Genomic DNA, 144,179 nt, shown 5'->3' with positions numbered 1-144,179 from the left:
GGTCACCTCATCAAGCAGGTCCCTAACACTCTGGGGTTCAATCTTGGCCGCAGGGCTGGTTTTGCGGTGCCCTGCGCATAATGCATCAGCAATTTTCTTTTTTGTGTATAGCAAATTGTGATAGAGGGGCCTGATTCTGGAGCACATGCTATTGCAGCCGTGGCTGCGCGTCTTTCAGCCGCAGCTTCCTAATGGGCTTCCTACCCAGACGCCCATGGGCTGCGTCGCTAATCTGCCGATGTGCATATTACAATGCACCGTCGGTATCTTCAGCGTTTTAGTCGTCCCCCATTTTTGTGGTAAGAGGTATTATGGCTAGAGCTGGGTTGTGGTAGTGCCTTCTTTTGCCACCCTCCTTCATTAAAAATAAATTTGTAATTAATAAATACATCAATTCTGATTTGAAGCAAGCAGTTGTTGTCAGTGTCTTTATTTTAGAAGTTAAGCTTAGCATAAGAGGTTATAATGTTTGTCAAAATAAATGAATGGACGCCTTAAGGGGGGCATCCACTACACGATTTTAGCAGGCGATTGAACGATAACCACGTCGTTATCGTTCAATCGTTTAAAAATTTGTTTATAAATCGTGCAGTGTTTGGTCGTTAACGATCAACGATTCGCTCCCGCTGGTCGTTTGATCGTCTCGTCAGTCGACTAAACATGCAGGTCAATTTCACTTGATCTATTAAAGATAGTTTGCAAATCGTTCAGACTGAAAGATAAAATTTCAAGGGAAAATCATTTAGAGATTGGACAGGGAGTAGATCGATAATGTGGATGTGCCCCTTTATAGGTTCGGGGTTGGGTGATTCTTGTCTTTAGGTCCCGGGTCCGTGAAGAGGGGCCAGGACTAAGATAATGTGACTCTCAGATAGGGGTGTGCACCGGCCACTTTTCGTGTTTTGTGTTTTGGTTTTGGATCTGGATCTTTCTTCGTGTTTTGGATCTGGATTGGTTTTGCCAAAACCACCCTTCCGTGTTTTGGGTTCTGGGTTTTGTGTTTTGGATCTGTATTTTTTTGAAAAAAAGCATAAAAACAGCTAAAATCACAGAATTTGTAGGTTTTTCTGCTCCTATGCTATTATTAACCTCAATAACCTTAATTTCCACTCATTTCCAGTCTATTCTGAACACCTCACACCTCACAATAGTGTTTTTATGTCCAAAAGGTTGCACCGAGGTAGCTGGATGACTATGCTAAGCGACACGAGTGGGCGGCACAAACACGTGACCCATCTAGGAGTGACACTGCAGTGGCAGACAGGATGGCAGTTTGAAAAACTAGGCCCCAAACTGTACATAATGCAAAGAAAAAAAAGAGGTGCAAGATGGAATTGTCCTTGGGCCCTCCCACCCACCCTTATGTTGTATAAACAGGACATGCACACTTTAACAAATCAATCATTTCAGCGCCAGGGTCTGCCACACAACTGTGGCTGAAATGATTGGTTCGTTTGGGCCCCCACAAAACAAGCTGGCAATTAATGTGTCCCTGCACAAACTGGCTCTACGGAGGCAAGATGTCATCCTCATCCTCCTCATCCACCGATTCCTCACCCTCTTCAGTGTGTACATCCTCATCCTCACAAAGTATTAACTCGTCCCCACTTGAATCCACCACCACAGGTCCCTCTGTACCTTCTGGAGGCTGGTCTCCCTGGAAGAGCTGATAATTCATTTTGATGAACATCATCTTCTCCACATTCTGTGGAAGCAACCTCCTACGCCTTTCGCTGACAAGGTTCCCGGCTGCACTAAACACTCTTTCGGAGTACACACTGGAGGGGGGGCAACTCAGGTAAAATAGAGCCAGTTTGTACAGGGGCCTCCAAATTGCCTCTTTTTCCTGCCAGTACAGGTATGGACTGTCTGACATGCCTACTTGGATGCTGTCACCGATGTAATCCTCCACCATTCTGTCAATGGTGACAGTATCATATGCAGTGACAGTAGACATGTCAGAAATTGTTGCCAGGTCCTTCAGTCCGGACCAGATGTCCAAACTTGGTCCTGCCTGCCCTGCATCACCACCAGCGGGTTGCTTAGGATACCTAAGTTTTTCCTGGCAGCCCCAGTTGCGGGAGAAAATGAAGAAGGAGCCGTTGACGTGTCACGTTCCGCTTCAGCTGACAGTGTGTTCACCAGCAGGTCTTTGCACCTCTGCAGGCTTGTGTCGGCCGGAAAGAGAGACACCACATAGGCTTTAAACCTAGGATCGAGCACGGTGGCCAAAATGTAGTGGTCTGATTTCAACAGATTGACCACCCTGGAATCCTGGCAAAGCGAATGAAGGGCTTCATCCACAAGTCCCACATGCCGAGCGGAATCGCTCCGTCTTAGCTCCTCCTTCACTTTCTCCAGCTGCTTCTGCAAAAGCCTGATGAGGGGAATGACCTGACTCAAGCTGGCAGTGTCTGAACTGACTTCACGTGTGGCAAGTTCGAAGGGCTGAAGAACCTTGCACAACACGGAAATCATTCTCCACTGCGCTTGAGTCAGGTGCATACCCCCTCCTTTGCCTATGTCATAGGTGGATGTATAGGCTTGTATGGCCTTTTGCTGCTCCTCCATCCTCTGAAGCATATAGAGGGTTGAGTTCCACCGCGTCACAACCTCTTGCTTCAGGTGATGGCGGGGCAGGTTCAAGAGTGTTTGCTGGCGCTCCAGTCTTCGGCACGCAGTCGCTGAATGGCGAAAGTGTCCAGAAATTTTTCGGGCCACCCAAAGCGTCTCCTGCACGCCCCTGTCGCTTTTCAGAAAATTCTGCACCACCAAGTTTATTGTGTGAGCAAAACATGGGACGTGCTGGAATTTGCCCAGATGTAATGCCCGCACAATATTGGTGGCGTTGTCAGATATCACAAATCCCCAGGAGAGTCTAAGTGGGGTAAGCCACTGGGCGATGATTTCCCTCAGTTTCTCTAAGAGGTTGTCGGCGGTGTGCCTCTTACTGAAACCGGTGATACACAGCGTAGCCTGCCTTGTAACGAGCTGGCGTTTCTGAGATGCTGCTACTGGTGACGCTGCTGCTGTTGCTGCGTAAGGTGATACATCTACCCAGTGGGCTGTCACAGTCATATAGTCCTTAGTCTGCCCTGTTCCACTTGTCCACATGTCCGTGGTTAAGTGGACATTGTGTACAACGGCATTTTTCAGGACACTAAGGACACTTTTTCTGACGTTTCTGTACAGTCTCGGTATCGCCTGCCTAGTGAAGTGGAATCTAGACGGGATTTGGAACCGGGGACACACTACCTCCATCAATTGTCTAAATCCCACTGCACTAATGGCGGATACCGGACGCACGTCTAACACCAACATAGCAGTCAAGGCCTCAGTTATACGTTTTGCTTCAGGATGACTGCTGTCGTACTTCATCCTCCTCGCTAAGGACTGTTGGAGGGTCAATTGTTTAGTAAAAGTAGTGGTGTTCCTACTTCCTCTCTGGGATGATGAACGACTCCCAGCAGCAGCAACAGCAGCAGCGGCAGCAGTAGGCGTAGCAATGCAGGATCCTCCGGAGGAATCCCGGATAGGAGAGTCAGTCATGCCAGTGATATGGCCTGCAGGACTACTTCCGATCCTGACTAAGGAGGAAATTGACGAGGAGGGAGTTGACGGTGTGGTTTGCAGGTGCTTGGATACAACAGGACAACGGGATTTAGGTGTCCCTGGACTGCTTACGGTCTGAGCCAAAGTTTCTGAACTTGACAGTAACTTTTTATGAACGCGCTGCAGGTGCCGTATAAGGGAGGATGTTCCTAGGTGGTTGACGTCCCTACCCCTACTTATTTCACCTTTACATATGGTACATATGGCAAGACAGTTGTTGTCCGGATTTGGATAGAAATATTGCCAGACCAAAGAGGTGGAATGTTTGGTCTTCTGCCCAGGCATGACCGTGATGGGCTTTTTCATCCCATGGACAACAACTGTCTCCCCCGGAGCCTGATTTAAACAAACCACATCACCATCAGAATCCTCCTCGCCAACTTCCTCCTCAGCGCCAGCTACACCAGTATCCTCATCCTGTTGTACTTCAACAGTGACATCTTCAATTTGCATATCAGCAAGTGGACTGTGGGTGCTCCTTTCAGCACTTGCAGGGGGCGTGCAAATGGTGGAAAGAGCCACCTCTTCCCGTCCAGTGCTGGGAAGGTCAGGCATCGCAACCACCACCACACTTGGACTCTCCTTGGGGATTTGTGATATCTTCTTAGAAAGCACAGTTCTTCGCTGTGCTTTTGCCAGCTTAACTCTTTTGATTTTTTTAGTGGGAGGAGTGCTTCCATCGTCATGTGAAGCTGAACCACTAGTCATGAACATACTAGGGATCGACCTTAGCCGTTCCTTGCCACTCCGTGTCGTAAATGGCATATTGGCAAGTTTACGTTTCTCTTCAGCTGATTTAAATGTCTTTTTCAAGGTCATTTTCCTGAACTTTGCCATTTGGGATTGTATGTGCCCTCTACTATGACATTGGGCATCGGCCTTGGCAGACGACGTTGATGGCATGTTATCGTCTATGTCATGACTAGTGGCAGCAGCTTCAGCACTAGGAGGAAGTGGTTCTTGATCTTTCTCTATTTTATTTTTATCGGAGAAAGTTTGGTCCTCCATTTATGTTATATCGATTTGATATATACGTGCGGCTAAACACAGAAAATATTTTTTTTTTTGGTTTGGACTGGAGTGTACTTTGTGGGTTACAGCACCCTTTAACGGTCAAGCCAGCCGGCCCTTTACTTATGACACAGGCGCACTCTTGGCACTACTTTGTTGATGCACGTGCGGCTACTGCGCACACAATTCACAAACACAGAAAATAATTTTTTTTTGGTTTGGACTGGAGTGTACTTTGGGGGTTACAGCACCCTTTAACGGTCAAGCCAGCCGGCCCTTTACTTATGACACAGGCGCACGCTTGGCACTACTTTGTTGATGCACGTGCGGCTACTGCGCACACAATTCACAAACACAGTAAATAATTTTTTTTTGGTTTGGACTGGAGTGTACTTTCGGGGGTTACAGCACCCTTTAACGGTCAAGCCAGCCGGCCCTTTACTTATGACACAGGCGCACTCTTGGCACTACTTTGTTGATGCACGTGCGGCTACTGCGCACACAATTCACAAACACAGAAAATAATTTTTTTTTAGGTTTGGACTGGAGTGTACTTTCGGGGGTTACAGCACCCTTAACGGTCAAGCCAGCCGGCCCTTTACTTATGACACAGGCGCACGCTTGGCACTACTTTGTTGATGCACGTGTGGCTACTGCGCACACAATTCACAAACACAGAAAATAAATTTTTTTTTGGTTTGGACTGGAGTGTACTTTCGGGGGTTACAGCACCCTTAACGGTCAAGCCAGCCGGCCCTTTACTTATGACACAGGCGCACGCTTGGCACTACTTTGTTGATGCACGTGCGGCTACTGCGCACACAATTCACAAACACAGAAAATAAATTTTTTTTTGGTTTGGACTGGAGTGTACTTTCGGGGGTTACAGCACCCTTAACGGTCAAGCCAGCCGGCCCTTTACTTATGACACAGGCGCACGTTTGGCACTACTTTGTTGATGCACGTGCGGCTACTGCGCACACAATTCACAAACACAGAAAATAATTTTTTTTTTGGTTTGGACTGGAGTGTACTTTGGGGGTTACAGCACCCTTTAACGGTCAAGCCAGCCGGCCCTTTACTTATGACACAGGCGCACGCTTGGCACTACTTTGTTGATGCACGTGCGGCTACTGCGCACACAATTCACAAACACAGAAAATAATTTTTTTTTGGTTTGGACTGGAGTGTACTTTCGGGGGTTACAGCACCCTTAACGGTCAAGCCAGCCGGCCCTTTACTTATGACACAGGCGCACGCTTGGCACTACTTTGTTGATGCACGTGCGGCTACTGCGCACACAATTCACAAACACAGAAAATAATTTTTTTTTTGGTTTGGACTGGAGTGTACTTTCGGGGGTTACAGCACCCTTAACGGTCAAGCCAGCCGGCCCTTTACTTATGACACAGGCGCACGCTTGGCACTACTTTGTTGATGCACGTGCGGCTACTGCGCACACAATTCACAAACACAGAAAATAATTTTTTTTTTGGTTTGGACTGGAGTGTACTTTCGGGGGTTACAGCACCCTTAACGGTCAAGCCAGCCGGCCCTTTACTTATGACACAGGCGCACGCTTGGCACTACTTTGTTGATGCACGTGCGGCTACTGCGCACACAATTCACAAACACAGAAAATAATTTTTTTTTGGTTTGGACTGGATTGTACTTTCGGGGGTTACAGCACCCTTTAACGGTCAAGCCAGCCGGCCCTTTACTTATGACACAGGCGCACGCTTGGCACTACTTTGTTGATGCACGTGCGGCTACTGCGCACACAATTCACAAACACAGAAAATATATTATTTTTTTAGCACTTGGGGGGAGCACCCCTGATGGACAGAGCACCCCCTGGACAACACTACAGCACTCCTTTAGGACTGGGACACTGCACAGGACTTTGGAGTGGACACAGCCCCTATGGAGAACTGACTGCACAACACAGTCCAGCCAGCCCCTATGGACTTTGAAGTAGTGGACACAGCCCCTATTAACAACAGCAGCACAGCACAACACAGCCAGCCCCTATGGACTTTGAAGTAGTGGACAACAGCAGCACTACACTACACTACACTACACAGCCCTAACTCCCACCCTCCCTCTTCACTGTCCACAGCCGAGTGAGAAAATGGCGCCGACGCGGGTACCTTATATAGGATCCAAAACCCGCGAGACTCGGAAGGCGGGATGATGACGTTTTGCCTCGATTTCAGATCCGAGTCAGGCGGGAAAAGTCGAGCCTGACTCGGATCGGACTCGGATCGGGGGGGCTCGGGGGGGTTCGGATTTCAGAAATCCGAACCCGCTCACCCCTACTCTCAGAGAACATACCCTCACACCCCTGTTCTGTCCATTTCACTCTCCCCTGAGTCTCCGATACTCCCCAAAGTGTGTGAGACCCTCACACATTCCATGAGAGTAGGTACGTGTATCCTGTTGTGTATTTCTAACAATCAATAAAAACTGGTAGAAGCAAAATAATTAAACACCCTTGGGCCCTTATTCAATTTGAAGCGAAGAGCCGTTTTCGTGTGTTTTTGGCGAACACTTTTCGCCGATGACGTCATTTTCGCCTGTTTTGATTTTACTCCGAATTCATTTTGGAAGACTTTCCACCTAGGCGGAAAGCCAATGTGATGTAATAGGATAAAAAGTTTTGCCTCTGAATAGCAGGTGGAAAAAAGTGCAGAATTGGGGTTTTGGGGGGCAACGTTGCGGGAACCCCCCTGCAGCCTTCAGACAGTCCCCCAAAGGTAAACTGTGTCAAAAAATAAAAAAAACACTTAAGGACACCCCAAAAAAATCACTTTGATTTTGGGGGAGAGAAAAAAAAAGTTGGGAGACAAAGAAAAAAACTAGCAAACTTGACTCTGGTTGTCCCCAGGTGTTTTTTTCTTTGCAGGTGTTTGCGGCAGGTGGATTTTTCATGATTTTTTCAACTTAACTTTAGCAACTTTTAAATATGCTGACCCCCATTTTCAAGTACCCCAAATTTGCTGGGATAAGTTATTTTCTGCAAAAAACCCTCCTGAATACTATTCTTTACCACTTATACAAAAACGCTATTTAGCAGTTATTGAGCCCATTTAAAAACACCAAATACCTTCAGCAAGCCAAATCAGGGGGTACCATAGTGAACCCCCATGTCAGAGCATCTTTTGGGGGGTGTCAGGCTGATTTCCCCAAATCTGACAGGACTTTCTGCTTGTTTAAGTTTCGCTGGATCCCGTTTTCGCCTACTTTCAAATTGAATATGGCGATACGCGGGCACGCGCACGATGCTTTTCCGTCTGCAAAACAGGCGAAGTTGGCGAAAAGTCTGGGAGGCGAAAAAGTATCCCGGCTTGGCCCAAACTGAATACGGGCCTTGGTCTTAGTGTAATCACTATACTTTATAACAGGCTTATTTTAGGCAAGTAACTGTAGTAACATAGAATAGGGCAAGAGGGCAACGGTTTGGGAAATTTCCCAAATTTTTGCTAGACAGGCCAAATATTACTGCTAAGTGAACCAATTACAAGGAAGATCCACAGCAGAGACAGGGGTGGGTACCTTAGGAGCCCCCTTCCTCCTCAGATGTCATCAGTGCCCCTCAATTACTGTAATCCCTGATTTTAGTTTTAACCTTGTGTGACAGGGGCATCATCTGTCTGAGTGTGGCTGCAGGGCCCGGAGCAGGATGAATATGTGCCCTGTGCCAACGCCGTCCACTGAACATGTGACATCATGATGCCACAATGGGGGAGCGGGGTCACTGAGAAACCAAGGGTCTGGAGCATGCTAAGGACTCTCCAAGGGGCCCTGTGGGAGCTTGCGCAAGATCTGTCTGCAGAACGGACTTGCTTGCAGCTCTAAATAACCCCCTCTATGTTCTGAGGTCCCCCTACACACTGGTAACCTAGGCCTAAGATACAGAGTACTACCGCCAACCTTGAGCAAAGACCAAGGGGAAACAGTGATGTTCTCAGTCCCTCTACAACAGTCTCATGGGCTGCAATGTATCATGCATCGCACATTGCATAATTTGCATGTGATACATCCGACACTTATTGTATGAATAGCGTGTCCTTGGCATTGGGAGTCCTACTGCACATGTTTACGCCAGTGGAGTGGCAGAGAGCTATCCCTTTAGGTCATTCTCAGACATTTTGTGTGAAATGGAGCCCTTAGGATTTATAAGTAATGACATCTATTGGGCACGAGCTCCAGAAAGTTTCGCTATGCAGAGCTTAGTGCATAGCGGTACATCGCAGACGTATAGCGTTCCATGTGGACTGCTGTGCCGGTCGGCCACAGCAGATGTCTCCAATATCCACTGCGGACCACTTTAATGCATATGGGGATTGCGTCAAACCTCAGAAAACGTCACTTTCCGGAGGTTTGACCACATTTTTAGGGTTAACAGCCCACCCATGGTCTAGATTCAGTACAGCACAAACAATCCTTCCTGCATTGTTGATAGGACTTTAGTTTTATTAAAATGCGCACAGAGTCATGCAATTAGTTTGTGTTAATACTATAGCACTGGATTATCACAGGAGGCTGTGTGTGTCTCGAATTCCAAGCGTTCCAGCAGGGTTGGTAACACACAGCGGGAATCGCAGGGACAAACACTGACACAAACATCCGCGGCCTGCAAATTGCTCATACTGTAGGGAGACTCTTCTGCTGAACGCCAGTCACAGTACAAATAAGTGACTCTTACATAACTTATCATTTGCATTGTAAAGTCTCATGACAGATATTATGAAATTACCATCCTACCTGCAACAAAATCTTTACAGTAATGACAAAAGCAACAGTTAATAATATGTAACGATAATTGTCACTCCAGAAACACATGACTGACCCTGTGATATCATCGTATAGAGCTAATCTGGTACACGCTGCAATCATCTCCTCTAATCTGGCTCCTGAACAGGCAAGCGGGTCGATGTTGGCCCAATGCGCATGCGCACGACAGAGCCGGCTCCGTCGTGCGCATGCGCGAGACCCGGATAGCAACCGGCAAACCGTCACTCCGGGTCTCGTACCCAAGGGGGCGTGCTGTCGATGTTGAGTGACAACACGCCCCCTTTGGTGGGCATGCCGGGGGCGTGGCTGCCCAGACGGAGGCACTATAGGGCTTGCGGCAACGAGACCCTACCACAAGGGTCTCGTCGCAAGCCCGATGGTTGTAATGGTCTTGACCATCGTGACCATCTTCCTGGCAGCTCACTATAGCTGTGGGTGCTCACCCACAGCTATACGAGCGGCCAGGAGGCCGCTCTAAAAATCAATAAGGACGGCCCTGATTCAGAGCGAGCGCTCTGTCAGAGCGTCCGGCTCTGAATCAGGGCCAGAGTCATTAGCCAACGGTGACAGAAAGCTCAGCAATTGTATCATTTCAAACTAACATACGACTGTCACTGAGAATTAAAAGGTAACCACATAGAACTGTTTTTTTTCTGATGGCATTTACCTCAATTGGTAATAAATTACTATTATTAACATTTCAGCTGTCTCCTGGTAGAAATTGTTTTGCATACTACAACTGTTTGTAACCTATCTACTTGTGAGCTGAGGGCCTGATTCAGAGCCACTCGCTATTTGCGAGCGCACGCTCTGAATCAGGGCGGGGAGTATTTTTTTTTATTCCTGCCTACAGGCCGCTCGCACAGCTGTGGGTGACCACCCACAGCTTGCGCGAGCTGCCTGGCGATGGTCGCAATTATCACGACCATCGGCATTGCGAGGAGACCCTTGTTGTAGGGTCTCAGCACTCGCATTGCCAAGTGGACTTCCAGCTCTAATACAGCCGGAAGTCCACTACTGACATCACGTGTGATGTCAGTAGGGCCGCCCACAAACGGCAGGTGTTCCTTCGTTCAGCCACCCCTCCCTACCAGCCTACAAAACGGGGCGAGCTGTCGATCAACATCGACAGCCACCCTGTTTTGCTGCGAAGGTCTCACTCGCTACGGGGCTCACGTGCGCACTGGGCCACCATCGACCCGCTTGCGGGCCCTGAGTTGTACCAAATCATTATGAAAAGATAGTTGACTGGGCTCTGACACTTCAGCCCATGGGGTCGCCGGGGAGCAAGGCATGGGTGCCCATCTGCCCCAGATGCCCCCTGCTTGGCTTATCTGAGCACATGTAATGGAAGCACCATCTATCCTTTCAGGTTTCACTATAATAATAATTATTATGAGGGAATGGAGAGAGTCAAATGAGGGAGATTGGGACTGGAGTCACTGGGGTGCATAATGTTGCCCCTCTACCCAATTTTGCTGTGGGGCCTGGTGATGGTTTGTCACACCTTACCCCCTCGTTTCCCTAGTCAATACAATGCGACACGTAGTTTGTTGCCTTTATGCAACAATGTTGTTGCTCTCTGTAACAGTTAAAGCATTTGAGCTGATTATTTACCCTAATATAATAAGAACTGATTCAGCTTGGATTGCAGTTGCTATTGTGTACGCAATCGATCGATTGTTGCGTACTGCACATATGTATGCATCGCAGTGCGCGAGCTCACCATTGCAAACACACGGACCCCACGCAGGGGATTAGCAGATTGATTGACAGGGAGAGAGCGTTTGGGGTTGGACGGGAAAACACAGACGTGCTTGTGCGTTTGAACACCGTTACATGGGCGTGCATACATTAGCCTGAGCTTTCCATGTGACTGGAAGGTTAGCAATTTGTGAGTAAGGTCTGACCTGCTGCAATGCTGGGTGTGGGTTCGATGTCCTTCGATATGTCCGATGTTTGGCCTGATTCGGGCGGTGTTATGAATGTGCGCGTAGGCAGAGGGCGTGTGTATGTCAGCCGTGCGACGGCATTGTGAATGCAGCATTTGCATATATTCGCCTAAGACCTGCCTACGGAACTGCGCACAAGTTAGCAACTGCGATCCAAGATGAATCAGACCCGATGTTTCTATTTGTTCCAAGTTAGTGCAATAATCACTGAACCGATTTCCATGAAAACTGAATCATTTTGTAGTGGAAACACCTAAAAATAACCTGCATTTTGTTTCATCTTGATCCATCAAGTTAAAGCACAGCAAAAAACAAAATGTATTGACATCATCAATGCAAGAGATAAGTGTGGCACAATAGGATAGGCTAAGTGACAGCCTGTTGTTGTAGCTCAGATAATGTTATTTGTCATTTGATAATAAAGTTACAGACGGTAATAACCCTGGCGTAAGTCTGGGGTCACTTTTCGTGAAGGTCACAACTTGCTGGTGCGTTTGGGGACAATTAACTGATAAGATTTAAATGTTGTAATTTGATTAAAAGGAAACACATTGTTCCTGAAGCAGGTGCTCCATAATTGGTTTAAAATATTTATTTCTAGAAGCTATTCTGTCCATGTTGCAGTCAAGGGTCCTGAGCCAGTTGGGACCATCCTACAGCAGCATATTTCCCATTCCCCAGAATACTAATTTTTCCTCTAAGTGAAATACATTGTCACCTTCGCCGTGCACAGTGATATGGGATGTACAGTAGGTGCAGCACCAGGTGCCAGTAAGGGGTAGGAGGAGAGATGCTGTGGGCCCCCAGTCACATGAATAGGATAGGCTACACAGCAGTCTGTGCACAGAGGGCCTGATTCAGACCCGCTCGCAAGCTGGTCGATTGTTAGGCAGTTCGCACGTGCGAGCCCAGGAGAGAGCACAAAAAGCACTTTCTCCGGCGCTCGCATCCAAAAGGGGCGGCTGTCGATGTTGATCGACAGCTCGCCCCGTTTGGAAGGCGGGGCGGGGGGGTGTCTGGGCAAACGGAGGCATTCCTGCAGGAATGCCTGCCGTTTGTGGGCGGCCCTACTGACATCACAACTGATGTCAGTAGGTGGACTTCCTGCTGGGGCTTGCGGCAACGAGACCCTACCACAAGGGTCTCGTCGCGACCATCACCTGGCCGCTCGCATGATCTGTGGGGCATAACCCACAGCTATGCGAGCGGCCAGAAGGCCGCAACTAAAAAAACAAACGGCCGCCCTGATTCAGAGCGAGCGCTCACTTTTTGCGAGCGCCTCTGAATCAAGGCCAGAGCACATAGTGACATTGGTGAGATAGGTGTGGCACCATGCACACGGGTGGTAAGGGGTGAGGGGAGAGGTGCTTTGGGCATGCAGTCACATGAATAGGATGGGCTTCGTAGCAGTCTGTGCACAGGGCACACAGTGACATTGGTGAGATAGGTGTGGCACCATGCACGCGGCCGGTAAGGGGCGGGAGGAGAGGTGCTTTGTGCCCATGGTCACATGAATAGGATAGGCTACATAGCAGTCTGTGCACAGGGCACACAGCGACATTGGTGAGATAGGTGTGGCACCATGCACGCGGCCGGTAAGGGGTGGGAGGAGAGGTGCTTTGTGCCCATGGTCACATGACTAGGATAGGCTACATAGCAGTCTGTGCACAGGGCACACAGTGACATTGGTGTGGGTGTGTGGGTGGTGGGTGAAGGCAGTGCTGCCACCAGTCTGTATAACGCTGCTGGCCACATGGGCCTCTCCCACGACGGGGCACCTATGCAAAGCAATACAACTAGGACACCTCAAATAAAAAATAATGTTGGTAACAGCCAGTAAAATGTTTTAAATTAAACCGCAAAAAAATCAATAGCAAAGAAACGGAATATATTCTATAACGTACACATGGCGCAAATGGATTATTTTTTTATACTGGGTGTTGATTTGTTAAGTGCTGAATATTCTAATTTACACTAGATTTCCAGCTGATAAGCGGACGCTTTGTCTTTAAGTAGTATTATAGCAGGAAATCTCGCCTGGCCTGTGGGGCAGTTCAGACGTCAGCTCCGATGTATGTTAAGCTCGCCTCGTCCTCGCTGACACCAAAGAGAAACTAACCTGACAGTTTGACTGCAAATATTAATCAACATGCAATGAATATACCAACAACAACAGAAAGCATAAGCTGATGACACATCCCATCTCACTGTGCACGGCGAAGGTGACAATGCATGTCACTTACAGGATAAATTAGTATTCTGGGGAATGGGAAAGATGCTGCTGTAGGATGGTCCCAACTGGCTCCAGAACCTTGACTGCAACATGGACAGAATAGCTTCTAGAAATAAATATTTTAATCCAATTATGGAGCACCTGCTTCAGGAGCAATGTGTTTCCTTTCAATCAAATTACAACATTTAAATCTTATCAGTTAATTGTCCCCAAACACACCAGCAAGTTGTGACCTTCAGGAACAGTGACCCCAGACTTTCATCCAGGATTATTACCGTCCGTAACTTTATTATCAAATGACAAATAACATTGGCCCTCATTCAGAGCCGCTCGTAAGCGGCAGTACGCTCGTTCCGAGCGATATTTGCACATCTGCGCATGCGTACGGTTTTTAGTATGCATGCGTGAACCAGTCAGTGCGGCCGAAAATCGTTTGTTCGCTATATAGCGAGTGCCTGCTATTTTGAGTGACAGAATGAGGCGTATGTGGGTGGTAACAGGGGAAGGTGCTTGAAAAGGGGGAGTGGAGATCAGAACGCAGGCGTGCTTAAAGGTCAAAGCGGGCGTTTTATGGGTGTGCATAATTAATACAGCAGCGTCATTGACCACGTCACTGGGTTATTTTATAGTCAGAACTGCTTGCAATATTGTGGTTGAAAAAACCAACCACAAGAATAGCGAGCAGTTCATACGCTGTTCGATGTACTCGATTAATCTAATAAATAGCGGACATGACGTATGATGCGAGCGGCCAGGGGGCGTTTTTATCAAATAAACGAGCGTATGTTTTGCTCGCTGGTTCAGACATGGAGGCGGCAACAGACTGCAAAGAGCGAACGGTTCATTTGAATAGCCACCCCCTTTTTATGAACGAGCGAGCGCTAATTGCGAGCGGCTCTGAATGAGGGCCATTATCTGAGCTACAACAACAGGCTGCCAGCGTGAGAATGGAGAACCCAATCTTTCCAAAGTCTCCAGCCACACTCACTGTAATATTGGCCTACATGTAGCATGTACCATTTTAGCGTATGAAACACCTTATTTAGACCTCCTGGCCACTGTGTACCTACTGATAAAGGAGCATAATATTATTGTACATATACAGACGACAGCCCCAGCTATTGTCTCTGCCTCCGGCGTGGTTAGTCTCTAGCTTATCCTTGGTTCCCAAGTTGTGCCTCATTGTGTGATATGTAAGTAGGCCTGGGCAAAATTCAGTCTACTTCCCTGCTGTAGGACCCACTGTACTGGACAGATGGATTGCAAAGAAATATTGAAAGTAGAGATGAGCGGGTTCGGATTAGTTCGGATTTCCGCGGTGAGTTCGGATTTTTCCCGGCAGAAAAACGGGACTCAGAAAGAGGCAAAATTTCATTTTTCATACAGAAACATCATCATTCCTGGACTTGATGGACAAACATCATCATTCCTGGACAAAAGTCCAGGAATGATGATGTTTGTCCATAAAAAATGACGTTTTGCCTCTTTCTGAGTCCCGTTTTTTGCCAGGAAAAATCCGAACTCGGCGTGGAAATCCGAACTAATCCGAACCCGCTCAACTCTAATTGAAAGGATTGTGCAGCTGAAGAATGAGGAATGAAGACTACTTCAGACTTTTGTACTGTATTTGCTGGAGTTTCCCTATATAAACCCTTTGCCTAGAGAAGGGTATTACTGCAGGTTCTTAGCTCTTTGCTTACTTTCTGGGCCTCCGTCCAGTTTAAAGGTAACTTAAAGCTTCCCTGCAGAGCAGAGGTTTTGGAGTTTAGCTCCCAATTGGACGTTCAATTTGTAGCCACTGTCTGTGTGTCAGTGGGTTAGTGGCAAATGGCGGTGATGGTGTGGTATGAGCAACATCCCCTCCTCCCCAAAAGTGAGGACCTTTGACATTGGGCAGCAAGATTTAGGGTCCAATGTATCAATGGTCACTGATTATTTCCAATCCCTACTATGGCGCATTGTGGCCAATCGATTTTCGGACCCTGGTGTGCGAAAATATGCATATGTATCCATCGTGCCATTCAAGCAGCCATTACCGTAGGGCAGGGACGGACTGGGGCTGTACTTCAACCCTGGCAGTCTGCCCTGCACTTGTTTGTGAAGGGGGGTGTGGTTAAATTCAGAGGGGCGTGCCACGACTCACGGGGGATGGCCTCGCGACACCCCCCCGTCTTTTCCCTGGCCCAGCACAGTAGCCGCCAGCCCATCCATGCCTCCACCCTTTCCGTCTCCGAGATATTACAGTGATTCCAGAGCTGTGGGGTGGAGGGCGGGAGACTCTTCATTTCCCCCTCCTCGAGCCGGTCCTTAAGCCATCAGCCCTTCTGGCATATGCCAGAAGTGCCCGATGGCCAGTCTGGCCCTGCTGTAGGGCAGTAGTTCTCAAACTCTGCCCTCAGGACCCCACACAGTTCACGTTTCCCAGGTCACCCAGCAGGTGCACAGGTGTATTCATTACTCACTGACACATTTACCAGGTCACCCAGCAGGTGGACAGGTGTACTCATTACTCACTGACTCATTTTAAAAGATCCAGAGGTGGAGCTAATTATTTCACTTGTGATTCTGTGAGGACACCTAGCAAACATGCACTGATTGGGGTCCTGAGGACCGAGTTTGAGAACCTGTGCCGTAGAGGGATCCAAAAGTTCCTCCTCTGTAAATATTTGCAATACTGTAGTCAATAGGCTACAATGTCATTAGCTATCTATATCTGGGCTACGGGAAGCTAAGCTTTTCAGAGCTTGATATGTGATATCCAGCAGTTGCAAGGTATCACTTAAAGACCTCTACCAGCCACACATAAACTATTATTTTACGGGAAGCTCTGGTGACACCAATCTCATGGCATTGAGAACCCATTAAAACAAGGCAATTTTGGAAAACGATGTACAGGCCAGTGCCATTTTAAATATAGTGGAAATTACATTGAGAGAAGGGGAGAGAGCTAGGGGATGCCATTGAGCACAGATAAGGAGATGAAGGCATAAGCAGCTGATAGAAAGGGAGACAGCAATAAGGTGCAGTGAGCAGACGGGGTTAGACATATGGTTCCATGCAGTTAATTAGGAGAAGATTCTCAGGGAGGGGGGCGTTTGTACATATATATGTGCAGAATGTACATGTGGAGCATCGATGATAACACAACTGGCGATTTCAAGTTATGAGGAGTGTTTCTCTTTACATGAATCTGAACATGAGCCTGGGGATAAATCCAGCACATAAGAAAGTGACAGTCACCTAAATTAGCCGGAGGGATGGGGGCTTTGCCACACGGGTTCTGTCACTTGTCAGTCACTGAGTCAGTAAGTGTCTTCCCATCACTTGTGCCTATTGTTAGACAGCGCCCATGTCAGTCAGCTCAATGTGCGCTCAGTAGTCTTTTAACATATCTTTATGGGCCGGATTTGACTCATTTAGCGATATTAAAAAAACTAACTGTAAAATTTTACAGAACTGTGATTTTAATAAATTGTTACATATGTTATTATTTATCTCTTCCAGCCCTTATGGGCTTCCGGTAATGTTACATTTATAGACGTCGTTACCGTCGTGCATGCTGTGGAAGAACCAATTATATTTCTGCCTTTATCTATCTTGCATTTGTTCTTAATTGTTCTCTTTGAACTCATGAAAAAAACAATTTTCTTTCTTGTCTTTCTGGAATTTAGAAATTATTTTTTTTTCTAATTATCAGTATATTGTTTATTCTTCTCATTTCTCCAGCGATGTTCCCCAAGTCTTATATTACTCTTCAGTTTTACAATGAAAGCAGTGATGAAGTTGCAGCAAATGAGCCCCAAATTATGTGTATTGCTACTGTCTGATGGGTCCAGGGTTATCTCCTGTCCCAGACCAAGGGCCCCATTTAACAAAGATCCTTATTACCAGCGGCATATTTCATTTAGTTTTGCAGTGATACTAACAAATATGCCATCGGTTTTTAACATAGCTTACCCTGCCGGCGAGTTCCAGCTGTTGCTGGCAGCCTATCCAGCGGGAACTTGACAATGCCTGGAAGGATTCGCTGCAGCCATATTGCCATGGCGTAAGCGGTACAGTGACAAGCAGCGGTAAGCTAAGGTTACTGCTAATTGTTAAATAGTGAAAGGAGAACATAACCCCTTTAGCGAGCGCTAAGTCTTCAATCTCGTTGTTAAATGGGGCCCAAGTTTTTTAACTATGCGCTATACAATAAAATAATGTATAACACTAAGTTAATTAATTTGAAAGTAGTGCTACACAGGGGTTGGATATGGGATCCCTGCAGTTGGGATTCCGTCGGTCATAATACCAATGCCCATAGATAAGTACCCCTACATTAACCCTTCCTTTAATCATAACCAACCTTTCCCCCAGCCTAACCCTAACCCTCCCCCTGCAGCCTATCCCTCCCCCCTGCAGCCTAACCCTAACCCTCCCCCTGCAGCCTCACCCTAACCCTCCCCCCTGCAGCCTCACCCTAACCCTCCCCCCTGCAGCCTCACCCTAACCCTCCCCCCTGCAGCCTAACCCTCACCCCTGCAGCCTCAACCTCCACCCTGCAGCCTAACCCTAACCCTCCCCCCTGCAGCCTAACCCTAACCCTCACCCCTGCAGCCTCACCCTAACCCTCCCCCCTGCAGCCTAACCCTCACCCCTGCAGCCTAACCCTCCCCCCTGCAGCCTAACCCTAACCCTCACCCCTGCAGCCTTACCCTAACCCTCCCCCCTGCAGCCTCACCCTAACCCTCCCCCCTGCAGCCTAACCCTCCCCCCTGCAGCCTCACCCTAACCCTCCCCCCTGCAGCCTCACCTTAACCCTCACCCCTGCAGCCTCACCCTAACCCTCCCCCCTGCAGCCTAACCCTAACCCTCACCCCTGCAGCCTTACCCTAACCCTCCTCTCTGCAGCCTCACCCTAACCCTCCCCCCTGCAGCCTAGCCCTCCCCCTGCAGCCTCACCCTAACCCTCCCCCCTGCAGCCTAACCCTCCACTGCAGAATAACCCAAAACCTCCCCCCTACAGCCTCACCCTAACCCTCCCCCTTGCAGCCTAACCCTCCCCCCTGCAGCCTCACCCTAACCCTCCCCCCTGCAGCCTCACCCTAACCCTCCCCCCTGCAGCTTAACCCTAACCCTCCCCCTGCAGCCTAACGCTAACCCTCCCCAATACAGCCTCACCCTAACCCTCCCCCCTGCAGCCTTACCCTAACCCACCCCCTTGCAGCCTAACCCTAACCCTCCCCCCTGCAGCCTCACCCTAACCCTCCCCCTGCAGCCTAACCCTAACCCTCCCCGCTACAGCCTCACCCTAACCCTCCCCCCTGCAGCCTTACACTAACCCTCCCCCCTGCAGCCTAACTCTAACCCTCCACTGCAGAATAACCCTAACCCTCCCCCCTACAGCCTAACCCTAACCCTCCCCCCTGCAGCCTAACCCTCCCTCCCTGCAGCCTATCCCTTATCCTCCCTCCCTGCAGCCTAACCCTAACCCTCCCCCCGGCAGCCTAACCCTCAACCCTGCAGTCTAATGCTAATCATCCCTCCCTGCAGCCTAACCCTAACCCTCCACCGCAGAATAACCCTAACCCTCCCCCCTACAGCCTCACCCTAACCCTCCCTCCCTGCATCCTAACCCTAACCATCCCCCCTGCAGCCTATCCCTCCCTCCCTCGAGCCTATTCCTAACCCTCTCCCTGCAGCCTAGCGCTAACCATCTCCCTCCCTCCCTGCAGCCTATCCCTAACCCTCTCCCTGCAGCCTAGCGCTAACCCTCTCCCTCCCTGCACCCTATCCCTAACCCTCTCCCTGCAGCCTAACGCTAACCCTCTCCCTCCCTCCCTGCAGCCTATCCCTAACCCTCTCCCTGCAGCCTAACGCTAACCTTCCCCCCGCAGAATAACCCTAACTCTCATACCTGCCTGGATCGCAGGAGTCGGGATGCTGGTGCTGGAACTCTCTCCCAGTGGGGTCTCCAGCATCAGGATGCTGAGCTCCGGCAATCTGTGTGCTGGGTTCCGAACTACATCCCCAATACAGCATTTATTCAATGTTGTATACTGCGGGTGCACATAAGTCGGTAACCCGGGTTACATAATTAGTAATGGTAATATTAGCTGCATATATCTCGGAGTGTAGTGGCTGAAGATGAAGAAGTTAGGTGTATACAAAGTGTATAGTATAGGTAGGCAAAACTCTTGGATAAAAGCTGTCTGACTCTTTCAGTGAGTCACTGGGCTCTCCCCAATCTGGATCTAGTCTTAGGCAAAACATTTCCCTCCACTTCTCTTCTCTTACCAGCAGGAGCTCTTCATTCTCTCCCCATCTGGGCACACTCTTCCTATATATATTTTCCTCCCAGCAGATGGGACTGACTGGTGATGTCACTTTTGCCACGATCTGGTGGCACCATATTGTGTGACACCTGCTGTGTAGCCACCACCTAGAATGCTGGCAGCAGCCAAAGTAACATATGAGTAGAAGTCAGGTACCATAATGCAAACTGGAGGACAGCCCACTGGTTCATGGTGTAACAGGTAATGTCAGAGAGAGGTGTAACAGGTAATGTCAGACAGGGTGTAACAGGTAATGTCAGAGAGGGTGTAACAGGTAATGTCAGAGAGGGGTGTAACAGGTAATGTCAGAGAGGGGTGTAACAGGTAATGTCAGAGAGGAGTGTAACAGGTAATGTCAGACAGGGTGTAACAGGTAATGTCAGAGAGGGTGTAACAGGTAATGTCAGAGAGGGGTGTAACAGGTAATGTCAGAGAGAGGTGTAACAGGTAATGTCAGAGAGGGGTGTAACAGGTAATGTCAGATAGGGGTGTAACAGGTAATGTCAGAGAGGGTTGTAGCAGGTAATGTCAGAGAGGAGTGGAACAGGTAATGTCAGAGAGGGGTGTAGCAGGTAATGTCAGAAAGGGGTGTAGCAGGTAATGTCAGAGAGGGGTGTAGCAGGTAATGTCAGATAGGGGTGTAACAGGTATTGTCAGAGAGGGGTGTAACAGGTAATGTCAGAGAGGAGTTTAACAGGTAATGTCAGAGAGGGGTGTACAGGTAATGTCAGATAGGGGTGTAACAGGTATTGTCAGATAGGGGTGTAACAGGTAATGTCAGAGAGGGTTATAGCAGGTAATGTCAGAGAGGAGTGGAACAGGTAATGTCAGAGAGGGGTGTAGCAGGTAATGTCAGAAAGGGGTGTAGCAGGTAATGTCAGAGAGGGGTGTACAGGTAATGTCAGATAGGGGTGTAACAGGTATTGTCAGAGAGGGGTGTAACAGGTAATGTCAGAGAGGAGTGTAGCAGGTAATGTCAGAGAGGGGTGTACAGGTAATGTCAGATAGGGGTGTAACAGGTATTGTCAGAGAGGGGTGTAACAGGTAATGTCAGAGAGGAGTTTAACAGGTAATGTCAGAGAGGGGTGTACAGGTAATGTCAGATAGGGGTGTAACAGGTATTGTCAGATAGGGGTGTAACAGGTAATGTCAGAGAGGGTTATAGCAGGTAATGTCAGAGAGGAGTGGAACAGGTATTGTCAGAGAGGGGTGTAACAGGTAATGTCAGAGAGGAGTTTAACAGGTAATGTCAGAGAGGGGTGTACAGGTAATGTCAGATAGGGGTGTAACAGGTATTGTCAGATAGGGGTGTAACAGGTAATGTCAGAGAGGGTTATAGCAGGTAATGTCAGAGAGGAGTGGAACAGGTAATGTCAGAGAGGGGTGTAGCAGGTAATGTCAGAAAGGGGTGTAGCAGGTAATGTCATAGAGGGGTGTACAGGTAATGTCAGATAGGGGTGTAACAGGTATTGTCAGAGAGGGGTGTAACAGGTAATGTCAGAGAGGAGTTTAACAGGTAATGTCAGAGAGGGGTGTACAGGTAATGTCAGATAGGGGTGTAACAGGTATTGTCAGAGAGGGATGTAACAGGTAATGTCAGAGAGGGATGTAACAGGTAATGTCAGAGAGGAGTGTAACAGGTAATGTCAGAGAGGGGTGTAGCAGGTAATGTCAGAGAGGGGTGTAACAGGTAATGTCAGATAGTGGTGTACAGTAATGTCAGAGAGGGGTGTAACAGGTAATGTCAGAGAGGGGTGTACAGGTAATGTCAGATAGGGGTGTAACAGGTATTGTCAGAGAGGGGTGTAACAGGTAATGTCAGAGAGGGGTGTAACAGGTAATGTCAGAGAGGAGTGTATCAGGTAAGGTCAGAGAGAGGTGTAACATGTAATGTCAGAGAGGGTTGTAACAGGTATTGTTAGAGAGGGGTGTAACAGGTATTGTCAAAGAGGTGTGTAACAGGTATTGTCAGAGAGGAGTGTAACAGGTAATGTCAGAGAGGGGTGTAACAGGTATTGTCAGAGAGGGGTGTAACAGGTAATGTCAGAGAAGAGTGCAACAGGTAATGTCAGAAAGGGGTGTAACAGGTAATGTCAGAGAGGGGTGTAGAGCTCAGGAATTACATTTTGTGTCACCATTCCTGCATTCCGCACTGTATTAGTACATTCCGTATTCTGCATTTTATTAACTGTGTAATAATCTGTAAGCAGAGCTGGGACAGTGACAGCATTGGGGATTCGGGTTGTAGTCAAAAGGTTAAACTTAACAATGCTGACATTGATAATGTCAGCACCAGGGGCATATTTACTAAAGTGACAGTTTTAGAAGTGATGTTGCCCATAGCAACAACCAATCAGGGAGGGTTAGGCTGCAGGGGGAGGGTAGAGTTAGGCTGTGGGTGGTGGTTAGGGTTAGGCACTAGAGGGAGGGTTAAGCTGCGGGTGGAGGGTATTGTTAGGCTGTGGGTGGGGGTTAGGGTTAGGCACTAGAGGGAGGGTTAGGTTGCAGGGGGAGGGTAGAGTTAGGCTGTGGGTGGGGGGTAGGGTTAGGCACTAGAGGGAGGGTTAAGCTGCGGGTGGAGGGTAGTGTTAGGCTGTGGGTGGGGCTTAGGGTTGTGCTGTGTACGGTTGTGATGTGTGCTGCAGCGGCAGTCAGAGCCGCTGGGCACATTATACAGTACTGCTGCCCGGGCTGCCTCAAGGAGGATCAGACGCGCCCGGCCGTCACCTGCCTAGATGCGGCGGTGTGACATCACAGGTCATGCATGCTGCGTTGGCTGCCCTCCTGCCAGCTGTGCCAGCCAGCCAGCCAACCCGCTCTCTCCCTACCGTCCCATTGGGACCAATGTGTTGTTGGGTTTTTTTTCTGTGGGGAGCAATGTGATGGTTTTTGTTTATTCTGTGGAGGCCACTGTAGTGTGTTGAATTCCTGTAGGGGGCCAATATGTATGCTTTTTTATAGGTCAAGCACGCAGTATCCTCGGATGGTGTGCCTTGGCAATTTTAAAATCTCGCGTAGTGTGCCTTGAGTTGAAAATCACTGCACTAGAGGCAGTGGCGTAACTAGGGTATTTGGAGCCCAGGGCAAATTTGAAAACGGAGCCCCCCACCCCTAACACACCGACAGGTGCGAGTGCCGAAGGTGCGCGCGCAGGAAAAAATGGGCGTGGCCACTTAAAAATGGGGCGTGTCAACATGACACACCCCTTTCTTTTCACGCTGAACATTCCTATCCATATGCACCTTAACCCCAGTAGTACCCCTTATACAGTACCCCCAGTATGCAGTTGTGGTCCCTCTTATGCAGGCCCATAGTAGTGCCCCTTATACAGTACCCCCAGTAGTGGCCCCCCCAAATGTAGTGCCCCACGTAGTGTTCCCCTTATGCAGTGCCCCCAGTAGCAGTCCCCACAATGCAGTGCGCCCAGTAGCAGTATCCCCTTATGCAGTGCCCTTTATATGGTGCCCCCAGTAGTAGTCCCCCCCTATGCAGTGCCCTTTATATAGTGCCCGCAGCAGTAGTCCCCCCCATGCAGTTTTCCCAGTAGTGGTCCCCTTATGCAGGCACCCTGTAGTGATCCCCCCTATCCAGTGCCCCCTGTAGTGGCCCTTCCTATTATTGCCCCCAGTAGTGGTCCCCCGAGTGCAGTGCCTCTAGTAGGCCCCTTTCATAATGCCTCCAGTGGTAGTTCCCCCCCAAGTAGTAGTCCCCAGTAGAGTAGGTGCTCCCAATGGTGCCCCCAGTAGTAGCCACCCCTCCCCCAGTAGAGGTCCCCCCAGTAGTAGCCACCCCTCCCCCAGTAGAGGTCCCCCCAGTAGTAGCCACCCCTCCCCCAATAGAGGTCACCCCAGTAGTAGTCACCCCTCCCCCAGTAGAGGTCCCCCCGGTAGTAGCCACCCCCTCCCCGTTGTTCAGATAGGTTACAAAGAAATATATATATATCTATAAAAATATATTTACCTGAATCTCTGCTCCTGCTCCTGGTCCTGATCGCGACGCCGCTCCCGCCCGGGCGGGCACGCTCAGCATTATGGGACAGACGTCATGACGTCATGACGTCAGTCCCATTACCCACTGCAGGAGCCGGACCTCCGTCCTGCTCTTGCAGTGGGTGCTGCAGCAGTCAATGAGAGTCTATCTGACTCTCATTGGCTGCTGTTTAACACACGCATCGCCGCCAGCGCTGGCGGCGATGCGTGTGTTATGCACAGCCTGAGCCCGCCTCCTAGCGCTATTGGGCAAGCGCTCAGGGGGAGGGAACGGGCTCAGGCGTGCAGCACAGGACCGGCGCTGGAAGCCTAGCGCCGGTCCTGTGTAAATGTGTAGTGCTGACCGCACTCATTGCGGTCGGCGCTACACTGGCTAACTAGGGCGGGCGGGCCGGTACCGTGGCCGGCGGCGCCCCCCCCCGCGCCGCTGGTCCAACGGCGCCCAGGGCACGAACCCCGCCCGCCCTGCCCTAGTTACGCCACTGACTAGAGGGAAGGCTAAGCTGCGGGGGGAGGGTAGGGTTAGGCTGCAGGGGGATCTTATGGTTAGGCTGTGGGTTGGGGTTAGGGTTAGGCTGTGGGGGGAGGTTAGGGCTAGGCTTTGGGCAGGGGGTTAGGGTTAGGCACTAGAGGGAGGGTTAGGGGTAGGAATTAGGGTCTGGTATAGGGGAGAAATACTCACCTGAACGTCGGTTGTAAAGTGATCACATGTTACCTTCCTGGCTTGTGGGAGTGTGATGGGAGTGTCGTGGGCGTGTATAAAAAGCTCTGTGTGATTCCGAGTCGTGCGTATGGGGAAGGGAAGCCTGTTTATGATGGCTCTCTAGTGTGGGGAAAGTGAAAGAGCAGACACTAATGATGATGGTTCCAGATCCCGGTATAAGATCAATGGGCTGCAGATAAACTAAACCCACATTACTTGAGTGGATTCTGGCATTAGCATACAATAGTAGAGCAGGCTAACACGGCTGCCGTCAGCTACAGACACTTTGCCCCTATGTTACTGCACGTTCCTGGCAGGGACAGTTATTAGTCAGCCCCATAACTGATGTGCTGGTCGCTGACCAATCAGAGTGCTGTGAGCTCCCTCCCCAGTGATTTGTGAATAGCTGCAACTTCCCCTAAATTAGATTGCTGGAAGCTGTCCACTGGCTATTATGGTGCCCTAGCACAGCCAAGCGTCTAATCCAATGCAGGATGGGGTCACAGTATTGGTCAGTAATTCATTTAGGTCACCATGAGAGAAATAAATGTCTTTTATCTAATTAGATGTATATTTAATGTGTAAATCTGGCTCTGATACTACCCAGTGCCTCCCCAGCCATGTACCTCACCACACATCACTGCCAGTGCCTCTCCAGCCATGTACCTCACCATATGTCACTGCCAGTGCCTCCCCAGCCATGTACCTCACTACACATCACTGCCAGTGCCTCCCCAGCCATGTACCTCACTGCACGTCACTGCCAGTGCCTCCCCAGCCATGTACCTCACCACATGTCACTGCCAGTGCCTCTCCAGCCATGTACCTCACCATACGTCACTGTCAGTGCCTCTCCAGCCATGTACCTCACCACACATCACTGCCAGTGCCTCCCCAGCCATGTACCTCACCGCACATCTCTGCCAGTACCTCCCCAGCCCCAGTACCTCACCATATGTCACTGTCAGTGCCTCCCCAGCCATGTACCTCACCATATGTCACAGCCAGTGCCTCCCCAGCCATGTACCTCACCACATGTCACTGCCAGTGCCTCCCCAGCCATGTCCCTCACCATATGTCACTGCCAGTGCCTCCCCAGCCATGTCCCTCACCATATGTCACTGCCAGTGCCTCCCCAGCCATGTACCTCACCACGTCACTGCCAGTGCCTCCCAAGCCATGTACCTCACCACATGTCACTGCCAGTGCCTCCCCAGCCATGTACCTCACCATATGCGAGCGCCTCCCCAGCCATGTACCTCACCACGACACTGCCAGCAGGGCCAGATTAAGGGGGGGCGACAGGGGCGATCGTCCCTGGGCCCCCACACCTAAAGGGCCCCCACACCCATCGGGGTTAATGTGAACTGGAGGAGACGGAACCACTTCCGCCTCCTCCGGCCAACCTAACCCCGGCGCCACGGGGAGGCTTTATTTGCCAGATGCCCGCTGATTGTAACCAGCAGGCGCCCGGCTCCCTCCCCGCAGTGTCAGCAGGAGCCGGAGACTGGAGCTCATTTGTGAGCTCCGGCTTCCGGCTCATGCAGTGCACTATGGGAGATACGTCATGACATCTCTGCCATAGTACAGAGGAGCAGCCGGGCGGAATGGACGTGGACGGCAGTGGGAGCAGGGCTTAAGGTAAGTAATAGCTTTTATTTTCTTTTAAATGCAATTGGCTTTTCTACTGGGATCATTACTCGGGGGATTACTACTGGGGGCATTACTCGGAGTGGGGGGCTTAACTACTGGGGGCACTACTCTGGGGGGGCATTACTATTGGGGGCACCACTTCTGGGGGCATTACTCATGGGGCATTAATATTGGGGGCTCTACACTTGGGGGCTTTACTACATGAAGGTGGAGCATTACTACTGGGGTACTACTGCAGGGGCCACTACCACAGGGGGCATGACTACTGGGGGCACAACTACATGGGTATTATTACTGAGGGCATTTATACAGGGGGCATTACTATTGGGCACACACAGAGGGCATGACTACTGGGGGGCATTACTATTGGGGGCACAACTACAGGGGTATTACTACTGGGGGTAGTTATACAGGGGGCATTACTATTGGGGACACAACCACAGTGGTATTACTACTGGGGGTAGTTATACAGGGGGCATTACTATTGAGGACACAACCTCAGGGGGCATTACTACAGGGGGCATAACTACAGGGGGCATGACTACTGGGGATACTACTAATGGGAGTATTGCATAGGGGGCACTGCATAAAGGGCACCACTCCTGGGGGCTCTGCATACGGGGCACTACCACTGTGGGGACTGACACTACTGGGGTTCCACTGCGCATAACCCCAGTTTGTCCCATTTAATAGGGGCCCCCACATGTTTGTTGCCCAGGGGCCCCCACAGCCCTTAATCCGGCCCTGACTGCCAGTGCCTCCCCAGCCATGTACCTCACCATATGCCAGTGCCTTCCCAGTCATGCATCTCACTATATGCCTCCCCAGCCATTTACCTCACTGCACGTCACTGCCAGTGCCTCCCCAGCCATGTACCTCACCGCACATCACTACCAGTGCCTCCCCTGTTATTTACCTCACCGCACGTCACTGCCAGTGCCTCCCCAGCCATGTACCTCACCGCACATCACTACCAGTGCCTACCCTGCTATTTACCTCACCGCACATCACTGCCTGTGCCTCCCCAGCCATGTACCTCACCGCAAATCACTACCAGTGCCTCCCCTGCTATTTACCTCACCACACATCACTGCCAGTGTCTCCCCAGCCATTTACCTCACCGCACGTCACTGCCAGTGCCCTGCCCCGTATCAGGAAGGCAGTGCGCCCTGTGCTGCACTGCCGTCCCTCTCGCTCCCCCCAACCCCTTTCTCACCTTGAGGGCTTACTTTTTCCTCTGGGAAGTGGGTGGAGGGCGGGGATCTTCGTCGGCGTTGTTGGTGCAGGTCTCTTCATGTAGACCTCTCCGGAGCCGGGCAGTCCACTAGAGGATTCAGCCCTGTGCTGAGGCACCGGCCGCAACACCCTCCCTATGGCCCTGCCAGTGCCTCCCCAGCCATGTACCTCACCACACGTCACTGCCAGTGCCTCCACAGCCATGTACCTCACCGCACTGTGCCAAAGCTGCACAGATGTTGCAAAATTAAAGGTTAACTACTTTATGCAAACTTTCGTCTTCACTTGGCATCTCATTCCAACAGGTTCAGCATATTGTGACTATGGGGTTCATTTATCAAGCAGTGACCAGTGGACCAGTGGAGAAGTTTCCCATGGCAACCAATCAGCTTTGAAGTAACATTTATCAAGTACAGTCTATAAAATAATAGGTAGGAGCTGACTGGTTGCTATGGGCAACTTCTCCACTGGCCATGCATCACGTGTGTGCCCAGAAATCCCACAGAAGAGCGGATGCGACGATGAGTTAAATCGTGCAAGAGCACAGGGCCTGGTTCAGTAAGGATTGCTAATGTGATCGCGGTTGCAGTCGCATACGCAAGTCTACTGCGAGAGTATGCTAATGTTTTCAATTGCAAAGTACTCGTACAGACAACATGCAGAAGCCCACTTCCCCTCTCGCACATCCGGAATACCTTGCAATCCAGCCAAAGCATTGGTAACATCGAGTACCATTGGAGGCACTCGCACAATCAAGGCAGGTCAGAACTCACTTATAAATTGCTACCTTTCCTGTACGCAGTGAACACTCGGGCTACATAGGGCAACGCAGTGGCTAATTTATGCACGCCCCTTTAACGGCGTTCACATGCACTGGAACACCTGCGTTCGGCCAACCACTCCCTGTAACCAGCCACAAACGGCACTTCCTGCCAATCACTTTACAATGAATCTGCGTGATCTCTGCAATCGCTTTCCCATTCGCAGTGAGCCGCTTGCGCACATGCACTGCAATGCGTACACATGCGCAGAGAGCAAACATCTGCCATTTGCGTACGCATTAGCATCTGCGATCCTCGCTGAATCAGGCTCACAGTTCGAATGTCGGAGAGGATACCCGATTTCCTGACATCGATTGTGACGTGTGACGAATCGTGGATTCATCATTATGATCCAGAATCCAAACAACAGTCCAGTGTATGGAAACACACAAATTTGCCAAGATTCTGTGCGATTTGTGTAAAGTCATGTTTCTGCTGTTCTTTCATGTCCACGGTATGATCCTATAGCACTGGGTTCCCCATGGACAGACAACTAATAGTGACTACTATGCAAACGTCCTGAAAACCTATTTGCGTGGAGCCATGAGAGAGAAAAGACCACATTCACTGAAGTTTTTGCTCCAAGACAATAGCCAACCACATGTTGCTGCTGTTGCCATGGCAGCACTGACTGAAATTAATAGGATAGCACTGGAACACCCTCCATATAGCCCGGACTTAGGGCCTGATTCAGAGCCTGATTCAGAGCCAGAAGCTCACCACTGACATCACTCGTGATGTCAGTGGGGCCGCTCCCAAACGGCAGGCGTTCCTTCGGGAACGCCTCCGTTTGTGTAGCCACCCCCTCTGCCCGCCTCCAAAACGGGACGAGCTGTCAATCATAAACGACAGCCTCCCTGTTTTGGTGCGAGACCCATGCGATGGAGCGCCTGTCGCTGGCCGGGTCTCGCGCATGCGCACGCCAGAGCCGGCTCCGGCATGCGCAGTGGGGGACCATCGACCCGCTTGCAAGTGCTGTGCACTCGCGAGCGAGTCTGAATCAGGCCCTTAGCACCCTGTGATTTCTAGGCATTCCTAACCCTAAAAAGACAACTGTGCACAAAGAAGTTCTCAACAGATGATGAAATGAAAAATGCCTGTAACATGACATTTAGGAGCTGATTGGTTGGTATTTTCTTTCCATCTACTTTATCTCTCTCCAAGCTTTGATAAATCCTACCCCCAAAAAATGGTTTATGTCCTCCATCACTATTTATTCTATCGCTCTGGTTACAGCAACAACTAAAAAAAAAAAAAATTCTATACACATCAGTGTCCTTCATGGGCTCCGTAATTTGTAATTTCCAGAACAGTGATGCATTATACATATATGTACTCAGCTGCTGCATTATGTCAGTAACGGAGGCAGGGTGATAAATAGTCCATATAAATAAGAAGTGCTCCATCTTGTGTTAGGTGACTTCCTGGTATATTATCTCTTTGCAGTAACCTACAGCTGTAATAAGCCTTATCTCCGCCGCTGTACAGTGCTCAGTATGAACGCCATGTATGCAACCACCGATCGCAGAACCCACCTTGTAATGAATGAGGCGTTCACTTTTTTGTTTTAAACTAATCCCTTCCTTTCCTCGTCCTTACTCGTAACATCTCGGCCTGTTGTTGTCTTAGTTCTCCTAATGGGGAAGGATGAAGTTTCTTGACCGCGTTCCGATATAAAAGGACAAAAATATAATAAAAAAGACTATTTGCTTACACTGTACAGCACCAAAGTATCATAAATTATTTATAATGACCCATTCAGACCTTGGTACATCCTCATTTCTTTTTGTAGCTCTGCAGAGATCCTTCCTCGTCTCCAGCCAATCATTTCGGCTTTATGGCAACGATTCATCATATACAGCTGTGGCCTGTGTGCACGACATTACTTACTGTCTGACGCCCCACCCCGGACTCCTTTCCCTTTGGTCTCACAAAGCACAAAGCCGGGGCTCGGAGTTCTCCTTTCTCTTTGTAGAGCATCGAAGCAACTGATAATTAGGACGGAGTGCATTCTGTACGCAAGGAGTTAAATTATACACCCGGGCCAGCTAATTTCTGGCTACGAGCTATGGAGGGTTAATGTTTTAGTTTGTAGATAAGTATTATAGGCTGGGGTGAGTGGGCTCAGCCTATAGGAGGGATGTAAAGGGGGTGGGGATTCCAGGACATTTCAGGGATTTTGCTGTAGCAGCCATTTTAGGAGATATTCCTTTCGGTTTGTAGCTTTGGCGTTTGGTAGGAAAGAACGGTTGCAGTCGCCATCTGTCTATGGAGCTTCAGGTGCTCCCCCCCCAATACATGGTTTAGGCTGATTCTTCCCTACTGGGGTCAGCGGTACCATCGCTCCAGGTGAGCTCATGTTGTGTCATTGGGGCGGGAGGTGGATACCTTGGGCGCGGTAATCGGCTGGTTGGTCGCCTCCCATTTTGGTACGGGTGGAGTATGGAGTGACAGTTGGTGGATCTTGCATTGTGGGGCCGTTCTTTCGCTGCCACCATTCTTTGTCTGTCTTTTCTTTCTTCTAAGATTATTTCAGTATTTTAGTTATTTAGTATTTTATTTACCTGCTATTTGAATTAGTTATTAATAGTTTAACTAGGAACATAAATAAAGCTGACCTTCCTTTCCCCTTAAGCAAGTCTCAGTGTCATTATTTCATTTTGTTACGGTTACTGGTTTTGCACTACACTGGGAGTGGGAAGACAGGCATCTGGTGATGGGGAGTTTATACTAACGTGCACTAGAACACCTCCTGTAAAGTATGATTAATAGACTATTAGAGGTAAGAGGAACCATATTGTACCTGAGGCCTCTGTATACCCTGCTCCATTGGTTCCATATGCTACCGCCAGACTCCTTTACTGTTTCGAACTTCTACAGCTCCTCTGAAGACCTTGAAAAATCTCGCCCCGAGTCACGGCAATACATATGGGGTAGAGGTTAATTAAATAAGGTAGTACAATTAAATAATTACCGACTTTAAAGGATGCTTATCAAAGAAACAGCCCTCGGAACCTGGAACATCTGTTTCAAGTCTATATAAATATGCTCTTGGACGATAATCTGCTGCATTTTGTGGGCAGCTTCTTGAGTGGTGGTGGGTCTGGCTGACCCCAATATTCCACCTCTCTCCTGGGGACATGTAATAGCCTGCTCTGCAGTAGCCCACTGTGATAGTCAGCTCTAACTGGGAGAAATCTGCAGCATTATAAAGACCGTACTGTCCAACAGACTGCCATCGGGAGTTAATGGGCCTGAATCAGCGTGCAATGCCGATCGCGGATTCACGATTATTGGGAATCTGCGTGTGTGCTGGACCCATTCTGCGAGTGTGCAGAAAGGGTCTTGCGTAGTTGCATGCAGACCCTCGAATGTCTCTGCCTGATTGACAGGCAGAGGCTTTTATGGGGCAGTGCGGGGGCGGCCGGCATTCCTGGAAACGGGGTCGTGTCTGCCCTGTTTTCCGGAATTGGCCAGCTCAGGATTTGCGTTGATCAAGGCAGTGTCCTGGGCTCGCAAGCCGGCCAGCCTGACCAGGGGCCCAGCGCCGTCCATCATCGTGACCATCGGCCACCAATGGTCACGATGGTGATCTCAGCCTGCGACCTCCGTTGCAGTGCTGAGATCGCAAATGCAGCAGGGGGTGTCATACAGGGGGTGTCATACAGGGGCATTTGCATATGGTCAAGGATGTAATTGCAAAACTCCCTCGCAGCTGGACCTAGACCAGTTTTAAGTGCAGCCTGACACATTTTTTTTGTAACTGCAAAACTGCTTGCGTGCAGCTTTGCAATTACGATCCTTGCTGAATCAAGCCCAGTGATTGAACTATGTAAATGGCACATGCTGGCGTGAGGCTTCACAGTCTGATGTGTTTCTCCTTACATCGATGTGAGTGACAGGGTTACAGAGGAACATGGACAGACCAATCGCTGCTCTGATGTTATGGTGGAGAATCTGTAAGATGATAATACATAGGCATGAGTCTGTATACTCTGCCAGGCTACAACTGCAGTATGAGGCATAGGCTCATTTTCTAATTTATAGTCTGATTAATGACAGGATCGTAATGTGTGTTATTACAATTATATATTGATGGAAGTGTATACTGTAGGCGTGTAATTGCTCATTCGGAAACATAAACACTGGAGAGTGTAGAATGGTTTTAGTCATTTCACCTGCCAGCCTTCATGCTGTTTTTACATTTGCCCAGTCTCTTCCTATGTACTCTGGGCCCGATTCAGACCCGTTCGCTAAGCTGCGGACGCACGTTATGGGCGATTATCGCACGTTTGCGCATGTGTATGCAACAAAGTACACATGCGCGAGTCACTCACTGTGCTCGGGATTCGTGAACTCGTAGTACACAAACTGGACGCTACTATGAGTGACAGATAGCGCCGTTTCTGGGTGGTAACGGGAAGGTGCTTGTGAACGGGGGAGTGGTGATGCGAACGCAGGCGTGTCTGGCCTTCAAAACTGAGTTTTATGGGCTTGCATAATTAGCATGGAGGTGTCACTGTACACGTCACTTGGTTGTATTTCAGCCTACAGTGAGCCTGATTCAGACCCATTCGCGAGCGCTCGCAAGCGGGTCGATGTTGGCCCAGTGCACATGCGCACGATGGAGCAGGCTCCGTCATGCGCATGCGCGAGACCTGGATAGTGACGGGCAAGCCGTCGCTCCAGGTCTCGTACTAAAGGGGGCGTGCTGTCGATGTTGAGTGACAGCACGCCCCCTTTGGTGGGCGGCCCGGGGGCGTGGCTGGCCAGACGGAGGCGTTCCCATGGGAACGCCTACCGTCTGGGGCCGGCCCCACTGATGAAGTGATGTCAGTGGGAGTGATTTCGGCACTCTAGGGCTTGCAGCAATGAGACCCTACCACAAGGGTCTCGTCACAAGCCCGATGGTCGCGATGGTCTTGACCATCTTCCTGGCCGCTCGCTATAGCTGCGTATTCACTGGGCAGATGCAGCGGAATCACTGGGCAGGTGCAGCAGAATCACTGGCAGACTCAGCGGAATCACTGGGCACAGAGCCTTAACTAGACTTTTTGGTGCCCTGTGCCAGAAAGAACATTGGCGCCCTCCCCATTTTCAGAGGGACATAATGCAACCAAAAAAGGGTCATAGCTTCATGGGTAAGGGCCAGGGAAGAGATAGGGGAGGCCATGGAGATGCTGGGGATAAATAGGGACATAATATAGTGCACCTGAGAGAGGGCCATGGCCTCATGGGGAAGGGCCAGGGAAGAGATAGTAGAGGCCAGGAGATGCTGGGGATAAATAGGGACATAATATAGTGCACCTGAGAGAGGGCCATGGCCTCATGGGGAAGGGCCAGGGAAGAGATAGGGGAGGCCAGGAGATGCTGGGGATAAATAGGGACATAATATAGTGCACCTGAGAGAGGGCCATGGCGTCATGGGGAAGGGCCAGGGAAAAGATAGGAGAGGCCAGGAGATGCTGGGGATAAAATAAGAGGAAGCTACAAGCAAGAATGATAATAAACAGAAATTTGACAGTCCCAAACAGCGCCCCCTGACCTGTGGTGCCCTGTGCGATGGAACTGGCCGCACTACCCTAGCTACGGCCCTGACTGGGTAGACATAGTGGAATCACTGGGCAGACTCAGCGGAATCACTGGGCAAAAACAGCAGAATCACTGGCAGACTCTGCGGAATCACTGGGCAGACATAGTGGAATCACTGGGCAGTTGGCATGGTATAGGCTACAATGCATTTTCACCACTTTAAGAGTACTGCCCATGTCTGCCCAGTGATTCCACTACGTCTGCCCAGTGATTCCGCTGTGTCTGCCCAGTGAGGTCCCCATCTACACACTCATGTCTCATGTCATCTGTCCGTCTCCCCTCTCCCCTAGATTGTAAGCTCCTAGGAGCAGGGTCCTCCTCCCCACTGTCTCACAGCCCTCTTCTCTAGCACTTCCAGAACAGCCTTCACCTTCCCAGCTGTACTGTGTATGGAGAATTGTGTTGCAATTTGTTACTTGTGTTCTGTTACTGTATTGTAATGGTTACTCTATTGTAATGTAATGTTCTGTGCACCCTGTACTGTATGTACGGCGCTGCAGACCTCTTGTAGCGCCCTATAAATAACATGTAATAATAATAATAATAATACTGCAATAAATTGCAAGGAGTTTGGTAAAGAGGAGAATTTGGTGCATTAAGTTCAAGTATATAAAAATATAACTTAAAGGCTTTGTTACCAGGGTCCATGCTAATTATTTAAACCATTTTGTAAAACCTGATCTGATTAGACCCCCGATCATGTTTTTACTAGGGGTGAGCGGGTTCGGATTTCTGAAATCCGAACCCCCCCGAGCCCCCCCGATCCGAGTCCGATCCGAATCAGGCTCGACTTTTCCCGCCTGACTCAGATCTGAAATCGAGGCAAAACGTCATCATCCCACCTTCCGAGTCTCGCGGGTTTTGGATCCTATATAAGGTACCCGCGTCGGCGCCATTTTCTCACTCGGCTGTGGACAGTGAAGAGGGAGGGTGGGAGTTAGGGCTGTGTAGTGTAGTGTAGTGTAGTGTAGTGCTGCTGTTGTCCACTACTTCAAAGTCCATAGGGGCTGGCTGTGTTGTGCTGTGCTGCTGTTGTTAATAGGGGCTGTGTCCACTACTTCAAAGTCCATAGGGGCTGGCTGGACTGTGTTGTGCAGTCAGTTCTCCATAGGGGCTGTGTCCACTCCAAAGTCCTGTGCAGTGTCCCAGTCCTAAAGGAGTGCTGTAGTGTTGTCCAGGGGGTGCTCTGTCCATCAGGGGTGCTCCCCCCAAGTGCTAAAAAAATAATATATTTTCTGTGTTTGTGAATTGTGTGCGCAGTAGCCGCACGTGCATCAACAAAGTAGTGCCAAGCGTGCGCCTGTGTCATAAGTAAAGGGCCGGCTGGCTTGACCGTTAAAGGGTGCTGTAACCCCCGAAAGTACACTCCAGTCCAAACCAAAAAAAAATTATTTTCTGTGTTTGTGAATTGTGTGCGCAGTAGCCGCACGTGCATCAACAAAGTAGTGCCAAGCGTGCGCCTGTGTCATAAGTAAAGGGCCGGCTGGCTTGACCGTTAAAGGGTGCTGTAACCCCCGAAAGTACACTCCAGTCCAAACCAAAAAAAAATTATTTTCTGTGTTTGTGAATTGTGTGCGCAGTAGCCGCACGTGCATCAACAAAGTAGTGCCAAGCGTGCGCCTGTGTCATAAGTAAAGGGCCGGCTGGCTTGACCGTTAAGGGTGCTGTAACCCCCGAAAGTACACTCCAGTCCAAACCAAAAAAAAATTATTTTCTGTGTTTGTGAATTGTGTGCGCAGTAGCCGCACGTGCATCAACAAAGTAGTGCCAAGCGTGCGCCTGTGTCATAAGTAAAGGGCCGGCTGGCTTGACCGTTAAAGGGTGCTGTAACCCCCGAAAGTACACTCCAGTCCAAACCAAAAAAAAATTATTTTCTGTGTTTGTGAATTGTGTGCGCAGTAGCCGCACGTGCATCAACAAAGTAGTGCCAAGCGTGCGCCTGTGTCATAAGTAAAGGGCTGGCTGGCTTGACCGTTAAGGGTGCTGTAACCCCCGAAAGTACACTCCAGTCCAAACCTAAAAAAAAATTATTTTCTGTGTTTGTGAATTGTGTGCGCAGTAGCCGCACGTGCATCAACAAAGTAGTGCCAAGCGTGCGCCTGTGTCATAAGTAAAGGGCCGGCTGGCTTGACCGTTAAAGGGTGCTGTAACCCCCGAAAGTACACTCCAGTCCAAACCAAAAAAAAATTATTTTCTGTGTTTGTGAATTGTGTGCGCAGTAGCCGCACGTGCATCAACAAAGTAGTGCCAAGCGTGCGCCTGTGTCATAAGTAAAGGGCCGGCTGGCTTGACCGTTAAGGGTGCTGTAACCCCCGAAAGTACACTCCAGTCCAAACCTAAAAAAAAATTATTTTCTGTGTTTGTGAATTGTGTGCGCAGTAGCCGCACGTGCATCAACAAAGTAGTGCCAAGCGTGCGCCTGTGTCATAAGTAAAGGGCCGGCTGGCTTGACCGTTAAGGGTGCTGTAACCCCCGAAAGTACACTCCAGTCCAAACCAAAAAAAAAATTATTTTCTGTATTTGTGAATTGTGTGCACTGTGGCTGCACGTGCATCAACAAAGGAGCAGCGCCAAGCGTGCGCCTGTGTCCCATAAGTAAAGAGCCGGCTGGCTCATTTCTTAAAGGGTGGTGTAACCCACAAAGTGCACTACTCTCCAGCAAAAATAAAATAATATTTTCTGTGTTTGTGTGCGCTTTAGCCGCACGTATATATATCAATATAACATAAATGGAGGACCAAACTTTCTCCGATAAAAATAAAATAGGGAAAGATCAAGAACCTCTTCCTCCTAGTGCTGTTGCTGCTGCTGGGAGTTGTTCATCATCCCAGAGAGGAAGTAGGAACATCACTACTTTTACTAAACAATTGACCCTCCAACAGTCCCTAGCGATGAGGATGAAGTACGACAGCAGTCATCCTGAAGCAAAACGTATAACTGAGGCCTTGACTGCTATGTTGGTGTTAGACGTGCGTCCGGTATCCGACATTAGTGCAGTGGGATTTAGACAATTGATGGAGGTAGTGTGTCCTCGGTTCCAAATCCCGTCTAGATTCCACCTGCATCCTCAAAGCAGCAGCGACAAGCGTGCGTCTGTCTGTTAAAGGGTGGTGACACCCTCAAAGTGTTCTACACAAACAATTAAAATATTGTTCTTTTTTTTTCGGTCTTTGTGAAATGTGTGGGCTGTAGCCTCACCTGCATCCTTAAAGCAGCAGCGACAAGCGTGCGTCTGTCTGTTAAAGGGTGGTGTAACTCTCAAAGTGTTCCAAAAAATAAAAAACTATTTTTTTAATGTGTTTGTGACTTGTGTGCGATGTAGCCACACTTGCATCCTCAAAGCAGCAGCGACAAGCGTGCGTCTGTCTGTTAAAGGGTGGTGACACCCTCAAAGTGTGCTACACAAACAATTAAAATATTGTTCTTTTTTTTTTGGTCTTTGTGAAATGTGTGGGCTGTAGCCACACCTGCATCCTTAAAGCAGCAGCGACAAGCGTGCGTCTGTCTGTTAAAGGGTGGTGACACCCTCAAAGTGTGCTACACAAACAATTAAAATATTGTTCTTTTTTCTGTCTTTGTGAATTGTGTGGGCTGTAGCCGCACCTGCATCCTTAAAGCAGCAGCGACAAGCGTGCGTCTGTCTGTTAAAGGGTGGTGACACCCTCAAAGTGTGCTACACAAACAATTAAAATATTGTTCTTTTTTCTGTCTTTGTGAATTGTGTGGGCTGTAGCCGCACCTGCATCCTTAAAGCAGCAGCGACAAGCGTGCGTCTGTCTGTTAAAGGGTGGTGACACCCTCAAAGTGTGCTACACAAACAATTAAAATATTGTTCTTTTTTTTTGGTCTTTGTGAAATGTGTGGGCTGTAGCCGCACCTGCATCCTTAAAGCAGCAGCGACAAGCGTGCGTCTGTCTGTTAAAGGGTGGTGACACCCTCAAAGTGTTCTACACAAACAATTAAAATATTGTTCTTTTTTTTTCGGTCTTTGTGAAATGTGTGGGCTGTAGCCACACCTGCATCCTTAAAGCAGCAGCGACAAGCGTGCGTCTGTCTGTTAAAGGGTGGTGTAACTCTCAAAGTGTTCCAAAAAATAAAAAACTATTTTTTTAATGTGTTTGTGACTTGTGTGCGATGTAGCCACACTTGCATCCTCAAAGCAGCAGCGACAAGCATGCGTCTGTCTGTTAAAGGGTGGTGACACCCTCAAAGTGTGCTACAGAAACAATTAAAATATTGTTCTTTTTTTTTCTGTCTATGTGAATTGTGTGGGCTGTAGCCGCACCTGCATCCTTAAAGCAGCAGCGACAAGCGTGCGTCTGTCTGTTAAAGGGTGATGACACCTCAAAGTGTTCTACACAAACAATTAAAATATTGTTCTTTTTTTTTCGGTCTTTGTGAAATGTGTGGGCTGTAGCCGCACCTGCATCCTCAAAGCAGCAGCGACAAGCGTGCGTCTGTCTGTTAAAGGGTGGTGACACCTCAAAGTGTTCTACACAAACAATTAAAATATTCTTCTTCTTTTTTCTGTCTTTGTGAATTGTGTGGGCTGTAGCCGCACTTGCATCCTCAAAGCAGCAGCGACAAGCGTGCGTCTGTCTGTTAAAGGGTGGTGTAACCCTCAAAGTGTGCTCCACAAACAATAAAAATATTCTTTTTTTTTTTCTGTCTTTGTGAATTGTGTGGGCTGTAGCCGCACTTGAATCCTCAAAGCAGCAGCGACAAGCGTGCATCTGTCTGTTAAAGGATTACATCGGTGACAGCATCCAAGTAGGCATGTCAGACAGTCCGTACCTGTACTGGCAGGAAAAAGAAGCAATTTGGAGGTCCCTGTACAAACTGGCTCTATTTTACCTGAGTTGCCCCCCCTCCAGTGTGTACTCCGAAAGAGTGTTTAGTGCAGCCGGGAACCTTGTCAGCGAAAGGCGTAGGAGGTTGCTTCCACAAAATGTGGAGAAGATGATGTTCATAAAATGAATTATCAACTCTTCCAGGGAGACCAGCCTCCACAACGTATAGAGGGACCTGTGGTTCCAGCAGGGACGAATTAATACTCTGTGAGGATGAGGATGTACACACTGAAGAGGGTGAGGAATCGGTGGATGAGGAGGATGAGGATGACATCTTGCCTCCGTAGAGCCAGTTTGTGCAGGGACACATTAATTGCCAGCTTGTTTTGTGGGGGCCCAAACGAACCAATCATTTCAGCCACAGTTGTGTGGCAGACCCTGGCGCTGAAATGATTGATTTGTTAAAGTGTGCATGTCCTGTTTATACAACATAAGGGTGGGTGGGAGGGCCCAAGGACAATTCCATCTTGCACTTCTTTTTTTTCTTTGCATTATGTACAGTTTGGGGCCTAGTTTTTCTAACTGCCATCCTGTCTGCCACTGCAGTGTCACTCCTAGATGGGTCACGTGTTTGTGCCGCCCACTCGTGTCGCTTAGCATAGTCATCCAGCTACCTCGGTGCAACCTTTTAGACATGAAAACACTATTGTGAGGTGTGAGGTGTCCAGAATAGACTGGAAATGAGTGGAAATTAAGGTTATTGAGGTTAATAATAGCATAGGAGCAGAGAAACTAACAAATTCTGTGATTTTAGCTGTTTTTATGCTTTTTTAAAAAAAAATACAGATCCAAAACACAAAACCCAGAACCCAAAACACGGAAGGGTGGTTTTGGCAAAACCAATCCAGATCCAAAACACGAAGAAAGATCCAGATCCAAAACCAAAACACAAAACACGAAAAGTGGCCGGTGCACACCCCTAGTTTTTACGCAACACGAACTGGTGATCATGTGATCAGTGCCCATGACAGAAACCACGATCCCCAAGACATAGGGCCGACCATGGCTGTCCGCGAGCGCCTCAGGCAGAATACTCAGCGCATCACCCACCGCCGCACCAGACGTCTGACCGCACGAGAAGTTGGGGGAAGCCTGCGCAGAGGTAAGAAATGCTCGATCCTTGGCTGAACCCTGACAGTTTATTCAGCCCCTGCCCCGGTGGAGGTTACAGTCTAGTTTTCCTACCAAAGGCAAAAATAGACTCTAGGGGGCAAATTTAAGATTTGAGATAGGTCGAGATGACCATCTCGGGTGATTTATTCATTTTTTTCCTGCTTGCAAATTCACTAAAGGTAAAGTCGGGTGAGTTAGACAGAGATTTCTCTCATCTCACTCGTAAAACTCGGGAGAGAAACAATCTCGAATCAAATGACCATCAGGCCAAATCGGAAGTACTTTTCACCTAAAACATACATCTCTCAAATTTACCAAGAATCGGGATGACAAGCTCGGGTGAGATAGGAGCAAACTCTCTGTCCTAATCACTTTTCAATCTCTCAACCCCCCTGAGCTGTGAGATGGTCAGAAACATACACAAATCATTGTGATTTGTGTATGTTTATTTCTGGAAATGGATAAAATCAGGTTAATTTTTTTTTTAAATGACGTGAGGTCCCCCCCAAAAGACTAACCAGCCTCGGACTTGCCAGCCAGTCTTGGTTCTTAAAATTATGGGGAAAACAATGTGTAGGGTTCCACTGTAATTAAAGAACCAGCACCAGGCAGCAGGGCCAGACCTGGTTTTAAATATAGGGCTGAAAAAATTTGCGTGAGGTACCCCATATATTTAAAACCAGCTCTGGACCCTTTCTAGCGGGGGGCTGATGCCACAGTCAGGGGAGCCCTTCTACCAGGCCCCCCAGCCGCAGCATCAGTCCTGACAGCTAGTCAGCCCAGGCAAGGGATCCCTGGGGAGTTGACCCCCCCCCCCCTCCAGAGCACCCCTGGCCTAGACTGATAGCCCAGAGCTGTCCCCGCCAACCCCTGGGTGGTGGGTGGTGGGTTGATAGTGTGTATGCAGTGTATAAAAATAGAATTAACAACTTTGTCTTTACAGTGGAACTGGTCCCAGCAAGCGCCCCCCCCCCCCCGCATGCTGGTACTTGGAGAACCGCAAGTACCAGCATGCAGGGCATTAAGGGCCCACTGGTACGTGTAGTTCATCTGTACAGAAATGTATTAAAAAAGACACACACACCGTGAAAATAAAGATTTATTATATCCATACACACTCACACATACTCACCTGCTCCCAAATGTTCCCGTCCCTATCTCAACGTAAAGTATCCAATGGAAGTACCTGTAAAAAAAAATCTAATACTCAGCTTTTGTCCCATGGTGTTCTCCACAGTAATCCAAATAGGGCCATGGACACACTGATTTGGGGAAATCAGCCTGATACCCCCCAAAAGATGCTCTGACATGGGGGATCACTATGGGTACCCCCAAATGGCCCTGCTACAGGTATTTGGGGTTTTTAAATGGTCTCAATAGGGGATATTTTGCGTAATTGAGCAAATGATGAAGAATACATTTTTGCAATTTTTTGGGGGGAGAGTAAGTATTCCCATCAAATTTAGGGTACATGAAAATGGGTGTCAGCATAGTTCAAAGTGCACAAAAAAACACATCTTCAGCAAGCACCTGCAATAAGAAAAAAACATCCCCCATACTTCTAGATCCCCCCAGAGGCTATTTTGCTAGTTTTTGAATTTGTACCCCAACTTTTTTTTTTCGCCTATTTTTTCAAAGTGCTTTTTTGGGGTGTTCTTTGTGTATTTTTTTTTCATTTTTTGATGCAGTTAGCCTCAAGGGGGTGTAAAAAGGGTTTAGGGGGTTTGCCGCAATTTAGCACCCCAAAACCCATATTCTGCATTTTAATCCGCCGGGTATCCATTGCCGATACTTTTCTGCTGGTTACAATGCGCAAACTTTTCGCACCGGCGAAAAGTCAGAGAAATTGAATGCGGGGATAAGTGGAATCTGCGAAAATGACGTCATCGTCGGAACAGACTTTTTGCACCAAATTGAATACGGCCCCAAATTGAATACGGACCTAACGAGTTTTTTACAGGTACAACACAAGCAGCTTACACATATCTCACTGATACTGTATGTGCAGGCTGCTTGCTAGGGAGAGTTGTGCAGAGAGAAATCACTGCAATCTCGGGTGACATAACTCACTTGAGCTTGCTTACAAATCACCCAAGAATCTCGACCTAGATCACCATCGGCAAACTCGTTTAGCCTCAATTCGCCTGTTGGTAAATTTTGAAGAAAAAAAAATGGGAAAAAAATCACCCCAGTTCCGGCGATTTATACCGAGTCAATCGGGTCAATCCCGATTCTTAGTAAATTTACCCCTACATCCCATTAGTAAGCAGCTAGTTAGCCTACCCATACTTCTTTGGACCATTGGACAAACATGAGCAGAATGTACTAACTCCATGCACATAATATGTTGGTTGGATCTACACGCACAGAACCAGCAATTCTCCCCACTGTGCCACCTTGACTTTGGATACAGTTGTGCTATAGCTGATTAGTGCCTTTGCCTTTCAGTTGTGTTTAGAATGTATTCAAGCGTTTGCCCTTTTTGGGTTGACCTTATTAGAATACAAGTGGAGATGAATCCCACTGAGTATAATTTCCTTATATTGATAAATATTTGATCATAACCTGGTTACAATACGTATAACTTCCCATGCTGTGCGGAGACTCATTAGAAAGTTTGACAGAGCTGAGAAAGGCCCCAGGTCTGTGTGTTATTTAAAATGTACAAGTTTGATTAATAAGGCTGAGCTGCAGACTTCCTAGGCATCCTAATGTGCCGTCACCCAGACAGTGAATCTTATCGGCACAGGCCTCAGCTGGAGAAGATACCCGTATGGCACAAATTTCATTATGAAAATTAGTGATTTAATGTTTTGGGTTTTTTTGAACAGTATAATGGGGACAATTTATAACCAGGCCATAAATCAGTGGGTTTCATTTAGTCCCACGATAACGTGACTTTTACAGCCTCTGTCACCCGCCAGTGAGTAATACATTTGTCCAGGTAATTAGCTGGTTTTGGGTGTCCATTGTCTTTACTGAGTTGCATAAATATTCGGCTGGACACCCCCCTAATTGACAGGTTTTACCTCCCATTTATTAATTTTCCTTTGGCTGTTGTCTTCCCAAAATATTATTCCATCCATTCTTTTATTAAATACCTCTTAACAATAAGGACATTTGGGCTATATTTAAACTAATTGACATATTTTGGCTCATTTTTATAAAAAATAAATAAAGTAAGAATGATGCACTTAGAATGCGCGAGCTGCAGTACATTGCAAACAAGGAGTAACTCTGTATTTCGGGTAAAATCTGGACTTTGTGAGGTGGAATAATCCAACTTGCAAATCACGGAAAGACTTAACGTTTTTCTTTTCCACCACTTTTTGGACCTGATTCTTTGTCATGGTCATAGGTGTGCGCAGAAGCCGGCACAGGGGGTGTCACTTCTGCCCTCTCTCCTTCAATGGGTCATGGACTACCCATGTCCCCCTCCCACCATGACATAGACTACTCACCTGGATGGACATCCAGGTGATAGTGACTGTCCTGAGGAAGTGGGGGGACAGGGTAAACCATGACCCAGTGGTGCCTGCTTCTGTGCACGCCTATGGTCATGCTGCTGCGACCACATTAGCATCTGCTGCTGTAGGCACCACTGCGAATTGCATAAGCCCTACCTCTGGTGTACAAGCTTGCGTTCGATCGTGCAAGTGCTGGGATGCCCATTTTGAACGGCTGCAGTGGCATCCCACTTTGTGAGTCTTTTAGATGCCACCATCAGATGCACCACGAAAACTTGCACCAACCCCATGTTAGGTGAAGATTCTACTTCAGAGTAGAGCCTCCATTGTGAGCGATTAAGTGCCTGAGTTTGCAACCACTTTTGTGACACGCCCGCGACACTCCAATGACACGCCCACTCAGTCAGAAAATCTTCACTTCCCAGTCACCACCCAGAAACGGCCAATATATGTTCCAAAGCGTGCGTATCAATCAATTCTGCAACTCTCTACATACACACCGTGAAACACATGAGCCATGCAAGTTTTTAGGGATTTCTGCGCATGCACAGTAGCAAAAATTTGCCGATATACATGAACATTGGCATTGCCAGACAGTGATGTTCCAACAGACCACTCTGTGCCCGATCGTACTATGTGGCATGGTGGAAAACGGCCCTATATTGGTGTACATATGAGGCTGACGTCAGCGATTCATGATTACACCACACGATCATGGCAGGATCTTGGTTAAAAATAAAAAGAGATCATTAGAATTTGTCAGACGGATAAATGCAGGTCAATGCAAAAATTAGAAATTCTATTTTTAAGACATTGTTGCATTTTTTTTTGTGCACGATTAGCTTTTTAGATTTAAAAATAAATGAAAACTTCAAAAGCATTTCTACAAAAGCTACTGCAGTCTGGAATCACATCAAGTACTGTGCGATGTCTAATCTGACGGACTGTGATTGCTTTCCAGATAACAGACTGTTGCAGGACACTGCTAGCCCCGGGCATCACAGGAAGCTGCCTCTGTAGAACATTGGTATTATTCTCACGCTGGCCCCACTTCACCACCGATAAAGAATCCAGCTTAACCCCCAAACAAGAACACTTAACATTTGCAGTCACTTTAAGTGAGGCAGCTGGACTATAAGTCAGGGAATTACACAGGATAGCAGGAACAAATTGCCACATTAAACTTTAAGTAATCTAATGACACAATTCAGGTCTGGAAATTGGGGAGGACACTTCACCATAAACTAAGCAGACAGCTGAAGAGTGGAAAATTTACGCATCACCCCTGCAAGTGAGATCATGAAAAACTGCCATGTTCATGTGAACTGCAATTCCGGAGGTATTATATACATGGTAATACAGGGATTCAAAGCAGGACTGGCTCTAACTTCCCCACTGATGTCAGGACAGGCTTTATCATCGCCATTTATGGCAAAACTGACTCTTTTTATCCCCATTGATGACATGATTGGCTCTATCTCCACCTATGCCAAATCTAACACCATCATCTCCACCTATACGAAACCTAACTCCATAATCTCCACCTATGTCAGACCTGGCTCTATCATCTCCATATATGTCAGACCCGGTTCAAACATCTCCATCTATGTCAGGACTGGCTCTATCAGCTCCACCTATGTCAGGTCTGGCTCTATCATCCCCACCTATGTCATGTGTGGATCTATCATGTCCACTTATGTCAGGTTTTACTCTTATTATTCCCAATGATGACATGACTGGTTCTGTTCTATTATCTCCACCTATGTCAGACCAGGCTCTCTGGTGTCCACCTGTATCGGGTCTGACCCTATCATCTCCCCCTATGTTAAGTCTGGCTCTATCATCTCCACCGTGACCAATTTCTGAACTGGCTCTATTATCTACATCTTTGCCAGGTCTGGCTATATCATCTCCACCTTTGTGAGGTCTGGCTCTATCATCTGTACATATGCCAGGTCTGGTTTTATCATCACCACTTATATTCTGTCTGACTGTATAATCTCCACATATGGCAGATCTGGCTCTAACATCTCTACATATGCCAGATCTTGCTCTATCAAATCCACCTTTGCCAGGTCTGTCTCTATCATCTTTACATATTCCGGGGCTAGCTATATCATATTTACATATTCCTGGGTTGGCTCTATCATCTTTACATATTCCAGGGCTGGCTATATCATATTTAAATATTCCAGGGATGGCTCTATCATCTCTATTTATGTCAGATTTGACTGTATCATCTCCACATACTGTATGTCAAGTCTGGCTTTATTATGTCCATTTATGTCAGGCCTGTCTCTATCATTTACACCTATGCCAGGTCTGGCACCAATATGTTCACATATGTCAGGACTGATGCTATCACCTCTACCTATGTCAGATCTGGATCTATCATCTCTACCTGTGTCAGGTCTGGCACTTTCATCTCCACCTACAGTATGTCAGGACAAGCTTTATTATTCCACTTATGTCAGGACTGGTTCTATCATTTCCACCTATGCCAGGTCTAGCACTAATATATTCACCTATGTCAGGGCTGGTTCTATCACCTCTACCTATGTCAGGTCTGGAGCTATCATCTCTACCTTTGTTAGGTCTGGCTCTTTCATCTCCACCTACAGTATGTTAGTACAAGTTTTATTATTCCACTTATGTCAGGACTGGCTCTATAATCTCCATCTACTTATGTCAGACATGACTTTATCATCTCCACTTGCATATGTCAGGCATGGCTCTATTATATCCAACTATGTTGGGATTGGCTCTATCATCTCCACCTATGTCGGGCCTGGCTATATCATCTTCACTTATGTCATGAATGGCTCTAAAAAATTATATCTAGGATTCCTCAATCATTCCAATTGATGTTAGGACTGTCTATCATCTCCACTAATTTTAGGACTGACCCTCTCAATCCAACTTATGTCAGGACTAACTCCATCAAGATCTCTTATGTCAGCACAGGCTCTATCAACCCAAACAAAGTCAGGACTAGCTTTATCATCAATACTCATGTCAGGACTGGCTTTATCATCCATACTTATGCCAGGCCAGGCTCTATCATTTCTGCTTCTATCAAGTCTACTTTCATCATGCCCACTCATTATCCCTGCTTTATGTCAGGACTGATTCAGTCACCCGCTTAATGTCAAGACTGGCTCAAGTATCATTTCTTATATCAGGACTGCCTCTTTCATCCCCACTTATGTCAGGACAGATTGTATCATCCTCACTTATTTCAGGAAAAACTATATCATCCCTACTTATGTCAGGATAGACTGTATCATCCGCACTTGTGTTAGGACAGACTGTATCACCCCCACTTGTATCAGTACAGACTGTATCATGCCCACTTATGTCAGGACATATTGTATCTCATCCTCATTTATGTCAGGACAGACTGTATCATCCCTACTTATGTCAGGACAGACTGTATCACCCCAATTGTAACAGTACAGACTGTATCATCCCTATTTATGTCAGGACAGACTATATCATCCCCACTTGTGTCATTACAGACTGTATCATCTTCACTTGTGTCAGGACAGACTGTATCATCCTCACTTAAAACATTTTGGTTTGAGATATACACATCTTTTTGTACCTTCAGTGAGAGACACAACAATTAATGTGATTATTACAATTCTGATTCATGATCTAATTCCTGTGCTTGCTAGCATTTTATCATCTCTATACATATGAGATGGCCATTTCTTGATAATTCGCCCACACTGTTCTTGTCATAGGAGTTCATTTTTTATCTCCTCAGACAAGGTTTGTGATTGATGATTTTAGATTATTGTATGTTTATTGTCGTATGTGTTGTTTCGTATTACAGTGTCTCACGACACTAATATTTTATTGAGTAGAGTAATAAATTTGATGTTTTAATTGTTATACATCTTATCAAATGCTATTTCACTTGTCATCAGTTAAGAGTGCCCCAAAAAATAGTCCACTTGGCCTGCCTGTGCGGGGATTTTTTTTCTCATCCTCACTTGTGTCAGGACAGACTGTATCATCCCACTTATGTCAGGACAGACTGTATCATCTCCACTTATGTCAGGACAGACTGTATCATCTCCACTTATGTCAGGACAGACTGTATCATCCTCACTTGTGTCATTACAGACTGTATAATCCTCACTTGTGTCAGGACAGACTGTATCATCCCCACTCATGTCAGGACAGACCTTATCATCTCCACTTATGTCAGGACAGACTGTATCATCCTCACTTGTGTCAGGACAGACTGTATCTTCCTCACTTGTGTCATTACAGACTGTATCATCCTCACTTGTGTCAGGACAGACTGTATCATCCCCCCTTATGTGAGGACAGACTATATCATCCCCACTTGTGTCAGGACAGACTGTATGATCCCCACTTGTATCAGTACAGACTGTATCATCCCCACCTATGTCAAGATAGACTGTATCATCCGCACTTGTGTCATTACAGACTGTATCATCCTCACTTGTGTCAGGACAGACTATATCATCCCCACGTATGTCAGGACAGACTGTATCATCTCCACTCATGTCAGGACAGACTGTATTATCCTCACTTGTGTCATTACAGACCTTATCATCTCCAGTTTTGTCAGGACAGACTGTATCATCCTCACTTGTGTCAGGACAGACTGTATCATCCTCACTTGTGTCAGGACAGACTGTATCATCCTCACTTGTGTCATTACAGACTGTATCATCCCCACCTATGTCAGGACAGACTGTATCATCTCCACTTATGTCAGGACAGACTGTACCATCCTCACTTGTGTCATTACAGACTGTATCATCCCCACTCATGTCAGGAGAGACCTTATCATCTCCACTTATGTCAAGACAGACTGTATCATCCTCACTTGTGTCAGGACAGACTGAATCTTCCTCACTTGTGTCAGGACAGACTGTATCATCCTCACTTGTGTCAGGACAGACTGTATAATCCTCACTTGTGTCAGGACAGACTGTATCATCCTCACTTGTGTCAGGACAGACTGTAGTCACGGTTCCCACATCACTCTTATATGAGTAAGTCAAATAGATCTACTGTAGCTGGAATATAATAATAATTAGACCAGAATTTTCCAATATAATCTACTCAGAGTCTACAAAATCAAAGTGAAGAAAAAGAGAACAAATCTATATACTGTATGGATAATAATGTCTCGTGCCCTTTACATTACATAACACTTGCCCCCAACTTTACATCAGCTGTACAAGAGAGTGCACTGGCTGCAATAGTAACAGTTTGCAGAGTTTGGTTTCTCCAATCGTCCCAAGCAGGGTGAGAGTGGATGTGAATAATATAAATGATGCCTGTCCGCAGCCTCTTACTGAGGTCACTTTACATGTCAGAGGAATGGATGGCAGTGACAGGAAAACTATATTACCCTTCACCACTCTGTAATATTGAGGGATGTGACCATACATTTGGGACACATTTTCCCTGTTCCAGGACTAAATAATAAACTCAGAAATGTCACCTGGGAACGAGGTGAGTCCGGCTCAGGCAAACCTCCTGCCTCCTCCACAGCACCATCAATATTTGCTGCACAAATCTCACAGACTGCTAGATGCGGTTCTCCTATTCTTTTCATTCTGTTTGTGTTGTATGTGACTCACAGAAGGCACAGCGACTCGCCACACGTGTCAATGGACATGATGTATGACCTGCAACGGGGCAACCCCGCAAAACTGCACCGGAGCACAAGCTTTGCAGCCGCATGACAGGATCGCAGGTCACGTAAGGAATCCCTGTTGTAGCCAATCTGTACAAGAAAACTGCAACTGGCCATACAAAGCAGAGGCGCTTTAGGAAGGCAGGGGGACTGGTGTGCATATATTTTTGCATGCGGCATCTCCCCTCTAAAGATTTAAGGGGAAATGTACTAAACTCTGGAGAGTAATAAATTGGAAAGTGATAAACTACCAGCCACTCAGCTCCTAACTGTCATGTCACAGGCTGTGATTGCAAAGTAACAGGAGCTGATTTGTTGGTCCTTTATCACTCTTTATTTTATTACTTCAGAGCTTAGTGCATCTGCCCCACAGTATGATGTCGACATCTGCGCAAAAGATGGCAAAGACTCTGTAACACTGCTGTCTTCTGCGCATATGCCTTATGTGGAAATACCTTTTAGTTTATATTTTGGGAATTGTGACATTAGCACCAAATTTGCCAAGACATTACTATGGTGTTATCAGCCAGTGGGCCAGACCTTGGGGTATGTTTGCTAAAGATCGGTTTCGCCAAAACATCGATTCTTGACGGCTTGGAGAGCTTTAGGGTTAGAGTTACCATTAGGGTTACATACTGTAACTCATATTAAAAACATTTAATCAGTGTCGACATGGCGTCAACATTATATACTGAACCCGATTGGGATGAGCGGGTGTTTTGTGCCTTATTGCTGGCAGTTAAGTTTAAAATGACCACATTGGCCATTTAATTCTCAGCCTGGGTGGGCAACTGCATTCAGGTTTACAAAAGTTTAATACATATAGTTTATCAGTTAATATACTCCAATGTTTCCCAAACTCAGTGCCCAAACCCCGCCTCACAGTCCAGGCTTGAAGGTAGTTGAGTTACTTAGTACCTCAAGTAAATTTGATGTGACCATCTAGACTCAAGAAAGGATATCCTAAAAACCTGGACTCTAATGGACGAGTTTGGAAACTCCTGCTTTAAAGATACTCTGCTTTAGCACAGGTGTCTTAATTAGTACCTCAGTCAGTTTGTTTTGAACATCTGGATATCTTAAAACCAGGAATGATAGGGAGCCTTGAGGGACGAGCTTGGGCAACTGTAATGTATGCATTGACCCAATGCCGTCAATTTCGTGTAAGTGTGGGTTAGATCTGCTTTTTATTTTAAAACAGCTAAAAAAAATAAAAAACAAAAAGTGACAGCTTGCCCCATTGCCCGCTATACCTCCTGTTTCCTGGATAACACACGGGACGCGCAGGAATGTGTAAAGTCACATAACAACTGTTTTCTCTATGTAACATAGATATGAAACAGAAACATAGCTGCACTGAAAGCAGAATAACATACAGGCTTCCCGCCTGCCCTAGTGTCAGACTGACATTGCCCTGTCACCTTTACATAAGCTGAGTTTCTCCTGTGGTGTTATGTATAGACGCACATAGATATAGATAATCTACCTACTGACTCCCTAATGTGGCTTTTCATTTCCTATATTCATAAAAGATACACTTTGTATACTGTATATGGCAGGTATTTGGTATTTTGTGGTAAGACGGCTGTATGATAATTTGAAGAAATTGCCTTTGACACAATTCTCCAGTCTGATTAAGCGAAGGGGATAAAACCAGAAACTCTGCGACAGTAGCAATGTACATAGAACTCCAGCTTGTATAATCATGATACACTGTGCAGTAGGGCGTAGCCTGTGGTGGCAAACATTGTGTCGTGTTACCAAACTGTAATGTTTCTGCAGACAATATTTCTTATTAAAATCAGCTTTAAGAAATAAAATTAAATACATTTTTGTCATCTTGGTGACGGAACGTGAGAACCAAGAAAGTCGGGCATGAAATTAGTGGGTTGTAGCTTTTGTCTGTTAGAGATTCAACAAAAACTTGGCGGTGTCTGGCGTGTCATTGCATCTGGCATATGTTAGGTGGGCTGAGAAAATATTTACTCAGAATTCAAATAGAAGATTTTATATCCCAGCAGAGTACATAGGAAAGTTCCCGAGTGCAGAACCGTTCTGTGCCTTTCAGAATCAGAGGCTCCTGCTGTGATATCTAACCTCATTTTTACCAGATAAATAGCTGGAACTGTGGAGCATTCTCCATGTACATGTGTATAAGAGCTCACGTACCTGCAACAAGTGACAAACTATAACTTATATATAGTTGTGTGTGATGGGTCAGTGGAGATGTGAACATCTTTCAGTCCTGACACTTGTGTATCCCTGGTTAAGTACCACATTCCTTTAAAATATATCTACATATAACTTCATTGTTCCATCCCATCCTCCACCAGCCATATAACTTCATTGCTCCATCCCATCCTCCTCCAGCCATATAACTTCATTGTTCCAACTCATCCTCCTCCAGCCATATAACTTCATTGCTCCATCCCATCCTCCTCCAGCCATATAACTTCATTGCTCCATCCCGTCCTCCTCCAGCCATATAACTTCATTGCTCCATACCATCCTCCTGCAGCCATATAACTTCATTGCTCCAACTCATCCTCCTCCAGCCATATAACTTCATTGCTCCATCCCATCCTCCTCCAGCCATATAACTTCATTGCTCCAACTCATCCTCCTCCAGCCATATAACTTCATTGCTCCATCCCATCCTTCTCCAGCCATATAACTTTATTGCTCCATCCCATCCTCCTCCAGCCATATAACTTCATTGCTCCAACTCATCCTCCTCCAGCCATATAACTTCATTGCTCCATCCCGTCCTCCTCCAGCCATATAACTTCATACCATCCTCCTGCAGCCATATAACTTCATTGCTCCAACTCATACTCCCCCAGCCATATAACTTCATTGCTCCATCCCATCCTCCTCCAGCCATATAACTTCATTGCTCCATCCCGTCCTCCTGCAGCCATATAACTTCATTGCTCCATCCCATAATCCTCCAGCCATATAACTTCATTGCTCCATCTCATCCTTCTCCAGCCATATAACTTAATTGCTCCATTCTATCCTCCTCCAGCCATATAACTTCATTGCTCCATCCCATCCTCCTCCAGCCATATAACTTCATTGCTCCATCCCATCCTCCTCCAGCCATATAACTTCATTGCTCCATCCCATACTCCTCCAGCCATATAACTTCATTGCTCCATCTCATCCTTCTCCAGCCATATAACTTCATTGCTCCATCCCATCCTCCTGCAGCCATATAACTTTATTGCTCCATCCCATTCTCATCCAGCCATATAACTTCATTACTCTATCCCAGGGGTCTTCAACCTTGGCCCTCCAGCTGCTGTGGAACTACACATCCCAGCATGCACTGCCACCTTTTTGCTATAACAGCATGCTAAAACTATGGCAGTGCATGCTGGGATGTGTAGTTCCACAACAGCTGGAGGGCCAAGGTTGAAGACTCCATCCTCCTGCAGCCACATAACCTCATTGCTCCATCCCATCCTCCTCCAGCCATATAACTTCATTACTCCATCCCATCCTACTCCAGCGATATAACTTCATTGCTCCATCCTCCTCCAGGCATATAACTTCATTGCTCCATCCTCCTCCAGCCATATAACGTCATTGCTTTTTCTTTTCATTCCTCAACCATATCAAGTCATTGCTTCCACCTGTCCTCCTCCAGCCTTATAACTTTATTGCCACATCTCACCCTCCTCCACCCATATCTCTGCATTGCTCCATCCCATCCTCCTCCAGCCATATAACTTCATGTTCCCCTCCCAGCATTGGGAAACTTCGTTTTTATAGTTTAACTGAGAGATGAAAGTTTGTAGCAATACAATAATAAAAGAAGAGTTGTGGTATTAGCAGTGTGCCAAAGGTTATAGTAAGTAATAATAAAAGGGCCAAACACAGGCCTACGTTTGCCATTTTAACAAATTCATTTAGTGCCTAAGGCGAGCGCAGGGAGGACAGAAGCTAAAATCTACATTTAATTTGTAAATAAATTAGAAAGTGCTTCAGTAATTACCTATTTTTTAGATAGCAAAGTCATGTGATTAATTTACATATTATAGTAAAACAACATACGAGAGAAGCTTCCAGACCTATTCTGCCCTTTGTACGTGTGATCAGATGGAAGACTCGCATTGTACTGGGCCCTGTATGAATACAGTATAGACAGGGGCGCTTTAAGAGAGGAGGGGGTCGGTGTGCAGCCTCCGTGTGGGCCCGATACTCTCTGGCAGCGTAGAAGACTCTAGCTTTGTGCCAAAGGCTACTGTGCAGTTGTAGATCTCCGGGAACATGGCGCCCGCACTATTCAGAGCTGGACGCTATTTGCGCTCGCTCGTTGAGAAAAAAGGGGCCGGCTATTTAAATTGAGCGCTCGCTCTTTGCGGTCTGTTGACGCCTTTATGTCTGAGCGAGTGAACGAAACATGCGCTCGCTATTTTATAAAGATGCCCCCTGGCCGTTCGCATCCTACGTCATCTCCGCTATTTATTAGATTAATCGAGTATATCGAAAGGCGTCTGAACTGCTCGCAGTGCTTGTGGTTGGATTTTCCTACCGCAATCATGCGAACAGTTCAGGCTAAGAGACAACCAAGTGACGTGGCCGATGACGCTGCTTTGTTAATTATGCACACCCTTAAAACGCCCATTTTGACCGTTTGGCACGCCTGCATTCGGATCTCCACTCCCCGTTTTCAAGCACCTTCCCCTGTTACCACCCACAAACGCCTCATCCTGTCACTCAAATTAGCTGGCACTCGCTATTTTGCGAACACATGATTTCCGACCGCACTGACTGGTTGGCGCATGCGCATTACGACCCATACGCATGCGCAGATGTGCGAACATCGCTCAGAGCGAACGAACGGCCGCTTACGAGCGGCTCTGAATCAGGCCCTATGTTCCTGTGGAGACTTCTCTACTGCGCATGCTCAAATCTCCAGGAAAATGGCCACTGTGTAATTTTTCCCAGCGATTTCTGTCTGCAGCTCTGACCAATGCGGGACTCTGTAGCGGTAAGTATAACTGTATGGGTATAGGCTGTGTGGTGTGGGCCCCCCTGGACCAAGGGGCCTGTGTGCACTATACGCCATGCAACCATAATAGATACACTAATGAGTATAGAGAATGTACAGCAACCCAACAGAAAGCAGCGGAGAGCTTCAATGAGCCTGCAGCATTTAATAAAGGAGAAGCAATGGCTGCAGGACAAGGCACAGTAAGAGCGTCGGGCAGAGGCGTATTAATCTTCACCTTCAGCAGGACGGTGATGAGCTTTTCACTGGGAACCACTTTAAGTGTATGGCTTAACCACCTAACACAGCTCATAAATAATCCGGCACAAGCATTCCTGGGCGGTGACGTTATCCACAAGTGATTGCAGATGAGATTGGATAGATAACCGGGGTCCTACTCCCAGGTACATGGGTGTAAGAGCGGAGGGGACTCTGTAACTGCAGAAAGTGCTCATTGAGGGGATCGGCAGAGAAATTACTGACGGTAATTAGAACCTCCTGATAGTGGAGGAGGCCTGACCCAGACACAGTGATAAGATTTCCGCTCTCCCCAGGTTGCACAAATAAGGTTTTCAGTGCTGGCAGCATGCCCTGGATAGAGAAGTGGGCAAAGACATCAGGAAAAAAAAGTTAATTGGACAATTCTGATCACTCACAGTGTTTCAGGTTATTGCAAATAAACACATTTCTCAAAACTATACCATTCAGTATTCGTTTTATTCCACATTTGGCGATAAGATTTAGCACATTGTGTCAGTGGAATTTGGGCCTGATTCAGAAATGGACGGAATCTCACAGCCGCACACAAGCGCACACAAGCAGCACACAAGCGCACACAAGCGCACACAAGCAGCTGTGCTATTCCATACATTTAAAATGCAAATGCAGAAGGTGATGTCACACACCTCCTTGCTGCATCTGCGTGATCCCAGCGCTCCGGCCCAGGTCGCAGCCTGTGGTCACCATCGGTCACCATCAAAACAATTGGTCAATGTTGTCAATATTTCATTGGCCAGGCTGCGGTAGCTCAAGCTTGCGAGGCCAGGAAGTCTAAATGCACCCACACAGACCCTGGCTTCGTCCCTCCCGGAAAACAGGGCAACACGCCCCGCTGCCAGGGAACGCCCCCGAACTGCCTCCCAAACGCCACAGCCTGGCAATCAGCTGCGGCTGGGACACACTGAGAGCAGGCTCGCAGTTAGAGTGCTGCACCTGCGCAGTCCTCCAAACATCCGAGATGTGCACTAACCATCGGGTTAGCGTACATCTCTGAAACAGGCCCTTTGTCTTTAAGTGTTCTCAGATCTACCCTAACCAAACCACACAGCAGGAGGAATCCACCAATATTCCTAAATATTAAAATCAGCAAAATGCAGATTTACCGATACAAAACCTTGTAGCACTGCAAATCTACTTGTCCTCAACTCATCGCAACTCACTTGAATTATTGCAGCAATTTAGCACTGACTGAGGTCCTGATTCAGGAAGGAACGCAAGGATGCAGATGTACGCAATTGGTCTATGTTTTTGCTCTGCATATACATCAGAGTGAGCGTGTGCAAACTAGCTATTGCGATGGAAACTGCGTTTGCAGAGGCTACGCAGACCCAGAGTACAGTGATTTACAGGAAGTGCCGTTTGTGGGTGGTGACAGGTCGGGGAAATGCAGGCATGCCTGTGTGTTTGGACGCCGTTTCAGGGGCGTGCATAATTAAGCCCTTGCAGTGACGGAGGCAGGTTGAGGTCTAGTTGCGCACAGGAAGTCTCGGGAGGGTCAGGTCAACCACTATTGTGCATATGGGTCCGATGGTTCTCGATGTTACCGATGTTTCCTCTGTCTTGCCAGGTATAGAGGATGCAAGTAAAGGGAAATGGGTGCAGTTATGTATAGTTGGGCGTCTGCTTATTCTGCTGCGAATGCCGAGCGTATGCATTCATTAGCATATTCTCGCAGCGGCCGGGTGCGTACGTCTGCCTCCATGTGTTCCTTGCTGAATCAGCCCCTGAGACCCATAAACTAGTATGTGTTTAATGCCAGGTCTGATAAAGTTTGTAGAGTCCAAGAAGTTTAATAAATGTGTAGGGTTCTACAACCCGGGTCTTCCGATCGTGTTTATACTAGGGGTGTGCACCGGCCACTTTTCGTGTTTTGTGTTTTGGTTTTGGATCTGGATCTTTCTTCGTGTTTTGGATCTGGATTGGTTTTGCCAAAACCACCCTTCCGTGTTTTGGGTTCTGGGTTTTGTGTTTTGGATCTGTATTTTTTTTAAAAAAAGCATAAAAACAGCTAAAATCACAGAATTTGTAGGTTTTTCTGCTCCTATGCTATTATTCACCTCAATAACCTTAATTTCCACTCATTTCCAGTCTATTCTGAACACCTCACACCTCACAATAGTGTTTTTATGTCCAAAAGGTTGCACCGAGGTAGCTGGATGACTATGCTAAGCGACACGAGTGGGCGGCACAAACACGTGACCCATCTAGGAGTGACACTGCAGTGGCAGACAGGATGGCAGTTAGAAAAACTAGGCCCCAAACTGTACATAATGCAAAGAAAAAAAAGAGGTGCAAGATGGAATTGTCCTTGGGCCCTCCCACCCACCCTTATGTTGTATAAACAGGACATGCACACTTTAACAAATCAATCATTTCAGCGCCAGGGTCTGCCACACAACTGTGGCTGAAATGATTGGTTCGTTTGGGCCCCCACAAAACAAGCTGGCAATTAATGTGTCCCTGCACAAACTGGCTCTACGGAGGCAAGATGTCATCCTCATCCTCCTCATCCACCGATTCCTCACCCTCTTCAGTGTGTACATCCTCATCCTCACAAAGTATTAACTCGTCCCCACTTGAATCCACCACCACAGGTCCCTCTGTACCTTCTGGAGGCTGGTCTCCCTGGAAGAGCTGATAATTCATTTTGATGAACATCATCTTCTCCACATTCTGTGGAAGCAACCTCCTACGCCTTTCGCTGACAAGGTTCCCGGCTGCACTAAACACTCTTTCGGAGTACACACTGGAGGGGGGGCAACTCCGGTAAAATAGAGCTAGTTTGTACAGGGGCCTCCAAATTGCCTCTTTTTCCTGCCAGTACAGGTATGGACTGTCTGACATGCCTACTTGGATGCTGTCACCGATGTAATCCTCCACCATTCTGTCAATGGTGACAGTATCATATGCAGTGACAGTAGACATGTCAGAAATTGTTGCCAGGTCCTTCAGTCCGGACCAGATGTCCAAACTTGGTCCAGCCTGCCCTGCATCACCGCCAGCGGGTTGCTTAGGATACCTAAGTTTTTTCCTGGCAGCCCCAGTTGCGGGAGAAAATGAAGAAGGAGCCGTTGACGTGTCACGTTCCGCTTCAGCTGAGAGTGTGTTCACCAGCAGGTCTTTGCACCTCTGCAGGCTTGTGTCGGCCAGAAAGAGAGACACCACATAGGCTTTAAACCTAGGATCGAGCACGGTGGCCAAAATGTAGTGGTCTGATTTCAACAGATTGACCACCCTGGAATCCTGGCAATGCGAATGAAGGGCTTCATCCACAAGTCCCACATGCCGAGCGGAATCGCTCCGTCTTAGCTCCTCCTTCACTTTCTCCAGCTGCTTCTGCAAAAGCCTGATGAGGGGAATGACCTGACTCAAGCTGGCAGTGTCTGAACTGACTTCATGTGTGGCAAGTTCGAAGGGCTGGAGAACCTTGCACAACACGGAAATCATTCTCCACTGCGCTTGAGTCAGGTGCATACCCCCTCCTTTGCCTATGTCATAGGTGGATGTATAGGCTTGTATGGCCTTTTGCTGCTCCTCCATCCTCTGAAGCATATAGAGGGTTGAGTTCCACCGCGTCACAACCTCTTGCTTCAGGTGATGGCGGGGCAGGTTCAAGAGTGTTTGCTGGCGCTCCAGTCTTCGGCACGCAGTCGCTGAATGGCGAAAGTGGCCAGAAATTTTTCAGGCCACCCAAAGCGTCTCCTGCACGCCCCTGTCGCTTTTCAGAAAATTCTGCACCACCAAGTTTATTGTGTGAGCAAAACATGGGACGTGCTGGAATTTGCCCAGATGTAATGCCCGCACAATATTGGTGGCGTTGTCAGATATCACAAATCCCCAGGAGAGTCTAAGTGGGGTAAGCCACTGGGCGATGATTTCCCTCAGTTTCTCTAAGAGGTTGTCGGCGGTGTGCCTCTTACTGAAACCGGTGATACACAGCGTAGCCTGCCTTGTAACGAGCTGGCGTTTCTGAGATGCTGCTACTGGTGACGCTGCTGCTGTTGCTGCGTAAGGTGATACATCTACCCAGTGGGCTGTCACAGTCATATAGTCCTTAGTCTGCCCTGTTCCACTTGTCCACATGTCCGTGGTTAAGTGGACATTGTGTACAACGGCATTTTTCAGGACACTGAGGACACTTTTTCTGACGTTTCTGTACAGTCTCGGTATCGCCTGCCTAGTGAAGTGGAATCTAGACGGGATTTGGAACCGGGGACACACTACCTCCATCAATTGTCTAAATCCCACTGCACTAATGGCGGATACCGGACGCACGTCTAACACCAACATAGCAGTCAAGGCCTCAGTTATACGTTTTGCTTCAGGATGACTGCTGTCCTACTTCATCCTCCTCGCTAAGGACTGTTGGAGGGTCAATTGTTTAGTAAAAGTAGTGGTGTTCCTACTTCCTCTCTGGGATGATGAACGACTCCCAGCAGCAGCAACAGCAGCAGCGGCAGCAGTAGGCGTAGCAATGCAGGATCCTCCGGAGGAATCCCGGATAGGAGAGTCAGTCATGCCAGTGACATGGCCTGCAGGACTACTTCCGATCCTGACTAAGGAGGAAATTGACGAGGAGGGAGTTGACGGTGTGGTTTGCAGGCGCTTGGATACAACAGGACAACGGGATTTAGGTGTCCCTGGACTGCTTGCGGTCTTAGCCAAAGTTTCTGAACTTGACAGTAACTTTTTATGAACGCGCTGCAGGTGCCGTATAAGGGAGGATGTTCCTAGGTGGTTGACGTCCCTACCCCTACTTATTTCACCTTTACATATGGTACATATGGCAAGACAGTTGTTGTCCGGATTTGGATAGAAATATTGCCAGACCAAAGAGGTGGAATGTTTGGTCTTCTGCCCAGGCATGACCGTGATGGGCTTTTTCATCCCACGGACAACAACTGTCTCCCCCGGAGCCTGATTTAAACAAACCACATCACCATCAGAATCCTCCTCGCCAACTTCCTCCTCAGCGCCAGCTACACCAGTATCCTCATCCTGTTGTACTTCAACAGTGACATCTTCAATTTGCATATCAGCAAGTGGACTGTGGGTGCTCCTTTCAGCACTTGCAGGGGGTGTGCAAATGGTGGAAAGAGCCACCTCTTCCCGTCCAGTGCTGGGAAGGTCAGGCATCGCAACCACCACCACACTTGGACTCTCCTTGGGGATTTGTGATATCTTCTTAGAAAGCACAGTTCTTCGCTGTGCTTTTGCCAGCTTAACTCTTTTGATTTTTTTAATGGGAGGAGGGCTTCCATCGTCATGTGAAGCTGAACCACTAGTCATGAACATACTAGGGATTGACCTTAGCCGTTCCTTGCCACTCCGTGTCGTAAATGGCATATTGGCAAGTTTACGTTTCTCTTCAGCTGATTTAAATGTCTTTTTCAAGGTCATTTTCCTGAACTTTGCCATTTGGGATTGTATGTGCCCTCTACTATGACATTGGGCATCGGCCTTGGCAGACGACGTTGATGGCATGTTATTGTCTATGTCATGACTAGTGGCAGCAGCTTCAGCACTAGGAGGAAGTGGTTCTTGATCTTTCTCTATTTTATTTTTATCGGAGAAAGTTTGGTCCTCCATTTATGTTATATCAATTTGATATATACGTGCGGCTAAACACAGAAAATAATTTTTTTTTTGGTTTGGACTGGAGTGTACTTTCGGGGGTTACAGCACCCTTAACGGTCAAGCCAGCCGGCCCTTTACTTATGACACAGGCGCACGCTTGGCACTACTTTGTTGATGCACGTGCGGCTACAGCGCACACAATTCACAAACACAGAAAATAATTTTTTTTTTGGTTTGGACTGGAGTGTACTTTCGGGGGTTACAGCACCCTTTAACGGTCAAGCCAGCCGGCCCTTTACTTATGACACAGGCGCACGCTTGGCACTACTTTGTTGATGCACGTGCGGCTACTGCGCACACAATTCACAAACACAGAAAATAATTTTTTTTTTGGTTTGGACTGGAGTGTACTTTGGGGGTTACAGCACCCTTTAACGGTCAAGCCAGCCGGCCCTTTACTTATGACACAGGCGCACGCTTGGCACTACTTTGTTGATGCACGTGCGGCTACTACGCACACAATTCACAAACACAGAAAATAATTTTTTTTTTGGTTTGGACTGGAGTGTACTTTCGGGGGTTACAGCACCCTTAACGGTCAAGCCAGCCGGCCCTTTACTTATGACACAGGCGCACGCTTGGCACTACTTTGTTGATGCACGTGCGACTACTGCGCACACAATTCACAAACACAGAAAATAATTTTTTTTTGGTTTGGACTGGAGTGTACTTTCGGGGGTTACAGCACCCTTAACGGTCAAGCCAGCCGGCCCTTTACTTATGACACAGGCGCACGCTTGGCACTACTTTGTTGATGCACGTGCGGCTACTGCGCACACAATTCACAAACACAGAAAATAATTTTTTTTTTGGTTTGGACTGGAGTGTACTTTCGGGGGTTACAGCACCCTTAACGGTCAAGCCAGCCGGCCCTTTACTTATGACACAGGCGCACGCTTGGCACTACTTTGTTGATGCACGTGCGGCTACTGCGCACACAATTCACAAACACAGAAAATAATTTTTTTTTTGGTTTGGACTGGAGTGTACTTTCGGGGGTTACAGCACCCTTAACGGTCAAGCCAGCCGGCCCTTTACTTATGACACAGGCGCACGCTTGGCACTACTTTGTTGATGCACGTGCGGCTACTGCGCACACAATTCACAAACACAGAAAATAATTTTTTTTTGGTTAGGACTGGAGTGTACTTTCGGGGGTTACAGCACCCTTTAACGGTCAAGCCAGCCGGCCCTTTACTTATGACACAGGCGCACGCTTGGCACTACTTTGTTGATGCACGTGCGGCTACTGCGCACACAATTCACAAACACAGAAAATAATTTTTTTTTTGGTTTGGACTGGAGTGTACTTTCGGGGGTTACAGCACCCTTAACGGTCAAGCCAGCCGGCCCTTTACTTATGACACAGGCGCACGCTTGGCACTACTTTGTTGATGCACGTGCGGCTACTGCGCACACAATTCACAAACACAGAAAATAATTTTTTTTTTGGTTTGGACTGGAGTGTACTTGGGGGTTACAGCACCCTTTAACGGTCAAGCCAGCCGGCCCTTTACTTATGACACAGGCGCACGCTTGGCACTACTTTGTTGATGCACGTGCGACTACTGCGCACACAATTCACAAACACAGAAAATAATATTTTTTTTGGTTTGGACTGGAGTGTACTTTCGGGGGTTACAGCACCCTTAACGGTCAAGCCAGCCGGCCCTTTACTTATGACACAGGCGCACGCTTGGCACTACTTTGTTGATGCACGTGCGGCTACTGCGCACACAATTCACAAACACAGAAAATAATTTTTTTTTTGGTTTGGACTGGAGTGTACTTTCGGGGGTTACAGCACCCTTAACGGTCAAGCCAGCCGGCCCTTTACTTATGACACAGGCGCACGCTTGGCACTACTTTGTTGATGCACGTGCGACTACTGCGCACACAATTCACAAACACAGAAAATAATATTTTTTTTGGTTTGGACTGGAGTGTACTTTCGGGGGTTACAGCACCCTTAACGGTCAAGCCAGCCGGCCCTTTACTTATGACACAGGCGCACGCTTGGCACTACTTTGTTGATGCACGTGCGGCTACTGCGCACACAATTCACAAACACAGAAAATAATTTTTTTTTTGGTTTGGACTGGAGTGTACTTTCGGGGGTTACAGCACCCTTAACGGTCAAGCCAGCCGGCCCTTTACTTATGACACAGGCGCACGCTTGGCACTACTTTGTTGATGCACGTGCGGCTACTGCGCACACAATTCACAAACACAGAAAATAATTTTTTTTTTGGTTTGGACTGGAGTGTACTTTCGGGGGTTACAGCACCCTTAACGGTCAAGCCAGCCGGCCCTTTACTTATGACACAGGCGCACGCTTGGCACTACTTTGTTGATGCACGTGCGGCTACTGCGCACACAATTCACAAACACAGAAAATATATTATTTTTTTAGCACTTGGGGGGAGCACCCCTGATGGACAGAGCACCCCCTGGACAACACTACAGCACTCCTTTAGGACTGGGACACTGCACAGGACTTTGGAGTGGACACAGCCCCTATGGAGAACTGACTGCACAACACAGTCCAGCCAGCCCCTATGGACTTTGAAGTAGTGGACACAGCCCCTATTAACAACAGCAGCACAGCACAACACAGCCAGCCCCTATGGACTTTGAAGTAGTGGACAACAGCAGCACTACACTACACTACACTACACAGCCCTAACTCCCACCCTCCCTCTTCACTGTCCACAGCCGAGTGAGAAAATGGCGCCGACGTGTGTACCTTATATAGGATCCAAAACCCGCGAGACTCGGAAGGCGGGAAGATGACGTTTTGCCTCGATTTCAGATCCGAGTCAGGCGGGAAATGTCGAGCCTGACTCGGATCGGACTCGGATCGGGGGGGCTCGGGGGGGTTCGGATTTCAGAAATCCGAACCCGCTCACCCCTAGTTTATACTAGGGGTGAGCGGGTTCGGATTTCTGAAATCCGAACCCCCCCGAGCCACCCCGATCCGAGGCCGATCCGAGTCAGGCTCGACTTTTCCCGCCTGACTCGGATCTGAAATCGAGGAAAAACTTCATCATCCCGCCTTCCGGGTCTCGCGGGTTTTGGATTCTATATAAGGTACCCGCGTCGGCGCCATTTTCTCACTCGGCTGTGGACAGTGAAGAGGGAGGGTGGGAGTTAGGGCTGGCTGGGCTGTGTAGTGTAGTGTAGTGTAGTGTAGTGTAGTGTAGTGCAATGTAGTGTTGTGCTGTGCTGTGCTGCTGTTGTCCATAGGGGCTGAGGGCCTGATTCAGAGCCGGACGCTCTGACCAGAGCGCTCGCTCTGAATCTGGGCCCTTCTACCTCAACTTGGAGCGGCCTCTTGTATGCTCGCATAGCTGTGGGTTACCACCCACAGCTTATGCGACCGTCCATGATGATGGTCGCGATGGTCAAGACCATCGTAACCATCGGGCTTGCGATGAGACCCTGCGGTAGGGTCTCACTGCTGCAAGCCCTGGAGTGATTTTCTTTTTTTTTCTGTCTTTGTGAATTGTGTGGGCTGTAGCTGCACCTGCATCCTCAATGCAGCAGTGACAAGCGTGCATCTGTCTGTTAAAGGATTCCATCGGTGACACCATCCAAGTAGCCATGTCAGACAGTCCGTACATGTACTGGCAGGAAAAAGAGGCAATTTGGAGGCCCCTGTACAAATTGGCTCTATTTTACCTGAGTTGCCCCCCCTCCAGTGTGTACTCCGAAAGAGTGTTTAGTGCAGCCGGGAACCTTGTCAGCGAAAGGCGTAGGAGGTTGCTTCCACAAAATGTGGAGAAGATGATGTTCATAAAAATGAATTATCAACTCTTCCAGAGAGACCAGCCTCCAGAACGTACAGAGGGACCTGTGGTGGTGGATTCCAGCGGGGACAAATTAATACTCTGTGAGGATGAGGATGTACACAACACTGAAGAGGGTGAGGAATCGGTGGATGAGGAGGATGAGGACGACATCTTGCCTCCGTAGAGCCAGTTTGTGCAGGGACACATTAATTGGCAGCTTGTTTTGTGGGGGCCCATCGAACCAATCATTTCAACCACAGTCGTGTGGCAGACCCTGGCGCTGAAATGATTTTTTTGTTAAAGTGTGCATGTCCTGTTTATACAACATAAGGGTGGGTGGGAGGGCCCAAGGACAATTCCATCTTGCACCTCTTTTTTTTCTTTGCATTATGTACTGTTTGCGGCCTAGTCTTTCAAACTGCCATCCTGTCTGCCACTGCAGTATCACGCCTAGATGGGTCACGTGTTTGTGCCGCCCACTCGTGTCGCTTAGCATAGTCATCCAGCTACCTCAGTGCAACCTTTTGGACATAAAAACACTATTGTGAGGTGTGAGGTATTCAGAATAGACTGGAAATGAGTGAAAATTAAGGTTTTTGAGGTTAATAATAGCACAGGAGCAGAAAAATCAACACATTCTGTGATTTTAGCTGTTTTTATGCTTTTTAAAAAAAAAATACAGATCCAAAACACAAAACCCAGAACCCAAAACACCGAAGGGTGGTTTTGGCAAAACCAATCCAGATCCAAAACACGAAGAAAGTTCCAGATTCAAAACCAAAACACAAAACACGAAAAAGTGGCCGGTGCACACCCCTAGTTTATACCCAAAATTTAAAAAAGGGCAATGCTTTTTCTAGCTAAGCACAGCTAGCAAAAGCATTGCCTTTTTACATTTTGGGCATAAATACAATGGAAGAGCTGGATTTTAGAACCCTACACTTAGTAAATAAAACCCCTAAAAGGGAGACATAAAAATATACAGTTTACGAATAGTAATTATCCTCACTTTTACTTAAATGCTGTCGTCTGTATATAGTGATATATTCTGGCGATTTGTACACTTCTAACCTCTTGAGATCTGCAGAACATTGCTCTATTTTAGCTTGTGCTCTAAATCCAGATCTAACTTAAGCTACAGGTACACACACTGCGATTTTTTTGATTGGGATGATTTTTCAGCAAATTAAAAAACCCAATATCTGTGCGACTTTTATATTAGAAGTTACCGATTTTCCGCCACACTGATTTTGTATACGTACAGCCGGAAGATGACATAGTGACAGGATAACCAGGGCCGGATTAAGGTCTGTGGGGGCCCCTGGGCAAAAAACTTGTGGGGGCCCCTATCAGTGATCCAAGTGTATATATATATATATTGACATACACATATATATATACACACACACACATTTACATATATACATTTGGATCACTGATATTACACACCCTGTGGGCCTGATTCAGAGCTGCTCGTAAGCGGCCGCTCGTTCGTTCCGAGCGATGTTTGCCCAACTGTGCATGCGTATGGATCGTAATACGCATGCGCGAACCAGTCAGTGCGGCCGAAAATAATGGCTGCTATTTTGAGTGACAGGAGGAGGCGTATGTGGGTGGTAACAGGGGAAGGTGCTTGAAAACGGGGAGTGGAGATCCGAACGCAGGCGTGCTTAAAGGTCAAAACGGGCGTTTTATGGGTGTGCATAATTAATACAGCAGTGTCATTGACCACGTCACTGGGTTATTTTATAGTCAGAACTGCTCGCAAGATTGTGGTAGGAAAAACCAACCACAAGAATAGCGAGCAGATCATACGCTGGTCGATGTACTCGATTAATCTAATAAATAGCGGACATGACGTAGGATGCGAGCGGCCAGGGGGCGTAGTTATCCAAAAAACAACCGCAAGTTTTGTTCGCTCGTTCAGACATGGAGGCGTGAACAGACCGCAAAGAGCGAATGGTTCATTTGAATAGCCACCCCCTTTTCCTGAACGACCGTCCGCAAATAGCGTCCGGCTCTGAATCAGGCCCTGTGCCCTCACCAGCAGCACCACACTTTAAAAAAAAAAAACAAAACATTAATCGACTCACCCTCCAGGACCGAGGCAATAACACAGCAGCAGCCAGTGACCCGAGGCTAGTGAAGGAGAGTTATGCTCTTCTGAGGCTGCAGCTCTTGTCTTGTATGCTCCTCCGCGGGCTTCTGATGTGGCTATTGAGAGGGTGGGCTGGCGTGGGTCTGCCCAGCGTAACCTCTGATGTCAAGCCTGTATTGCCGTACAGCCCCACTACACAGCCTGCCGCCGGCCGGAGTAGCGCTGCCCTCTGAGCCCAAGTGCTCAGCGAGCGCTGCCCGGCTACAGTAACAGAGGACCGCAGCGGAGACAGCTAAATGCTTTACTCCGCCGGTCATGGTTGTAGTGGTGGCAGGGGACAGGGTGTGGGGTCCCCTATGTGTGGGGGCCCCGTGATGACCGCCCCTGTCGCCCTGCCTATAATCCGTCCCTGAGGATAACATAGGGAATATGGGCCGATTACTGAGACTGCACACACTGCTCTATACCGAGAAACTGAGGCCGACAGTTTTGGTCTTGACCGACGGATCAGATAATGGAAGGAATGCGTATGTGAATGTTTTCTGACCATTTTATCGCTGAAACGCTGAAATGATCGTTCATTCACACTATTCAATAAATGAGGCCGATCACCCGATTATTCCGCCCAATAATTGTATAGTGTGTCCCTAGCATTACCTCTTTTACCCTGACGATATATTTTCAAATAGGTTTAATTTAAATAGAGTTAAAAATGTGCCAACTGGACAAAAATAGTAAACCCTGGGTGTCTGACTTATTCCTAGTTACAGTGAGAGTTACTACCTTTGGACTATTACACATTTGTACACATTTTACGTAATTTATTTATTTATTTTTTAAACAGCAGGGTTAAAACTTATTGGGGTATTTGTATCAAGCCTTGGAGAGAGTTAAAGTGGATCGAGATAAAGGGGTCTATGTACCACACAAGACAGATATACAGTGTATTCGGAAAGTATTCACAGCGCGTCGCTTTTTCCACATTTTGTTATGTTACAGCCTTATTCCAAAATTGAATAAATTCATTTTTCTCCTCAAAATTCTACACACAATACCCCATAATGACAATGTGTAAAAAGTTTTTTTGAGATTTTTGCAAATTTTATTGGAAAAAAACACCTAAGAAATCACATGTACATAAGTATTCACAACTTTTGCTCAATACTTTGTAGATGCACCTTTGGCGGCAATTACAGCCTTTAGTCTTTTTGAATGAGATGCCACAAGCTTGGCACACCTATCTTTGTGAAGTTTCGCCCATTCCTCTTTGCAGCACCTCCCAAGCTCCATCAGGTTGGATGGGAAGCGTCAGTGCACAGTCATTTTCTGATCTCTCCAGAGATGTTCAATCGGATTCAAGTCTGGGCTCTGGCTGGGCCACTCCAGGACATTCACAGAGTTGTCCTGAAGCCACTCCTTTGCACACAGCCAAGATATCATAGGGTCATTGTCCTGCTGAAAGATGAACCGTCGTCTCAGACTGAGTTCAAGAGCGCTCTGGAGCAGGCTTTCATCCAGGATGTCTCTGTACATTGCTGCGTTCATCTTTCCCTCTATCCTGACTAGTCTCTAAGTTCCTGCCGCTGAAAAACATCCCCACAGCATGATGCTGCCACCACCATGCTTCACTGTAGGGATGGTATTGGCCTGGTGATGAGCGGTACTTGGTTTCCTCCAAACATAACGCTTGGCATTCATGCAAAAGAGTTCAATCTTTGTCTCATCATGGTCTGAGAGTCCTTCAGGTGCATTTTGGCAAACTCCAGGGTGGGCTGCCATGTGCTTTTTACTAAAGAGTGGCTTCCGTCTGGCCACTCTACCATACAGGCCTGATTGGTGGATTGTTGCAGAGATGGTTGTCCTTCTGGAAGGTTCTCGTCTCTCCACAGAGGAATGCTGTAGATCTGACAGAGTGACCATCGGGTTCTAGGTCACCTCCCTGACTTGGGCCCTTCTCCCCCAATCACTCAGTTTAGATGGACGGCCAACTCTAGGAAGAGTCCTGGTGGTTCCGAACTTCTTCCATTTACGGATGATGGAGGCCACTGTGCTCATTGGGACCTTCTAAGCAGCCAATATTTTTCTGTACCCTTCCCCAGATTTGTGCCTCGAGGTCTACAGACAATTCCTTGGACTTCACGCTTGGTTTGTGCTCTGACATGCACTGTCAAGTGTGGGACCTTATATAGACAGGTGTATGCCTTTCAAAATCGTGTCCAATCAACTGAATTTACCACAGGTGGACTCCAGTTAAGCTGTAGGAACATCTCAAGGATGATCAGTGGAAACAGCATGCACCTGAGCTCAATTTTGAGCTTCGTGGTAAAGGCCGTTAATAATACTTATGTACATGTGATTTCTTTCTGGTTTTTTTTTTATTCAATTTGCAAAAATCACAAAAAAACTTTTTACACGTCATTATGGGGTATTGTGTGTAGAATTTTGAGGACAAAAATGAATTTATTCCATTTTGAATAAGGCTGTAACATAACAAAATGTGGAAAAAGTGACGCGCTGGAAATACTTTCCGGATGCACTGTATCTGCACATCGAGTGATCTGCAGATATACTGTATATTTAGATGGAGGTCTTTAATACACACTGAGCGGGCATCATCTATCCGGCAGCTGTGGGTCCCACTGGCAGGGAGGCGGGTCGGGCGGGGTCACTCCCCTCCTCGTGGCTGCCACTGTGTGTGTACGGGTGGTCTGCAGACATATCTGTCCAGCAGCCGTGCAGCAGAGCCAATGCGATATATCTGTGACCGACGCAGTTCACAGGCATATCGTCTGTACACACTGGCTGACGGCCAGCAGATATATTGGCCGATCAATAGATCGGCCAGTGTGTACCCACCATGAGCCTTGGAGAGAGATAAAGTGGACAGAGATAAAGGACAAACCTATCAGCTCCTAACTGTCATTTTGCAAACACAGCCTTTAAAGTGGCAGTTAGGAGCTGATTGGTTTGTACTTTATCTCCATCCACTTTAGCTCTCTCCAAGGCTTAGTACATAGACCACAAAGTACCAACCAATCAGCTCAGTTTTTGAAAACACAGCCTGTAACATGTCATTAAATGTGTTGACACCAGAAGGTCGACAGTACGTTTTTGTGGGGGTTTTTTAGGATTAGGTTTAGTGTTAGGCTAAAATATGCAAAAAAATGTATGTCGGCATCCTGGTGTCGGCATTCTGAATGTCGACTTTTCATACCACACCCCTTTGTACCAGTGGTCGAGTGACTGCAAGAGACTCTCCTCCTGCGTCTTTGTTCAGGTGTAACGCAGTTACAGTTACGTGCCCACAGCAGCCCACCTTTCCTACCCAGCTCCTCCTCCCTGAGTGCACTAAACGATATGTGTACCCACCGATGTGACAGCAACCGCACTGGCGACGGGCCGATATATCGGGCAGCCGGTACACATTACACGATCCGGGGCTTGACTGCACGATATGTCGGCCCCTCCCGCATCCCGCTGCATGGGGTCGCCGGTTGCATCATCAGACTGAGCTGTATGTAGAGCCGACCTGATGATGCAACTGACGGCCAAATGGGAACGCGCATGGGCCGACATAACGCGTACACATAAAGCGATTCTGACGTTAGGTCGACCAGATCCATCAGATCGGGTAATATTTTGTCTAATGTGTACCCGCCTTAAGATGCAACTGACTCTGGACCTGATTCAGACCTGCTCGCGAGCGCATAGCGCTCACAAGCGGGCCGATGGCTGGGAAGTGCGCATGCGCTGCATGCGCACTGCATGTGCTCAAGCCCTGGAGCGAGCGATAAATCACTCGTTCCAGGGCTCGCTACAAGACAGGCGGCTGTCGATGTTGTTGTGTGCGGACCTACTGACATCACACGTGATATCAGTAGTGATCTTCCTGCTCTATTAGAGCAGGAAGTTCACTGGGGCTTGCGATGGACAAGCCCTACCACAAGGGTCTCGTCGCAAGCCCGATGGTCGCGATAATTGCGACCATCGCCAGGCCGCCCACTAAAGCTGTGGTCACCCACAGCTTAGCGAGCGGCCTGGAGGCCTGGGTTAAAAAAAAAAAAATGGCCCGCCCTGAATCAGGGCCTCTATGCATAGGACTGCTCTTTATGTAAATGTGAGTTTCATGTGGGGAAAATAAAAACATACATACAGCCAACTCTACATGAGCCCCTGAATAATCAGCATCTGTCTTTCTGCTTTGTAAAGTCTCCAAAGAAAGAGGATGACGAGTGAGCGTTAGAGAACCTGCCGCTAATATAATTATATATATGAGGAAAAGGGTACCTGATATGGTTCCTAAGTTGGCATCTGGGTACTTGTGGTGCTACGTCATTCAGTAACCATGTACGATACATGTAGGACACCCCTGCAGCTCCTACAGCCTGTGCCAGTGCAGAGATAGACACACAGACCCTCTGTCTCCTCCGCCTGACTTTCACTGCTGCTGCCAGCTCGGTCTCAGTGCCAGGTGGTGATCAGCTTGAAAATGAACACTTTTGGAGGGATGGAGAGGAAAGTGTACACAGGGACTGCTTAACAGATTTTATGTAATTGACATATTACAAAGCTAGTGATTTTCAATGAGAACACAAGGTTTTATAACAGAACTGACCATGCAGGAATATAGATTCATTTCCCTCGAGTTTTTGTTGTTTATTTGCAACTGATCTGTCTATAAATTGACTTTAGAATGATGTTAAAACCCTTCAAGTGTGAAGGGAACTAACATTTTTTAAGTGCATAAACATAAAGTTATTTTTAATGGACAAAACTCCAATATAATAAAGTATTCGGGGACTGGAGACAGCAGAGGTCATTTCAATGGATCACGGATTGCTATAAACACCTCAAAAATAAAAAGCCCAGCTTGGCCATTGTTATTATCAGGGGACCCGTTTGGGGCTAAATGTCGTTCTCTGGAATACATTGCAGACGGTAGAATGAGGAGATTGTCTTTTTGTCTCACAACTATTTGCCAGTTATCACTGTTCATCTCTATCTGCAGCACATTGTGTATTATATATGTGTACAGAATAAAAGGCACAAGGTACTGTATGTACAAAATTCGACGTGATCCGGACTGTAATTCTGCAGGGTCTTTTGGTGGTTCTGCAATGGTGTCATGGTCCTGACAGAAATTACGCTGCCCCCCCCCCCACACACACACACACACACCTTGTTCCTGATATGGGGGCAGCCCAAAATCATAACCACCTGCTGTAACATGGATGTGCAGTATTTATTCAGAGAAGCAGTCGGGAGGCCAATGGACGGAATCCCGAAATTCAGCTTCCCGACTGTCTAATCCCGGCAAGGGCTAAATGACAGGCATCGAAATCCCGACACCTGTCACTTTACCTACACCGGGAGCCCGACACCCGGCTTACCAATCGAAGGTATGCCGAGCGTCGAGAGCGGACAACCGCGCGGGGGGAAGTGGGTGTTAGGAATAGGATTCCTGGGGGTGGGCAGGGTTAGGCACACCCCGGGAGCTTAGGGTTAGGCTAGGACAGTGTTGGCTAACCTTGACACTCCAGCTGTTATGGAACTACATAACCCAGCATGCACTGCTACAGTTTTGCTATTAGGGCATGCTAAAACTGTGGCAGGGCATGCTGGGATATAAAGTTCCACAACAGCTGGAGTGTCAAGGTTAGCCAACACTGGGCTAGGAGAAGGAGGGTTAGGGTTAGGCACCCCCGGGGGGACTTAGATTTAGGCAGCAGGGAAGGGGGGTTACATTTAGGCACTTAGAGGGGGGATTAGGGTTAGGCACTTGTGGGGGAGGTTAGGGTTAGGCACCCCTAAGGGCGGGTTAGGGTGTAGAATTAGGTTAGGAAATACTTACCTTTGACGATCGGGATTTCCTCTTCTGCCAGGATGCCGCGGCGGTAAATCGTATGTATTCCATTTATTCATGCTTCTGCCCTAGACATTGGTCCATGATTAGAGACTGCTGTATTGGGACTATTAGGCCCAGAACAGCGGTATGTCTGGACCTATAACAGCTCCACTTGTTTGGAGAGAGATAAATAGCACCAACCAATCAGCTTCTAATTGCTATTTTTAAAACACAGCCTGTAAAGTGATAGGAGCTGATTGGTTGGTACTTTATCTCTCCAAGTCTTGATACTTCTCCCCCTAATATGATGTTTTAATAGTTTGGGGCGTTTGGACGAACGAGTACATGGAAGTAAAAGGTCGTCCTTTTGCGGATTCTCCCAGCATCCTCTCCTGTTCTACTTAAACTCCCCAAATCAAAGATTCCATATGAAATATTTAGCAGAGCAGAGCTGTGAATTATTCTGTACATCTGTTCAGGTCAGCGGATTGAGGAACTCGGTAATATGTCAAATGTGATGAAAATTTGCAGACTAACGTTTCCCTTACCTCCTCCGCCATCTGCATGATGTCTGTCCTTCTGTCCCCCGCCTTCTGCAATCTGTCCCTCCATAAATTAAATCCCTGTATAGGAATTTTATCATATATTTTCCCAAGAATTTAATGATGAGGAGATTAGTTCTAAAGAATTTTGATACTTTTTATAAGTGCTAATTCTCAGAATAAAATCCTCCACGCACTGAAGATCTGCCAATAATGAACTGATAGCAATCACATAGCACATATACAGTGAGCAGAACAGTGTGAGATCTCTAGAAGTGCTAATTTGCACATATGGCTGTTGGTCGTCCTACACTGAGATGTCTCTGCAAACTGTATTAGCATTTCATGGTGAGTTGTGCACATTCTCACGAGTCACACTCTAAACAGAACAACACTTGAGAAAATGCCAAAAGAAATAATGCATAAAAGATCCCTTAATATCTGTGGTGCTCTTCCCATGCTGTCCATGCCGATGGCACCAAAATATGCCACTTGGCACATGCTTCCACTGTGTAAAGTATACACTTTTCTTCAGGACAGCAGATAACCCCTGAAACGCGTCAGAGTGATTTTGCAATAGATCATCATTCTTTGTCAGACCTGTGCAATTGTATTATTATGTTGTACTAAAACAAAACATTTGTGAAAACTCTCCCTGCCATATCTATTAGGGGGGGATTCTGGACTCCTCCTCTCTGAATGGCAGCAAAAACAAACCCAGTATACAATGTCTACCTCTGTTAGTGGAGGGGCATGGATTCTGCACTTCTACACTTGTGGTCGTATTCAATTTCAGGCGAAATGTCAGAATCTGCGAAAATTTTTCACCAATGACGTCATTTTCGCCTATTTCAATTAACCCCGTATTCATTGTATTGACTTTTCGCCAGAGCGAAAAGTCAATGTAAAAAAACGTGGATAAATATTAGCCTGCATTTAGCAGACAAAATAAATTGCAGAACTGGGATTTAGGGGTGCAGGCTTTAAAAAAAAACTCCCCATCACCAGATGTATGTCCTCCCACTCCCAGTGTAGTGCAAACCAGTAACCATAACAATATTGAAATAACGACACTGAGACTGGGGAAAGGAAGGTCAGCTTTATTTATTTTCCCATTTAAACTATAAATGGCTATTTAGCAAATTCTAAAAATACTAAACAATACTAATAATAATAATAATAATAATAATAATAATAATAATAATAATAATAATAATAATAATATTATTTATATAGCGCTTTTCAGCTAAAGGACTCAAAGTGCTTTATATTTACAGTACAAAATTCAAAATAAGCTTAAACAAGGGACATTAGTGAAATGTTTGGATGAATAGGTGAGTCTTGAGTTTATTTTTGAAGCATTCTAGAAAGGCGGCCTCTCGAACTGTACGGGGAGGTGAGTTCCATAAGTTGGAGCCCCAAAACTGAAAGCTCAGATCACAGTAATCGAGAGGGACGGTAAGAAATCAGAAGCTGTGTCAGGTACCCTGGGCCATGGTCATGAAGGGCTTTGTAAGTTAGTAAGCCAATCTTGAAAACAATTCGCCATCTGACAGGCAGCCAGTGAAGGGAGTAGAGAATGGGTGTTATGTGGCTGGAACGTGGCTGGTTGGTTAGTAGCCTGGCAGCTGCGTTTTGTACCATCTGCAAGCAGTGCAATTCTTTTACTGGGAGACCGAGGTAGAGGGCGTTGCAGTAGTCTAGGCCGATCTTCTGAGGGAATTAAGTGCTTGATTCTGGCTATGTTCCTCAGATGAAAGAATGAGGATTTGATTGTGGCTGATACCTGATGTTTAAGTGTCAGACGCCACTATCCAGGACAACACCAAGATTCCGCACATGTTTAGTGTTTTGTAGTTCTGAACCCCCAAGCGTAAGTCCTGTTGGTTGGCTATGCTGTAGCCCTGACTTGTGACCTATCATAAGGACCTCTGTTTTATCAGGGTTCAGTCACAGCTAACTGGCACTCACCCACTCCTGAAGCTCAGCTAGGCAGCCATTTAGTGTTGTTATTGGGTCCTTTGTACCTGGAGCAAAAGACAGGTACAGTTGTGTATCATATGCATAGCAGTGGCAGACCAGGCCATGACGTCTGATTATTTCACCCAATGGTAGCATGTATACTGCAAAAAGCATGGGAGATAGTATAGAACCCTCTGGGACACCGCATGGAAGTGACATTAGTGATGAAGAGTTTACTCCAGAAGAAACTCTCTGTGACCTGCCAGTGAGAAATGATTTGAACCAGCTAAAGGACTGTGCCATCCAGTCCACAGAAATTTTTGAGGCGCTCAATTAGAATCCCGTGGTCCACAGTATCAAATGCTGCTGACAGATCCAAAAGGATTAGGATTGAACAGTCACCGCTGTCTCTTGTCATCAGAAGATCATAAAGCTAACATACAGGGGCTGGTACAGTGCTATGTCTTCTCCTGAATCCTGACTGGAATGGATCATAAATATCATGGGTAGACAGGTGGGTTTCCAGTTGCATTGCCACCACTTTCTCAATGACCTTTCCTAGAAAAGGAAGGTTTGATACTGGTCTATAGTTGGTCATGCAGTCGGGGTCTAAATTAGGTTTTTTAAGAAGTGGTCTAACAATTGCTTCCTTTAGTGGTTCTGGAAATATGGCTGTTTGCAAAGAACATTGATGACCAAGAAGAGGAAAAGACAGATAAAGAATGGTGGCAGCGAAAGAATGGCCCCACAATGCAAGATACACCAACTGTCACTCCATAATCGACCTGTACCAAAATGGGAGGTGGCCAGCCAGCCCATTACTGCACCCAAGGTATCCACCTCCCGCCCCAATGACACAACATGAGCTTACCTGGAGCAATGGTACCGCTGACCCCAGTAGGGAAGAATCAGCCTAAGCGAGTTATTGGGGGGGAGAGCACCTGAAGCTCCATAGACAGATGGCGACTGCAACCGTTCTTTCCTGCCAAACTCCAAAGCTGACACCCCTAATAAACCGAAAAAACAGGGAGGGTGGGTGGAGAACAAACCAAAGGAAGATGACCTAATATGGCTGCTACAGCAATCTCCCTGAAGTGTCCCTGAAATCCCACCCCCCAGCATCCTTCCTATAGGCTGATCCCCATCACCCCATCCCCTGTAACCAAACCTTAACCCTCTATAGCCTGTAGTCAGCCATACTGGCTCGGGTATTTAATTTAACTCCTTGCATATGAAATGTACACTCCGTCTTAATTCTGCACTTTGGTAACTAATGCTTATTCTTTAGATTGCTCTTGAGTGATACAAGCCTATCATATTGTTTCCTTTGCTGGGGATTTGCCCTTACATGCAATTGTCCACCAGTGGCCACAGTATCATGGGAAAATGCTGATTTTCCCAAATAATACAGGGGTAGGGGGAGGACAGGAAGATTCAGGAAGCTCATCCATGGCACCTTATTTTTCCAGCTAAAGTGGAAAAACCACTTATGGAGGCAGAACAGTGTCAGGAACCCTAACCTGCACCGTCTGGTATATATACAAAAGGCGTGGTGTGGATGATTATGACAGTGAGGGGCTCTCATTATTACACTTCCCTTCATTTACATTTCACGTTTTGTGTTACATTTGGGAAACTGTGCTTATGTTTCCCTGCCAAAGTCAGATTGTGCAAATGCAAATAAGGTCCTTTTGTACAGTGGAAACGGGTGAGCAAAGAACACCCCTAAAACTGCTCCCTCTCTAAGCATTTGTCTCATTTCAGTTTTGTTCTCCATGATAAAATCCAATTTTCAGACTCATTATACTGCTGCCTGCTGTGGGCACGTTCATTGCAGCAGGCCCAGGTCAGTGTAATGTACAGGCTGCACCGTCGCTAGTTACGCCTCTGACTGGCTCACAGCGCAGCACCCATCATCCAGCAACACAGATCACAGAGGTAGCCAACAACACCCATCACCTCTCCCCCACACAGCAATCCTCATCCAGCACCCCACACCAACCACAGCCCCACTTATACAGAATGCCTCAGCCTTCTCCCAGCAAAGCACCCCTCACCCAGCACAGCACCCCATCATCCACCACAGCCGCCTCATACAGAACTCCTCAGACCTCTCCCAACACAGCACCCTCACCCACCGCAGCATCCCTCATACAGAAACCCTCACCCCTCTCCCAGCACAGCACCCCTCACCCACCACAGCCCCCTCATACAGAACCACTCAGCCCTTACCCAGCACAGCACCCCTCATACAGAAATACTCTGCCCTCTCCCAGCACAGCACCCCTCACCCAGCACAGCACCCCTCATACAGAACCCCTCATCACTCTCCCAGCACAGCACCCCTCACCCACAATAGCCCCCTGATAGAGAACCCCTCTGCCCTCTCCCAGCACAGCACCCCTCACCCACCACAGCCTCCTCATACAGAACTCCTCAGCCCTCTCCCAGCACATCACCCCTCACCCATCACAGCCCCCTCATACAGAACCCCTCAGCCCTCACTCAGCACAGCACCCCACACCCAGCACAGGACCCCTCATACAGAACTTCTCAGCACTCTCCCAGCACGTCACCCCTCACCCACCACAGCCTCCTCATACAGAACTCCTCAGCCCTCTCCCTGCACAGCACCCCTCACCCACCACAGCCCCCTCATACAGAACAACTCAGCCCTTACCCAGCACAGCACCCCTCATACAGAAATACTCAGCCCTCTCCTAGCACAGCACCCCTCATCCACCACAGCCCCCACATACAGAACCCCTCAGCCCTCTCCCAGCACAGCACCCGTCACCCACCACAGCACCCCTCATACAGAACTCCTCAGCCCTCTCCCAGCACAGCACCCCTCACCCACCACAGCCTCCTCATGCAGAACCCCTCAGCCCTCTCCCAGAACAGCACCCCACACCCACCACAGCCTCATCATACAGAACTCCTCAGCCCTCTCTCAGCACAGCACCCCACACCCACCACAGCCCCCTCATACAGAACCCCTCAGCCCTCTCTCAGCACAGCACCCCTCACCCACCACAGCCCCCTCATATAGAACCCCTCAGCCCTCTCCCAGCACAGCATCCCTCACCCATCAAAGACCCCCTCATACAGCACCCCTCAGCCCTCTCCCAGCACAGCACCCCTAACCCAGTAGTGCAGATCACAGCCACACCCAAAACCCATCACCTCTCACCCCTCACCCAGGACAGCCCCCCTCATACAGAAACCTTCAGCCCTCTCCCAGCACAGCACCCCTCACCCACCACAGCTCCAATCATACAGAACCCCTCAGCCCTCTCTCAGCACAGCAACCCTCACCCAACTCAGCCCCCTCATACAGAACCCTTCAGCCCTCTTCCAGCACAGCACCCCTCACCCACCACAACCCCCTCATACAGGACCAGTCAGCCCTCTCCCAGCATAGCACCCCTCACCCAGCACAGCCCCCTCATACAGAACAACTCTGCCCTCTTCCAGCACAGCACCCCTCACTCACCACAGCCCACTCATACAGAACTCCTCAGCCCTCTCTCAGCACAGCACCCCACACCCACCACAGCCCCCTCATACAGAACCCCTCAGCCCTCTCTCAGCACAGCACCCCTCACCCACCACAGCCCCCTCATACAGAACCCCTCAGCCCTCTCTCAGCACAGCACCCCTCACCCACCACAGCCCCCTCATACAGAACCCCTCAGCCCTCTCTCAGCACAGCACCCCTCACCCACCACAGCCCCCTCATATAGAACCCCTCAGCCCTCTCCCAGCACAGCACCCCTCACCCATCAAAGATCCCCTCATACAGCACCCCTCAGCCCTCTCCCAGCACAGCACCCCTAACCCAGTAGTGCAGATCACAGCCACACCCAAAACCCATCACCTCTCACCCCTCACCCAGGACAGCCCCCCTCATACAGAACCCTTTGAGCCCTCTTCCAGCACAGCACCCCTCACCCACCACAGCTCCAATCATACAGAACCCCTCAGCCCTCTCTCAGCACAGCACCCCTCACCCACCACAGCCCCCTCATACAGAACCCCTCAGCCCTCTCCCAGCACAGCACCCCTCACCCACCACAACCCCCTCATACAGGACCAGTCAGCCCTCTCCCAGCATAGCACCCCTCACCCAGCACAGCCCCCTCATACAGAACAACTCTGCCCTCTTCCAGCACAGCACCCCTCACCCACCACAGCCCCCTCATACAGAACCCATCAGCCCTCTCCAAGCACAGCACCCCTCACCCATCAAAGACCCCCTCATACAGCACCCCTCAGCCCTCTCCCAGCACAGCACCCCTAACCCAGTAGAGCAGATCACAGCCACACCCAAAACCCATCACCTCTCACCCCTCACCCAGGACAGCCCCCCTCATACAGAACCCTTTGAGCCCTCTTCCAGCACAGCACCCCTCACCCACCACAGCTCCAATCATACAGAACCCCTCAGCCCTCTCTCAGCACATCACCCCTCACCCACCACAACCCCCTCATACAGGACCAGTCAGCCCTCTCCCAGCATAGCACATCTCACCCAGCACAGCCCCCTCATACAGAACAACTCTGCCCTCTTCCAGCACAGCACCCCTCACCCACCACAGCCCCCTCATACAGAACCCATCAGCCCTCTCCAAGCACAGCACCCCTCACCCATCAAAGACCCCCTCATACAGCACCCCTCAGCCCTCTCCCAGCACAGCACCCCTAACCCAGTAGTGCAGATCACAGCCACACCCAAAACCCATCACCTCTCACCCCTCACCCAGGACAGCCCCCTCATACAGAACCCTTTGAGCCCTCTTCCAGCACAGCACCCCTCACCCACCACAGCTCCAATCATACAGAACCCCTCAGCCCTCTCTCAGCACAGCACCCCTCACCCACCACAGCCCCCTCATACAGAACCCCTCAGCCCTCTCCCAGCACAGCACCCCTCACCCACCACAACCCCCTCATACAGGACCAGTCAGCCCTCTCCCAGCATAGCACCCCTCACCCAGCACAGCCCCCTCATACAGAACAACTCTGCCCTCTTCCAGCACAGCACCCCTCACCCACCACAGCCCCCTCATACAGAACCCATCAGCCCTCTCCAAGCATAGCACCCCTTACCCAGCACAGCCCCCTCATACAGAACCCCTCAGCCCTCACCCAGCACAGCACCCCTCACCTAGCACAGCCCCCTCATACACAACCCCTCAGCCCTCTCCCAGCACAGCAGCCCTCACCCACCACAGCCCCCTCATAGAGAACCCCTCAGCCCTCTCCCAGCACAGCACCCCTCACCCACCACAGCCCCCTCATACAGAACCCCTCAGCCCTCTCCCAGCACAGACCCCTCACCCAGCACAGCACCCCTCATACTGAACTCCTCAGCCCTCTCCCAGCACAGCACCCCTCACCCACCACAACCCCCTCATACAGGACCAGTCAGCCCTCTCCCAGCATAGCACCCCTCACCCAGCACAGCCCCCTCATACAGAACAACTCTGCCCTCTTCCAGCACAGCACCCCTCACCCACCACAGCCCCCTCATACAGAACCCATCAGCCCTCTCCAAGCATAGCACCCCTTACCCAGCACAGCCCCCTCACACAGAACCCCTCAGCCCTCACCCAGCACAGCACCCCTCACCCAGCACAGCCCCCTCATACAGAACCCCTCAGCCCTCTCCCAGCACAGCAGCCCTCACCCACCACAGCCCCCTCATAGAGAACCTCTCAGCCCTCTCCCAGCACAGCACCCCTCACCCACCACAGCCCCCTCATACAGAACCCCTCAGCCCTCTCCCAGCACAGACCCCTCACCCAGCACAGCACCCCTCATACTGAACTCCTCAGCCCTCTCCCAGCACAGCACCCCTCACCCACCACAGCCCCCTCATCAGTGGCATAACTAGGGTATTTGGAGCCCAGGGCAAATTTGGAAAGGGAGCCCCCCACCCCGTTATGTGCGCACGTAAAAAAAATTGGGCGTGGTCACTTAAAAATGGCGCGTGTCAACATGACACACCCCTTTATTTTCATGCTGAACATTCCTATCCATATGCACCTTAACCCCAGTAGTACCCCTTATACAGTACCCCCAGTATGCAGTTGTGGTCCTTCTTATGCAGGCCCATAGTAGTGGCCCTTATACAGTATCCCCAGTAGTGGTCCCCCTTATACAGCCCCCAATTAGTTCCCCTTACTCAGTGCCCCCAGTAGTGGTCCCCCCAAATGCAGTGTCCTATGTAGTGTTCCCCCTTATGCAGTGCCCCAAGTAGCAGTCCCCACAATGCAGTGCACCCAGTAGTGGTATCCCCTTATGCAGTGCCCTTTATATAGTGCCCCCAGTAGTAGTCCCCCCCCATGCAGTGCCCTTTATATAGTGCCCCCAGCAGTAGTCCCCCCCATGCAGGTTTCCCAGTAGTGGTCCCCCTTATGCAGGCACCCAGTAGTGATCCCCCCTATCTAGTGCCCCCTGTAGTGGTCCCCGCAGTGCCCCTAGCAGGAAGCCCCTTATATAGTGCCCCCAGCAGTAGTCCCCCCCCTCCCAGGCAGTGCCTCCAGTAGTGGTCCCCCTGATGCAGGCTCCCAGTAGTGACCCCCTCTATCCAGTGGTCCCTGTAGTGGTCCTTCCTGTTATTGCCCCCTGTTGTGGTCCCCCCAGTGCAGTGCCCCTAGTAGTAGGCCCCTTTTATAATGCCCCCAGTAGTAGTTCCCCCCCCCAAGTAGTGGTCTCCAGTTGAGGTTCCCCCTCCCGATTAAGTGCCCCCTGTAATAGCCCCCCCCCAGTAGAGGCCCTCCCAATAATGGTGCCCCCAGTAATAGCATCCCCCCCAGTAGAGGTCCTCCTAATAATGGTGCCCCCAGTAATAGCCCCCCCCAGTAGAGGTCCTCCTAATAATGGTCTCCCCAGTAATAGCCCCCCCCAGTAGAGGTCCTCCTAATAATGGAGCCCCCCCCAGTTGTGACCCCACCCCAGTAGAGGTCCCCCCAGTGGTAGCCACTGCCGTCGTGCTGACAGGTTTTTAAACATATATATATAAAAACATACTTACCTGAATCCACGTTGCTGCTGCTCCTTCAGTCCGCGACGCCGCTCCTGCCGCCACCCGCCAGTCCTCCCGGGCTGGCGTGCTCAGCATAATGGGACAGACGTCATGATGTCATGATGTCTGTCCCATTACCCACTGCAGGAGCCGGACGGAAGTCCGGCTCTTGCAGTGGGTGCTGCAGCAGTCACTGAGAGTCTCTGACTCTCATTGGCTGCTGTTTAACACACGCATCGCCGCCAGCGCTGGCGGCGATGCGTGTGTTATGCACAGCCTGAGCCCGCCTCCTGGCGCTATTGGGCAAGCGCTCAGGGGGAGGGAACGGGCTCAGGTGTGCAGTACAGGACCAGCGCTGGAAGCCTAGCGCCGGTCCTGTGTAAATGTGTAGCGCTGACCGCACTCATTGCGGTCGGCGCTACACTGGTGGCTAACTAGGGCGGGCCGGACCGTGGCCGGCGGTGCCCCCCCGCGCCGCCGGTCCCACGGCGCCCAGGGCACGCACCCTGCCCGACCCCTCTAGTTACGCCACTGCCCCATATACAGAACCCCTCTTCCCTCTCCCAGCACAGCACCCCTCACCCACCACAGCCCCCTCATACAGAACCCGTCTGTCCTCTCCCAGCACAGCACCCATCAAACCTTAATCAAAACATTTTTATAACAGTCACTTACTTGTTAAAACTTGCTGTCTGGCTTCCTGTGCATCCGTCCCTGCTGAATCCTCCTCACTGCGCTTTGTAGGGGTGGCGGTGACAGGCTGCAGGGAGTCAGTGCAGGCTCAGCCTGCTGGACTCTGCAAAGGCCCCTGGGAAGAGAAGCTGCTGCGGCTGGGAATGCGCAGCAACCCTCCCCCAGAGACCAGTGCCTATTTTTGTTAATGCCCAGTGATCACTGCCCCCACTGTACAGTCTGCTACCTGCTTACTCCCGCAGCTGCAGCCTGCTCTTGCTGTCTGTGAGCTGCCTGTTGCAGCTGCTACCCATTTGTAGCTGAGGGCTCCGATCGTGGCTGTCTAACCACTAACTGAGCCCCGCTGTCCAGGTGCCCTTAGACGGGCTTAGATGCCCCTAGGCATTCCAAATGCCATAGGGCTTTGCTTAGTTTTCCTATGCCTAGGGCCGGCTCTGTACTGTGGCACTACCTTAGAGGATTGGCACTCTGATACAGCCGTTATGCAGAATTTATTTCTGATATACAGTACAGTAGTAATACTAATAATAATATCAACGCAGGTTTGTGTTCTGTCACCCCCCCCCCCCCCGTATTTTGGGGCAACCAATAATTCAGCCTCTACCCATGTGGTTCTAAGGAAATATACAGTATTTGTAGCTGCTCCTCCTAATAATATTGTGGAGGGGGGAGGGGTGGGTGATGCCAGTACAGTGGGTATCAATTTCCAGGCACAAACCCTTTCCTGTGATTTTGCTTTGAGCTCAATTAGCCCCCTTTTCCCGGGGAACGCACCAGCGCAGTGTCAGACGGTATCACAGGGGTTACTGCAAATGCCACGGTGATTATGAATCGCTGCATAAAGATAAACCCCGGGGAAATGCAATAAAAAGTTATTTCATTACTTCATAAATACACTTGCTTACAGGTGGTTTTTGGAAGATTTAGAAGAAAGTTAAAATTTCCATATCAATGTGAGAGTGCGCGAGAAGAAATGACTACATAACCACTGCAATTATCACACAGACGAGGAGCGACATTGTGCTGCAAAAAAGGACAGAGTTAGACTCAAACATTAGACGCAAATACACTAGAGGAGAAGCGTTTCCTTTCTACCTTTAGCTAATTATAGCAAATATCCGTAAAGTCCCCAGTACATAAACCATGGGAAGAGTCTGCATCTGTGTTCCACTTATTGTAAATGGTTAAAGAAACAAAAAAACAAAAACATTTTAGTTCACTTGTTACATCTGAATGTTTTACAGATGACCCCAAAAATGCAGGCAGCACGCAGGTAGCACGCAGGAAGCATGCCGGCAGCATGCAGGAAGCACGCAGGTAGCACGCAGGAAGCACGCAGGCAGCACGCAGGAAGCACACAGGTATCATGCAGGAAGCATGCAGGCAGCACGCAGGCAGCACGCAGGTAGCACGCAGGAAGCACGCAGGCAGCATGCAGGAAGTACACAGGCAGCACGCAGGAAGAACGCAGGAAGCACGCAGGCAGCACGCAGGAAGCACACAGGCAGCACACAGGCAGCACGCAGGTAGCACGCAGGAAGCATGCCGGCAGCATGCAGGAAGCACACAGGTAGCACGCAGGAAACAAGCAGGAAGTACACAGGTATCATGCAGGAAGCACGCAGGCAGCATGCAGGTAGCACGCAGGAAGCACGCAGGCAGCATGCAGGAAGTACGCAGGCAGCACACAGGAAGTACGCAGGAAGCAAACAGGCAGCACGCAGGAAGCACACACGTAACACGCAGGAAGCATGCAGGAAGCACGCAGGAAGCACACACGTAGCACGCAGGAAGCACGCAGGCAGCGCGCAGGAAACACACAGGCAGCATGCAGGCAGCATGCAGGAAGCACGCAGGCAGCACGCAGGAAGCACGCAGGCAGCACTCAGGCAGCACGCAGGAAGCACGCAGGCAGCTTTGCAATTCCATCCTGGCTAATATGCAAATGCAGCAGGAGGTCCCGTGGTCGCAGGCTAGGATCACCGTCACGACCGACGGCACCCATCTCAACTGACTGAGCCGGCCAGCCAAGCAAGCTGAGACTTAATCAAGATGGCCGACTTGCAAGGCCAGGAAACTGTGGGCCTGATTCAGAGCCGTTCGCTATTTGTGGTCGTTCGTTCAAAAACAAGGGGTGGCTATTCAAATGATCCGTTCGCAAATTGCAGTCTGTTCCCACCTCTAAGTCTGAACGAGCGAGCAAAACATACGCTCGTTTTTTTGATAAAAACGCCCCCTGCCCGCACGCACCATACGTCATGTCCGCTATTTATTAGATTAATCGAGTACATCGTACAGCGTATGAACTGCTCGCTATTCTTGTGGTTGGTTTTTGCTACCACAATCTTGCGAGCAGTTCTGGCTTTAAAATAACCCAGTGACGTGGTCAATGACGCTGCTGTATTAATTATGCACACCCATAAAACGCCCGTTTTGACCTTTAAGCACGCCTGCGTTCGGATCTCCACTCCCCATTTTCAAGCACCTTCCCCTGTTACCACCCACATACGCCTCATTCTGTCACTCAAAATAGCAGGCATTCGCTATATTGCGAGCACATGAATTTCGGCCGCACTGACTGGTTCGCGCATGCGTATAACGATCCGTACGCATGCGCAGATGTGCGAACATCGCTCGGAACGAGCGTACTGCCGCTAGCGAGTGGCTCTGAATGAGGGCCTGTGTCCGTAGATGTGGTCCCTGGCCTTTCCACTCCTGGAAAATGGGTCCGACATATCCCCGTTTCCGTGAACGCCAGCCATCCCATTCCCCTGGCATCCCCTTAAGTACCTCTTCTTGTCAATCAGGCAGAGTCATAGAAGGGTCTGAGTGCAATCACACAGGACCCATTCCGCAGATTTACAAAACGGGTCCTGCGCAAGCGCAGATTCCCGATAATCGAGAATCTGCGTTCAGCATTGCAAATATATGTGCAATGCTGAATCAGGCCCTAAGCCAGTGTTCACCATAAGGATGGCCACTAACCATCGATGTTTTCAAAACATTGATGATGGCCAATCAATGTTAACTAGTTATGCCATCGATAACAGAGAACCAATGGTTTTGCGCCATCGATGGATGAGAGCTTAGCCCCACCATTTGGTGGCTGTTAAGTCCCACCCCCATTCTTGATTGGCCGGCGGCCTGTCGTGATGCTAGCAGCAGTGACCATCGAGGGGGTGAAAACCATCGATTGTTCACTATCGGTGGTATTTGTGCCATCAAGGGTAGTCACTGTTGGTACCCTCAATGGACACCCCGCAATTGGCTAACCTTAGTTCACGAGAATGCAACCGATGAAGTTGCTAGGAAGTGACAACGTTCCATTACAGTGTCACATTTGCACGCAAATTACGCGCAGTTTCTGAAGTGTGAAGACAGAGCTGATAATGAAATTCCTAGAATCAGTGACCTGTCCTGAGAAGTAGCAATCAGGAAGCTGACTGGCACATGGATGGTTCCGACCTTTCTCCTTCTGCCCCATCACATCGACGCGCTGTACAGTATGTCACAGGATGAAATGTGAAATATTCCCAGTTCATGGTCCACCCTTAATTACCCGTCTGAGTTCCGTGACACAGAGGAATAGCCTGGGACACGGATGATTGAGAGGTGACGATACTGAGTTGGGTACTGTCAGGACTCTACATTCTGTAACACAGCTGGATCGATACGAGTACTTTGTGTCAGTGACAGGCGTGTCAGTGCCGACAGCTGTATCCTGTCATACCAGGGCCCTGATACAGTATCAGGGAGAATATTTCATGTGTATCATTTCTGCTCTCCTGATAATAAAATCTATACTGTCCCTTGATATGATAACGGAGCATTATGTTACCCCTTCAAAGGAAATGCCTTTTCTCTCTTGCAATTCCCCCCATGCCTGATCTTAACGGTTCATGTTCTGCTGCCTAAAAAATAAAAATATCAACACAATAATTTTGCAAATAATCAGTAACACTGAAGCTTAAAGAATGACTACACAAATGATGGACATGTCTGTTTTGGGTGGAGTGTATAATGTAAGCCAGTGGTTCTCAGTCTTCAAATACTCTCAACAGGTCATGTTTTATTTATTCATTTAATTTTGCACAGTTGAGCTTATCTATTTCACTGGCTCAGTAATTATCCCACCTGTTTCCACAGACAGAAATCCTGAAAACATGACCTGTTGAGGGTACTTGACTGATGTAAACCTAAGTGCAGAATATTACTTACCTAGGGTTTGGTGATAGAGCCGATGGTCTTCCTATGTCTCATGTAGTCGGGGAGGAACTTTACTTCCGTCCGCCGCCAAATTACCAGCATATGACTGACGCGTAAATGCAGTAGCCATGTAGCTCTACAGGTGACAAGCGCACAGGATGCACTCAATTTGATCTGAATTATACCCATTGTCTGCCAGAGATAAGTAATTTATGCAGGGTTCTAGGTGCCCCTGAAACACTGGTGCTCCGGATACAGGGGTCTATTTACTAAGCAGTGTTAGGAGACAGAGAGAACAGTGATAAGGTAACAGCCAATCAGCTCTCAACTGTCATTTTTCAAACACAGCCTGTGAGATGGCAGTTAGGAGCTGATTGGCTGGCACCTTATCACTTTTCACTCTGTCTCCTAACTGCTTAGTAAATAGACCCCACAGTCGCCAAATGGCAGCGCTGGCTGTTAGCTTTTATCATTTGTCCCTGATGTGCATCAAATAAAAACAACGTGATTCGTTTTGCATTGCAAGAACTCACAGTGGTTTGTTATGAAGTGAAATAAACATACATGTACAGTATATATTATTTTCATGCATGTGCCAATTTTGCCAGTCAAAAGGGGGCGTGGCCTTCCTGAAAGCAGTGTGACCTCATATATAATCCAAGTGACGTGGGTGGGTCAGGTGGGGCTTCATCCTTCATCCGCCAAGGTACAACAGTGTTACATTGATCTTATTCTAAACATAAACAAGATAATTAAAATCAGGGTTGTTGTGTCATGTATTCCATTATGACGGTGAATGTGTGTTTTCTGTTGTGTATCACTTTGTTCCAAGTATCCTCCAAAGCGTGTTAACTTATTCCACGTCGCCCCGTTGTGTATAAATGTTTGCCAAGGAACCTTTATTGTTACCCCAGTTTTATAAACACATGAATAGTCTGGAATAAACATTCTGCATCATGATGGGTCCTGTAATCCTCCATGGTCCTCAGCAATGCTATAATATATTTCATGTTTAGATGCCAGTAGAACAGTGCCCTGGAAATAAGAATAATATTCTAAGGTCAGTTCTATTAGTACTGCACTGCCAGAGACTGACCTGAGGATGAGATAAATACAGGGAAGATCTCAGGACTCCGGTCATCCTATAGACAGGATCTATTACTACAGTATGCGAAGGCTGCATGAGCGTGAGAATATGTAAGATTCTGGTGTTTTGCTGTTTATGACAGCCTTGTTGTTGGGCAGTTTACAGTGTAGGCTGGTCAGAGGTTTGGTAGAGCCAATGACATTGCTTGAGGGAGTGGTCAGTTTATCAGTATATATTGGCTCGTTTGCATGATGACAACCTCTTTGGTGATGGATCTTTGAAACCCACTATCCCACCCATTAATGAATTTTGTTGTGTCACACTAACCTTTTCTTTCCCAAATAGGGGAGGCGCAGCATGGTGAGAGTACGCTGCAGCTCAGTGGCTTTTATGTGGCGTAAGATAACTTTGTGGGGGCACTTGCCCTCGATTAAACTGGCGAATTTGTCCTTCGCATGGGTGGACCCGGGCACTTTTCAGTGTGTAAGCGCCTCGGATTGGCCCAGAGTAGAAGTGACACCCTCGCATCGTTAGTACGTCTTGAGGGGGGACGTGTCAGTCGTTCCCCGAGTATTTGAGTGAGGTGAAAGCTGGAACTGAGGGCCTGATTCAGAGCCGCTCGTAAGCGGATGCTCGTTCTTAGTCAGTCGATGTTGTACAACCACGCATGCGTCGGTGTAACAGTGCGCATGTGCGTACGTCTGATTGCGGTAATTTTTCAGTCGATTATAGACACAGCGAACAGGAAGTGACATGTCAAATGTGATTGACAGAATTGTCCGTTTTGGGGTGGTGACAGGGGTGGAGATGGAAAAACGCAGGCTTGTCGAGGCGTTTTTTGGGCGTACATAAATTATCTTATGCGAGCGCCAAATGTGAATGGAACAAGTGATACGTCACTGTCTCATCCAATTTCCATTAAGACTGGTCACTCAGCTTGTGGTCTGGTATAGTCTACCACAATGACGATGGTCTCTTCGTACTTCCCTGGGCTCATCGATGGTGTAGCGATTTATTAATTGAGGCCACAAAAACAATCTTTTAATTACAAAACTGCTTGTAAGGTGTTTAGCAAATAGACCTTTTTTAGTAGCTAAAAACCGAACGCAGGTGAACTACTCAGCTGCTAATTTCTGGGTCATACAATCAATTAGCTAACAAATATTTTTTATTTTGGGGCTTTTAAAATATTTGTATGTGTTTTTTTTAGGGAAACAATATTGTACGCATGTTTATATTTTTTTCATATTTTTTTGGAGGACAAGAAACCAATCGTCCTTTTGTTTTTTGCTAAGTGTTAATTAAAACTCAGAAATTGTTTTTAACCCTTGTTTTGTTTAAAAAAATAAAATGTTTCTATTTCCGTTGTATTGTTTCTAAGTTTGTTTGAGGGATTACCTTTTATCCCATTTTGGAATAAATCAACAATAGAATTTTGCAGATTTTTATCATAATTTTATTAAATGATTGTGTCCATTTTTTTTTTTTTTTTTTTTTTTTTCCATAAACATATTTTTAATAAGGTAAAAAAATTTTAAAATGATTTGGGCCACACACACACAAAATAAGTGACATTTGAACTTTAAAAAAAAAAAAACAATTCACAAGAAAGGAGAGGGAGGTTGTTGTCATGAAGGAATATGGGGCAAACACAGAGATGGATTGTGGGGTAATTAGCCAGTGCTGTCATCGCCTTTTAGGCCTTTTGGCCGGGGGTTGGAGGGAGCCGGAACGGGCCCGGGAGCTCCTTCGGCTGGCCTGGCCAGAGGCAGATGTTGTTGCCTCTGGACTAGGCATAGGGCTAGGCACATTTGTAGGGATGGGTGTGGTTGTGCCAGAGGTGGAGGGTCCTGATGTTCCAGCAGGAAGGGAGGCCGGCTCCAACATGTGCTGGTGAACGAGATGCTCCAGGGCATTTGCAATTCTTACGTTTGCCCCAGTATTTTCCGCCAGGGCATTTGCAATTCCCCCTTTGGCCGCAGTATTTTCCTCCAGGGCGTCCGCCACCCGTAGCAGATTGGCGTCCATCCTCAGCAGAATCTCGGTGTGCTGATCCGTTTTCACATTGAGATCAGTGAGGAGGGCTACTGCCTGTGAGGGGGAATGCTCTGGACTGTCTGCCACAGGGACCCCAGCCGGATCTACTGCTTCCTCCCCTGCAGAGCCAGAAGAAATTCTGCGGCAAAGCTCACCTCTGGAGCAGACTCATCCGCTTCTGTCTCTGTGAGAAAAAAGAAAAGATTAAAATTCAAATCGAGATATTTTACAAAACACATTTCTGAGTTGTTAACATTACAACATTTACCTGGGGCAACATGAGGAGTCGCAAAGTCTGGCATGTCGGTATCCATGTTCGACACGCCAAACACCTCCTCATTCTGCACACACCCCTGGGCCAGCTCCTCCAAATCCATGAGCTCAAGTGACACAGGGGTGGGACCCCCACCTGTTCCCCCTGCATGCCTAGCCCTATCAGCCATTTTTTGTTTAAGCCGATATTTGGAGTCGCTCCATCTGTTGGTTAAAAAGTTGGCATTATTACTGCAGTATATGGACCTGTAACCATTTTTTAGTCAAATGTAGTTTTTACGTACCGGCATTTGACCTCCCGGGTTGCATGTTCAAACTCACCCAACCCATTGACAGCACTGGCTATGTCGTTCCACAGTTTCCATCTCTGGGTTGCGCCCATATTCCTTGGTGCCTGTGCTGTTGCACACTTGTACCAAAACCTCCATCTCATTCCTTGTGAATTGTGGCTGCCTTTTTTTTTTGGCCCTAGTTTGCCTACTAGGCCCAGCAGCCTCTTCCATGGCATCCACCACACCTTTTTTTTAAATGGTTGATAAATTGTTAAAGTTAAATGTTTCAAAATGTAATGTTAAGCATAAGCATTTTCAAATAATTTTTAAAATAATTACATGGCGCCTCTTGGCTAGTACTTTGCTGCTCTGTACTCATTGTCTTTTCTCAATGTAGCAGACCGATTTTGGCCTTCAGTGACGTTTTTATACATGCATCAGCATTATTCTGCCGCATCATTCCTTGTGCGCTCCTATTGTCCGTCCTTAATTTGAGCGGGATAATAAAGCCTATTTATGGCTTGGTGTGACTCCATTCGAGGTGGCATTTTTGGATTGTTGGAGGTTTTTCGGTGTAGTGTTTTGTTCGTGGTTTGTTGGTTCGTGAAGGAGTAGTTTGTATTTATGAGAAGGAGCGTTTTTTTATTACTTTCTTTGTTTATGTTAGCATTTTTGCATTTCTTTTTGCTATTTTTATTTATATTTTTGAGTAAGTATTTCAATAATTCCCCTAAATATTTATTATTAAATTGTTTTCATTGTTTGGGATCTTTGTCTGTTTTTTGGTAAGTGTTTTTGGTTTTATTAATTAACAAATTAGATGTGTTGGTCTTAGCATATGTTTCGCTAAGTAATGTGTGTTTTTTCTGTGTAAAATCATGTCTTAACTCTAAATGTAGCGTACTATTTTGCGAACTAATGTGTGTTTTTTCTGTGTAAAATCATGTCTTAACTCTAAATTTAATGTACTATTTTGCGAACTAATATTTGTTTTTTTCTGTGTAAAATCATGTCTTAACTCTAAATGTAGCGTACTATTTTGCAAACTAATGTTTGTTTTTTCTGTGTAAAATCATGTCTTAACTCTAAATGTAGTGTACTATTTGCAAACTAATGTTTGTTTTTTCTGTGTAAAATCATGTCTTAACTCTAAATGTAGTGTACTATTTTGCAAACTAATGTTTGTTTTTTCTGTGTAAAGTCATGTCTTAACTCTAAATGTAGCGTACTATTTTGCAAACTAATGTGCGTTTTTTCTGTGTAAAATCATGTCTTAACTCTAAATGTAGCGTACTATTTTGCAAACTAATGTGTGCTCCCTTCTCTAAATTTTCGACAACTATATTTGGCTTAATTCCTTGTTTATTAAATTAACATAAAAATATTTTCTACTTTTGAAATGTAGGTTGATTTTCACATGACACGACCCAGGCCTGTAAGAATCTTTGGTTTTCTTTGAAAAGATAAGTATATTTTTCTTAACACATTTGTCTAAAACAATAACTATCTGGCTTAACATTTCAGGTTGATGTTGGTCGTATTATATTGGCCATGGTTCCAGAACCCGACCAACCTCAACTTCGTCCCAGGCATAGGCCTCGTAGGCGTGCAAGGCCCCAGATATATAGAACACGTGTCACCCTTTTTGGAATGCCAGATGATGAGGTGTTAAGGCGATACCATCTTCCGCCACAAATCATCATAGACACTCTCTCATTAATAGAGTGATCTTGAATGGCAAATTGACAGTCCTACAGCAATACCACCACTTACGCAATTAATGTTGGTGTTACATTTTTGTGCCTCAGGACCCTTTCAAACCACCGTGGGAATAGTGGCAGGAATCTCCCAATCCTCCTTTTCAAGGAACCTGAGGGCAGTGATGGATGCACTTTTTAAACACCTCCATCATTTTATTAAAATGCCATTGGATATGGTTCCTTTAATGTGGTGAAGGCTAATTTTTACCAAATTGCTGGCTTCCCACACATCATAGGGGTTGTGGATGGCACTCACATACCACTTCAGCCTCCAGCAAGTCTGGAGGCAATATTTAGGAACCACAAGCACTTTCATTCAATGAATGTAATGGTGGTATGTGATGCCTCCCTCCAGATCCTGTCCCTGAATGCCAAATTCCCAGGCAGTGCACATGATTCCTTCATCATCCGGCAATCAGGGATTTGGCACAAATTAAACAACCTACAAGCTGGTGATGCGTGGCTTCTGGGTAAGTTGACACCTTCTGTTGAAACCAATGCAAAGCTTGGTACCCAATGGTCCTGATGTTGCTTTTTATATTTTCACAGGAGACAGTGGTTACCCTTGCACACCCTGGCTGCTCACTCCTTATTTGGTTCCCACACCAGGGCCACAAAGTCAGTATAATTCCGCACTCACAGCCACCAGGCAGGTGGTGGAGCGCTGTATCAGCCTTTTAAAAGGACGATTCAGATGTCTCCACCGCTCTGGTGGTGACCTCATCTATTTGCCGGCTATGGTTTCGAAAATTGTGGTTCTGTGTGGGATATTTCACAACATCGCCGTAAGGAGTGGTGTCCCAATGCAGCCAGAGGATGCATTGCCTGAGGACAGCCCCCCCGAGGTTGGTCGGAGGTCAGTATGTGGGGGGGCCATACGCAATGAAGTTGTTGCAAGATTTTTTAGGTAATTATTTCTACAAATTAATTTAATTGACACAATTTAGACATGTAATATTTTAATGTACACTTTTAACTTTTTTTTTTTTTTATTCCCTAAAATGACCATAAATATCCATGCATACTACCTGATCAACACAAATGACTTTATGTGGACACATTGGATATAACTTCGGGAACAATGATTTCTTCTCCTCATTTGTGGATTCATGTTGGCATGCTACTTCTTCAAACAGTTCCTGATTTTTTTTTGGGGGGGGGGTTTGGTGTTGTTTGGACTTTTGTGTGTTTTCAATGTGTGAATTTATTGTGTCAATTCACTTGGTGTTTATTATTTGTGTGCATTAAAAAATGTTTTAATGTTACCCAACCATTTCCATCGTAAATTACAACCAAGTGTAACCTGTTCAAAAAAATGCAAAGTTGCTTAATGCCTAATACTGAAATTTCTTAATTTGTAAACTTTAGTACCCTGCTTTGTTGCTAAAAACAAACACCAAAGGTATTATGGTGAATCAGTATGTTTTCAATTCTAGGCCTAAGCAGGTAGCTTTAATTTTTACATTACCCCCCCAAAAAAATTATTCTATTTTTGAGGATAATTCTACAAACCTATTGCTATTGTTATGTGTTTAATGTGCAAGCTTACATACTTACTTGAGCTTTCTACAAACAAATTTACATTACTTAAAAACTCAGGGACAAATAGTAGACTTATGTAAGGTTCAACAGTCTAAGATTTACAGACAAGGAATGAGACTTAAATAATTCAAAATAAACTTTATTTTTTTGAAAATTATTTTTGGTCATGTCAAAAAATTAGTGGCGCAGGATCGCCAAAAGATGGTCCAATGCCACCAGCATGGCAATTACATATAGATCCAGTAATCCAGCAGCAATTGCCTCACTACACCTCTGGTCCTCTGTGGGTTAAAAAAATGTGCGGATAACTAAAATGACACCTTCATTTAGATTTTAAAAACCAACAAAAAATTCAGACTATACCAAAAAAAAACATCAGTTACCAAAACATGTCCAAAACAAAAGGAATGCAAAAAGAAAAGATTTAAAACAAATAAGGGCCCAAAAAGAAGAAAAAAAATCCTAAAAAAAAAACAAACTAAGCAAAACTACGACATTTGTTGGTAGCGTAAACAAGAAAGACACAAGTGTGAGTGTTTGGACATGTGTCATATGTGTAAGGGGAAAACATCCTTGACATTGTTTCACAAAGATATATTTAAAAAACATTTGAACTACTTTACTAGTTTGAACTGCACAGGCAAAAGGACAACATCAACCAAAATAAAAAAAACATAAAAAACCCCCATAGTTTAAAATGTAAACATACCGGGCACACTGCTGACTGGGCATGGAGCCCCGAATTCCTCCTCATCAGAGGTGGGCCAGTGGCTCAGGGAAGGAGGAGGGTTGAAGTGGAGGGTGAGGAAAAGAGAGGGGGGTCTGCGACGTGTGAGTCTCCGCTCTGCCCCTAAATGATGGAGAAAAACATTTATATTTACAAATTTCCTTTTTATCCAAAAAAACAAACAAAAAACAGGGCTACACTGTAAACATGCACATGCAGGTATGTCCAAAACAAACAAACAGGCCTATACTGTAAACATGCACACGCAGTATGTCCAAAATAAACAAACAGGCCTATACTGTAAACATGCACACGCAGGTATGTCCAAAATAAACAAACAGGCCTATACTGTAAACATGAACACGCAGGTATGAGAAAAAAAAAAGAAAAAAGAAAATAAAACAATATTAACATACACAGAAACACTTACTTTGCACTATCTGGAGACGCAAAAGTGCCAGTAGGCGTGGGGATCTGCGCCTCAGATCCGACCACCTGCGTTCCAGCTGGCCGATATTTCGGCGATAGCTGAGGGAATGCAGGCGGCGGCGCACCTCCGCATAGGCCCTCCGCTTGCGGAGGTTGGTGATGGGGGGCGAATGGTCAGTTATTCGCTGGTCCATCACCTCAGTGAGGACCAGTAGCTCACGGCGACAAAAAGCTTCGGCTCTCATGATGGCAATGATTTTTTTAACACAAAACAGTTTTAATAAAGGTCCTAGAAAAAATTTGATTGGCTAATGTACTTTGTAAATTAACAGGAACAATTTTATTGGTTATTGTATGAGTCATGTGACCTACACCCTCACAAATATAATGTGAGTTATGATAGGCTTGATGCAGTGACATGCGTTAGCTAATTTAAATATAAAAATTAAAGTATTAAAATCTGCCTATAAAAAAAAAATGCAAAACAATAGTAGCATTCAAACAAACTATTAATTTCGAAAAATCATCCCCTTGGTCAAACCGTACGTATTCTGCGGAAGAAATGACACACACTAACAAGAATAAAGTTTATTGACATTGAAAAAAAAAACAGGATTGCAAACATATGAATAACAATTAAGGTAATTAATATAGTGATTGCCAGTAATCGATTCAAGTATGTTTGCTGAATGAAATAGCAGGCAATCGAAAACTGACAGGGCCACTTCCGGAATTGACTTGTGCGAGCGCTCAATGCAACCAAAGAGGAGACGGACGCTCGCTATTTTGAACGCTCGCTAGCTAGAGGAGGGGTTGGGAGAATATGGGGCGGAAGGTTAGCTACGAGCGAACATACGAGCGAGCGCTTAAATTAAAATTTTTCAGCTCGTAGGGCGGACGAGCGAAAGGCCACTTGCGTCCGGGTCTGAATCAGGCCCTGAGTCTGCAGCGTCTCTTGCCACCCTGGTTAGGTTAATTAATTATAAATAAAAGCTGTGACCTTTTAGCCAAGCTCTTGTTGTCTGTGTCGTTATTTCTTAGTAGAATTAAGTAAGCTATACAAGGTTGTTAAGGGTTTGAAGCAATAAACCAATGTATTATCTAATGCTGTAGCGTCCATTGGGCCTGAGTTGTGCGCTAATGGCGCACAGCCCCGACAATGGCTGTGACACGCCTGTAATCTGTGCTGCCGCTCCCTGTTACCTCCCACAAACGCTCCCTGCGTGACAATCACACTGCGGGTAAAGGGTCGCTGCCAGCGACTACGGTAATGTACCTTGCTGCAAGTGCGGTGAGACTTAGATGCATGCGCAGCTTGCGATAATCGCTCAACTGTGAAAATATCAGCATTGTGCCTATCTGTGAATCAGGACCAGTATACAGATAAATCCACACACCCACAACTCTGCCAATTACACTCCAAACACTATAAAACATTTAAACCCATCAGAAATATTTCCATTTAATATAAAGCAGCATCATCAAGGTCACTGACTTGGATTAATCCATCTGATTTCATTCCTCTGTGACTGCCAACCTGCACTACCATTTATATCTAAGTCACATTTATATGATGTATACATTTGACCCGTGTATTGAAATGCATTCATATACTGAGCTGGAAGTTTTGGATCAATATAAATTAATTAAATTCGGATTCATGTGGTTTAATCTTCTCTACTTTGTACCTCATACAGTAAGATACAATTTAGTCACTTTCAGTAAGATATACTTACATACATACATACTGTACTTACATACATACTGTACTTACATACATACTGTACATACATTCATACATACATAAGGACAGTAACCAATACTTGTTTGTGCAGGAGATCTACTAAAGGACAATCTGTAAAAGAGATGAGACAAAGGGATATCATGTGACCGCCATCCCGAACGAATGTAAGTCTGGGGCGCCAGCGAATCAGCTCCCAACTGTCATCTCAGAGGCTCCCAGTTGGGAGCTGATTGGCTGGCACCTTATCACTTTCTTATCACTTTTCACTCTGTCTCCTAACACTGCTTAGTAAATAGACCCCTTAGTGTTAGCCGCAGGGGGCAAGGTTAGGATTAGGGAGTCTAGCAGGGTTAGCATTAGGTTTGTGGGGGGTAGATTAGGGTTTGGCACCCCTAGGGGGGATAGTTATGGTTAGGCACCCCCAGGGAGAGATTAGGGTTAGGGAGCGGTAAGGGGGGGTTAGGGTTAGGCACCCCCGGGGGTAGGTTAGGGTTAGGCACTAGGGGGGATAGTTAGGGTTAGGCACTAGGGGGGATAGTTATGGTTAGGCACCCCCAGGTAGAGGTTAGGGTTAGGCACCCCCTCCGAGAGGGTTAGATTTAGGGAGTGGTAAGGGGGGGTTAGGATTAGGCACCCCCGGGGGTGGGTTAGGGTTAGGCACTAGGGGGAGGTTAGGGCTAGGCACCACTAAGGGAGGATTAGGGGGGGGATAGGAGAGGTTAGGGTACTTACCTGCCTCTGGCGGGATCTTGATCCTGTCGGGCAGCCGCTGTTGGGATTTGAACCGGTGACTGAGATTTGGGAGAATTAATGGAGGCAGGATTGAGAGGTATAGGCCAGTGGCAGGTTATATAGCGCAAGAGGCCGCGTATCTCATGGCGATGGCAGAGATGTACGGAGGGAGTGAGGGTTGGTGAGGACATTGGGGTGAGTAGGATGATTCATAAGATACTTTCTACCTCTCTCTACAGCTGCGTGCACTCTTACCTTGCGCAGGAGCCCCCAAGACATACTTGCCTACTTTGTTGCGTCAGGGGCGGGACAAGACGTTTCGCATCATTAAGCCCCACCCCTTTTGCAGTAAATTGACGTGATTGGGGCAAATTTAAATAGGGGTGGAGCTAAATGGTTTAATTCATGAAGAATTGCGTCATTAAGTCCCGCCCCCTACACAGGGACCTGCGATTGCCTCAGAAATTCTCCCCTACTGCCTACTCTACCAGGGGTGCGGGGGTTACCTGAGAAATCGGCAGCCTCCCTCGACTTCCAGGAGAGTAGGCAAGTGTGCCCCAAGAACAGAAAGTAGGGGGTGTATTTACTAAAGTGCATGTTTTTAAAAGTGGAGATGTTGCCCATAGCAACCTTTGAGATTCTACTTAATATTATTTATCTAGTAACTCTTAAAAGATAATAGCTAGAATCTGATTAGTTGCTATGGGCAACATCTTCACTTCTAAAAAAAACAGCTAGGAGTGCACCTTTATGTGCGCTGGGCACACTATCTAGGCTCACAGATGGAAGAGCAAGGTGTCTGGAGATAGGAATTAATGAGAGGCATGTCTGACACAGCTGGAATAAAACTCACAGTGGGGCAGGATGACGACCCACAACAAGAGAGGAATGGGTTAACTGGGCTGGTTATCATGGTTTAGCCCCAACACATCTCAAAAAGTGAGCTGTCTCCTTCATAAGTCCCACACGGGACAATATTCTACAGCTCTCACTGCAGCCAGTGGATAGATAACTGGGTGGCCAGGCCCCTCCTCACTGAGGACTCCGCAGCCTGATTTTCCAACAAAGCAAAAAGTGGTAGCAGGATGACTAGGATGCTAAGGGCACATGCACTGGCCCTGTATATAGCCCCTTACCCAGGTGTGGTATGAACACCAGGATGCCGCTATGGTCTCATTGTCAACGTACAGAATGTTGACATGAACATGCTGGTACCAACATTCTAAATGTCGACATCATGACGACATCTCCTTAACCCTTTGCCTCACCCATTGCTGGAACTCAACCTCCTAATGTTACTTTCCTGCTGCATCCTCACCTGAAGGAGCAAAGTTCAAAAGAAAACATATGTTTTTAAAAAAATTCTGACAACTGGTCCCAGCGTCACCACTGGAATTCCTACCGCGCTGCAATGCCATAGAAGTAGAACAAAATATCGAAGTTTTTTTCCCACTAGTTAGGTTCATTTTAGCATAGAGCTATATAAAAAACCATTACAGAACCACACTCTGTCTTTACATCTCTATTCTAAAGGCTGCCCCAGACGGAACTATTTCTCCTGGAATAATTAAACTGCAGGTGCCAGATCTCAGATTCAAACAAAAACACTTTTGTAACAACTGGCAAAGCTTTCCCAGAGCATTGTACTCGTCTGCTGTCATTGTCGCTCCTGGAATGTAAATGTGATTCACAGGGAGAGTGGACAAAGGATTAGTGAATGAATTTTGATTCATTCTCTATAAATAGAGGTAACGTAAAGATTGCATATTAAATGCTGATTTCTTTCACACAGGAATCAGAGAGTAAAGGGAAAATGGAACTCCCTGGTCTCATATTGTTTAAGAAGAAAATGTAAAAGAAGATTTAAGCGGAGAGGGCTTAAATCCAAAGCTTATGTGTACTGATAGGGGGGCTGGTACCATACCAATCCTATCATTTATAGTTTGGCTAGAAGTTTATTTTTTGTTGAACCTTCATCAGCATTGCTACCTCTTACCACTGGAGACTTTGGGGTATATTTACTAAACGTCGATTTTAATCTATTTATAATCCTCAAAAATTGATTTTTATTGATTTTAAATCGACACTTACTAAATATACCACTTGCAGTTGGTCAGATTTCATCCCAGTATCTGTGTGAAGTGGCGAGAAGTGTGAGGTAGAGTGTGAGGTAGAGTGTGAGGTCGACTGTGAGGTAGAGTGTGAAGTAGAGTGTGAGGTAGAGTGTGAGGTAGAGTGTGAGGTCGACTGTGAGGTAGAGTGTGAGGTAGAGTGTGAGATAGAGTGTGAGGTAGAGTGTGAGATAGAGTGTGAGGTAGAGAGTGAGATAGAGTGTGAGGTAGAGCGTGAGGTAGAGAGTGAGATAGAGTGTGAGGTAGAGAGTGAGATAGAGTGTGAGGTAGAGTGTGAGGTAGAGAGTGAAGTACAGTGAGATAGAGTGTGAAGTAGAGTGTGAGATAGAGTGTGAGGTAGAGTGTGAGGTAGAGTGTGAGGTATAGTGTGAGGAAGTGTGTGAGATAGTGTGAGGTAGAGTATGAGATAGAGTATGAGGTAAAGTGTGAGGTAGAGTGTGAGGTAGAGTGTGAGGTAGAGAGTGAGGTAGAGTGTGAGGTAGAGTGTGAGGTAGAGAGTGTGAGGTAGTGTGTGGTAGAGTGTGAGATAGTGTGTGTGGTAGAGTGTGAGGTAGAGTGTGAGGTAAAATGTGAGCTAGAGTGTGAGGTAGAGTGTGAGGTAGAGTGTGAAGTAGAGTGTGAGGTCGAGTGTGAGGTAAAATGTGAGATAGGGTGTGAGGTAGAGTGTGAGGTAGAGTATGAAGTAGAATGTGAGGTAGAGTGTGAGGTAGTGTGTGAGATAGAGTGTGAGATAGAGTGTGAGGTAGATAGTGAGATAGAGTGTGAGGTACAGTGTGTGGTAGAGTGTGAGGTAGAGTGTGAGGTAGAGTGTGAGGTCGACTGTGAGGTAAAGTGTGAGGTAGAGTGTGAGGTAGAGTGTGAAGTAGAGTGTGAGGTAGAGTGTGAGGTAGAGTGTGAGGTCGACTGTGAGGTAGAGTGTGAAGTAGAGTGTGAGGTAGAGTGTGAGGTAGAGTGTGAGGTCGACTGTGAGGTAGAGTGTGAGGTAGAGTGTGAGGTAGTGTGTGAGATAGAGTGTGAGGTAGAGAGTGAGATAGAGTGTGAGGTAGAGTGTGAGGTAGAGTGTGAGATAGAGTGTGAGGTAGAGAGTGAGATAGAGTGTGAGGTAGAGTGTGAGGTAGAGAGTGAGATAGAGTGTGAGGTAGAGTGTGAGATAGAGTGTGAGGTAGAGAGTGAGATAGAGTGTGAGGTAGAGTGTGAGGTAGAGAGTGAAGTACAGTGAGATAGAGTGTGAAGTAGAGTGTGAGATAGAGTGTGAGGTAGAGTGTGAGGTAGAGTGTGAGGTATAGTGTGAGGAAGTGTGTGAGATAGTGTGAGGTAGAGTATGAGATAGAGTATGAGGTAAAGTGTGAGGTAGAGTGTGAGGTAGAGTGTGAGGTAGAGTGTGAGGTAGAGAGTGAGGTAGAGTGTGAGGTAGAGTGTGAGGTAGAGAGTGTGAGGTAGTGTGTGGTAGAGTGTGAGATAGTGTGTGTGGTAGAGTGTGAGGTGGAGTGTGAGGTAAAATGTGAGCTAGAGTGTGAGGTAGAGTGTGAGGTAGAGTGTGAAGTAGAGTGTGAGGTCGAGTGTGAGGTAAAATGTGAGATAGGGTGTGAGGTAGAGTGTGAGGTAGAGTATGAAGTAGAATGTGAGGTAGAGTGTGAGGTAGTGTGTGAGATAGAGTGTGAGATAGAGTGTGAGGTAGATAGTGAGATAGAGTGTGAGGTACAGTGTATGGTAGAGTGTGAGGTAGAGTGTGAGGTCGACTGTGAGGTAGAGTGTGAGGTAGAGTGTGAGGTCGACTGTGAGGTAGAGTGTGAGGTAGAGTGTGAGGTAGAGTGTGAGGTAGTGTGTGAGAGAGAGTGTGAGGTAGAGAGTGAGATAAAGTGTGAGGTAGAGTGTGAGGTAGAGTGTGAGGTAGAGTGTGAGATAGAGTGTGAGGTAGAGAGTGAGATAGAGTGTGAGGTAGAGTGTGAGGTAGAGAGTGAGATAGAGTGTGAGGTAGAGTGTGAGATAGAGTGTGAGGTAGAGAGTGAGATAGAGTGTGAGGTAGAGTGTGAGGTAGAGAGTGAAGTACAGTGAGATAGAGTGTGAAGTAGAGTGTGAGATAGAGTGTGAGGTAGAGTGTGAGGTAGAGTGTGAGGTATAGTGTGAGGAAGTGTGTGAGATAGTGTGAGGTAGAGTATGAGATAGAGTATGAGGTAAAGTGTGAGGTAGAGTGTGAGGTAGAGTGTGAGGTAGAGTGTGAGGTAGAGAGTGAGGTAGAGTGTGAGGTAGAGTGTGAGGTAGAGAGTGTGAGGTAGTGTGTGGTAGAGTGTGAGATAGTGTGTGTGGTAGAGTGTGAGGTCGAGTGTGAGGTAAAATGTGAGATAGGGTGTGAGGTAGAGTGTGAGGTAGAGTATGAAGTAGAATGTGAGGTAGAGTGTGAGGTAGTGTGTGAGATAGAGTTTGAGATAGAGTGTGAGGTAGATAGTGAGATAGAGTGTGAGGTACAGTGTGTGGTAGAGTGTGAGGTAGAGTGTGAGGTAGAGTGTGAGGTCGACTGTGAGGTAGAGTGTGAGGTAGAGTGTGAGGCAGAGTGTGAAGTAGAGTGTGAGGTCGAGTGTGAGGTAAAATGTGAGATAGGGTGTGAGGTAGAGTGTGAGGTAGAGTATGAAGTAGAATGTGAGGTAGAGTGTGAGGTAGTGTGTGAGATAGAGTGTGAGATAGAGTGTGAGGTAGATAGTGAGATAGAGTGTGAGGTACAGTGTGTGGTAGAGTGTGAGGTAGAGTGTGAGGTAGAGTGTGAGGTCGACTGTGAGGTAGAGTGTGAGGTAGAGTGTGAGGTAGAGTGTGAAGTAGAGTGTGAGGTAGAGTGTGAGGTAGAGTGTGAGGTCGACTGTGAGGTAGAGTGTGAAGTAGAGTGTGAGGTAGAGTGTGAGGTAGAGTGTGAGGTCGACTGTGAGGTAGAGTGTGAGGTAGAGTGTGAGGTAGTGTGTGAGATAGAGTGTGAGGTAGAGAGTGAGATAGAGTGTGAGGTAGAGTGTGAGGTAGAGTGTGAGATAGAGTGTGAGGTAGAGAGTGAGATAGAGTGTGAGGTAGAGTGTGAGGTAGAGAGTGAGATAGAGTGTGAGGTAGAGTGTGAGATAGAGTGTGAGGTAGAGAGTGAGATAGAGTGTGAGGTAGAGTGTGAGGTAGAGAGTGAAGTACAGTGAGATAGAGTGTGAAGTAGAGTGTGAGATAGAGTGTGAGGTAGAGTGTGAGGTAGAGTGTGAGGTATAGTGTGAGGAAGTGTGTGAGATAGTGTAAGGTAGAGTATGAGATAGAGTATGAGGTAAAGTGTGAGGTAGAGTGTGAGGTAGAGTGTGAGGTAGAGTGTGAGGTAGAGAGTGAGGTAGAGTGTGAGGTAGAGTGTGAGGTAGAGAGTGTGAGGTAGTGTGTGGTAGAGTGTGAGGTGGAGTGTGAGGTAAAATGTGAGCTAGAGTGTGAGGTAGAGTGTGAGGTAGAGTGTGAAGTAGAGTGTGAGGTCGAGTGTGAGGTAAAATGTGAGATAGGGTGTGAGGTAGAGTGTGAGGTAGAGTATGAAGTAGAATGTGAGGTAGAGTGTGAGGTAGTGTGTGAGATAGAGTGTGAGATAGAGTGTGAGGTAGATAGTGAGATAGAGTGTGAGGTACAGTGTGTGGTAGAGTGTGAGGTAGAGTGTGAGGTCGACTGTGAGGTAGAGTGTGAAGTAGAGTGTGAGGTAGAGTGTGAGGTAGAGTGTGAGGTAGAGTGTGAGGTCGACTGTGAGGTAGAGTGTGAGGTAGAGTGTGAGGTAGAGTGTGAGGTAGTGTGTGAGATAGAGTGTGAGGTAGAGAGTGAGATAGAGTGTGAGGTAGAGTGTGAGGTAGAGTGTGAGGTAGAGTGTGAGATAGAGTGTGAGGTAGAGAGTGAGATAGAGTGTGAGGTAGAGTGTGAGGTAGAGAGTGAGATAGAGTGTGAGGTAGAGTGTGAGATAGAGTGTGAGGTAGAGAGTGAGATAGAGTGTGAGGTAGAGTGTGAGGTAGAGAGTGAAGTACAGTGAGATAGAGTGTGAAGTAGAGTGTGAGATAGAGTGTGAGGTAGAGTGTGAGGTAGAGTGTGAGGTATAGTGTGAGGAAGTGTGTGAGATAGTGTGAGGTAGAGTATGAGATAGAGTATGAGGTAAAGTGTGAGGTAGAGTGTGAGGTAGAGTGTGAGGTAGAGTGTGAGGTAGAGAGTGAGGTAGAGTGTGAGGTAGAGTGTGAGGTAGAGAGTGTGAGGTAGTGTGTGGTAGAGTGTGAGATAGTGTGTGTGGTAGAGTGTGAGGTCGAGTGTGAGGTAAAATGTGAGATAGGGTGTGAGGTAGAGTGTGAGGTAGAGTATGAAGTAGAATGTGAGGTAGAGTGTGAGGTAGTGTGTGAGATAGAGTGTGAGATAGAGTGTGAGGTAGATAGTGAGATAGAGTGTGAGGTACAGTGTGTGGTAGAGTGTGAGGTAGAGTGTGAGGTAGAGTGTGAGGTCGACTGTGAGGTAGAGTGTGAGGTAGAGTGTGAGGTAGAGTGTGAAGTAGAGTGTGAGGTAGAGTGTGAGGTAGAGTGTGAGGTCGACTGTGAGGTAGAGTGTGAAGTAGAGTGTGAGGTAGAGTGTGAGGTAGAGTGTGAGGTCGACTGTGAGGTAGAGTGTGAGGTAGAGTGTGAGGTAGAGTGTGAGGTAGTGTGTGAGATAGAGTGTGAGGTAGAGAGTGAGATAGAGTGTGAGGTAGAGTGTGAGGTAGAGTGTGAGATAGAGTGTGAGGTAGAGAGTGAGATAGAGTGTGTGGTAGAGTGTGAGGTAGAGAGTGAGATAGAGTGTGAGGTAGAGTGTGAGATAGAGTGTGAGGTAGAGAGTGAGGTATAGTGTGAGGAAGTGTGTGAGATAGTGTGAGGTAGAGTATGAGATAGAGTATGAGGTAAAGTGTGAGGTAGAGTGTGAGGTAGAGTGTGAGGTAGAGTGTGAGGTAGAGAGTGAGGTAGAGTGTGAGGTAGAGTGTGAGGTAGAGAGTGTGAGGTAGTGTGTGGTAGAGTGTGAGATAGTGTGTGTGGTAGAGTGTGAGGTCGAGTGTGAGGTAAAATGTGAGATAGGGTGTGAGGTAGAGTGTGAGGTAGAGTATGAAGTAGAATGTGAGGTAGAGTGTGAGGTAGTGTGTGAGATAGAGTGTGAGATAGAGTGTGAGGTAGATAGTGAGATAGAGTGTGAGGTACAGTGTGTGGTAGAGTGTGAGGTAGAGTGTGAGGTAGAGTGTGAGGTCGACTGTGAGGTAGAGTGTGAGGTAGAGTGTGAGGTAGAGTGTGAAGTAGAGTGTGAGGTAGAGTGTGAGGTAGAGTGTGAGGTCGACTGTGAGGTAGAGTGTGAAGTAGAGTGTGAGGTAGAGTGTGAGGTAGAGTGTGAGGTCGACTGTGAGGTAGAGTGTGAGGTAGAGTGTGAGGTAGAGTGTGAGGTAGTGTGTGAGATAGAGTGTGAGGTAGAGAGTGAGATAGAGTGTGAGGTAGAGTGTGAGGTAGAGTGTGAGATAGAGTGTGAGGTAGAGAGTGAGATAGAGTGTGTGGTAGAGTGTGAGGTAGAGAGTGAGATAGAGTGTGAGGTAGAGTGTGAGATAGAGTGTGAGGTAGAGAGTGAGATAGAGTGTGAGGTAGAGTGTGAGGTAGAGAGTGAAGTACAGTGAGATAGAGTGTGAAGTAGAGTGTGAGATAGAGTGTGAGGTAGAGTGTGAGGTAGAGTGTGAGGTATAGTGTGAGGAAGTGTGTGAGATAGTGTGAGGTAGAGTATGAGATAGAGTATGAGGTAAAGTGTGAGGTAGAGTGTGAGGTAGAGTGTGAGGTAGAGTGTGAGGTAGAGAGTGAGGTAGAGTGTGAGGTAGAGTGTGAGGTAGAGAGTGTGAGGTAGTGTGTGGTAGAGTGTGAGATAGTGTGTGTGGTAGAGTGTGAGGTAGAGTGTGAGGTAAAATGTGAGCTAGAGTGTGAGGTAGGGTGTGAGGTAGAGTGTGAAGTAGAGTGTGAGGTCGAGTGTGAGGTAAAATGTGAGATAGGGTGTGAGGTAGAGTGTGAGGTAGAGTATGAAGTAGAATGTGAGGTAGAGTGTGAGGTAGTGTGTGAGATAGAGTGTGAGATAGAGTGTGAGGTAGATAGTGAGATAGAGTGTGAGGTACAGTGTGTGGTAGAGTGTGAGGTAGAGTGTGAGGTAGAGTGTGAGGTCGACTGTGAGGTAGAGTGTGAAGTAGAGTGTGAGGTAGAGTGTGAGGTAGAGTGTGAGGTCGACTGTGAGGTAGAGTGTGAGGTAGAGTGTGAGGTAGTGTGTGAGATAGAGTGTGAGGTAGAGAGTGAGATAGAGTGTGAGGTAGAGTGTGAGGTAGAGTGTGAGATAGAGTGTGAGGTAGAGAGTGAGATAGAGTGTGAGGTAGAGTGTGAGGTAGAGAGTGAGATAGAGTGTGAGGTAGAGTGTGAGATAGAGTGTGAGGTAGAGAGTGAGATAGAGTGTGAGGTAGAGTGTGAGGTAGAGAGTGAAGTACAGTGAGATAGAGTGTGAAGTAGAGTGTGAGATAGAGTGTGAGGTAGAGTGTGAGGTAGAGTGTGAGGTATAGTGTGAGGAAGTGTGTGAGATAGTGTAAGGTAGAGTATGAGATAGAGTATGAGGTAAAGTGTGAGGTAGAGTGTGAGGTAGAGTGTGAGGTAGAGTGTGAGGTAGAGAGTGAGGTAGAGTGTGAGGTAGAGTGTGAGGTAGAGAGTGTGAGGTAGTGTGTGGTAGAGTGTGAGGTGGAGTGTGAGGTAAAATGTGAGCTAGAGTGTGAGGTAGAGTGTGAGGTAGAGAGTGAAGTAGAGTGTGAGGTCGAGTGTGAGGTAAAATGTGAGATAGGGTGTGAGGTAGAGTGTGAGGTAGAGTATGAAGTAGAATGTGAGGTAGAGTGTGAGGTAGTGTGTGAGATAGAGTGTGAGATAGAGTGTGAGGTAGATAGTGAGATAGAGTGTGAGGTACAGTGTGTGGTAGAGTGTGAGGTAGAGTGTGAGGTCGACTGTGAGGTAGAGTGTGAAGTAGAGTGTGAGGTAGAGTGTGAGGTAGAGTGTGAGGTAGAGTGTGAGGTCGACTGTGAGGTAGAGTGTGAGGTAGAGTGTGAGGTAGAGTGTGAGGTAGTGTGTGAGATAGAGTGTGAGGTAGAGAGTGAGATAGAGTGTGAGGTAGAGTGTGAGGTAGAGTGTGAGGTAGAGTGTGAGATAGAGTGTGAGGTAGAGAGTGAGATAGAGTGTGAGGTAGAGTGTGAGGTAGAGAGTGAGATAGAGTGTGAGGTAGAGTGTGAGATAGAGTGTGAGGTAGAGAGTGAGATAGAGTGTGAGGTAGAGTGTGAGGTAGAGAGTGAAGTACAGTGAGATAGAGTGTGAAGTAGAGTGTGAGATAGAGTGTGAGGTAGAGTGTGAGGTATAGTGTGAGGAAGTGTGTGAGATAGTGTGAGGTAGAGAGTGAGGTAGAGTGTGAGGCAGAGTGTGAAGTAGAGTGTGAGGTCGAGTGTGAGGTAAAATGTGAGATAGGGTGTGAGGTAGAGTGTGAGGTAGAGTATGAAGTAGAATGTGAGGTAGAGTGTGAGGTAGTGTGTGAGATAGAGTGTGAGATAGAGTGTGAGGTAGATAGTGAGATAGAGTGTGAGGTACAGTGTGTGGTAGAGTGTGAGGTAGAGTGTGAGGTAGAGTGTGAGGTCGACTGTGAGGTAGAGTGTGAGGTAGAGTGTGAGGTAGAGTGTGAAGTAGAGTGTGAGGTAGAGTGTGAGGTAGAGTGTGAGGTCGACTGTGAGGTAGAGTGTGAAGTAGAGTGTGAGGTAGAGTGTGAGGTAGAGTGTGAGGTCGACTGTGAGGTAGAGTGTGAGGTAGAGTGTGAGGTAGTGTGTGAGATAGAGTGTGAGGTAGAGAGTGAGATAGAGTGTGAGGTAGAGTGTGAGGTAGAGTGTGAGATAGAGTGTGAGGTAGAGAGTGAGATAGAGTGTGAGGTAGAGTGTGAGGTAGAGAGTGAGATAGAGTGTGAGGTAGAGTGTGAGATAGAGTGTGAGGTAGAGAGTGAGATAGAGTGTGAGGTAGAGTGTGAGGTAGAGAGTGAAGTACAGTGAGATAGAGTGTGAAGTAGAGTGTGAGATAGAGTGTGAGGTAGAGTGTGAGGTAGAGTGTGAGGTATAGTGTGAGGAAGTGTGTGAGATAGTGTAAGGTAGAGTATGAGATAGAGTATGAGGTAAAGTGTGAGGTAGAGTGTGAGGTAGAGTGTGAGGTAGAGTGTGAGGTAGAGAGTGAGGTAGAGTGTGAGGTAGAGTGTGAGGTAGAGAGTGTGAGGTAGTGTGTGGTAGAGTGTGAGGTGGAGTGTGAGGTAAAATGTGAGCTAGAGTGTGAGGTAGAGTGTGAGGTAGAGTGTGAAGTAGAGTGTGAGGTCGAGTGTGAGGTAAAATGTGAGATAGGGTGTGAGGTAGAGTGTGAGGTAGAGTATGAAGTAGAATGTGAGGTAGAGTGTGAGGTAGTGTGTGAGATAGAGTGTGAGATAGAGTGTGAGGTAGATAGTGAGATAGAGTGTGAGGTACAGTGTGTGGTAGAGTGTGAGGTAGAGTGTGAGGTCGACTGTGAGGTAGAGTGTGAAGTAGAGTGTGAGGTAGAGTGTGAGGTAGAGTGTGAGGTAGAGTGTGAGGTCGACTGTGAGGTAGAGTGTGAGGTAGAGTGTGAGGTAGAGTGTGAGGTAGTGTGTGAGATAGAGTGTGAGGTAGAGAGTGAGATAGAGTGTGAGGTAGAGTGTGAGGTAGAGTGTGAGGTAGAGTGTGAGATAGAGTGTGAGGTAGAGAGTGAGATAGAGTGTGAGGTAGAGTGTGAGGTAGAGAGTGAGATAGAGTGTGAGGTAGAGTGTGAGATAGAGTGTGAGGTAGAGAGTGAGATAGAGTGTGAGGTAGAGTGTGAGGTAGAGAGTGAAGTACAGTGAGATAGAGTGTGAAGTAGAGTGTGAGATAGAGTGTGAGGTAGAGTGTGAGGTAGAGTGTGAGGTATAGTGTGAGGAAGTGTGTGAGATAGTGTGAGGTAGAGTATGAGATAGAGTATGAGGTAAAGTGTGAGGTAGAGTGTGAGGTAGAGTGTGAGGTAGAGTGTGAGGTAGAGAGTGAGGTAGAGTGTGAGGTAGAGTGTGAGGTAGAGAGTGTGAGGTAGTGTGTGGTAGAGTGTGAGATAGTGTGTGTGGTAGAGTGTGAGGTCGAGTGTGAGGTAAAATGTGAGATAGGGTGTGAGGTAGAGTGTGAGGTAGAGTATGAAGTAGAATGTGAGGTAGAGTGTGAGGTAGTGTGTGAGATAGAGTGTGAGATAGAGTGTGAGGTAGATAGTGAGATAGAGTGTGAGGTACAGTGTGTGGTAGAGTGTGAGGTAGAGTGTGAGGTAGAGTGTGAGGTCGACTGTGAGGTAGAGTGTGAGGTAGAGTGTGAGGTAGAGTGTGAAGTAGAGTGTGAGGTAGAGTGTGAGGTAGAGTGTGAGGTCGACTGTGAGGTAGAGTGTGAAGTAGAGTGTGAGGTAGAGTGTGAGGTAGAGTGTGAGGTCGACTGTGAGGTAGAGTGTGAGGTAGAGTGTGAGGTAGAGTGTGAGGTAGTGTGTGAGATAGAGTGTGAGGTAGAGAGTGAGATAGAGTGTGAGGTAGAGTGTGAGGTAGAGTGTGAGATAGAGTGTGAGGTAGAGAGTGAGATAGAGTGTGTGGTAGAGTGTGAGGTAGAGAGTGAGATAGAGTGTGAGGTAGAGTGTGAGATAGAGTGTGAGGTAGAGAGTGAGGTATAGTGTGAGGAAGTGTGTGAGATAGTGTGAGGTAGAGTATGAGATAGAGTATGAGGTAAAGTGTGAGGTAGAGTGTGAGGTAGAGTGTGAGGTAGAGTGTGAGGTAGAGAGTGAGGTAGAGTGTGAGGTAGAGTGTGAGGTAGAGAGTGTGAGGTAGTGTGTGGTAGAGTGTGAGATAGTGTGTGTGGTAGAGTGTGAGGTCGAGTGTGAGGTAAAATGTGAGATAGGGTGTGAGGTAGAGTGTGAGGTAGAGTATGAAGTAGAATGTGAGGTAGAGTGTGAGGTAGTGTGTGAGATAGAGTGTGAGATAGAGTGTGAGGTAGATAGTGAGATAGAGTGTGAGGTACAGTGTGTGGTAGAGTGTGAGGTAGAGTGTGAGGTAGAGTGTGAGGTCGACTGTGAGGTAGAGTGTGAGGTAGAGTGTGAGGTAGAGTGTGAAGTAGAGTGTGAGGTAGAGTGTGAGGTAGAGTGTGAGGTCGACTGTGAGGTAGAGTGTGAAGTAGAGTGTGAGGTAGAGTGTGAGGTAGAGTGTGAGGTCGACTGTGAGGTAGAGTGTGAGGTAGAGTGTGAGGTAGAGTGTGAGGTAGTGTGTGAGATAGAGTGTGAGGTAGAGAGTGAGATAGAGTGTGAGGTAGAGTGTGAGGTAGAGTGTGAGATAGAGTGTGAGGTAGAGAGTGAGATAGAGTGTGTGGTAGAGTGTGAGGTAGAGAGTGAGATAGAGTGTGAGGTAGAGTGTGAGATAGAGTGTGAGGTAGAGAGTGAGATAGAGTGTGAGGTAGAGTGTGAGGTAGAGAGTGAAGTACAGTGAGATAGAGTGTGAAGTAGAGTGTGAGATAGAGTGTGAGGTAGAGTGTGAGGTAGAGTGTGAGGTATAGTGTGAGGAAGTGTGTGAGATAGTGTGAGGTAGAGTATGAGATAGAGTATGAGGTAAAGTGTGAGGTAGAGTGTGAGGTAGAGTGTGAGGTAGAGTGTGAGGTAGAGAGTGAGGTAGAGTGTGAGGTAGAGTGTGAGGTAGAGAGTGTGAGGTAGTGTGTGGTAGAGTGTGAGATAGTGTGTGTGGTAGAGTGTGAGGTAGAGTGTGAGGTAAAATGTGAGCTAGAGTGTGAGGTAGGGTGTGAGGTAGAGTGTGAAGTAGAGTGTGAGGTCGAGTGTGAGGTAAAATGTGAGATAGGGTGTGAGGTAGAGTGTGAGGTAGAGTATGAAGTAGAATGTGAGGTAGAGTGTGAGGTAGTGTGTGAGATAGAGTGTGAGATAGAGTGTGAGGTAGATAGTGAGATAGAGTGTGAGGTACAGTGTGTGGTAGAGTGTGAGGTAGAGTGTGAGGTAGAGTGTGAGGTCGACTGTGAGGTAGAGTGTGAAGTAGAGTGTGAGGTAGAGTGTGAGGTAGAGTGTGAGGTCGACTGTGAGGTAGAGTGTGAGGTAGAGTGTGAGGTAGTGTGTGAGATAGAGTGTGAGGTAGAGAGTGAGATAGAGTGTGAGGTAGAGTGTGAGGTAGAGTGTGAGATAGAGTGTGAGGTAGAGAGTGAGATAGAGTGTGAGGTAGAGTGTGAGGTAGAGAGTGAGATAGAGTGTGAGGTAGAGTGTGAGATAGAGTGTGAGGTAGAGAGTGAGATAGAGTGTGAGGTAGAGTGTGAGGTAGAGAGTGAAGTACAGTGAGATAGAGTGTGAAGTAGAGTGTGAGATAGAGTGTGAGGTAGAGTGTGAGGTAGAGTGTGAGGTATAGTGTGAGGAAGTGTGTGAGATAGTGTAAGGTAGAGTATGAGATAGAGTATGAGGTAAAGTGTGAGGTAGAGTGTGAGGTAGAGTGTGAGGTAGAGTGTGAGGTAGAGAGTGAGGTAGAGTGTGAGGTAGAGTGTGAGGTAGAGAGTGTGAGGTAGTGTGTGGTAGAGTGTGAGGTGGAGTGTGAGGTAAAATGTGAGCTAGAGTGTGAGGTAGAGTGTGAGGTAGAGAGTGAAGTAGAGTGTGAGGTCGAGTGTGAGGTAAAATGTGAGATAGGGTGTGAGGTAGAGTGTGAGGTAGAGTATGAAGTAGAATGTGAGGTAGAGTGTGAGGTAGTGTGTGAGATAGAGTGTGAGATAGAGTGTGAGGTAGATAGTGAGATAGAGTGTGAGGTACAGTGTGTGGTAGAGTGTGAGGTAGAGTGTGAGGTCGACTGTGAGGTAGAGTGTGAAGTAGAGTGTGAGGTAGAGTGTGAGGTAGAGTGTGAGGTAGAGTGTGAGGTCGACTGTGAGGTAGAGTGTGAGGTAGAGTGTGAGGTAGAGTGTGAGGTAGTGTGTGAGATAGAGTGTGAGGTAGAGAGTGAGATAGAGTGTGAGGTAGAGTGTGAGGTAGAGTGTGAGGTAGAGTGTGAGATAGAGTGTGAGGTAGAGAGTGAGATAGAGTGTGAGGTAGAGTGTGAGGTAGAGAGTGAGATAGAGTGTGAGGTAGAGTGTGAGATAGAGTGTGAGGTAGAGAGTGAGATAGAGTGTGAGGTAGAGTGTGAGGTAGAGAGTGAAGTACAGTGAGATAGAGTGTGAAGTAGAGTGTGAGATAGAGTGTGAGGTAGAGTGTGAGGTATAGTGTGAGGAAGTGTGTGAGATAGTGTGAGGTAGAGTATGAGATAGAGTATGAGGTAAAGTGTGAGGTAGAGTGTGAGGTAGAGTGTGAGGTAGAGTGTGAGGTAGAGAGTGAGGTAGAGTGTGAGGTAGAGTGTGAGGTAGAGAGTGTGAGGTAGTGTGTGGTAGAGTGTGAGATAGTGTGTGTGGTAGAGTGTGAGGTCGAGTGTGAGGTAAAATGTGAGATAGGGTGTGAGGTAGAGTGTGAGGTAGAGTATGAAGTAGAATGTGAGGTAGAGTGTGAGGTAGTGTGTGAGATAGAGTGTGAGATAGAGTGTGAGGTAGATAGTGAGATAGAGTGTGAGGTACAGTGTGTGGTAGAGTGTGAGGTAGAGTGTGAGGTAGAGTGTGAGGTCGACTGTGAGGTAGAGTGTGAGGTAGAGTGTGAGGTAGAGTGTGAAGTAGAGTGTGAGGTAGAGTGTGAGGTAGAGTGTGAGGTCGACTGTGAGGTAGAGTGTGAAGTAGAGTGTGAGGTAGAGTGTGAGGTAGAGTGTGAGGTCGACTGTGAGGTAGAGTGTGAGGTAGAGTGTGAGGTAGAGTGTGAGGTAGTGTGTGAGATAGAGTGTGAGGTAGAGAGTGAGATAGAGTGTGAGGTAGAGTGTGAGGTAGAGTGTGAGATAGAGTGTGAGGTAGAGAGTGAGATAGAGTGTGTGGTAGAGTGTGAGGTAGAGAGTGAGATAGAGTGTGAGGTAGAGTGTGAGATAGAGTGTGAGGTAGAGAGTGAGATAGAGTGTGAGGTAGAGTGTGAGGTAGAGAGTGAAGTACAGTGAGATAGAGTGTGAAGTAGAGTGTGAGATAGAGTGTGAGGTAGAGTGTGAGGTAGAGTGTGAGGTATAGTGTGAGGAAGTGTGTGAGATAGTGTGAGGTAGAGTATGAGATAGAGTATGAGGTAAAGTGTGAGGTAGAGTGTGAGGTAGAGTGTGAGGTAGAGTGTGAGGTAGAGAGTGAGGTAGAGTGTGAGGTAGAGTGTGAGGTAGAGAGTGTGAGGTAGTGTGTGGTAGAGTGTGAGATAGTGTGTGTGGTAGAGTGTGAGGTAGAGTGTGAGGTAAAATGTGAGCTAGAGTGTGAGGTAGAGTGTGAGGTAGAGTGTGAAGTAGAGTGTGAGGTCGAGTGTGAGGTAAAATGTGAGATAGGGTGTGAGGTAGAGTGTGAGGTAGAGTATGAAGTAGAATGTGAGGTAGAGTGTGAGGTAGTGTGTGAGATAGAGTGTGAGATAGAGTGTGAGGTAGATAGTGAGATAGAGTGTGAGGTACAGTGTGTGGTAGAGTGTGAGGTAGAGTGTGAGGTAGAGTGTGAGGTCGACTGTGAGGTAGAGTGTGAAGTAGAGTGTGAGGTAGAGTGTGAGGTCGACTGTGAGGTAGAGTGTGAGGTAGAGTGTGAGGTAGAGTGTGAGGTAGTGTGTGAGATAGAGTGTGAGGTAGAGAGTGAGATAGAGTGTGAGGTAGAGTGTGAGGTAGAGTGTGAGATAGAGTGTGAGGTAGAGAGTGAGATAGAGTGTGAGGTAGAGTGTGAGGTAGAGAGTGAGATAGAGTGTGAGGTAGAGTGTGAGATAGAGTGTGAGGTAGAGAGTGAGATAGAGTGTGAGGTAGAGAGTGAGATAGAGTGTGAGGTAGAGTGTGAGGTAGAGAGTGAGATAGAGTGTGAGGTAGAGTGTGAGATAGAGTGTGAGGTAGAGAGTGAGATAGAATGTGAGGTAGAGTGTGAGGTAGAGAGTGAAGTACAGTGAGATAGAGTGTGAAGTAGAGTGTGAGATAGAGTGTGAGGTAGAGTGTGAGGTAGAGTGTGAGGTATAGTGTGAGGAAGTGTGTGAGATAGTGTGAGGTAGAGTATGAGATAGAGTATGAGGTAAAGTGTGAGGTAGAGTGTGAGGTAGAGTGTGAGGTAGAGTGTGAGGTAGAGAGTGAGGTAGAGTGTGAGGTAGAGTGTGAGGTAGAGAGTGTGAGGTAGTGTGTGGTAGAGTGTGAGATAGTGTGTGTGGTAGAGTGTGAGGTCGAGTGTGAGGTAAAATGTGAGATAGGGTGTGAGGTAGAGTGTGAGGTAGAGTATGAAGTAGAATGTGAGGTAGAGTGTGAGGTAGTGTGTGAGATAGAGTGTGAGATAGAGTGTGAGGTAGATAGTGAGATAGAGTGTGAGGTACAGTGTGTTAGAGTGTGAGGTAGAGTGTGAGGTAGAGTGTGAGGTCGACTGTGAGGTAGAGTGTGAGGTAGAGTGTGAGGTAGAGTGTGAAGTAGAGTGTGAGGTAGAGTGTGAGGTAGAGTGTGAGGTCGACTGTGAGGTAGAGTGTGAAGTAGAGTGTGAGGTAGAGTGTGAGGTCGACTGTGAGGTAGAGTGTGAGGTAGAGTGTGAGGTAGAGTGTGAGGTAGTGTGTGAGATAGAGTGTGAGGTAGAGAGTGAGATAGAGTGTGAGGTAGAGTGTGAGGTAGAGTGTGAGATAGAGTGTGAGGTAGAGAGTGAGATAGAGTGTGTGGTAGAGTGTGAGGTAGAGAGTGAGATAGAGTGTGAGGTAGAGTGTGAGATAGAGTGTGAGGTAGAGAGTGAGATAGAGTGTGAGGTAGAGTGTGAGGTAGAGAGTGAAGTACAGTGAGATAGAGTGTGAAGTAGAGTGTGAGATAGAGTGTGAGGTAGAGTGTGAGGTAGAGTGTGAGGTATAGTGTGAGGAAGTGTGTGAGATAGTGTGAGGTAGAGTATGAGATAGAGTATGAGGTAAAGTGTGAGGTAGAGTGTGAGGTAGAGTGTGAGGTCGACTGTGAGGTAGAGTGTGAGGTAGAGTGTGAGGTAGAGTGTGAGGTAGTGTGTGAGATAGAGTGTGAGGTAGAGAGTGAGATAGAGTGTGAGGTAGAGTGTGAGGTAGAGTGTGAGGTAGAGTGTGAGATAGAGTGTGAGGTAGAGAGTGAGATAGAGTGTGAGGTAGAGTGTGAGGTAGAGAGTGAGATAGAGTGTGAGGTAGAGTGTGAGATAGAGTGTGAGGTAGAGAGTGAGATAGAGTGTGAGGTAGAGTGTGAGGTAGAGAGTGAAGTACAGTGAGATAGAGTGTGAAGTAGAGTGTGAGATAGAGTGTGAGGTAGAGTGTGAGGTAGAGTGTGAGGTATAGTGTGAGGAAGTGTGTGAGATAGTGTGAGGTAGAGTATGAGATAGAGTATGAGGTAAAGTGTGAGGTAGAGTGTGAGGTAGAGTGTGAGGTAGAGTGTGAGGTAGAGAGTGAGGTAGAGTGTGAGGTAGAGTGTGAGGTAGAGAGTGTGAGGTAGTGTGTGGTAGAGTGTGAGATAGTGTGTGTGGTAGAGTGTGAGGTCGAGTGTGAGGTAAAATGTGAGATAGGGTGTGAGGTAGAGTGTGAGGTAGAGTATGAAGTAGAATGTGAGGTAGAGTGTGAGGTAGTGTGTGAGATAGAGTGTGAGATAGAGTGTGAGGTAGATAGTGAGATAGAGTGTGAGGTACAGTGTGTGGTAGAGTGTGAGGTAGAGTGTGAGGTAGAGTGTGAGGTCGACTGTGAGGTAGAGTGTGAGGTAGAGTGTGAGGTAGAGTGTGAAGTAGAGTGTGAGGTAGAGTGTGAGGTAGAGTGTGAGGTCGACTGTGAGGTAGAGTGTGAAGTAGAGTGTGAGGTAGAGTGTGAGGTAGAGTGTGAGGTCGACTGTGAGGTAGAGTGTGAGGTAGAGTGTGAGGTAGAGTGTGAGGTAGTGTGTGAGATAGAGTGTGAGGTAGAGAGTGAGATAGAGTGTGAGGTAGAGTGTGAGGTAGAGTGTGAGATAGAGTGTGAGGTAGAGAGTGAGATAGAGTGTGTGGTAGAGTGTGAGGTAGAGAGTGAGATAGAGTGTGAGGTAGAGTGTGAGATAGAGTGTGAGGTAGAGAGTGAGATAGAGTGTGAGGTAGAGTGTGAGGTAGAGAGTGAAGTACAGTGAGATAGAGTGTGAAGTAGAGTGTGAGATAGAGTGTGAGGTAGAGTGTGAGGTAGAGTGTGAGGTATAGTGTGAGGAAGTGTGTGAGATAGTGTGAGGTAGAGTATGAGATAGAGTATGAGGTAAAGTGTGAGGTAGAGTGTGAGGTAGAGTGTGAGGTAGAGTGTGAGGTAGAGAGTGAGGTAGAGTGTGAGGTAGAGTGTGAGGTAGAGAGTGTGAGGTAGTGTGTGGTAGAGTGTGAGATAGTGTGTGTGGTAGAGTGTGAGGTAGAGTGTGAGGTAAAATGTGAGCTAGAGTGTGAGGTAGAGTGTGAGGTAGAGTGTGAAGTAGAGTGTGAGGTCGAGTGTGAGGTAAAATGTGAGATAGGGTGTGAGGTAGAGTGTGAGGTAGAGTATGAAGTAGAATGTGAGGTAGAGTGTGAGGTAGTGTGTGAGATAGAGTGTGAGATAGAGTGTGAGGTAGATAGTGAGATAGAGTGTGAGGTACAGTGTGTGGTAGAGTGTGAGGTAGAGTGTGAGGTAGAGTGTGAGGTCGACTGTGAGGTAGAGTGTGAAGTAGAGTGTGAGGTAGAGTGTGAGGTCGACTGTGAGGTAGAGTGTGAGGTAGAGTGTGAGGTAGTGTGTGAGATAGAGTGTGAGGTAGAGAGTGAGATAGAGTGTGAGGTAGAGTGTGAGGTAGAGTGTGAGATAGAGTGTGAGGTAGAGAGTGAGATAGAGTGTGAGGTAGAGTGTGAGGTAGAGAGTGAGATAGAGTGTGAGGTAGAGTGTGAGATAGAGTGTGAGGTAGAGAGTGAGATAGAGTGTGAGGTAGAGAGTGAGATAGAGTGTGAGGTAGAGTGTGAGGTAGAGAGTGAGATAGAGTGTGAGGTAGAGTGTGAGATAGAGTGTGAGGTAGAGAGTGAGATAGAATGTGAGGTAGAGTGTGAGGTAGAGAGTGAAGTACAGTGAGATAGAGTGTGAAGTAGAGTGTGAGATAGAGTGTGAGGTAGAGTGTGAGGTAGAGTGTGAGGTATAGTGTGAGGAAGTGTGTGAGATAGTGTGAGGTAGAGTATGAGATAGAGTATGAGGTAAAGTGTGAGGTAGAGTGTGAGGTAGAGTGTGAGGTAGAGTGTGAGGTAGAGAGTGAGGTAGAGTGTGAGGTAGAGTGTGAGGTAGAGAGTGTGAGGTAGTGTGTGGTAGAGTGTGAGATAGTGTGTGTGGTAGAGTGTGAGGTCGAGTGTGAGGTAAAATGTGAGATAGGGTGTGAGGTAGAGTGTGAGGTAGAGTATGAAGTAGAATGTGAGGTAGAGTGTGAGGTAGTGTGTGAGATAGAGTGTGAGATAGAGTGTGAGGTAGATAGTGAGATAGAGTGTGAGGTACAGTGTGTTAGAGTGTGAGGTAGAGTGTGAGGTAGAGTGTGAGGTCGACTGTGAGGTAGAGTGTGAGGTAGAGTGTGAGGTAGAGTGTGAAGTAGAGTGTGAGGTAGAGTGTGAGGTAGAGTGTGAGGTCGACTGTGAGGTAGAGTGTGAAGTAGAGTGTGAGGTAGAGTGTGAGGTCGACTGTGAGGTAGAGTGTGAGGTAGAGTGTGAGGTAGAGTGTGAGGTAGTGTGTGAGATAGAGTGTGAGGTAGAGAGTGAGATAGAGTGTGAGGTAGAGTGTGAGGTAGAGTGTGAGATAGAGTGTGAGGTAGAGAGTGAGATAGAGTGTGTGGTAGAGTGTGAGGTAGAGAGTGAGATAGAGTGTGAGGTAGAGTGTGAGATAGAGTGTGAGGTAGAGAGTGAGATAGAGTGTGAGGTAGAGTGTGAGGTAGAGAGTGAAGTACAGTGAGATAGAGTGTGAAGTAGAGTGTGAGATAGAGTGTGAGGTAGAGTGTGAGGTAGAGTGTGAGGTATAGTGTGAGGAAGTGTGTGAGATAGTGTGAGGTAGAGTATGAGATAGAGTATGAGGTAAAGTGTGAGGTAGAGTGTGAGGTAGAGTGTGAGGTCGACTGTGAGGTAGAGTGTGAGGTAGAGTGTGAGGTAGAGTGTGAGGTAGTGTGTGAGATAGAGTGTGAGGTAGAGAGTGAGATAGAGTGTGAGGTAGAGTGTGAGGTAGAGTGTGAGGTAGAGTGTGAGATAGAGTGTGAGGTAGAGAGTGAGATAGAGTGTGAGGTAGAGTGTGAGGTAGAGAGTGAGATAGAGTGTGAGGTAGAGTGTGAGATAGAGTGTGAGGTAGAGAGTGAGATAGAGTGTGAGGTAGAGTGTGAGGTAGAGAGTGAAGTACAGTGAGATAGAGTGTGAAGTAGAGTGTGAGATAGAGTGTGAGGTAGAGTGTGAGGTAGAGTGTGAGGTATAGTGTGAGGAAGTGTGTGAGATAGTGTGAGGTAGAGTATGAGATAGAGTATGAGGTAAAGTGTGAGGTAGAGTGTGAGGTAGAGTGTGAGGTAGAGTGTGAGGTAGAGAGTGAGGTAGAGTGTGAGGTAGAGTGTGAGGTAGAGAGTGTGAGGTAGTGTGTGGTAGAGTGTGAGATAGTGTGTGTGGTAGAGTGTGAGGTCGAGTGTGAGGTAAAATGTGAGATAGGGTGTGAGGTAGAGTGTGAGGTAGAGTATGAAGTAGAATGTGAGGTAGAGTGTGAGGTAGTGTGTGAGATAGAGTGTGAGATAGAGTGTGAGGTAGATAGTGAGATAGAGTGTGAGGTACAGTGTGTGGTAGAGTGTGAGGTAGAGTGTGAGGTAGAGTGTGAGGTCGACTGTGAGGTAGAGTGTGAGGTAGAGTGTGAGGTAGAGTGTGAAGTAGAGTGTGAGGTAGAGTGTGAGGTAGAGTGTGAGGTCGACTGTGAGGTAGAGTGTGAAGTAGAGTGTGAGGTAGAGTGTGAGGTAGAGTGTGAGGTCGACTGTGAGGTAGAGTGTGAGGTAGAGTGTGAGGTAGAGTGTGAGGTAGTGTGTGAGATAGAGTGTGAGGTAGAGAGTGAGATAGAGTGTGAGGTAGAGTGTGAGGTAGAGTGTGAGATAGAGTGTGAGGTAGAGAGTGAGATAGAGTGTGTGGTAGAGTGTGAGGTAGAGAGTGAGATAGAGTGTGAGGTAGAGTGTGAGATAGAGTGTGAGGTAGAGAGTGAGATAGAGTGTGAGGTAGAGTGTGAGGTAGAGAGTGAAGTACAGTGAGATAGAGTGTGAAGTAGAGTGTGAGATAGAGTGTGAGGTAGAGTGTGAGGTAGAGTGTGAGGTATAGTGTGAGGAAGTGTGTGAGATAGTGTGAGGTAGAGTATGAGATAGAGTATGAGGTAAAGTGTGAGGTAGAGTGTGAGGTAGAGTGTGAGGTAGAGTGTGAGGTAGAGAGTGAGGTAGAGTGTGAGGTGGAGTGTGAGGTAGAGAGTGTGAGGTAGTGTGTGGTAGAGTGTGAGATAGTGTGTGTGGTAGAGTGTGAGGTAGAGTGTGAGGTAAAATGTGAGCTAGAGTGTGAGGTAGAGTGTGAGGTAGAGTGTGAAGTAGAGTGTGAGGTCGAGTGTGAGGTAAAATGTGAGATAGGGTGTGAGGTAGAGTGTGAGGTAGAGTATGAAGTAGAATGTGAGGTAGAGTGTGAGGTAGTGTGTGAGATAGAGTGTGAGATAGAGTGTGAGGTAGATAGTGAGATAGAGTGTGAGGTACAGTGTGTGGTAGAGTGTGAGGTAGAGTGTGATGTAGAGTGTGAGGTCGACTGTGAGGTAGAGTGTGAAGTAGAGTGTGAGGTAGAGTGTGAGGTAGAGTGTGAGGTCGACTGTGAGGTAGAGTGTGAGGTAGAGTGTGAGGTAGAGTGTGAGGTAGTGTGTGAGATAGAGTGTGAGGTAGAGAGTGAGATAGAGTGTGAGGTAGAGTGTGAGGTAGAGTGTGAGATAGAGTGTGAGGTAGAGAGTGAGATAGAGTGTGAGGTAGAGTGTGAGGTAGAGAGTGAGATAGAGTGTGAGGTAGAGTGTGAGATAGAGTGTGAGGTAGAGAGTGAGATAGAGTGTGAGGTAGAGTGTGAGGTAGAGAGTGAAGTACAGTGAGATAGAGTGTGAAGTAGAGTGTGAGATAGAGTGTGAGGTAGAGTGTGAGGTAGAGTGTGAGGTATAGTGTGAGGAAGTGTGTGAGATAGTGTGAGGTAGAGTATGAGATAGAGTATGAGGTAAAGTGTGAGGTAGAGTGTGAGGTAGAGTGTGAGGTAGAGTGTGAGGTAGAGAGTGAGGTAGAGTGTGAGGTAGAGTGTGAGGTAGAGAGTGTGAGGTAGTGTGTGGTAGAGTGTGAGATAGTGTGTGTGGTAGAGTGTGAGGTAGAGTGTGAGGTAAAATGTGAGCTAGAGTGTGAGGTAGAGTGTGAGGTAGAGTGTGAAGTAGAGTGTGAGGTCGAGTGTGAGGTAAAATGTGAGATAGGGTGTGAGGTAGAGTGTGAGGTAGAGTATGAAGTAGAATGTGAGGTAGAGTGTGAGGTAGTGTGTGAGGTAGAGTGTGAGGTAGTGTGTGAGATAGTGTGAGGTAGAGTATGAGATAGAGTATGAGGTAGAGTGTGAGATAGAGTGTGCGGTAGAGTGTGTGGTAGAGTGTGAGGTAGCGTGTGTGGTAGAGTGTGAGGTAGAGAGTGAGATAGAGTGTGAGGTAGAGTGTGAGATAGAGTGTGAAGTAGAGTGTGAGGTAGTGTGTGTGGTAGAGTGTGAGGTAGAGTGTGAGGTAGAGTATGAGATAGAGTGTGAGATAGAGTGTGAGGTAGTGTGTGAGATAGAGTGTGTGGTAGAGTGTGCGATAGAGTGTGAGGTACAGTGTGAGGTAGTGTGTGAGATAGAGTGTGTGGTAGAGTGTGAGATAGAGTATGAGGTAGAGTGTGAGATAGAGTGTGAGGTAGAGTGTGAGGTAGAGTGTGCGATAGAGTGTGAGGTACAGTGTGAGGTAGTGTGTGTGGTAGAGTGTGATGTAGAGTGTGAGGTAGTGGGGGAGATGTTCGAAGCCCAGAAATGGTATCAACGCACGTTATGTGCGCTGATACCGGTTCTCCCCAATGTATGATCGGGGGTCTGGGCGGTAAATGACAGGGGCGCTGTGCGCCCCTGTCATTATCGGCGCTGCTGTCTATAAGTTAGCAGCGCTGACGACACGGCCATGTACGAATGGTCATAACGCATGACCGTTCGGCCGGCTGTTGCTGTCGTTATAGACAGCTACAGCCTGGCGTTAGCCTATCCCCACAGCAGGGACAGCACTGACCCTGCTGCGGCGGCTGTCAGCTCCAGGGCTCCATGCAGGGATCTCGCGATACTTGCGAGATCCCGCGCATGCTCTGTGGAGCTGGCCGGGAGAGAGACACAGCGCATCAGCACTAGGCTGATGCGCTGCTGTCTCTAGCGGGTAGCGCCGGAGGGGAGAGTTAACGCTCCCCCTCTCCGGCCGATGAGATGTTTATACATCTCATCGGTAGTGCTTCCTGCTTCGCCTCGGTAAAGAGGCAAAGCGGGAAGCGTTATAGCGGCACGTTAAGTGCCGCTATAATACATCTACCCCAGTGTGTGAGATAGTGTGAGGTAGAGTATTAGATAGAGAGTGAGGTCGTGTGTGAGATAGAGTGTGTGGTAGAGTGTGAGATAGAGTATGAGGTAGAGTGTGAGATAGAGTGTGAGATAGAGTGTGAAGTAGTGTGTGAGATAGAGTGTGAGGTAGAGTGTGAGGTAGAGTGTGAGGTAGAGTGTGTGGTAGTGTGTGAGATAGAGTGTGTGGTAGAGTGTGAGATAGAATATGAGGTAGAGTGTGAGATAGAGTGTGAGGTAGAGTGTGAGGTAGAGTGTGAGGTAGAGTGTGAAGTAGTGTGTGAGATAGAGTGTGTGGTAGAGTGTGAGATAGAGTATGAGGTAGAGTGTGAGGTAGAGTGTGAGGTAGAGTGTGAGGTAGAGTGTGAGATAGAGTGTGAGGTAGAGTGTGAGATAGAGTGTGAGGTAGAGTGTGAGGTAGAGTGTGAGGTAGAGTGTGAAGTAGTGTGTGAGATAGGGTGTGAGGTAGAGTGTGAGGTAGAGTATGAAGTAGAATGTGAGGTAGAGTGTGAGGTAGTGTGTGAGATAGAGTGTGAAATAGAGTGTGAGGTAGAGTGTGAGGTAGAGTGTGAGATAGAGTGTGTGGTAGAGTGTGAGATAGAGTATGAGGTAGAGTGTGAGATAGAGTGTGAGATAGAGTATGAGGTAGAGTTTGAGATAGAGTGTGAGGTAGAGTGTGAGATAAAGTGTGAGAAAGGATACCCCAAACAAATATCAAAGAGTTTTGTTTCACCTCCTATTTTCTTTTTTTTTGCATTAACACCAGTGGCGGAACTCCCGGAGACAATGGAGTCATTTGCCGCCGGGCGTCAGCCCTGAAGGGGGCACCTGGTTCCATTGTCCCCGGGAGCTGCATGGAGAAGGAGCGCCGCTGATCGGCGCTCCACCTCCATTGGCGTAACTACGGAGGGTGCAAGGGGTGCGGTCTCACCCCTGCACCCTCCATTTGCCGGGCGCCCGCTGAGGTGTTACCAGCGGGCGCCCGGCTCCTATCCTCCTGGCGGTAGCCGGAGGACGGAGCTCCCTCCGTCTTCCGGGTACCGCAGTGTACTATGGGAGTGACGTCATAACGTCACTCCCATAGTGCCGAGGAGCAGACGCCGGGGACGGAGCTCAGGAGTGAGCTCCGTCTTCCGGGTCCCACAGTGCACTATGGGAGTGACGTAATGACGTCACTCCCATTGTGCCGAGTAGCGGATGCCGGGGATGGACGGCAGCAGCACTGGAGCGGGGATAAAGGTAAGTGTTTTTTTTTTTTTTTGTGTGTGCGCGCGCGCGGTGGGGGCCATCACTACTGGGGGCAACTACAGGGGTCTACTACCGGGGACAACTACAGGGGCCTACTACTGGGGGCAACTACAGGGGCCTACTACTGGGGGCAACTACAGGGGCTCACTACTGGGGGCAACTACAGGGGCCTACTACTGGGGGCAACTACAGGGGCCTACTACTGGGGGCAACTACAGGGGCTCACTACTGGGGGCAACTACAGGGGTTCACTACTGGGGACAACTACAGGGGCTCACTACTGGGGGCAACTACAGGGGCCTCACTAGTGGGGGTAACTACAGGGGCCTCACTAGTGGGGGTAACTACAGGGACCTCACTACTGGGGGCAACTACTGGGGCCTACTACAGGGGCCTCACTACTGGGGGCAACTACAGGGGCCTCACTACTGGAGGCAACTACAGGGGCCTCACTACTGGGGGCAACTACAGGGGGCTCACTACAGGGGGCAACTACAAGGGGCCTCACTACTGGGGGCAACTACCGGGGGCTCACTACTGGATGTACTGCATAGGGGGACCATTACTGGGGAGCACTACATAGGCGGACTACTACTGGGGGCATTGTATAAAAGGAACTGCATAAGGGGGGCGGCGGCAGCTGGGGCTGGCATAGGTGCCGGGGGGGTGGTACATTTTAGTTTGGGGGGGGGCACCAACATTTATCTTGCCTCCGGGCACCTGGGATGAAGTTACGCCACTGATTAACACCCCACATAAGTGACAGTTAATTGATTCTCTTATACTGTATAACCTCTATTAATAAGATAATTAACTGGATAGAAAAGGTTACCTTACGCTCACTAAAAATGGGTATAGGTTAGGCAGCAGCAATGGGAACGAAGGAACCCCAAAGTCCTTCATAAAATTATATTAGAGCGAGGGGGGTTACAAATAATGTGCCTCTAGAACTTATGTATTGGTAACCGTCTGTTTTCAAAAAGTAAGGTAAAGGTAAAGGCAAAATGTATTTACTCTAGGTTATAAAATGATAAACATTATATAAGTATATAACAGTTTATTCTCAATAAAATAATGAGAGAAAAAATATTTTTTTGCAAATAGAAAAAATAGAAAAAATATATAATAATGAATAAAAGGTCTGGGTGTTTCTGCTTGAAGCACACAATATAATATATATATATATATATATATATATATATATATATATATATATATATATAGTAAATCATGTTCAGGTATTTTTCTGTTAGAGGGTGGCGTCCCACTGCTCTGATACAGATTGTGTTGTATCCAAAGTTTGGCAGAGGTGTCTATTTGCAAACCCCCCTCCTTCTAAGATAATTACCTGATCCCTTATTACAGTGAAACAATGTGTCTTCTACATTAAAACAATTATCCATAAATTATATATGTTTTATTAAATTATACAAATTTAATTAACTTCATAATTTCACAGTATTGAACAATTATACCCCCAAAATGTGCTTTCCTGAAAAGTTCTACTCATGCAATAAAAATATTTAAAAAATTGTGAAAAGAATTCTTCAGGGGACCCCCAGAATGGATATAGTGCTATGTACTGCAGTCTAGTACCTACTGTCACACGCCGGCCTGGAGACCCCAGAATCAGACCCCGTCGCTTACCTGTGCGGGCGCTGACCCGCGCTGTCTTCCGGCTCCCGCGCTGTACGCTGTTGTCCTCTGGAGGGTCCCGCTGCTGTACTGCTCCCACGCCGGCTCCTGCTCACCGCTGGTCCCCGCTGACTACCTCCAGGAAGCACTGCCCTCCGGTCCATGGGCGCGGCCATCTTGGATTGCCCATGTGACCCCACTTCCACCAATGAGGAGCCTTCTCCTTCTCTCTCAGCCTGTCAGCTCCCAGTGTCCACTATAAAAGGATCCCCAATGCTCACACAAGTTGCCAGTGCAACTAGTTTCTTAGTTTAGCTAAGTAGCCTTCCCACTGCGCTCCAGCCGCTCCACGTAGCCGCTCAGCTACCAACGTCTACCCACGGCTATCCAGCCGCTCCACGTAGCCGCTCAGCTACCAACGTCTACCCACGGCTATCCAGCCGCTCCACGTAGCCGCTCAGCTACCAACGTCTACCCACGGCTATCCAGCCGCTCCACGTAGCCGCTCAGCTACCAACGTCTACCCACGGCTATCCAGCCGCTCCACGTAGCCGCTCAGCTACCAACGTCTACCCACGGCTATCCAGCCGCTCCACGTAGCCGCTCAGCTACCAACGTCTACCCACGGCTATCCAGCCGCTCCATGTAGCCACTCAGCTACCAACGTCTACCCACGGCTATCCAGCCGCTCCACGTAGCCACTCAGCTACCAACATCTACCCACGGCTATCCAGCCGCTCCACGTAGCCACTCAGCTACCAACGTCTACCCACGGCTATCCAGCCGCTCTACGTAGCCACTCAGCTACCTACGTCTACCCATTGCTATCCAGCCGCTCCACATAGCCACTCAGCTACCAACGTCTACCCTAGGCTATCCAGCCGCTCCACGTAGCTTCCTAGCTATCTCGTTACTGCCGCATTCCTCAAACTCCTGTCAGTTCGCTGCACCCTCTCATGCGGAGAAACTTCATTAAGCCAAGCCTCCTCCAGCGAGCGTCTGCGCCAAATAATACAGATCCAAGGCCCAGTCCGGGAACACAGCTCCTAAATTCCACGTTTGTGACAGTTTGCACTGGCCAGATGGACTCGGCAAGTGGTCAAGGATCTGGGATAGAAGCCTTGCAGGATGTACTATCCCGTCTGGAAAGACAGGAGACCTCTCAGGCTCAGCTGATCCAATTTATCCAAGATATGTCGTCACGCCTGGACAACATCCAGTCCTTACTGGCTCATCCCGCTCCCGCTGGCTCCCAAGCCGCCTCTCCTCCTGTGGTGTCACCTGCTCCTCCGGTTCTACCTCCTGCTCGTCTTCAGCTCTCCCCTCCGAGCAAGTTCGATGGCAACCCCAAATTATGCAGGGGTTTTTTAAATCAATGCGAAATCCAATTCGAGCTACAATCCGCCAACTTTCCGACGGCCAGAACCAGGGTGGCATATATCATCTCTCTACTCTCTGGCCAAGCACTCGATTGGGTCTCGTCCCTTTGGGAGAAGTCGGATCCCCTGCTCTCCAACTACCCCGAATTTGTTGCTACATTTCGCAAAATCTTTGATGAACCCGGAAGAACCACCTCCGCATCAGCTGATATTCTACGCCTCCGTCAGGGCAGCAGGACCGTCGGCCAATACGTAGTCCAGTTCCAGACTCTGGCTTCAGAACTCAATTGGAACGAGGATGCCCTCATCGCTGCCTTCTGGAGTGGCCTTTCTGAAAGGCTCAAAGACGACCTAGCTTCCCGTGACCTTCCAACCAGTTTGGATGGGTTAATCTCCCTCTGCAACAAGGTGGATCTCCGTCACAGGGAGCGTGCCTTAGAAAGAGGCAGATTTGATCGTGGAAGGCCACGTCCAGTTTCCCGCTTACCCTCTCCTCCTCTGGGCGAAGAACCCATGCAGGTCAACCGCTCTCATTTATCGGCTGAGGAGCGTCAGAAAAGGCGGAGGCAGAACCTCTGTATGTACTGTGGATCTCCTCAACATTTAGTTAAAACTTGTCCCATTCGTCCGGGAAACGCCTCCTCCTAACTTATGAAAGAGAGGTTAAGTTAGGAGTTGCCATTGAATCACAAAGGAAGTCTGATTCCACCATCCAGGCTCATTTAAAGTGTCCTCGAGGTTCCAAAGCTGTATTAGCTCTCCTGGATTCCGGAGCGGCAGAGAACTTTGTCACTACTGAATTTGTCCAGAAGCATCAAATCCCCATGGAAGCGTTGCCTCGAGTCATCACTTTAACCGCCATCGATGGTAGTCGCATTTCTAGTGGAACCATCACCCATCGTACAACACCACTTAAACTTACCATTGGGGTGCTCCATTCCGAACAACTATCCTTCCTAGTGATTCCCAAAGCCTCTCATTCTTTAGTCCTCGGATTACCCTGGCTACAGAGACATTCACCTCAAATCAATTGGACCACCATGCAAATAATCTCCTGGGGTTCCAATTGCTTCAAAGGTTGCCTTCAGCGGGTAATACCTATCAGATCTTCCGTTGTATGGGATTCTACAGACCTGCCCAAAGCCTACGATGGGTTTCAGGACGTCTTTTGCAAACAGAGCGCAGACCTGTTACCTCCCCATCGTGATTGGGACTGTCCCATAGATCTGATTCCCGGGAAGAATCCTCCTAGGGGCCGAACCTATCCTCTATCTCTCCCTGAGACTCAGGCCATGTCGGAGTACATTACGGAAAACTTAAATAAAGGCTTCATTCGACCTTCCACGTCTCCAGCAGGGGCTGGATTTTTCTTCGTAAAAAAAAAAGATGGTGGCTTGCGCCCGTGTATTGACTACCGGGGTCTTAATGAAATAACTATTAAGAATCGCTACCCTCTTCCTCTCATTACAGAGTTATTTGATAGAGTCAAGGGAGCCACAGTTTTTTCCAAACTCGACCTAAGAGGAGCCTATAATTTAATTCGTATCCGTCCAGGCGATGAATGGAAAACGGCCTTCAACACCAGGGATGGGCACTACGAGTATCTCGTTATACCCTTCGGCCTCTGTAATGCTCCGGCCGTCTTCCAGTTTTTCGTCAATGAAATCTTCCGGGACCTCTTGTACAAGTGTGTGGTCGTTTACTTAGACGACATTTTGATTTTTTCTCAAGACCTCCAAACTCATCGAGACCAGGTCAAACAAGTCCTTCTGAGGTTGCGGTCCAATCAACTGTTTTGCAAATTAGAGAAGTGTCTGTTTGAGGTCTCAAGTGTATCATTCCTGGGATACATTATCTCCGGAACAGGCCTTCAAATGGATTTGTCAAAACTACAAGCCATTCTTGATTGGTCTCTTCCTTCTTCCTTAAAATCCATACAAAGATTCCTAGGATTTGCCAATTACTATCGCAAGTTTGTAAAAGGTTTCTCGACTCTGGTAGCTCCGATTACAGCCCTCACCCGCAAGGGAGCAGATCCAACTATATGGCCCGTCGAAGCTACCTCTGCATTTCAACTTCTTAAGCAAGCCTTCATCTCCGCTCCCATCTTAAAGCAACCAGACTCCACCCGGCCCTTTATCCTGGAGGTGGACGCATCCTCTGAAGGTGTCGGTGCAGTGCTTTCCCAGCGATTTAAAGATGAAAAACTTCATCCCTGTGGTTTCTTTTCCCGGAAGTTTTTGCCTGCAGAGAAGAACTACACCATTGGAGATCAAGAGTTACTCGCCATGAAACTAGCCCTCGAAGAATGGTGATATCTTCTAGAAGGAGCTCATTACCCCATTACCATTTTTACTGAGCATAAGAACCTCCTTTATCTTAAATCTGCAAATTGCTTGAACCCTCGTCAAGCCCAGTGGGCAATGTTTTTCTCCAGATTTAATTTCAAAGTCTCCTATCGCCCCGGTTCACAAAACCTCAAAGCCGACGCACTCTCCCGTTCCATGACGAGCAACCCTGATCTACCCATGGAGCAGCCACAACCAATCTTGAATTCCGCTTCCTTCGCCTCTACTCAACTATCTTCTATACCCCCGGTTGGGAAGACTTTAGTCGCTCCGGAACTCCGCAAGAGGTTACTGCATTGGGCTCATGCTTCCCGGTTCTCTGGTCACCTGGGTATGGATAAAACCCTAGAATTTATCCAGCGGTCCTATTGGTGGTCTTCGATGAAAAAGGACGTCAGGTCTTATGTGTCTTCATGCATCAAATGTGCCCAACACAAGATACCTCGGCGGGTTCCACACGGTCAACTCCAACCTCTTGCAATTCCATCTAAGCCATGGACTCACCTATCTATGGATTTCATCTCTGATCTTCCTCCATCTTGGGGCCACAACACAATTTGGGTTATCGTGGATCGTTTTTCTAAAATGGCTCATTTCGTACCACTTACTGGGCTTCCGTCTGCACCTCTACTCGCCCAGAGCTTTATAAAAGAGATCTTCAAGCTCCACGGCCTTCCTCAAGAGATCATCTCCGACAGGGGAGTACAGTTCGTAGCGAAGTTCTGGAGGTCACTCTGCTCAGCCCTTCAGGTAAAACTCAAATTTTCTACCGCTTATCATCCCCAGACCAACGGTCAGACCGAAAGGGTCAATCAAGACCTTGAACAGTTCCTGCGCACTTTTGTCTCCTCCTCCCAAGATGACTGGATTGAACTTCTTCCTTGGGCCGAATTTGCCCACAATAATCATTATCACACATCCACCAGCTCAACTCCTTTTTTTTACAGTTTTTGGTCAACATCCTCGAGTGCCAGATTTCCCTCTTCTTCCCACATTAGATGTGCCTGCGGCCAAAATGTCCCTTCAACAATTCTCCAACATCTGGGAAAAGGTTCGTTCCTCTCTGACTAAAACGTCAGCCCGGTACAAGAGATTTGCTGACCGCCAAAGACGAGCGATTCCAAATTTCCGACCTGGGGATATGGTCTGGCTCTCTACCCGAAACCCAAGACTCCGAGTACCCTCGATGAAATTTGCTCCGCGATTCATTGGTCCATTCCCAATCATCAAAGTCCTGAATCCTGTGGCTTACAAGTTAAAGCTTCCTCCATTTCTTCGCATTCCAAGTTCCTTCCATATTTCTCTTTTAAAACCACTAGTCTTAAACCGATTTCAGAAGGTCCTGCCTAAAGCTTCTAGTGTTCAAACACAGCAGGGAGAGGAGTTCGAAGTTGACAGAATATTAGATTCCCGTTGTCGATACAACCGTCTTCAATACCTTATCGACTGGAAGAATTATGGTCCGGAGGAACGAATCTGGATAAATGCCTCCGATGTCCATGCACCACGTCTGGTCAAAGTGTTCCATGTGAAATTTCCTCATAAACCAAGGAAGTGTCCGGTGGCCACTCTTGAAGAAGGGGGTACTGTCACACGCCGGCCTGGAGACTCCAGAATCAGACCCCGTCGCTTACCCGCGCTGTCTTCCGGCTCCCGCACTGTACGCTGTTGTCCTCTGGAGGGTCCCGCTGCTGTACTGCTCCCACACCGGCTCCGGCTCACCGCTGGTCCCCGCTGACTACCTCCAGGAAGCGCTGTCCTCCGGTCCATGGGCGCGGCCATCTTGGATTGCCCATGTGACCCCCACTTCCACCAATGAGGAGCCTTCTCCTTCTCTCTCAGCCTGTCAGCTCCCAGTGTCCACTATAAAAGGATCCCCAATGCTCACACAAGTTGCCAGTGCAACTAGTTCTTAGTTTAGCTAAGTAGCCTTCCCACTGCGCTCCAGCCGCTCCACGTTGCCGCTCAGCTACCACGTCTACCCACGGCTATCCAGCCGCTCCACGTAGCCGCTCAGCTACCAATGTCTACCCACGGCTATCCAGCCGCTCCACATAGCCGCTCAGCTACCAACGTCTACCCATGGCTATCCAGCCGCTCCACGTAGCCGCTCAGCTACCAACGTCTACCCACGGCTATCCAGCCGCTCCACGTAGCCACTCAGCTACCAACATCTACCCACGGCTATCCAGCTGCTCCACGTAGCCACTCAGCTGCCAACGTCTACCCACGGCTATCCAGCCGCTCCACGTAGCCGCTCAGCTACCAACGTCTACCCACGGCTATCCAGCCGCTCCACGTAGCCACTCAGCTACCAATGTCTACCCACGGCTAACCAGCCGCTCCACGTAGCCACTCAGCTACCAACATCTACCCACGGCTATCCAGCCGCTCCACGTAGCCACTCAGCTACCAACGTCTACCCACGGCTATCCAGCCGCTCTACGTAGCCACTCAGCTACCTACGTCTACCCATTGCTATCCAGCCGCTCCACATAGCCACTCAGCTACCAACGTCTACCCTAGGCTATCCAGCCGCTCCACGTAGCTTCCTAGCTATCTCGTTACTGCCGCATTCCTCAAACTCCTGTCAGTTCGCTGCACCCTCTCATGCGGAGAAACTTCATTAAGCCAAGCCTCCTCCAGCGAGCGTCTGCGCCAAATAATACAGATCCAAGGCCCAGTCCGGGAACACAGCTCCTAAATTCCACGTTTGTGACACCTACTGTACCAGGGTCAGGCTGTCAGCTGTATTGGGGTGAAAGATTGAAGAGCAGGAGGGGGCCAAAATACCTGAAAGTTTAGGGGCCCAGCCATGGGTTAATACGGCCCTGACTTAGGTGACTGTGACCTCTCTCCAAAAGATGAACAGAGGGAATGAAGACAACAACCCCTGTATTTCCCAGAGGAGAATAGGATATTGAACTACAGTAGCTGATGAGTTCAAGCATCACATTTGCCTCTGAGACCCCACAACAGTTTAGAGAAAGGCCAAGAAGACTAGAACCAGATATTATAGAAGATGTGAGACAGCAATTATGGGATCATTCAGATGTTGGAGTCCACATTTGTGGTCAGAAAGACAGGGTGAGCCATCCGAATGTTCTGTACATTGACTACCGCATCATCCACATAAGAACATTCCCTAACCAATGTACTGTACAGTCCTACATATATACTGTAGATGCAGATGAGCCAGTGTTTTCTGTGCTTGAACTGCAAATAATATCAAATACCAATGATACAGGGTGACAAGGAAAAGGTCACGTTCATAGGACCCCAGGGTTCTACCAATTTGAGAGGATAAAATAAAATAAATATCTGGAGCCCCTGCAGCTTTTCAGAAACTCGTGGAGGCAGTAGTGGAGGATGTCAGGTGCTGATGATGCACCTTGATGATCAGAGTGTATTTGGTAGAGGCTTGGAAATACATAACACCAGTGCAAGCTACTGGGTCATCTCTTAGAGTTATGGTTGAGCACAAATGTGCAAGGAGACCATCGCCAAATAGCAATAAACTATTTTAACAGATAAATTGCAAACTTAACCATGTGTTTCAGCTGGAAGTGCTAATTATACCAGAAATAGGAGAATGGTCTACAAATTGTTACTCTGCACCTTCATTCTATAGATTAGTCTTTATGGGTGGAACTTTCTGTGAGTGATTTTGCAATACTGTGCTTCCAGGGCCAGACTGCCAAATAGGTAGAGTAGGAACCAACCTAATGGCCCCAACACCGTCTAGCGGCCCAGTGACAATGGATCAAATTGATATTGAATTGATCTGGAAAGTAAATTACAAGGAGTCTTTCTTAACTTGTTTTCAAAAGATAGAAAAAAAGAAACAAAAACTTTATATTAAAGATTCTATAGATCTAATACTGTATTAATAATGTCATTTACCCATTAGCAACTTAAAGTACATAAACCATAGACATTAATAATTGCTAATGTTTGTTCTGTGTAATAAAATTGGTTTATTAAAATTGCTGGTTTGTAAAATTAAAAACGTGATAGGAGATAATTTGCGAGGGGGGCACCGAGATGTCTACAGCCTAGGGGCCTCCACAGGGTTTAAACTGGCATTGTGAGCTTCTCAGCACACTTCCATTAGGCATACCTACTATGTCATTAGCACATATGCACAAACTGTATCAGTCCCACAGTAATTACAGTAAGAGAAGAAAATCATATGTAAAACATTTGCTTTGGAATTAGAGAAGTGCGGTTCGGTTCTCCAGATATCCAAATCCACCTGAATTTTGTGAATCCCGGACAGATCTTAGTCCGTGTTCTGATCTTCCCGTGGTTCGGAATTTGGATTTTTAATCAGATTTTCCGTCTTTGTATTGCAAAAATTACATGATAAGGAGGCCTATTCATCAAAAGATAAATGGCCCGGTAACCAGTGGCGTCCCGGTGCAGGGAGGGGTGCTGTGCGCATGGCATAAAGGGGGTGAAGCCTCGTCATCAGGGGCCTGGCCATGTGGGAACAGAGTGTGACCTCGCGGCGGTACCCATGCAGTCCCGTCACCGTTACTGGGGGGCAGGAGAGGTACCGGAGGTGGGGACTGCCCTGTGCGCAGTGCTGCCCGGCTCCCTTACAGTGTCAGGAGCTGAGTGCTGCACTTAATTAATTATACAGACAGGCGCGCCGATAGCCGGACCTATGTAAAGGGGGCGTGGCCTATTTGCTGGAGACGTCACCACGCCCCCTTAGGAGGGAAAAAAACCTTTTTTGCAGTACCGCGAAGCGTTGTTGCACTCTGGGGAGGGGGGCACTGTGAGTCCCTCAGTCCGGCGCATGGCCAGTGGGGGCGAGATCAGTGTGATCGCTCCCCCCCCACAGGCATAGGAGACTGCTGTGGCTACTTAACTGCTGTGTGCTGGGCTGCTGTGATGTAAGAGGGGGGGGCAACGCCATGTCTGACCTCTCCAGCCCCTTCAGCAAGCCCAGGCCAGGGTAATTAGTACCCGCTACCCTGCCCTCTCGACGCCCCTGTATACAGTGCAGCACTCAGCTCCTGTCACTGAGGGGGAGTCTACACCTTGGTGTCACCCCTCGGCGGGTGACACCTGGGTGTGGCCCGCACCCCCTTTGTGACGCCACTGCCGGTAACCATGCGGAAACGTTAGTTTCCGAATATTCAGGTTACTCGGCCATTCAACATCAGGGGTCCAAATAGGACCACCTGATATTCAGCAAACTCAGATACGGCCCACGATTATGAATAGGCCCCTGTAGCTGCTTTTAAACACTTATTATTTCAAAAAAAAAAAAGCCAGATCCAAAACGCTTGAGGGTGGTCACTGTGAATATGAATCAGGATCTAAAATCAAAATCAAAACAAGGGTGTCAGCACACACCTCTATATGGGACCATCTCCAGGCTCCGTCCCGCGGATATTAACTGATAGTAAGATGTCTGTATATTGCTTTGCTGTGACTGGGAGAGTAATTGCGATACTGCCATAGCTTAGATCACCCTTCATGGAAATAAAGGGTACAGACTGGATCGCGGAGAGGCTGCCATTAAAACCAGTGAGGATAATTAGTTACAACGGCATTAACCAAATTGAACGGCATCACCTTTATTGAAAATGCTTTTACAATAAAACCTTCTCCCCAGAGCCTGAAGAAGTCAAAGCACATTTGGCCATAAAACGTTTTAGAGAAAATACAGCTCATCTGTCCAATGAATCATTTATTATGTGAGAGATCGGAAAAGAGACAAATATAATATCTACATGGTTCTCCTGACTTGTGCCTCTACCCTCCCGGCACCGTGCCGACCCTGAGCAGCCGACATTACTTTCATCGGGGGCCAGATCCCCAATTGTCACTTCAATTCTATACAATCTCCCAACTCTTTTCCAATTGGGTAAAAAATTTACTTAGGGCCTGATTCAGAGCCGCTCGTAAGCGGCCGCTCGTTCGCTCTGAGCGATGTTCGCACAACTGCGCATGCGTATGGGTCGTAATGCGCACGCGCAAACCAGTCACTGCAGTCGGAAATCGTGCACTCGCAAAACAGCGAGTGCCGGCTAATTTGATTGACAGAATGTACCGTTTGTGGGTGGTAACAGGGGAAGGTGCTTGAAAACGGGGGAGTGGAGATCCGAACGCAGGCGTGCCAAACGGTAAAAAGGGCGTTTAATGGGAGTGCATAATTAGTAAAGGAGCGTCACCGACCACATCACTTGGTTGTTTTTTAGCCTGAACTGCTCGCAGTGATTGCGGTAGGAAAAACCTACCACAAGCACTGCGAGCAGTTTAGATGACTTTCGATGTACCCGATTAATCTAATAAATACCGGAGATGACGTGTGATGTGAACGGCAAAGGGGCGTCTTTACAAAATAGCGAGTGCATTTTTCGTTCGCTCGCTCAGACATAGAGGCGTCAACAAACCGCAATGAGCGAGCGCACAATTTAAATAGCCAGACCCTTTTTTTGAACGACCGTCCGCAAATAGCGTCCGGGTCTGAATCAGGCCCTTAGTTCTCTATGATGAATTGATTAGTTCAGTATTGAGATCTGTGTGCTGTTTATACAGATGTAAAAGGAGGTTTTGCAAAAAAAGAAAACAAAACCAAATATAGGCCCTCATTCAGAGCCGCTCGTTAGCGGCAGTACGCTCGTTCCGAGCGATGTTTGCACATCTGCGCATGCGTACGCTTTTTAGTACGCATGCGCGAACCAGTCAGTGCGGCCGAAAATCCTTTGTACGCTATATAGCGAGTGCCTGCTATTTTGAGTGACAGAATGAGGCGTATGTGGGTGGTAACAGGGGAAGGTGCTTGAAAATGGGGAGTGGAGATCCGAACGCAGGCGTGCTTAAAGGTCAAAACGGGCGTTTTATGGGTGTGTATATTTAAAACAGCAGCGTCATTGACCACGTCACTGGGTTATTTTATAGCCAGAACTGCACGCAAATTTGTGGTAGCAAACACCAACCACAAGAATAGCGAGCAGTTCATACGCTGGTCGATGTACTCGATTAATCTAATAAATAGCGGACATGACGTAGGATGCGTGCGGCCTGGGGGCGTTTTTAACAAATAAACGAGCGTATGTTTTGCTCGTTCGTTCAGACTTAGAGGTGTGAACACACTGCAATGTGCGTACGGATCATTTAAATAGCTACCCCTTGTTTTTAAACGAACGACCGCAAATAGCGTCCGGCTCTGAATGAGGGCCATAATCCATTAATTCCAACCCTGGTAGGTTTCTGGACTTGTCCTGCTTTTATTATCCCCTTTATTTTTAGGTCTTCTTTCCATAGTTTTTATTTTTTATAGTTCTTTAACTTTTCATTCAGATGAAACATGCAGATGGACCCAGATGTGAGAGTACATAAATTATGGACAAAGTAGTTTATCCAGGACAGCAGAATATAAAATGACCTCATTTATGGGCTCTCTGGAAGCACCCAGCAAATCACTTTGGTACTGTACATAGTACTGTACCCCGCCTATCGTACAGTTGTGTCCTCACTTGTCTTTGCTACAGTTGCCCCAAACAGCCCCTCTTGCCGCTCCTCGTCCCGTGAGAGCGTGCTAGCGTCAGGCGTATTTTTTTTGCCGAAAATGTGTGTAAATTGCAATGTGACTAGGACGCACCAGAAGACTGTGATAATTAATGTAATATGTGACACTTGTATATCTGTGTGCGACTAAGGGCCTGACTCAGCAAGGAACGCACGCTAGCAGACGCACGCACCCGTCTGCTGCGAGAATACGCTAATCAATGCATACGCACGGAGACCACAGCACAAGATGCACACGCCCAGCCCCATACTAAGCCGCCCATCTCCCTTTACTCACAGACCGATCAGCACGCAAGATAGCGTAACCATCGGTAACATCGAGAACCATTGGACTCATACGCACAATAGTGGTTTACCTGACCTGCCGCAGGATTGTGGCCACTTCCTGTGGTACGGCTGCGTATGGCACCACACTGCCTTAATTATGCACGACCCCTATAACGGCGTTATAACGCCTGCGTTTGCCTGACCACCCCCCCGTCACCACCCACAAACGGCACTTCCTGTCAATCAATATCGGAAGGGTCTGCGTGCACGCTGCGTGCAGTCGGCATACCATAACCCGATCGCACTGGCTAGTTCGGGCACTTGCAAAACATTGGCCAAGTGCGTGCGTTTTCTCCTTTGCGTTCCTTGCTGAATCAGGGCCAGAGTCTTTCATTCAGCATGCAAAATGCTACGATACAGCGGCCCCAGATTTTTCCCACGCCAAGCCCCCTTTACAGGCTCAGTCACACACAGACATACAAGCGTCACATAACACATTACTCAGCGCAGTCTCCTGGTGCATCCTAGCCACATCGCAGTGCCACTTAGGCACAGTTTTGGCAAACAAAGACACCCAACGCTAGCAGAGTTGCTTGGGACCTGGCAGCGCACTCACGCCAGCCAAAATGCGCTATGTGGCGTATTGAGGCTTGATGAGCAAGGTAACATCTGTACTTCAAGGTGTTTGACCACTTTCCACTTTTTCGGGGCACCTCCTCATGCTAAATTCACGGAGAGACCTCATATCCCCCTCACAGTCAGGACGGCCTCTAATAATGCACCTTTCGCGTAATAATAGATGCATCTGAGTTATTTTTCTGTATTTACGAAGGAACGTCTGGTGCCAATAAAATCCTCCAATTATTTAGCGCAAACTTATTCTCCTTTACACATGCTGCCGTCTTGTTCTGTGGGCCCATCATGAACACTGACAGAATTCAACGAGCACCAGAGTAAGCCAAGACCCCTGCGTCACCGGAGAGGGTCGTAAGGTACGACTCAGCCCCTTTGTCCTTCGTGAATGAAGCTGATAGTAATCCACGTTCCTGAACGTTTCTCTCTGCATAGACAAAGTTGTCAAAAGGGGTAAATTTACAAAATTATTTTGGTAAATGTGCGATTTAGCCCCTGAAACACAACATCAATGTTGAACGATTTAGATTGATTTTTAATCGATTAAAATCGACCTTTAGTAAATTTCCCCCTGAGTGTTTGCAAGATAATATTTTAAATTTCTCATTTTCAAACAAATAATTTTTTTATTCTGTATAACACAATGTATTAGTGATCCAATAACCAAGGTTTTCTGTAATTCCAGCAAATATTTTTTTTTTTGGAGGGGGGGGGGGGTTTGAAGTATAAGTGTTTGAGCAGACCCCTCTCACCTATCTGTTTGTTACTACCCGGTCTCATTTTATTGCTGAGATCAAAAATTGTTAACCTAGCGACACTCCTGTAACGCGCCCATAAGACCGACCATCTTCGTGCGTCTGAATTGCCTCCTCCCAGAATAGCCCAGCACATTTCCAGTACATTCCTGATACCGCGCGTGTCAATCATGATTGCGTCTTTGTGCGTGAGTACCGTGGGATGCATGCACTGTGCGACTTTTATGTATTTTCACATACGCCCTCTTCCTTTATGTGCTTTTCTTTCTCTCACTTATACATTCATTTCCCCCCACTGCCAGCAGCGGCACCAAACCTTTGGGTTCTGCCGTCCCGCTGCGTGTTTGGGTCTTATGACACCTGATGCATCAATGTCTATAAACGTTGTCTATGTCCTCCAGTGTGTACTCCTAAAGAGTGTTTAGTGCAGCCGGGAACCTTGTCAGCGAAAGGCGTAGGAGGTTGCTTCCACAGAATGTGGAGAAGATGATGTTCATCAAAATGAATTATCAGCTCTTCCAGGGAGACCAGCCTCCAGAAGGTACAGAGGGACCTGTGGTGGTGGATTCAAGTGGGGACGAGTTAATACTTTGTGAGGATGAGGATGTACACACTGAAGAGGGTGAGGAATCGGTGGATGAGGAGGATGAGGATGACATCTTGCCTCCGTAGAGCCAGTTTGTGCAGGGACACATTAATTGCCAGCTTGTTTTGTGGGGGCCCAAACGAACCAATCATTTCAGAAACAGTTGTGTGGCAGACCCTGGCGCTGAAATGATTGATTTGTTAAAGTGTGCATGTCCTGTTTATACAACATAAGGGTGGGTGGGAGGGCCCAAGGACAATTCCATCTTGCACTTCTTTTTTTTCTATGCATTATGTACAGTTTGGGGCCTAGTTTTTCTAACTGCCATCCTGTCTGCCACTGCAGTGTCACTCCTAGATGGGTCACGTGTTTGTGCCGCCCACTCGTGTCGCTTAGCATAGTCATCCAGCTACCTCGGTGCAACCTTTTGGACATAAAAACACTATTGTGAGGTGTGGAAATTAAGGTTATTGAGGTTAATAAGAGCATAGGAGCAGAGAAACCAACAAATTCTGTGATTTTAGCTGTTTTTATGCTTTTTTTAAAAAAAATACAGATCCAAAACACAAAACCCAGAACCCAAAACATGGAAGGGTGGTTTTGGCAAAACCAATCCAGATCCAAAACACGAAGAAAGATCCAGATCCAAAACCAAAACACAAAACACGAAAAGTGGCCGGTGCACACCCCTAATTCAAACTAACCAACACGAGTGTAACTGGATAATTTTTTGTTGTGATTTTGTTGTGATGATGAAGTAGTATTAAACAGGTAAACAGTAAGTATGTCACTAAATCAAACACATTAGACAGCCTATGTACAGTATGAAAGTGAAATAACTTATGTTTTACTGGTGTTAGATCTTCTCCTTATGAGGTCTATTCTATTTTCACCTGCAATTGTAGAAATTAAGTATTCAGGCCATTCATCAAGAAGGTAAAACAGGAGTTACAAGTATCACAGATATCTCCTGCTTACCTTTCTCTCCCGGAATGGCCCGCTGTCCCCATACACCAGTATCACAGATATCTCCTGCTTACCTTCCTCTCCTGGAATGGCCGCTGCCCCCATACACTAGTATCACAGATATCTCCTACGTACCTTCCTCTCCCAGAATGGCCCGCTGTCCCCATACACTAGTATCACATATATCTCCGACTTACCTTCCTCTCCCGGAATGGCCGACTGTCCTCATGCACTAGTATCACAGAAATCTCCTGCTCACCTTTCTCTCCCGGAAAGGCCAACTCTCCCCATACACTACTATCACAGATATCTCCTGCTTACCTTCCTCTCCTGGAATGGCCCGCTGTCTCCATACACTAGTATTACAGATATCTCCTACTTACCTTCCTCTCCCGGAATGGCCCGCTGTCCCCATACACTAGTATCACAGATATCTCCTACTTACCTTCCTCTCCCGGAATGGCCCGCTGTCCCCATACACTAGTATCACAGATATCTCCTGCTTACCTTCCTCTCCCGGAATGGCCTGCTGTCCCCATACACTAGTATCACAGATATCTCCTGCTTACCTTCCTCTCCTGGAATGGCCGCTACCCCCATACACTAGTATCACAGATATCTCCTACTTACCTTCCTCTCCCAGAATGGCCTGCTGTCCCATACACTAGTATTACATATATCTCCGACTTACCTTCCTCTCCCGGAATGGCCGACTGTCCTCATGCACTAGTATCACAGAAATCTCCTGCTCACCTTTCTTTCCCGGAAAGGCCAACTCTCCCCATACACTACTATCACAGATATCTCCTGCTTACCTTCCTCTCCTGGAATGGCCCGCTGGCTCCATACACTAGTATTACAGATATCTCCTACTTACCTTCCTCTCCGGGAATGGCCCGCTGTCCCCATACACTAGTATCACAGATATCTCCTTCTTACCTTCCTCTCCCGGAATGGCCCGCTGTCCCCATACACTAGTATCACAGATATCTCCTGCTTACCTTCCTCTCCCGGAATGGCCTGCTGTCCACATACACTAGTATCACAGATATCTCCTGCTTACCTTCCTCTCTCAGAATGGGCCGCTGTCCCCATACACGAGTATCACAGATATCTCCTGCTTACCTTCCTCTCCCGGAATGGCCCGCTGTCCTCATACACTAGTATCACAGATATCTCCTGCTTACCTTCCTCTCCCAGAATGGTCTACTGTCCTCATACACTAGTATCACATATATCTCCTACTTACCTTTCTCTCCCGGAATGGCCCGCTGTCCCCATACACTAGTATCACAGATATCTCTTGCTTACCTTCCTCTCCCGGAATGGCCCGCTGTCCCCATACACTAGTATCACAGATATCTCCTACTTACCTTGCTCTCCCGAAATGGCCAGCTCTCCCCATTCACTAGTATCATAGATATCTCCTGCTTACCTTCCTCTCCCGGAATGGCCCGCTGTCCCCATACACTAGTATCACAGATATCTCCTACTTACCTTCCTCTCCCGGAATGGCCCGCTGTCCCCATACACTAGTATCACAGATATCTCCTGCTTACCTTCCTCTCCCGGAATGTCCCGCTGTCCCCATACACTAGTATTACAGATATCTCCTGCTTACCTTCCTCTCCCGGAATGGCCCGCTGTCCCCATACACTAGTATCACAGATATCTCCTGCTTACCTTCCTCTCCCGGAATGGCCCGCTGCCCTCATACACTAGTATCACAGATATCTCCTGCTTACCTTCCTCTCCCGGAATGTCCCGCTGTCCCCATACACTAGTATCACAGATATCTCCTGCTTAGCTTTCTCTACCAGAATTGCCGCTGTCCCCATACACTAGTATCACAGATATCTCCTGCTTACCTTCCTCTCCCGGAATGTCCCGCTGTCCCCATACACTAGTATCACAGATATCTCCTGCTTACCTTTCTCTCCCGGAATGGCCGCTGTCCCCATACACTAGTGTCACAGATAACTCCTGCTTACCTTCCTCTCCCGGAATGGCCGCTGTCCCCATACACTAGTATCACAGATATCTCCTGCTTACCTTCCTCTCCTGGAATGGCCGCTGTCCCCATACACTAGTATCACAGATATCTCCTGCTTACCTTCCTCTCCTGGAATGGCCCGCTGTCCCCATACACTAGTATCACAGATATCTCCTGCTTACCTTCCTCTCCTGGAATGGCCGCTGTCCCCATACACTAGTATCACAGATATCTCCTGCTTACCTTCCTCTCTGGGAATGGCCGCTGTCCCCATACACTAGTAACACAGATATCTCCTGCTTACCTGCTTCTCCCGCAATGGCCGCTGTCCCCATACAGTAGTATCACAGATATCTCCTGCTTACCTTCCTCTCCCGGAATGGCCGCTGTCCCCATACACTAGTATCACAGATATCTCCTGCTTACCTTTCTCTCCCGGAATGGCCCGCTGTCCCCATACACTAGTATCACAGATATCTCCTGCTTACCTTTATCTCCCGGAATGGCCGCTGTCCCCATACACTAGTATCACATATATCTTCTGCTTACCTTCCTCTCCCGGAATGGCCCACTGTCTCCATACACTAGTATCACAGATATCTCCGGCTTACCTTTATCTCCCGGAATGGCCGCTGTCCCCATACACTAGTATCACAGATATCTCCTGCTTACCTTCCTCTCCCGGAATGGCCCGCTCTCCCCATACACTAGTTTGGGGACAGAATTCATCAAGCTCCGAAAATACAATATTTTCAGAGCTTGATTGTGGGAGCATTCGCCATCTTCAGATGTCGAGTGCTCCCGCTCCGGGCTAGCAATCCACTCCTTCCCTATGGGAAGGAGTCCCAGGTTGCGAAGAAGAATCCTTTCGGATCCCTTCATCCCTGTCTGACTCCTTCCACCGGACGCTGGGGCTCTTGTGTGCATGCATAACCTGTAGGTCATGCATGCGCACTAGTGTCACTGCTCTGAAAAGATTCACTGCTCCGAAAGCTATTGGGCTACTTGGAAGATATTGGTGGATTTCTGTTTGCCACATGCGGAGAGCTAGACCTGACTGCCTGTTGGTCGCTTTGACCCATCACACCAGTAATTGTCTCCCTTATGACCAGATAGTTCAACATAAGACATGTGCTGCTCTGAACATCCAGATGATGTGATTGGTTTCAGGCTTTTCTATCTCTGCCTACTAGTAATCAGGGGCCATCCGTCACAGAAGGAGAGGGAGAGGGATAATACAAAGGTCCAGTAACCACAGTGAAATGTAAATAAATCAGATTATTATCTAAATCAGTTCTGCTACAAATTTGTTGGAGGTAAGTGTCTGGATGGATACCATGGCCTGTTTTGTTGTCTATCCCAAAGTGGTGAAAGTCTAGTTTACTAAAAATATACTGTAGGCCTGAGTTAATAGTAACCTACTTGTTAGTGACATTTTATGTACATTAATGGAGTCTCCATCTGAGCTTCCAGTGACTCATTCTCCACTTCTCATTCCTTCTCATTATTCAAGGTGTCCGGTTACATCACACAGCCGGGGGCCAGTGACGCTGCGTCCATGGACGCAGCCACTGGCTTTGCAATGCTCAGAAAATGAGGCCAACATGCCCACGTTTTCCGTAACGATCCCCGTCGCTGCTACCCAAACGCTAGACAGCATGATCTAAAAACATTGACTATGAGCGTAAACCTCTGGCTTACATACATCTCTGATTAAGGCTCCGTATACTGAGGAAGCCACAATTTATTTCAGGTCAGCGATCATATATATTGTATCTGGTATGAGTCTTTCTACTGTTTTATTTCCATGTTATCAGAGAGAGAGAGACCACATGTACTATACCATCACTGTTGGGGGCTCCTTATTGTTTTGCTTATAGACTCTATTTCTATTGATAATTATGGCATACATGCCTACCCTCCCGGTTTTTCGTGGGAGGCTCCCAATTTTACGGGTAACCCCCCGCACCCCCGGAAGGGTAGGCACTTCTTTCGCATTCTACCCACTTCCTAATGACCCCCGTCGCGACCCAGCTGCTTCTCCTCCCCGGGTTCTCCCAGGGAGGAGATTGACAAGGTAGGCAAGTATGAATTATGGGAGACGGTCAGTATAACCTAGCAGGGTGTCATTGAATTTCTTTATTTGTTACTAAAATTTATAGGATTACAGTGTAGGAGAACTTTTATCTAAAATCAGAAGACTATGGGCCTGTTTTAGAGGTGGACACAGTAGCACTCGCATCTGCATCTATCAGCAGTCGCCCTTCTTAGACGCGTGCTCGGACACCTCCCTGGCACAGTCCATGAACGCCCCCTATATTTTCAATACACTTCTCCCTGCGTGCACCTCATAATTGCAACTGCGACTCTGTACATACACGGTCAGGCGCGACTTAGACGCATGCGCAGTAGAAAAAAAATCGCTCCACTAAGTCCGACATTGGCGGAGACTGCACCTCAGAATCACGGCCTATGTTTCAATGCTGTGATGATGATTTTTTATTAAAGCTCCCATCGTCTGAGGATTGACCAGCGTGTGAATCAGTGACAATAAAACATACTCAATTGAAATAAAGACACAGAGACTTGTATTTGGCAGAATTGTTAGCTATTTTATTTAAATAACAGATAATGAATTAATGATTAAAATTAATTAAATTAATTTAAATATGGTGGCAAAGAAAGAACGGCTAACAAAACCCCCACCACACATTACAAACACTCCAACCACAACACAATACGCTCAAACCTTCTACCTGGACTACCCACCCGGTAAGGTGATGATGCTGCCCCCGGCGGGGTGGTCCAGCAGACTTTAACAGTCAACGCAGGTGAGCAAAACAAAGAGTAAACCAATATTCACAGCGCTAATAGGTAACCTGCCGTTCTTTCCTGCCTAAAATAGCCAACGAAGAAATCACCAAACCCAAATCAAAGTGAGCCCATAACGTAAAATTTAGGGAGGGAGGGTGGGAAGACAGGAACAAAAGAGACTGACCACGCCTCCAACAAACTATGATATCCCTGCTAAAACCTACAATCCTAGAAACCCATAGGCCCTAATTATCACATGATTCCCCACACTGATCCGCCCCCAGCCTAGGAGGTTTAACCCTCTCCACTCCTATACAGTCATTTCGTTTCTCTTTTCTTTATGTCACACCGTAATATAAGGTTCTTTGTGGCTGTTTTATCAGTGTAACTTTCTTTCTTTCAGACGTAGGGCCAGATTCAGCAATGAACGCAGTTGCTAATACGTACGCAATTGGTCGATCATTGCGTTCTGTGCATGCATCGCAGTGCGCGTGTGCAAACTAGCTATTGCGATGGGAACCGCGTTTGCAGAGGGTACGCAGACCCAGAGCAGAGTGATTGACAGGAAGTGCCGTTTGTGGGTGGTGACAGGGGGTTGGTCGGGCGAACGCAGGCATGCCAGTGCATTGCAACGCCGTTGCAGGGGCGTGCATTAATTATCCACTGCGTGGCCAAAAACAGCCATAGCACTGACAGCGTGCGTGGATGTTAGCAATTTCTGAGTAAGGTCAGGGCTTGTGCAAGTGTGCGTATGGGTCCGATGTTACCGATTGTTTTGCCATGTTGCCCTAGTATGTGAGTATGTGTATGGGCGTCCTTATGTCAGGCTGTGATCGCAATGTGAATGTAAACATTTACATATCACCGCCGATATTAGCAACTGCGCTGTGTGCGTATAAGCAGAATAGCGATCTGTAGTGAATCAGGCCCTTTGTTCCAGTAGTCTCTGAACTCTGAGCAATGCCTTCTGGGACTTTCCCAGGTTTCCTCTATTCAGATCTACAGTAGGAGTGGTCCCTGACAATGAAAAAGAAAATATCTAGACCCTATATATAGTGCATGTATGTATCTCTGGCAGGACACCTGACAATTGCTAATAATCTCCCGCTGACTAATGCAACATGTTGAAAGATAAATGATTTTAGGACGGAGAGAAGGAAATGATGAGCTCTCAGCTTCCAGGAATTGTACAGCGCCCATCTTCTCCGGGGTGGGTCAGTCTCATCCCTCATCCCTGAAAACAATGTATCACTTTGGTGGCATGCACAAGATAGAGATATCATTGTCTCCGAGATTTTAATGATTATTTTTCATTTGTTGCAAAATTATCCAGCAGCCTTTTATTTCATTTGTCTGTTTTTATTTTTCCTACGGCGATATATCTAATTTTAGGTTGAGCATATTGCAGTGCCTTGATGGGACTTATTGGAG

Source organism: Taudactylus pleione, unplaced genomic scaffold, assembly GCF_031769625.1.
Source record: "Taudactylus pleione unplaced genomic scaffold, aTauple2 ptg000337l, whole genome shotgun sequence".
NCBI classification, from domain to species: Eukaryota; Metazoa; Chordata; class Amphibia; order Anura; family Myobatrachidae; genus Taudactylus; species Taudactylus pleione.
This window is presented reverse-complemented; position numbering follows the sequence as displayed.